This window comes from Notolepis coatsorum, assembly GCF_963971535.1.
Source record: "Notolepis coatsorum genome assembly, chromosome: 19".
Lineage (NCBI taxonomy): Eukaryota > Metazoa > Chordata > Actinopteri > Aulopiformes > Paralepididae > Notolepis > Notolepis coatsorum.
The window spans coordinates 2,742,681-2,884,718 of NC_140183.1; the positions used below are offsets into that span (position 1 = coordinate 2,742,681).

General features: G+C 45.0%; 4 protein-coding genes across 5 annotated transcripts in view; 1 reads left to right on the forward strand and 3 right to left on the reverse strand.

Moving 5' to 3' along the window:
* Nucleotides 1-833, forward strand: part of sybu (syntabulin (syntaxin-interacting)) — a gene marked incomplete at both ends in the record, with an annotated part of 9,426 nt that extends 8,593 nt beyond the window's left edge. Inside the window, one exon of the mRNA XM_084335917.1 lies at nt 1-833. This exon is cut by the window's left edge and continues 413 nt beyond it. Within this exon, the coding sequence (XP_084192043.1) occupies nt 1-833 (833 nt within the window).
* A 9,098-nt stretch (nt 834-9,931) lies between these two features.
* On the reverse strand, nt 9,932-27,906 carry ebag9 (estrogen receptor binding site associated antigen 9). The gene is made up of 7 exons (XM_084336918.1): nt 27,628-27,906; nt 21,012-21,106; nt 20,755-20,830; nt 16,066-16,227; nt 15,009-15,119; nt 12,028-12,122; nt 9,932-10,486 (listed from the first exon to the last, which is right to left on the reverse strand). The coding sequence occupies exons 2-7, from the start codon at nt 21,092-21,094 to the stop codon at nt 10,369-10,371; spliced, it is 645 nt and encodes a 214-aa protein (XP_084193044.1). The 5' UTR covers nt 21,095-21,106; nt 27,628-27,906; the 3' UTR covers nt 9,932-10,368.
* A 28,524-nt stretch (nt 27,907-56,430) lies between these two features.
* Nucleotides 56,431-68,550, reverse strand: gprc6a (G protein-coupled receptor, class C, group 6, member A). Of its 2 annotated transcripts, none has more exons than XM_084336914.1 (6): nt 68,276-68,550; nt 66,989-67,280; nt 65,799-66,566; nt 65,266-65,481; nt 60,806-60,926; nt 56,431-60,038 (listed from the first exon to the last, which is right to left on the reverse strand). In XM_084336914.1, exons 1-6 carry the CDS (start codon nt 68,464-68,466, stop codon nt 58,915-58,917), a joined length of 2,712 nt encoding a protein of 903 aa, XP_084193040.1. In that variant the 5' UTR covers nt 68,467-68,550; the 3' UTR covers nt 56,431-58,914. The 2 variants fall into 2 exon arrangements, with proteins under 2 accessions (XP_084193040.1, XP_084193041.1); XM_084336915.1 differs by having other exon boundaries at nt 68,264-68,381.
* A 12,929-nt stretch (nt 68,551-81,479) lies between these two features.
* On the reverse strand, nt 81,480-121,313 carry LOC311246699 (importin subunit alpha-6). Its single transcript, XM_084336916.1, has 14 exons — nt 121,199-121,313; nt 120,219-120,352; nt 115,799-115,900; nt 114,728-114,827; nt 114,504-114,598; nt 108,931-109,062; nt 103,111-103,199; nt 100,526-100,625; nt 98,789-98,952; nt 94,094-94,172; nt 91,685-91,810; nt 91,271-91,398; nt 86,611-86,789; nt 81,480-84,605 (listed from the first exon to the last, which is right to left on the reverse strand). Exons 1-14 carry the CDS (start codon nt 121,200-121,202, stop codon nt 84,415-84,417), a joined length of 1,623 nt encoding a protein of 540 aa, XP_084193042.1. The 5' UTR covers nt 121,203-121,313; the 3' UTR covers nt 81,480-84,414.
* Between the last annotated feature and the right edge of the window lie 20,725 nt (nt 121,314-142,038).

Sequence of the window (142,038 nt, forward strand, 5' to 3'; positions counted from 1 at the left end):
ACGAGATGGCCAACAGAGCGGACATCATGGAGCAAGTCCTCATGTCCACCGCGGTGGATTCCAGCCAGGACTCGAGCGGCAAGCTGGACGCGGGGGCGGGGCCCGGCGTGTCCACTCTGCTGGAGGAAGGGGAGGAGTTTGAGACGACGACGACGAGTGCGCTGCCACGGCCACCGCCGAACACCATGTTCACTACGTTCATCACCTGCTCCGGCAGCTCGTGCTCATCGGGGGGGCAGGTCGTGTCGGAGAACAAGGGGGTCCAGACGGACGGGGGGGCGTCGGGGGTGCCGCCGGCAGAGCTCCACGCCTTGCTTCTCCAGCTGCTCAAGCTGCACGGGGGGCCGGTGGGCGAGGCGTCTCTACCGTTCTCCAACAACACCTTCCGGGGGGGACCTCCTGGACCGCCCGCCCCTAACCACCCCACTGCCACACAGACCACCACCACCGAACTGACTGACTCGACCGTCGCCCTGCCCAGCCCTGCTCCTTCACAGAAGAAGACCCCGGATACTACAGCAGATTCTGGGATATGCTGCCCGGAGCACTCTGAGAGCCAGCGATTCATGGAGGAGCTGGACTTTGGCGTCGGCGAGGCCGGGTCCCGCGTGGTGGTACCTGCTGCCGTCGGCAAGCGCCACTGGAGCAACAGCTTCTTGGTGGATCTGGTTGCCGTGGCGGCGCCCGTGTTGCCCACGGTGGCCTGGCTCTACTCGCGGCACGGCGTTGACGGTGCCGCGCCGGTGTACAACATCGCCGCGCTGATCAGGGGCTGCTGCGTCATGGGTTTGCACTCCCTTCGCCCCATCGTCACCCGCCGGCCACACGTGTAAACGGCCTCCGACCCGTTCATGCACGCGACTGAATTCCCCCGACCGACCGTCCCACTGAAGGCACTGCGGTCCATTCTAGAGAATCTTGTGAGATGGAATTGAGTTTTTTTTTCTACACTTGATTATATATCACTGTGGTTATTTTGGTTCCCACGCTGTTGCTTTGCACTGTACATTTGTCATGAGTTGAGGCAAACAAATGGTGATATTAAAGGTATTATTTATTTATATATTTATTTTAAGTTATTATTTGTGCATAATATACTGATCATCTGGGTAGGTGATTGTGTGTTATAGTCATGTTATCACTAGTTTCCATGTAATAAAATGAAGCAAATGTTATTTTTTTATTTATTTTTTGGGTGTATGAGGTTTGGGAGGTGGTTGGTTGATTGGTTTGGTTGAATGTTGTGAGCTACGATGGTTATGAAATTGGATATGTCCGGTACGTTGTTCCAAAAAAAAAGGAACCTTCAGCCAAAGCTTTAATGTGCGTTCACTGTTTGATGGTTTTGTTTGTGAAAATGTATTCTCCCAGCGCGCACCCAGTGTAAAATTGAATTGTTGATTAGAAGTACAACGTTGACGCTTCAAACACGCGTTATGTGCCTGAGCTTACGTGCAATACTAGTTTGTTTTGCCACACGTCCTTGTATCTTTATTATTAAAGCATGATGAATCCGACTTGCTTTCTGACTGCATCTCTGACGCTCAAAAGATTTGATTTCATAGGGAGTTGTTTTGAAATGGAATGGATTTTTAGAAGTTAACCTAGGGCTGGGCGATATGGAAAAAAATCATATCGCGATAACGATATGATAATTTTATTTTATTTCTCGATATCGATAATTATCGAATTGTTATAAGTATAAAAAAAATTAAAAAAAAAAAAAAATTACAACAGATATATGTTTATTTTGCAGCAATTCTTTGTCGTTGCCGCCATCTTTAGTGTTACATCCCCTCACACTCCAGTTCTCAGGCTGCAGCTGGTTTAAAAGCTAAAGTAAACCGGCTTCTCTGCTGGCTGTGGCTCCAGAGGAGTTGAACAGTTCTGGCTCTGCTAGTTTATTTTCGATCTTTTGGCGCTTTTTTGGTGGACAAACCACCGCACATGTGCACTGTGACTCGTGACTGGAGTCTAGTTCTGCTAGCACACATATCCTACTGTGTACAGACGGTTTCAAACTGTATTTTAAATTAGAAAGCAAACAAAATAAATGGACAAGAGAAAAATAAATCTGAATTTGGTCAGTATTGTCATTTGGACAAGCAAAGCCATTACTTTAAGTTGCAGGCAAGAAAGACAAGTCTGTCCACTGTCTCTGGTTTTGAAAACTGCCCTGTTGCAGGTAAAAAAATAAAATAAAAAATAAAAACGATTTTTCGATTTTTTTTTAATTTCGATATTCGATATCGATTATTAAAATATATCGCGATATTTATCGTTATATCGCCCAGCCCTAAGTTAACCAAACGTCTCTTACTTGACATCTTACTACGAAACTAGTTCTGACTTTTGGATCCTTACTCCTATTTCCTACTTGCCAATGATGTTGGGAGGTAGAGCGCAATACATGCCGTTCCTCATACTAGCTCTGGCTAGTTGGCCACAAACGAATGCAAAGTCAATGGGGGTCAAACTTGTCTGTACACACTTGACTGAATCTCCTTGAAATGTACTCCACTGTGCACACAAAGTAGATTGTCGGCGTGTACGGACAGGAGCTTGACCCCATTGACTTTGCATTGGTTTGTGGCTAACTATCCAGAGCTAGAATAAGGAACGGCATGGTTTGTGCTGAGACGGGACTACCATCAACATCATTGGTAAAGTATGGAAATGGGGCTAGTTCTATGACTAAAACTGCCTACATTAACAGTGTTCCAACCAAACATTGGGTTTATATTCTATTTCTTTATTTGCACAAGAAGTTCACATAAATTAATAAAGGGGAAGATGCTTTGATTCTGAACCCAAGATGGCGGGTTTCTCGTGACTACATCTTACGTAAGGGCTCTCGTGCTGTACTTTCAAAACGTCCCTGGGGTTGACGGTGTAAGTGCATTACTCTCACTTTACTGAGACCTCTCTGAGGCTGTAAACCGCTGTTCCATACTCTGGCAGACTCTATTAAAAACTGGGTCATTGCCAGACTGTTAACCCATACATGTTTTCTCTACACTAGTCTTGACATAACCTCTGTCTATATCTAGTTAAAAGACTGCTTGATTAGCTAGGCTCTGCACCTTTGCTAGGCTGGGTCCACATTTCCCCCCCAGCCATACATGTATGGAGATGTTCATTTGCATAACCATAACCTCTGACTGATATCTATGTCACCTAACCTAGTGTTGTCAAAAATATCGAAAAATCGATTCCGAATATTTAATACTTTCTGCAGTATCGATACCAGCTGGCTTGCTCGCAGTCTTCTACAGCAACGCTTGCCCCCCCCTCCTCCTCCCCCTCACACCCGTCTTCAGTGTCTTGTCAACAAAGCATTAAACCATTAACTTTAGTTTAATACATGAGACGTTGTCTACTGATGGCTCATAATATCAACAGCTGATTCGTTGTTAGTAACATTACAGCTATTAGCTAACGTTAGCTAATCGTTATTCCGTTAGCTTATGCTAGCTAGCTGGCCACCTTATAATTTACAATATAATTACTTCATGGAAACGGAGTAACGTTAACGTTATGTCGAGTTCATACTACACTACACGTATGAACTCGACATAACATTAACGTTACCCCGTTTCCATGAAGTGTTTAATTAGCAGCAATCTTGTTGAAAATGTAACGTTAATGCTCCGAGCATAGCTCCGCAAACCGGAAACCGCCATGAAATTGTTGTAGTCATATTGTAGTCTTTTAGTCTTATTAACTAAAAGATTTTAACCAAATAAAAAGCAGCAGCACTATTGCATAACTGAGTCATGTTTGCTATGTATTTCTTTCTTTAGGGGAGTAGGACATTTGTTTCACAGTTTTAGCATGATGTTTTATAGATGGCTAGGTTAAACACAGGTTTTTGTTTTTAAGAGGGGGGGGGGGTTTGATTTGATTTAGATTAGATCATTTAGTTTTTAAATGTCTGATCTAAAGAGAAACAAAGGGTTTTAAAAGTGTTATATTTATCTTCTCTTATAGTACCAGAGAGACGCTGAGGAGAATCAACCAGCAACAAAAGCAAAATTTGTAAAAAAAAAAAAGAATTAAAAATGAATTTCTTTTTTATGATAAATTTAGCATTTTCGTGGTATCGAAGTCCGAAATTCCAGCATCGTGACAACACTTATTCTCTCTACAGCATAGTCTGGTGGCAGCCTGCAGAGGTCCGGGTAGATTGAGAGGAGGGGTAGCAATGAGCTCAGGGAACGTCATCAGTGAGGTTATATCAGTATGCAAGCTATTACATTACTAGAGAATCTAATTTAGGAATGGATAAATGTTAATCCCTGGTAGGAAGGGGGATTATCCTCAAACTCTCTGCTGGATCCCTGTCCAAAACAAAGAGCCCGATGAACATTTCCCCATCATGAAAGTGGGTCAGGCTGTTGAGAGGTTTTCATCTCACAGACGGTGCTCATCTACATTGGTTGCCAGCAGGGGGTGTGCGATTTATCACTTGAGTGCCAGCGCTTTAGTCAATGAGAGGAAGAGCACATTTGCGAACGCATAAACTATATCTTAAATTATGGCTATGTGTCTAATACGCCCCGTCGCTTATCAATGACTTGCTTGTAGTCAACATGTACGAAACGGATTGTTTTTTCATCAGTACATTTCCGTTTGATACCGTTTTGAATACGAGTATAGTTTACGATTTCTAGCGATTCCAGAAAAGTCAGCGAAAATAGCTCTTTAGTGGAATACACAAAAAACGTTGTCATTTTTCAGCCTATTTATGAATAGTTTTCAAATAAACGCTAGATTATCGATAGTATATGTGTACTTATGCACGCTAGAGAAGCGGGCTGAAAAGTTGATTATCTATGCCGTGCCTGGCACTAACGTTACGCACACACTGTACACACACAGGAGACACGTTGTGAACGCTGTGAAAAAAAAATTATTAAACCAATACTGGTAAAATAAAGTCCTTACCTCACATCAGATGTTCTGCAAAAAGATTAATCCAATTCCTGATCGCCATTCCAAATATCGATCGCGTTTATTGATCCAACGTTATACCTCGAAACACATAATCGACACTTCTTCCAGTTCCCTCAGTGGATGCAATAGTCTCAGGTTACATGTCTCTCTCAGAAGTTAATGTGGAGCCCGGAGTTTTTTTTTCTGATGCATTCCCATCGACTCCATTCCAATGGGTGCAATACCATCTGGGAGACGATAGGGGCGGTATTTGCCCTTTTCGAGCTCAGAGCCAGTCCCAATGATAACGTGAGGCTGAATGGATGAAAAATGAATGGACATCGCTAATAAAAGAAATAACGATTAAATAGCGAGATTTCGTCATTGGCACTCAACGAGATTTCTCGTCATTGGCACCCAATGTGTTAAGGCAGGAGTGTTCTCATGTTAGGCCTTTCACACCGGCCAGGCTCCGCGCTGGAGCCGGTTCCCGAAATGTAATCTCGAACCGGCCGCCGCGTTCACACCGGGAATAATTGGTTCAGAACATGAAAAGTCGCCGGTGCTCAGTGTTTTCTTAGAGGGCCGAACTAAAGCCTCAGTCATGTTACGAACCGATTATTCCCGGTGTGAACGCGCCGGCCGGTTCGAGATTACGTTCGGGAACCGGCGCCGGTGTGAAAGGCCCAACAGATGGTGCTGATGTTTAGACATGCGTTACGACTATTTGCAGTTTAAGGACGCACAATTTAAAAAGCAGCAAAAAAAATACACATTAGAGCAATACAGAAATGAGTAATGAGGATAAACAAAGTTATATTTTTTTAATATAAGTAAAAGTATATTCTATATTGTAATATACTAAATTACGTTATATCTAGTCAAATTAACACTTTCTCTGCCAAGGACGCCTAAACTCGTCATTCCCCACCATGCTAATTCTGCCAATGACGCCGTAACACGTCATTGAGATCAATATTTCAAAAATCTGTGATCGCAATCATATTTCTCCCGCGGAGACTTGAGATCTACTGTTGATCCCCTCTCAACTCTCCAACGGTTCAAGAGCGCCATCTGGTGGCCGATCGCCCAAACCGGAAACGGAAACTGGTGCTCATCCAAATTCGGTCCGATAACTCGCTATAGGTCCCGGGACTCAAGCTAGACACAATGGATAGCAATCAGTTACCAATAACTCAATAAACAACATGATTTGGACGTATATACTATTATACAACCTGGAGATGGATCGCATATTTCAACATCCCATAATAGGAATATTTTTGCTCCACGCTCATCGCCCAACGGCCCGAGGAGACTGGGGTGAGTTTCAGCGTTTTTTTTTACCGTGTTCGATACAAACTGCTCTAATGATCATATCACCCACACTAGATGAATCATCCAACGTTGGCCACGGAATTATAAACGACCCCCCCCCCCATCCGGTCAACATCAGATGATAAGTAGTAACTTCTAGAAGCACATCCATTTGACATTTTTTATCTCGCGCCGATCGCTATCAAACTGTATACAATCATCAATATAATGCATTTAGGGCTATAAATCACGTTCTGCAGAAAGCTGCAGAAAACGATAAAAACATATTTATACTTTAGACCATATTTTAGTATGAATATGTGAATGAAAAAGTATAACGTTGCTACACCCTGAACAATAGATACTTGATGTTGAATGGGCCATAGTAATGTCAATTTAGCAATACAATTTAAAAAGTTATAGCCCTGCAAAGAAGGGGAACTTCTCCATAGACAAATAGAGCTGGCAGAGGATGGTATAATGATGTACATAAGCCTGGCGAAGAAAGTGTTAATGGAAGAACAAACATAAATGTAAGGGGGTAGGGATCAATAAGCTTAGCTTCCCTCTACTCCTTTTTTGGACATGTCTGCCAACCAAACACATTGCTCTTGACGTTTTGTTTATAATTCCTTTTTATTTATTTTTATTTTTATTTTTTTTGTTATGATTGTTTGGTTTGACGGAACAAGATACCGTGATTTGTTTGGAGAAATATGGAGAAGTACATGTTCAAAAATAAAATTTTCATTCATTCATTCATTCATTAAGCAGACCTAATAATTGACTCAAATTATTCACCAAAATCCATCCATTTGAAAATGCTTGAAATGCATCTACCTGGTAAGAAAGTTATTCTTTATGAAAGGCTCATACAATCTAGCAAATCTTTAATTCAGCTTGTAGCCTTATTTAAATCAGACACATTAGAACAGCCAATGCTGTACTCCGAGACACATTATAAAAAGGGGGATTCAGAGATAGTTTTTTATTGAAAATGAAATGTGCAAAAATAAAACAGAACCTTCATTGACAAAATAAACCCAGCACACCATGCAGCCCCCGCCTAGTGAAAAAAATAAAGACATAAACACAATGATAATTTGCCATAACTCCCTTAAGCTAAATTCTTCCCTTCGGTCAAATTCTTCAACCAGCTCATGCATACAATTTAAATTTTTATCATAACAGTTTCTCGTGAAATTTGTCAAGCTCTGTGAAATTGCAAATGAATCAATTTGGCAGATGAGCTCCGACCAACATTACCCTCAGAGCGTCACGCTGCTTCTGAAGCTCTGCTCGCTCAAACCTCATGGAAACACATCATGGAATTTGTCCCAACTGGTAAAGATCATTTCAAACTTAACATAAACATACATTCTAAAATGGGCCAAAGTTCACTTCCTGTTGTAGTGCTAGAATTATGAAGATGATGGGTCATCGTTGTCACCACCAAACCAAACGTTACCACAGGGAGACAAAAGTAGCTTCATCTCCCAGCGCTGAACAACCTGCATGAGTACGCTGGGACTGTGACCCATCCTCTTATTATTATAAGTTGCAGTGTTTGTTTATAATGGGATTTACTAAAAAAAACAGGCATCTCGTGTACTGCATCCAATAGGCGGTTAGGTTGGGGCGTGATGTCCAATGAGGTTAAAGGTTAGGGTTAAGGTGGGGCGTGATGTCCAATGAGGTTAAAGGTTAGGGTTAAGGTGGGGCTGCGTGATGTCCAATGAGGTTAAAGGTTAGGGTTAAAGTGGGGCGTGATGTCCAATGAGGTTAAAGGTTAGGGTTAAGGTGGGGCGTGATGTCCAATGAGGTTAAAGGTTAGGGTTAAAGTGGGGCGTGATGTCCAATGAGGTTAAAGGTTAGGGTTAAGGTGGGGCGTGATGTACAATGAGGTTACGGTTAAGGTGGGGCGTGAAGTCCAATGAGGTTAAAGGATGGGGTTAAGGTGAGTCATGAGGTCAAGGTTTAGGTGGAGGGCATTATGTCCAGTGAGGTTATGATTAGGGTTAAGGTGGGGCATGACATCCTGAGGTTAAAGGTTAAGGTTAGGGTTTATACACGAGATGCCCGGATTAGAAAGATCCAACAGACTTGTTCCAATTGAAAATACTTTCAGATCTCAATTCACGCAGCTCCGTGAAATCAGTGTTACCATGACAACTAGAGCTTGCGGATTGCCCCCTCACCGTCACCGACCAAGTCTTGTTGTATAATGACACTTTAAAGGCCTAACCTGTGATCCAAACGTAAACAAATGAGTAGCCCCACCACTGAACATTTTAAAAAGATGTTCTCATTCCCTGGTTGATGGACTGAGCTCTTCATACAACACAAGACAACAGGTACGTCTGAGTTTCCAGTTGTAGAGGTTGTATTTTGTGGGCTGCTAAAAGGTCCGTTTACATTAGTAATGTTTGTAAACGCTGGGAGGTAAAACAGATCTATATTCCGATTGACATCGAGTTAAGAAGGTTTCAAATAAGAGCCGTTTCCATCGACAGATCATGGAATATCTCTTCCGACAACTCCACGCTATGATTAACCAATCAGATTGGAAGCTTTAACCCTTTCACTACAGAAGGTTAACCCTTTACTATCACACTACAGACGGTTAACCTTCTGCAGTGTGGTTAGTGAAAGGGTTAAACCCTTTGTCACCTTCTGCAGTGTGGTTAGTGAAAGGTTTAAACCCTTTGTCACATGGCAGTGACAAAGTGTTGTCGCAGTGAAAGGGTTAACCATTTGGTGGTGTGGCAGTGAAAGGGTTAACCAGCTGTTTAGGGGGGGGGGGGGGGGGACACATAATTAAGTCCAGCTATAACCATGTGGTGTTAGCTTCACGTCTCGGTGGTGAGAAGGTGTTTTACTGCTCCATCTGCCCATCGTTTTGTTCACAGATCTACGACTCTGCAGCCGAAAGACGGTCTTCAGCCTCTGCTGTTCACAGCACATAAAAACAACCTGTGTGTAGCAACTACATCCATTTTCTAAGAAACAAAACAGAAAAAAATATGCGACACAAAAAGACAAGGAAAAGCTTTGAGAGACTACAACTAATGGATTAAAAAGAAGGGATTAGGTTCAATAGCCAGAATTATTAAAAAAGGAGAAAAAAAGAAAGAAAGAAAAAGAAACCAAATAGGATCGAATCGCTGTGACCCGTCGTCCTCTTCTAATTCTAGCTGAAGAGCGGGATATCATGATTAAACATTAAAAGTTTGACAAAGACAATAGTCCCGACAGATTAGGAGCCACGAGATTACCATAGATTACCACAGGAACCCACGGCTAACTCTTATGGTAAAGGTTAGATTTCAGTCTCTCGTCCCTCAAAGTGTTTATATATCGTCGGTAGTCGTTTTGAAAATCTTCAGCCTTCCCTTCAACGCGGTCGCTCCAGTGTGACGGCAGCCACACGGCCGGTACGTGAAACATCGAGCAACATCCATTAGAAAACTGTTGATTTCAGACTATGGAGAAATTAAATTAAAAAAAATAATAAAGCACAACGAACGAGCGAATGAAGGGATCTCACTGATATACAGTGAAGCTTACAGTTAAATGACACGCCGTTGTCCTCAAGTCGTTATAAATAAGGGACAAAGCGAAGACACTGCACTCCCTAGAGGCCACGGGTACAAGTTTATTTACAAACGATCCAGGGGGGGGGGGGGGGGGGGGGGACTAAATGTTTCTGTCATATATAACTTACCTAATTTGAAATCAGCTTCCAAGCAGTGTTGTTTTTCTAAATGCTGGACCTCTGCTTTCTAAATGCTGGACCTCTGCTTTTTGACATAAGACAAATCGGTCTGAAAACCAAAATGACCTAAAGTCTCTGTCGCCACCACGTCCATCACCTGCACCCAGCTCCACGGAGAAAGTCAAGAGACGTGGCATCTTCTTCACACCGACGTGGCTGAAGCGACCGAGATGGTTGCTGGTGGGAAACGGGGACGGTGGGGAGATGGTTTGGCTAAAAGGTGAGCTTTAGTGTGTGGAGGTGATCCCGGTTGGGTTCGGTAACTAGAAGGACCAGGGGAAGGGCAGACTCAGGGTCTCTTTCTCTCCTCGCCGGCTCGACAGGGGAGCATTCCTGAAACGTTACGAGAGCTTGACGGCGATCTTCTGCTCCTTCTTCATCATCCTCTGGACGTCCTTCTCCATCTTCTTTCTCTGCTGCTCCATGGAGCGTTTTTCTCTCTCCACCATCTTCTGTTGTCTGTTAAACAAAAGGAAGACAGGATGGGCAAGCGTGCTCCTTACAATGCACATTACAAGAAGCAGGGTCAACCTGGAGCAAAAACAGCATTAGGATTCTCTTATGTAATTTGTGCATAGTGCCATCTGCTGGATGTGAAGTGAACCTACAGACAAACAAGACAGACTAACAATGGCTTCCCTGTTCAATCTTTAGCTAAGTTACATAGTGCCATAGGCATAGACACAAAGCATTCTTACATAAAGTGAACTGCAGTCTTGTTACTAACGTCATGCAACATTGCTAATGTACATTGCGTTGATAACGTTGCCAACATTGATAACCGACAATAGATCTGAATTCAACACTGTTTGATTCAGGACCACGGACAGCGTACCATTTACTCTTCAACATTAGCTTTAGCTTAGTCTAGTTAGTAGAAAGGTGGGAACAGTAGGCCCTTCTAGCTTTAGCTTAGCTTAACGGTGGATGCTAGCTGCTAACGTCAACACCAGCTCTATGTCAAACCTACACGTCTGCTCTGTAAACAGAAAAGACAGCTCTATGTCAAACCTACACGTCTCACTGTAAACAGAAGAGACAGCTCCATGTCAAACCTACACGTCTCACTGTAAACAGAAAAGACAGCTCTATGTCAAACCTACACGTCTCACTGTAAACAGAAGAGACAGCTCCATGTCAAACCTACACGTCTGCTCTGTAAACAGAAGAGACAGCTCCATGTCAAACCTACACGTCTCACTGTAAACAGAAGAGACAGCTCCATGTCAAACCTACACGTCTCACTGTAAACAGAAGAGACAGCTCCATGTCAAACCTACACGTCTGCTCTGTAAACAGAAGAGACAGCTCCATGTCAAACCTACACGTCTCACTGTAAACAGAAGAGACAGCTCCATGTCAAACCTACACGTCTCACTGTAAACAGAAGAGACAGCTCTATGTCAAACCTACACGTCTCACTGTAAACAGAAAAGACAGCTCCATGTCAAACCTACACGTCTCACTGTAAACAGAAAAGACAGCTCCATGTCAAACCTACACGTCTCACTGTAAACAGAAAAGACAGCTCCATGTCAAACCTACACGTCTCACTGTAAACAGAAGAGACAGCTCTATGTCAAACCTACACGTCTCACTGTAAACAGAAAAGACAGCTCCATGTCAAACCTACACGTCTGCACTATATAAACAGAGCGAGGCGGACCGTGGAATGCCGCCTACAGATGACAAAACTAAACGTAGAGGCGTCCTCGACGTGCCGGTACCTGAGCACTGTGTGTGTGTGTGTGTGTGTGTACCTGAGCACCGCCTCCGCCTGTGTGTGTGTGTGTGTGTGTACCTGAGCACCGCCTCCGCCTGTGTGTGTGTGTGTGTGTGTACCTGAGCACCGCCTCCGCCTGTGTGTGTGTGTGTGTGTGTACCTGAGCACCGCCTCCGTGTGTGTGTGTAAGAGAGTGAGAGTGAGAGTGAGAGTGAGAGTGAGAGTGAGAGTGAGTGAGTGAGTGAGTGAGTGAGTGAGTGAGTGTGTGTGTGTGTACCTGAGCACCGCCTCTGCCTCCCAGGCCGTGTCCGACGACTCGTCCTCCCAGGCGTTGGAGCTCTCCTGCCAGGTGTCCATCTCGCCGAGCTCCGACTGCACAACACACACGGGGGGGGGGGGGCAACAAACACGGGGGGGGGGACAACACGGGGGGGGGGGGACAACACGGGGGGGGGGACAACACGGGGGGGGGGGGACAACAACACGACACACGGGGGGACAACAACACGGGACATGTTCTTCAGTCTTCAGGGGACACACATGGATATATATCGGCAGACAAGCGGCGTCGCGGTGTAGTGGTCCACCGTCTGGATCTCTGCCCCCGCCCCCCCCCCCCCCCGTTTTATTTTTACAGTCAAGTGTAAAATTTGCATTTTTTTTTTCTTTTTAAGTATGCAGGTTTTGTGTAACTATTTTCCCAGATCGAGAATTCTCATTTAATTTATGCGGTTGTTGTGTCCTTTATATATGCGACATGGTCTATTATTGCACTCGTCTTTCTTTCAGTGAAAGCTCAACTGGAGAGGAGCTCAGAGGACCGGTCCAGACTAATAGCACCAGTATGTTTGTGCGACGCAACAGACTCACAGAGAGGAGACTCAGAGGAGAGACTCAGAGAGAGAGGACAGACTCAGAGAGAGAGGACAGACTCACAGAGAGGACAGACTCAGAGAGAGAGGACAGACTCACAGAGAGGACAGACTCAGAGAGAGGAGAGACTCAGAGAGAGAGAGGACAGACTCAGAGAGAGAGGACAGACTCAGAGAGAGGAGAGACTCAGAGAGAGGAGAGACTCAGAGGAGAGACTCAGAGAGAGAGGACAGACTCAGAGAGAGAGGACAGACTCAGAGAGAGGACAGACTCAGAGAGAGAGAGGACAGACTCAGAGAGAGAGGACAGACTCCGAGAGAGGACAGACTCAGAGAGAGGACAGACTCACAGAGAGGACAGACTCAGAGAGAGAGGACAGACTCAGAGAGAGAGGACAGACTCAGAGAGAGGAGAGACTCAGAGAGAGAGAGGACAGACTCAGAGAGAGAGGACAGACTCAGAGAGAGAGGACAGACTCAGAGAGAGAGGACAGACTCAGAGAGAGGACAGACTCAGAGAGAGGACAGACTCAGAGAGAGAGAGGACAGACTCAGAGAGAGAGAGGACAGACTCAGAGAGAGAGAGAGGACAGACTCAGAGAGAGAGAGGACAGACTCAGAGAGGACAGACTCACAGAGAGAGAGGACAGACTCAGAGAGAGAGGACAGACTCAGAGAGAGGACAGACTCAGAGAGAGAGAGGACAGACTCAGAGAGAGAGGACAGACTCACAGAGAGAGAGGACAGACTCAGAGAGAGAGGACAGACTCAGAGAGAGAACAGACTCAGAGAGAGAGAGGACAGACTCAGAGAGAGAGGACAGACTCAGAGAGAGAGAGGACAGACTCAGAGAGAGGACAGACTCAGAACGAGAACAGACTCAGAGAGAGAGGACAGACTCAGAGAGAGGACAGACTCAGAGAGAGAGGACAGACTCAGAGAGAGAGAGGACAGACTCAGAGAGAGAGGACAGACTCAGAGAGAGAGAGGACAGACTCAGAGAGAGAGGACAGACTCAGAGAGAGAGAACAGACTCAGAGAGAGAGGACAGACTCAGAGAGAGAGGACAGACTCACAGAGAGGAGAGACTCAGAGAGAGAGGACAGACTCAGAGAGAGAGGACAGACTCAGAGAGAGAGGACAGACTCAGAGAGAGAGAGAGGACAGACTCAGAGAGAGAGAGGACAGACTCAGAGAGAGAGGACAGACTCAGAGAGAGAGAGGACAGACTCAGAGAGAGGACAGACTCAGAGAGAGAGGACAGACTCACAGAGAGGACAGACTCAGAGAGAGAGGACAGACTCAGAGAGAGAGGACAGACTCACAGAGAGGACAGACTCAGAGAGAGAGGACAGACTCAGAGAGAGAGGACAGACTCACAGAGAGGACAGACTCAGAGAGAGAGGACAGACTCAGAGAGAGGACAGACTCAGAGAGAGGACAGACTCAGAGAGAGAGGACAGACTCAGAGAGAGAGGACAGACTCAGAGAGAGGAGAGACTCAGAGAGGACAGACTCAGAGAGAGAGGACAGACTCAGAGAGAGAGGACAGACTCAGAGAGAGAGGACAGACTCAGAGAGAGGACAGACTCAGAGAGGACAGACTCAGAGAGAGAGGACAGACTCAGAGAGAGAGGACAGACTCACAGAGAGAGGACAGACTCACAGAGAGAGAGAGGACAGACTCACAGAGAGAGAGAGGACAGACTCAGAGAGAGAGGACAGACTCAGAGAGAGAGGACAGACTCAGAGAGAGAGAGGACAGACTCAGAGAGAGAGAGGACAGACTCAGAGAGAGGACAGACTCAGAGAGAGGACAGACTCAGAGAGAGAGGACAGACTCAGAGAGAGAGGACAGACTCAGAGAGAGAGGACAGACTCAGAGAGAGGACAGACTCAGAGAGAGAGGACAGACTCAGAGAGAGAGGACAGACTCAGAGAGAGAGAGGACAGACTCAGAGAGAGAGGACAGACTCAGAGAGAGGACAGACTCAGAGAGAGAGGACAGACTCAGAGAGAGAGAGGACAGACTCAGAGAGAGAGGACAGACTCAGAGAGAGAGGACAGACTCAGAGAGAGAGGACAGACTCAGAGAGAGGACAGACTCAGACAGAGAGAGGACAGACTCAGAGAGAGAGGACAGACTCAGAGAGAGAGGACAGACTCAGAGAGAGAGGACAGACTCAGAGAGAGAGGACAGACTCAGAGAGAGAGAGGACAGACTCAGAGAGAGAGGACAGACTCAGAGAGAGAGAGGACAGACTCACAGAGAGAGGACAGACTCAGAGAGAGAGGACAGACTCAGAGAGAGGACAGACTCAGAGAGAGGACAGACTCAGAGAGAGGACAGACAGAGTGACAGAGTAACAGAGTAACACAGACTCACAGAGGGGGTGATGAAGGACACCATGTCCTGTGTCGCTGCCAGCCTGCTGGAGAAGCCCGCGGGGCCGTCGGGCACCAGGTAGTTCAGGGGCTCCCTCTTCTTCAGCACAATCTATCGGACACCAGGAGCAGGGAGGGGGGGTGTTATGAAGAGACCTTTTCAAACTTAACAAGAAATTCTAAATGGGTCCAGGTGCATTTCCTGTTGCAGTGTTTGTCGTCGACAGGTGAACAGGAGATAAACTTGAGCCCAAGCTGTATCCCTAAGCAACTCAGCTCCAGTGAAAACTAACCAAGACGTTGTTGTTAATTGAATTAGGCTCGTTATTACCGTAGCCGAATTATTTATTTCCTGAAGGAATGATAATAAGCACGTCTCTGTGTAAGTGCTAGATTTGAAGAGGTCCTCCGCCAGCATGACTGCATGTGGGAAATGCACAATTTTTAGAAACGCATCGATGAAAGCGACCGATTGATTAGTCGCCGAAAGTCCAATGACCATTACTCTGGAGTTTCTTTAGTTTGATGACGGACCTGAATATTACACGGCGGGCCAGATAGGAACTAAATGGGTCTCTGGTGGAGAAGGCAGAAACTTGCCTTATTTTCTTTTTATTTTTTTGATCTTTTTCCCCCTCCATTTTCCTCCGATTTTCTCCCATCCCAATGTTAGTCGTTATGCCAATTCCCAATCCCCTTCCTGGTCGCTGCGCACTTACCCCCCACAGTTGGTCTGGGAGAGTGGAGGCTACCACGTGCTTCCTCCGACACACGTCCAGCCAATCAACCACTTCTTTTCACCTGGCAGCGCGGATTCTCCCTGAGAGGACGTAGCGTGTGGAAGGATCACACTATCCCACTTAGGTCCTATCCGTGCTGAGCAGGGGCCCCGACCGAACTGTAGGAGTCGCTGTTTACAACGACCCGGACCCACCCCGCCAGCTTCTCCCACCCTCTAATACAGCTGTGGGCTGGATTCGAACAGGCGAATCCAGCCGCTCCGGGGTTGGTGACGAACGCAATCTCCGTTACGCCACCTGACCGCCCTAGAAACTTGCCTTCTGTGTTTTCCTGATGGTGGGAGCCATGTCTTTGAAGTAGTCGGGCTCCGCCCCCTCCTCTCCCTCGTCGGGCGTGGGTGAAGCGGTCCCGTCGCCGCCCTCGATCTTGATGCTGGTCGGCGCGTCTTCGTCCCAGGAGCTCCACTCCTCGACCTCCGGCTGTAACGGAACAAACGGTTACTGGTATGTGCGTCATGTGACCTTTCCATAAACATTATCCGTTTGCCAATACAGTAGCCGATAGGAAATACACTGGGGGTTCAAGCTGTTCCCCTGGCGACTGAATCCTTCTGAAAAGGTCAACTTTTTTGACAGCAACATACAAATACCATAAAATTAATACAATTGAGAAGAAAAGACAGATAGACGTTTTGGGCCACGTAACAGACTAGAGTCTGGAGGGGATGAGACGGGAGATAAAACTCATCAGCCCTTCCTCCATCATCCACACCCTCCAGTGGCCGTGTGCATCCCTCTCCCTCATCATTCTCTCCTCTCTCCTTATGTTGCTTGTTAGAGGAATCAACTGTAGACGGCTTAATTTTGGCACTTGATTGCTTGAATGGGTCAAACGGGCAATAAACTTAAAACTAGGGATGCTCGATATTGGCTTTTTTACCGATACCGATATACCGATATTGTCCAACTCTTAATTTCCGATACCGATATCAACCGATACCGATATATGCAGGGTTTCCCCTGCCAAAAAACTTAATCATTTCAGGTAATTAACATTACATATCTCTTGTTGTGGAATTAACACAACATTATGCATACTTTTGACAATAAATAAAATCAGAATTTGTTCTTACTTGCTTGCCTGGGTAAATAAAGGTTATGGAAATGTCAAAAAAAGAAAAAAAAATTTAACAGATACCGATATTTTCCGATATCACATTTTAATGCCAATATCGGTAGGCCGATAATATCGGACATCCCTACTTAAAACAAATGAGCCATTTCAGCTGTGATTCGTGCCGTTTCCTCGACTGAGGACAACCTTTTTTAAGACAATGCAAAGTCACCAGTTGCCTAGGCATAAAAAAAAATATTGTTTGTTTCCTGTTGGTCGTCAGTTAAGGCCATGGGTAGGTAGGGAATTTATTTAATTTAATTTTTTAATTTTATTCTTTCCCACAGCGACTATGGATAGGGAATTTCTTTATTTAAAATATTCACAACAACATGGATGCATGTACTCTGCCAGCATGTTTAATATCCATAATACTAAAGGTTTGACTAAGATTTCTATGAAACCTTTTTTTTTTTTTAATAAAGAAAAAAAAGTGTATTCTTTTTATTTTATTTTTTTTCTAATTTTTTTTTTAAACTCATAAAATATATTGGGTCGCACCTAAATCGACAGGGTCGGTCGGCAACTGGAAACAAACCATTATTTTTGTTAGGCCCTATATTCCAGTCAGGGAGGAACGTGCCGCGGTAATGCTCGACTAATAGAAAGATAAGCAATACCAGTGCAATATGTCAAAATAGAATTAGAGATTACGTGACTGCATCTTTGATTTAATGAACCATTTGATTCCACTCACACAAGTGCCACCAAGTCAAATATGAACTGCACTTCCCCCAAAAAAAAAGATTACATATGATGTGACCATTTTTGACCTGAAATGCCAGTTTTGGTTGTGAGATGCTTGCATTATTAGTATCAGTAGCATACAATAGTCTTAAAATGCTAATAATATCCTCTATCACAATTATTTCTGGGACAATATATTGACATTGTGCAACAAAATGAGTTATTGCGACAGGCCTAACTCAAAGTGCATTCATCAGAGGGCCGCACTCAAAAGTAATTTAATTTAAAGGGCAATGGTGAAACGTAAAAGTAAAAAGATTTAAATAAAAAAATAAAGAGCTTCGGACAAATCTGAAATTGCGCCGTTCGGCCGCCTCGCGTTTGGTTTGGTCTTTATCCTTTTCACTTTTTTTATTTTAATTTTTTTTTAACTGTATGCAGCAGTTAATCTCAGGAGGCTCATACAGAACCAAGCATGTCACTGTAATGTACATCATGTATCACTGACCAATAAAACAAAACTTGAAACTTTAACTTGATCTTCCGGAGGTTTGTTCCAACTATGTGCAGCATAAAGGGCTTGTGTCCTCCTGCCGCTTATTTCTGGGCGCAAGCGTCTTCTGTCAATTGTTCCCAATGAGGACAGAGCGCACGTGGCCGCATGCTGCCGCCTATAGGGAGGGAATGCGCTGCAGTCGGCTTCTTTTTTCAGCGCCTTTCAGTTTTTGTGTGCGGCCGCGCCCAGCGTTTAAAGTTTAAACGTTCTGAACTTTTCGGCGCGATGCGCCGGGCGCCTTTTCAGACAACCAATCACAGCCAATCATTATCTACCACTCTGTTTGTAACCCGACACCGGAGTTGCCTGCCTGCCTGCCCACAAGAGACAGGAGCAGTATGAGGGCACAAATAATAACTACACGAATACACTAATAAAAAGCAAATAAAAAGCAAAGGGCGAACTGTGGTGTCAGGCAATAACTATATGATTAATATACAATAAAGTGTATTAAAATATGCTATATGTGCAAAACCGCGGCAGTAAATCTCGCTACAAGATGCGCTTCATCCCAAAACTACCGGCACACTGCCAGCGTTTTTCAGCTGGAAATGTGAGCTAGGTGAACGCGGGCCCCAAGAAGTGAACGCTGCTGCGCTGCGGTGTGTTGTCCCTGCTGGACCCTGGTGTAGAGGCTGATGTTACCGAGGGGCCTGGGGGCGACGAAGAACTCATTAACAGGACTTCCAGCTCAACACAGAGCTACTTCACCATCAGATCCTTTTTTACACTTCCAAAAGTGAGGTCGAATGCAATGAAGCGAACTGTCATGTTCCGTGGTATGCAGGAATGGAACTCTCTTCCCAGACATGTTAAGCAGGAGAATAGTAAATGTCGTTTCAAAATCGTGGTAAAACAACATTTTCAACCAAAGAAATTGACATTCCCTAATAGATAGTGTGTACGTAAATGAAAATGTATGTGTCTGATAAAGAGATAGGTATATATGGATGAAAAGGCATGTGTCTATATTATGAAAATATTGTATAATTGGCTGATATGAACATAGATAATGTATGTAAAAGCTAAATAGTATATTATGCTGTATTGTATTATGAATTAATTATGAGTAGGTATTATTGTATTGTATTATGAATTCATTCATAAGGAGTATATATTTTTATATTGTATTATGAATTTGATTAGGGTTTTTATTGTTGTTTTAATTGTCTGTATGATATGTAAATGTTGTGAGTGTATAAGTCTGTAACTGTATTTTATGTGTTATGGACCCCAGGAAGAATAGCCCCAGCACTGCTGTGGCTAATGGGGATCCAAATAAACTTAAACATCACAATAACCAGGAGTGGGGAAATAGAAAATCCACTTATTCAAACTCGTCCCAAATGATCATGGTATCAACAAGTGAGGCTTATTTTTGTGATCTATAAAAAGGTTTAATAAAAGTTTTTTTTTTTTTTTTTTGGAGAAACTGAGTTTTCAAGACTCAAGACTGATATGAGAACAATAGTTGAGACATTTGCTGAAGACACAAAAGAAACACACACAAAAAAAGAATCAAATAGAATTGTGTCATTACAATCTAAAGTCAAATCGAATGGTGCATTTGGCAAATTTGTATCCGAGGATAATTACAAATTGTGTACAAGTCAGCGCTGCAGGAGGGGTTCAGCTCTGGCAGCTAGGGGGTAAGTGGTATTGTTCATCTAGCAGTGCCCAACTTGAGTGCATAGTAGTATAGACATATTAGCATAGTACTGTAGGTAGTAGTATAGGCATAGTACATAGTAGATATAGTAAGCATAGTACATAGATATTGATTGAAAATGTTTTTAGTAGACTGCAAAAGATTGGGGGCGTGTTTCAGCTGTGATGGGAAGTTGGTTCCACCGCCGTGGAGCGTCTATATTAAAAAGGCCCAAGAGTGCTTCGGCATTCGCCCGATTGGCCACGACGCCCACGTGATTGCGGCTTATCGCGCCCTGCCGCTCTGTGCGTTGCAGCGCGCGGCAGAGCGGCACTCGCGGAAATAGGCTGCTGCTCCGGCGAAAGAAAGACGGGCATTCTATTGCCACGCTCTGCGACAAACTCTAACCTTAACCAACTTCGAAAGAGTGCCTAAACTTAACCGGCGAAAGAAAGAAAGACAGACGCTAGTTACGTTTATATAGAGAGATGATAAATTAATTAAAACGTAAAAAAAAAAAAAAAAAATATTGAAGTGATTCGAACTTGTCACCAACTGACCATAGGCTCCACAGCAAGGTGACGAACGAGTTGAGCTAACCGTCGATGTTAAAACTCAGTGACGAATGTAGGGGGGGATTACGAATGCATAATGCCGCGGCAACCTATGCGCCGCTGCCGCTCTGCCGGTCACGTGGGCGTCATGGCCAATCAGGGAAATGCGGAAGCACTCTTCGGCTGCCTTTAATATATAAGCAGCCAGGACAGAGAACAGCCTGCTTCATTTCAATGACCCCCCCCCCCCCCCCCCCCCCCCAGGAGCCCGGAGAGGAGAGGATCTCACCTCTAGAATTTCACAACATGAACTTTGACATTGATTCATAATATGGAGTCTCTTTCCCGTCTATCCTCCATCAGTAAGGAGCCTGGGTGGCTTACTGACCTGTTTGGGCCCAGAGAAGTCCACTGTGGTCGGGAGAGTTATCCGATCACCGCTGAGCTTCCGCCCTCGTCCGGTCCTTCATCGAGATGAAGAAAAAAATTTAAAATAAAACAGAAAATATAATAAAAGTAGTAGGAAATTACTTTTATTACATACAAAAGAAATTATAATAAATAAATAAATAAATACAATAAAGAGGAATTGTTACCGAGCACAATGTTCCTGGTGTAGTACAGATGTACAGATGTGCCTCTTACCTGCATATCAACCTTTTGAAGAAAGAAAGCAAGTTGGCCAAACATGTGCAGATCTTGAAGAGGCGGAACTGGGTGACTGCCATGATGAAGCTGACCTGGTGAGAAAAGATTATACACCTTAGAATGATGCACCTTAGAATGATGCACCTTAGAATGATACACTTTAGAATGATACATCTTAGAATGATGCACTTTAGAAATTATACATCTTAGAATGATACACTTTAGAATGATACATCTTAGAATGATGCACTTTAGAAATTATACATCTTAGAATGATGCACTTTAGAATGATACATCTTAGAATGATGCACTTTAGAATGATGCACTTTAGAATGATGCACTTTAGAATGATACATCTTAGAATACACTTTAGAATGATACATCTTAGAATGATGCACTTTAGAATGATACACTTTAGAATGATACATCTTAGAATTATGCACTTTAGAAATTATACATCTTAGAATGATGCACTTTAGAATGATACATCTTAGAATGATGCACTTTAGAATGATGCACTTTAGAATGATGCACTTTAGAATGATACATCCTAGAATACACTTTAGAATGATACATCTTAGAATGATGCACTTTAGAATGATACACTTTAGAATGATACATCTTAGAATGATGCACTTTAGAAATTATACATCTTAGAATGATGCACTTTAGAATGATACATCTTAGAATGATGCACTTTAGAATGATGCACTTTAGAATGATGCACTTTAGAATGATACATCTTAGAATACACTTTAGAATGATACATCTTAGAATGATGCACTTTAGAATGATACACTTTAGAATGATACATCTTAGAATGATGCACTTTAGAATGATACACTTTAGAATGATACATCTTAGAATGATGCACTTTAGAAATTATACATCTTAGAATGATGCACTTTAGAATGATACATCTTAGAATGATACACTTTAGAATGATACATCTTAGAATGATGCACTTTAGAATGATACATCTTAGAATGATGCACTTTAGAATGATACATCTTAGAATGATACACTTTAGAATGATACATCTTAGAATGATACACTTTAGAATGATACATCTTAGAATGATACACTTTAGAATGATACATCTTAGAATGATGCACTTTAGAATGATGCACCTTAGAATGATGCACTTTAGAATGATACATCTTAGAATGATACACTTTAGAATGATACACCTTAGAATGATGCACTTTAGAATGATACATCTTAGAATGATACACTTTAGAATGATACATCTTAGAATGATGCACTTTAGAATGATACATCTTAGAATGATACACTTTAGAATGATACACCTTAGAATGATGCACTTTAGAATGATACATCTTAGAATGATACACTTTAGAATGATACATCTTAGAATGATGCACTTTAGAATGATACATCTTAGAATGATACACTTTAGAATGATACATCTTAGAATGATGCACTTTAGAATGATACATCTTAGAATGATACACTTTAGAATGATACATCTTAGAATGATGCACTTTAGAATGATACATCTTAGAATGATACACTTTAGAATGATACATCTTAGAATGATACACTTTAGAATGATACATCTTAGAATGATACACTTTAGAATGATACATCTTAGAATGATACACTTTAGAATGATACACTTTAGAATGATACATCTTAGAACGATACACCTTAGAACGATACACCTTAGAATGATGCACCTTAGAATGATACACCTTAGAATGATGCACTTTAGAATGATGCACTTTAGAATGATACACTTTAGAATGATGCACTTTAGAATGATACACTTTAGAATGATGCACTTTAGAATGATACATCTTAGAACGATACACCTTAGAATACACTTTAGAATGATACATCTTAGAACGATACACCTTAGAACGATGCACTTTAGAATGATGCACTTTAGAATGATACACTTTAGAACGATGCACTTTAGAATGATACACTTTAGAATGATGCACTTTAGAATGATACACTTTAGAATGATACACCTTAGAATGATGCACTTTAGAATGATACACCTTAGAACGATACACTTTAGAATGATACACCGAATGATACACTTTAGAATGATACACCTTAGAACGATACACTTTAGAATGATACACCTTAGAACGATACACTTTAGAATGATACACCTTAGAATGATACATCTTAGAATGATACACTTTAGAATGATGCACTTTAGAATGATGCACTTTAGAATGATACATCTTAGAATGATGCACTTTAGAATGATACACTTTAGAATGATACATCTTAGAATGATACACTTTAGAATGATACACTTTAGAATGATACATCTTAGAATGATACACTTTAGAATGATACACTTTAGAATAATACACCAAAGCGGAGCACCGATTTGTACTACTTATGCTAAGAATAATTACAAATAATAAAAAATAAATTGTTTTATACATTATTGTGTCAATGAAGTCCCTCTACATTTAGGTGTAGTATAATTGTACACACATACATAGATACACATATCCATACATACACACATAAATGTACATACGTATATTTTAAATCTTGACACTTTTTCTTTTTGGATCACCCATACAAAAACAAAAACATAAGTGCATACATAAACAAAAGAGTGAGTACCAGTATAGATGTTACTGATCCTCGACTAGTAAACCTATCCATCCATTTGTAGTATACATCCAATATCCATCCCTACTTGTCCCCACATACATATAAAAATAAAAAATATATGGAAAAAAAGGAAGAGAAAAAAAATTATATTGTTTGTCGTTTACTGTGAAAAAATAAAAGGAAAAAATGCATACAATGTAATGCTGCAACAATTACCAATGTGTTTTTACACAAATGGCTTAATAAAGGAATCTGAATCTGAATCTGGAAAAGGACATGAATTTTCATTATTAGATTCACTTTATTGTTATTACACAGTACAAGACAGTGCAACGAGATTGTGTATGTCCAACCAGCATGTGACAATCAACAGTCAGTTGCAATATAAGACACATAAATAAAACTGTACAGTAAAGTGCAATGGTTAGCAGTTAGCACAATGTGCAATGGTGAGAATAAAAAATTCTAATTAAAATAATCATTAAAATAAAGTCTACATAAGCTATGGCTATATATACACAGGTATACAGTGAGGTGCAGTTGGCTAAGTAGAGTTTTGATTCAGAAGTCTGACAGCTGAGGGGAAGAAACTATTCGTGGTCCTGTTGGTTCTGCCTGGGAGGCTGCGGCAGCGTGCCCCAGAGAGAGTACCCCGCAGGCGGGTAGCGTGCCCCAGAGCGAGTACCCCGCAGGGGGGTAGCGTGCCCCAGAGCGAGTACCCCGCAGGCGGGTAGCGTGCCCCAGAGCGAGTACCCCGCAGGCGGGTGAACAGTCCATGGTTGGGGGTGAGAGAAGCGTCTTTGATGATGTCCCATGTTCTCCGTGAGCACCGCTTCTCATAGACTGATGAGATGGCGGGAGGAGTGGGCTCTTGGTGATGCGTTGGGCTATGTTCACTACCCTCTGCAGTGATTTGCGGTCCTTAACGGTGCAGTTTCCGTACCAGACTGAGATGCAGGTGGTGAGGATGCTCTCAATCGTACAGCGAAAAAAAGTTTGCTAGCACGGACGGGAGGGGATGGGTGGAGTTTGGCGCTTGTGGGCCTTCTTGCCCAGGGTAGAGGTGTTGATGGTCCAGGACAGGTCCTCAGAGATGTGGACTCCCGCAGGAATTTGAAACTACAGACCAGCTCAACCTCCTCTCCATTGATGTGGATGGGGCTGTGGGTGCCTGTTTTATTTTTCCTGAAGTCCACCACTATCTCCTTAGTTTTTTTTGGTGTCGAGGCCAGGGCCAGGTTGTTGTTAGCACACCACAGAGCTAGGTACTGGACCTCCTCTCTGTACGCCGACTCATCACTGTTGCCGACTAGTCCCACCACGGTGGTGTCGTCTGCAAACTTGACAATGATGTTTGAGCCAGTGGTGGGTGAAGAGAAGGGAGTAGAGTACCGGTAGGTGTGGGCCTACAGGGCGTTCTCCAACAATTGAGTAGTAGATCAAAGAGAACTCTCTGCCTACTACTACTACTACTCTTGTTTTCTATTACTGTTTCATGTTACTTAAAATCCTCATATCAAAGCCTGATCTGTCTATGTCATCAAATACCTTTCCATAGTTTAAAGAAACCCCATATTTTTTCCAGCATATTTTCATTCTTATTGATTTTGTAAGTTACCTTTTCCATACTATATATAATGTTTTTTCCAATCTCTTGTTATTTGCTTAACACTTTGGATGCCACCAACGCTATAAGTCGTTAGTTCATGCCGCCAGTTGAGTGCCCGCCAACGACATATCGTTTGTTTGCCGTATTTTTTTTATTGGCGATTTGAATTCATATTTCATCAGGTTATCTTCCTCGGGTTAGTGCTGCAGAGTCTCTCTGAGCTCAATTGGGAAGATACCGCCCCCTATCGTCTCTCCCTGTGTAACTGGCTGCACCCCATTACATTACACTGCTGAAGGGGGGGGGGTGGTCAGTTTCCTCATTTTATTTTTCCCTCAAGGCATCTGAAGGATCGATTGTGCTCACCGGCCCGGAAAAAAGTGTGGATTATGTATTTACAGGACTCAACACTGTATATCAATAAGCGTGATCGATATTTGGAATGGCGATCAGGAATTGGAATCATCTTTTTGGATAACATCTGATCTCAGGTAAGGAATCTATTTATACCAGTCTTAGGATAATCAGACCTGTTTTCACGGAAATATACGCTTTTTCCCTATGCGTGTGTGGCTGTGATCGCTGATGAGGAAATGAGAGAATATATTTTTCAGCCCGCCTCTATAGCGTGCATAAGTACACATATACTATCGATAATCTAGCGTTTATTTGAAACCGATTCATAAATAATTTAAGAGAGCGCATATGCGTTCACAACGCTATCATTGAAGTCGGTGGTGGCATTTAACGGGGTTTTACCATGTTCACCAGTGGTAATCAAAGTGTTAAGTGCTGCGGCTCTCAAAAAAAAAAGGGTACCTATGCCTCACATTCACTCACATGTTCACTCACGACGGTGGAGGTGACCATGCAAGGTGCCAACCTGCTCATCATGAGCAGTTAGGGGTTAAGTGTCTTGCTCAAGGACCCTTCGACACGCTGCCGGGAGGAGCCGGAATCGAACCAGGAACTTTCTGATTACCAGACGACTACATTGGTGTGCCACACAATGCTCCAAATTTCCACCAAGCGCTGCATGCAAACTAATAAAAGTAGGTGGGATATATACAGATATATATAGTGTGTATAAACAGGAATATATGCAGCCAGGGATACATTAACACATTGAGTGCCAGCGACGTCATATCTCGTTTTATTAGCCCCCCATTGAGTGCCGACGACGACAATTATCGTTTTATTTTTTTATTAGCGATCTGAATTCATATTTCATCAACCGAGTCTCCCGTTGGTACAGCAGCTCCTCCAGGAGCTCAGATGGGGAAAAAGCGCCCCCTATCGTCTATCCCCGTGTAACTGCAGGTCAGTCGATTAGACTGACCTGGGATCTGTAGACCTGTAGAGGTGGAGCCAACTGGCTCTATTGTGCTGGCAAGACGTCTGATCAAGAGGGATCTGATCGCGAGACGGAAATCAGCCTGGAATATGTATTTACAGCAGCCAATAATCAATCAATAAGCGTGATCGATATTTGGAATGGCGATCAGAAATAGGCCGAAAAATGACAACGTTTTTGTGTATTCTAGAATATTCCAGTAAATGTCTTTTATCACGGAATCTTTATATTTTCCTTGAAAACGAGGGCTTTTCAAAATGCTATAAAACGAAAATGAACCGATAAAAAAACAATCCGTTTCGACAATGTTGACTGCAAACAAGTCATTGATAAGCGACGGGAAGATTAGACACATAGCCATCATTTAAAACATAGATTAGGCGTTTTTAACGCTAACATTGAAGTGGATGATGGCATTCAACGGGGTAAAAAGGTAAACAAGGTAGGCACTGATAGTGTTAACATCTAACTAATATGAATAGGCCAAGTAGGTATATAAAAGTAATATAAAAGTAGGTACGGGATATATACAGATATATATAGCATAGTGTGTATAAACAGGAATATATGCAGCCAGGGATACATTAACATCTAGCTAACTAATATGAATAGGCTAACATTGTGTGTGTAGTTGGTATGCCATACAGTGGAATAAGAGGAATGGTGGTTATTATGATGAATTATGATTATTCTGATCCAAGTAAAGTGGCCTAACGTCAACTTTAACCCTTTAACTTTCCACATGATTTATGTCAGCAGATACTCGCCACAGTGTCAATGCATAAACAGATTGATTGAAAAACTTTATTAACAGATTGCAGAATGGGTACATAAGGGGATGCAGACCAGAGAAAGACTTTCGTCTTGTTTACATCAGGGTCCCCCAATTTCCATTCATCATAACATGACATACATGACATACAGATAGACAGCACTGTTACATCTAGACATTTATGACATACCAGATTTACAAATACAGTAGTTTGTGATACAAAAAGAGTTTAAAAACAAGAGAGAGTAGATATATTTGAGCAGATACTCACCACCACGGTGTCAACACTGAACAGCAGGTAATAATAGTCAGTTTGTGACCGAGGCTCGCTAGCTTCTACGTTAGCTGCTCACAGAGAAACATAACAACGTGTCTAACGCCGGTTCCCTGGTTGTTTGTCCCTAAAACCCGACACATCTGCGGCGCCTATACACCGTGTTGTCACATTAATAACGTGTAGAACCACAGCAGCTGCTAGAATAATACCCCCGACGTGTTACTTCATGATGACAACCCCCCGAAACCAGCCGCAGCTCGTTCACCATCTCATGGCCGCCATCTTTCTGTCAACCAGGAACATCGTCAAGGGAACTATACGAGAAGGAAGGGTCAACGCGTCACTATAGACCACCGCGACACTTCCGGGATTCTGAAACATCACGCGAGATGCGTCTCTACTTTTCGTAGCTCCATTTCTGCAGACCCCTCTCTGATTGGTTGAGCTCCATTTCTGCAGACCCCTCTCTGATTGGTTGAGCGAAGCCCCTCTCTGATTGGTTTAGCTCGTCACGCGGTAAAAGGCGGATGTAATGTTATCATTATCAAGAAGATAAAAAGAAATGTACTACCAGATTCACGTATAACGTTATTTCGCGTGGCTTCACGGTTTATTCATAACGTTATGCACATTTCACAACACAGTACCCTTCGGCGCTAAACCAATCAGAGAGGGTCTTCGCTGTACGCGGCTAGCCAATCAGAGAGCGTCTTCGCACACATAGGCTATGGAAAGAAATCACGCGGATGAGATAGCTGGGGGTGCTGAAAAGGGGACTTTAGCTCGGCCGATATAGTTCTGATCGATTTGGAATTGGTCGCGCAGTGTTCTGGAGACTCAGGCGCATAAAAGTCTATTCAATCATGTCTCCAGCGCCCCCACAGCCGTAGCTGCAACCACTTACACCAAGGCTCTCATCCACATTCATTAATTTGCTCCCCCAGCTATCTCCTCCGCGAAGTGCAGTGGTGTCTATACCAGCGTTCTGTGCTTGGTGCTGCCAGTTATATTGAAGCCTGTATCAAAATGCAATATATATATCGACAACCAATATATCAAACGTGAGCGAGTTAACAATGCAACACCTGTCCGGTGATTCTGATATCCGAGGTAATAACTTGTTTAAAAGATAGGTCATAATAAACGAGGAGATCGGATGGCTGGTCCCATCAAACTCAAAGTCGGTTGAACTGAACGTTTTCACACTGGCACCAATTTGCTTTCCAACGCGCTGCACTGTGACGTCATTACCCCATCCTTCCTTTATTTTATAGTTCCCTTGAACAGAATAGGGAAGTCCAGAACCTACACGGATGCACATGATGATGCGAGTAGGGTATATCTGCAGTGCCGCAGCCCCATACATAGGAGGGGCCTGTACTGTGTGTTGGGGGCCTGTACTGTGCGTCGGGGGCCTGTACTGTGCGTTGGGGGCCTCTACCGTGCGTCGGGGGCCTGTACTGTGCACTGGGGGCCTGTACTGTGCGTCGGGGGCCTGTACTGTGCACTGGGGGCCTGTACTGTGCGTCGGGGGCCTGTACTGTGCACTGGGGGCCTGTACTGTGCGTCGGGGGCCTGCACTGTGCGCTGGGGGCCGGTACTGTGCGTCGGGGGCCTGTACTGTGCGTTGGGGGCCTGACGATATACCAATACAATCTACCACTTGGGGGAAACCTTAGGGCCCTTTCTCACCAGTGGAGGTTTCTCTATGACAACACGTGAAACACAAATTCACTCATAATTCAACATTATTATTAATTTACATATACCTATATAAAAAAAAAAAAAAAAAAAACTATATATATATATATTTTTTTTTTTAATTATTATTATTATTTTTTTTATTAATGTTTTCCCCTGTAAAAAAAATTCCAGTGAATTTTTTTTCTTCAAAAATGGCCAAAATTGACAGCTCTGAGCAGGCCTGCACTGCAGTATTGCCTGCAGTAATTATTCGTGAAGAAAACTTCACAGGTGTGACCCATTGTTAAATAAATAATAAATAACAGCGAATCAAAATAGGCTATTAACTTCATCTAAGAACGGTCTGTGCAGTTAAACTCTTGCCATTGAATGGAGGATTGATTGATTGACAGCCCTTGACATCTAATACACGGAGGTTGAATATGATTGGCAGCCTTGCAAATCCAATCAGAGATTTCTGCATTGCAAAGTCAAAATGGGTCCAGCTGCATGTGAGGAGGATAGGTTTAGCTCGGGCCAATCTCAAGTTTCTCAAGTTTCTTTATTAGTTGTCATACAGAAGTACAGAATACTTTTATACAAAATGTAACATAAAGCATTTTGTATAAAAGTATTCTGTACTTCTGTATGACAACTAATAAAGAAACTTGAGAAACTTGAGATTGGCCCGAGCTAAACCTATCCTCCTCACATGCAGCTAGACCCATTTTGACTATGTGAAAGTTGAGACTATGAGAAAGTTGTTGTTTAGTAGTTAGTAAGCTGTACAGCTATAACAAGTCAGGCTAAATTAAACTTTGCGCCAACATTAGGACCGAAGTATAAACCAGCAACTGAGCAACATGAAGAAGTGGATTTATGCATCTGGATCAGAAAAAACGTTGTGGATGAAAAAGTAAGTATAGGCTACAGTGCTTGTATGCTAACAGTAGCTAGGCAGCTTAGCCTACATCACAATGATAATGTGGTAATATTGCCTTGGAATTTCATAATTAATATGTGTGAATAAATTAGAGAACCATAAATGTAAAGCCAGATGTACCTTTCAATAGCAGAGTGGACTCAGTGGGTTAAACAGTCTCAACTGTCAGTTGAGACAGCTGCATCAGATAACAGCTGCAACAGTTATTTCAACCCCCACTCAAGCAATGACTAAATTAGGGAACAAACGACACCTTCTCAAACTGACTATATGTAAATGCTGATCAGAGAAAGCTGGGTTGACCACAAGGCAGACCAGTTTAGACTTGTTGAAGCATGGACACTAACTCACAGACAAAGTAATCTATTAATCAACTGTTTAGTATCAAAAGGTATTATATGATGTCTGGTATCAGTCTTAGAAAGCACTGACTGTACTTGGATGATATTAGACATCTATAGCCATATAGAAGGAATGTTAAAGTTATATATTATTCATTTAAGAGGAGATTTCTGTAGGGACAGACCCAATCAGGAAGACACTGACGGGGGCCACTAGCGTCCCCCTCTGGGTATTGAGTCAAGATCCACACGGGAGATCAAAGGGGGGGGGGCAGCCAGCCTCCCCCCAGAGAAACCCAGAGGGAGGGGCTGCCAGCGCCCACCGGACACCCCCACAAGCAGACGCTGGATTGGACCAGCCATATGTATTATTGGCTAGAAATGATAGTATATAGGGCCCTACATAGGGTTATTCAGGAGCTCTCGGACCCAACCAGGGGTCTGGGGGCTCCCCCACCGCTTCGAAACCACCCAGAAACCACCGTGAGCTGATGCATTCTACGTGAGTAAAATCATGGGAAACACCAAATGGTTGTTTATAGATTAGAGTAATGTTGTACAGATCCCTGATCTGTAAACCAGATTTACTCATGTATAATGTGTACAGTAAACCATGTATGTTCAAATTATGTTAACCAAGTGACTGTTTGATGTGCAGTATTTAGGTTTGAAGATGCAAACCTGATTGTGATATTTCTGTACAACAGACAGCTGTTAAATATTCTCTGATCATCTGTTGTATGTAGAAGTCAACCTTCTATTCACCTTGGACTCCTGGCTCTGATCAAATAAATCAGCTGAGTTGAACTACAATTCTGGTTTGTCTGGCGTACACGTTTTATTCTTCATCTGCATTAAGCCAGATGTGGAGACCAACCATTCTATCAAGTATGAATCTTTCCTCCTCCGTCCAGATAATCAATCTCATTGTATTGTACTACAATAACCACAAATTATTGTAGGAAGTCTGTGGGATTTTACTACAGAAATGGTGCCGTGTTGCCCTACCCTTCGTGTCTCCCCCTGAAAAGGTGCGGTAGGGTCTTGTTATATGTATCATATCTGGATCTTGCTGTGTGTTGGGGACACGGGGCGAAGAGCTGGGGTGTTGCTGCGTTTGAAGTGATTAACGATGGGCTTGTTGTCTGAATGGATGAGGGAGAGGAGAAGGATGGAGGTTGGTTGTGTACGCCACTGTTTGGGGCCCGCGGTGAATATGGCGTCTGCATGCAGGGTTGGGGGTTGCGGTGGGAACAACTGGAGCGGTAAATGCAATATTATTAACAATAGAGCTTTGTTTTGTCAGCCAGGACAACAAAGACCAGCTTTATACTGAAAACAGACTGCTTTGTTTTGTCAGCCAGGACGACAAAGACCAGCTTTATACTGAAAACAGACTATAACAACAACAACAATATCTTAGCTTGTGTGTCCGGAGGTATGACGATCGCGCTTGTTGTGCAGTGAACATGCAAACGTAGGCTTTTTGTGTTTGTGTGTTCATTCAGACACAGGAGGCCGGTCTCGGCCCAGCGGGCCACGGGGGTTAGTTAACTCGTATGGAATGTACGTTATGAACTATACGGGGGAGTTGCACCAAGAAGGGTGGTGGCGCACAGACTATCTGGTCATGGTGTGGAAGATAGCGTCGCATGACGGCAGGTAAAAGGCTTTTCTTGCTAGGAAGCACGGTTATTCTGTTGTATACGACAGGGGCGCGTTCTGAGTATATAATTGCCCTAAAATTATTCTCAGGAAGAGGGCGCAGGTAAGACGAGGAGATTTGACTGTTCTGAAATGGAAGGGGAGCTGGGTCCAAGGTGCATTGTGTCCCTGCTTGTAGTCACAGATAGCGGGACGGGGACCGTGAGTGGCGGGTCAGTATGGGCATAATTGCGTCGGGCTAAGGGTTCTGTTACTATTTCAGAACATACGAGTCAAGTATGGTGAAAGGTTGTTAGACCCTGGCATGATCAGCGCAGGGGTCTGTGCGATTGCAGGATTAAAACGTAGTAGTTAATGGAAATGTAGGGTGCCGGCGTGTTCAGGGTGTGTTGTCCTTTTTAAGCTTGAGCGAAACCGGCCTGTTGATTAATTACGTTCGCTGTGATACAAAAACGATTCGGTCGAACTGACTGATAAGTACTTAATGGTTTTGTTATGATATTTTAATGACCAACGGACATATTATGTTTGAGGCGAGTCCCTGCTGTTGGTTGGGGCTAGCTGGCTAGCTCTGTGGAAAAGTCCGCTGTGAAGCTGGGGACGTTACGATGGCGTTATGAGAGAATTGATTGAACACTGTGGCGGCGATTACAAGTAAGAGGCGGTTGAGACGCAGGGTGGCAAAATTGTGGCCGTTTTGAGGGTTATTATTAATGCGGTAACGTGGTAAATGATATTGAGGATTCGCTGCTTGGTGACGTCATGGTGTTGTGGAGAGTATGTAACGTTCGCGGTGCTATGAAGTGAGGCGGAGAAGGTAGGAGAAAGGGTTCGTGTTGAACTATGTGTGCGGCGTTGGTTGGTGTACATGTTTTAAAAATTATTTTCTATTAGAGTGGTTGGCTATTTGAAGCTTGTGTGAATTGTTTATGCTTTGGATGGTACTGAGCGAATTGCGTGGATGGACGGATCTTGGAAGGAGCGGCTCCCGTGAGGGCCTTGAACGTCGCATTAGAGCTGGCTAAGGCTAGTTAGCTTGCATGCCGTTGTTTTGTGGCGTGTGGGGCGCGGCATATGTTACGTTTCGAGTTTTGAGAAAGATGTTGGGGAAGGGGTAAAGAAACGTGGTAAATGTCGTGGCAGATTATGAATATCGGGGCATGTTATTATGTTGTCGTGGCAGACCTTGGTTGTCATAGCAACGTTAACAGCCGCTTCGGTTGCCACTGCGCATGCGCGGTACAACGTGGATGGGGTCTCGTGCATTCGGAATAGTTCGCTCAGGGGATGGAAACGGGTAAGAAAATATTCTGCATTATGTAATATGGTTATATTTGTAAATTGTGCATTGTATTTTTGTGTAAGCAGGGGAAGAGATGTAACATGTATGGTGGTTAGGTTAGGTTAGAGATAAGTACAGCTCAATACACACAATTGTTAAGGGGATGCAGACCAGAGGAAGACTTTTGTCTTGTTTACATCAGGGTCCCCCAGTTTCAATTCATCAGATAGTCAGTCAGTACTGCTACAACTACATACCAGATTTGCAAATTCAGTCACCCGTGTTAAAATACATCATAACTTTTATTGCATACATGATATAAACGGTAGTTTGAGAGTAGTTATAGGCTGAATTTGGGAAAATGCTCTACACTAAAGTTACACAATGCTTGCAGTAAAATCAATTTATCACATGTGTATGAAGAAAGGAGCATTTAGGACTAACCACTACAGAAGTTATGCTGAGATGGAGGATGCCTACATGTATGATAATTAGAGTTGATGGACATTTCCAGTTTTTAAATTTGTGTAACATGTACAATTGTATGCTTGGGATGATGATGCTTTGTTTTATGTAGCTTGTATTAAGATGCTTGTATGGAATGCATTGATGTTGAAATGTCAAAGCGTGATACTTGTTATAGCTTTAATAACACTGGAGATTTAAATAGGATAATGTTTATATTATTTACTAAATGTTTTTGTAGTGGAATTTGATACAAGCCCGGTTGTGAAGCAGGATAATTTACTGATGCTTGTTTTAGATTGTTAAATCTTTAATACACTGTTGATATGGTTAGGACATGTGTTTATGCTTGTTTTAGATTGTTAAATCTTTAATACACTGTTGATGTGGTTAGGACATGTGTTTATGCTTGTTTTAGATTGTTAAAATCTTTGATATAGTGTTAAAGCGTTGCTGAAGATGACAAATTTTGACATGAGTGTTTTATTAATCCTTAATAATTTTATACGCTGGGGAGGGGGTTGGCCTCTCCCTGGGAATGTGTGATTAATTCAAAAACCTGGGGGCGCTTGCCTTTGGAAAGATGAGAAGTGTGATTAACCGTTTAATGATTTACAGATGAAGGGTTGTATTACCCAGGGGGGTAGGAATCCTTTTGAGGCGGGCCAATAGGCCCAAGGGGGGTCAGGATGTACAGCTGTTGTTTACAATGGCTGTTTGTTCTTTTATGACAGGATGACGTGAGATTAGATGCAACAGGAGAGGGAGGTCAAAGCGGAAGATGCAGGAGACAGTTGTAGAGTGAGAGAACAGTTATTTTTATGACAGGGGAAATGTTGAGACAGGAAGCGTGCTAATACAGGACACAGCTGATGGAGGAGTGAGCACAGTAATTGAATTAGGATAGCCAGCTCAGATGAGGTTAATTACATTGGGGGGCTACCTGTTTGATTAGAAGGAATAGCGGTAGACTCTCAGGGTACTAGGACTGCTTTGAGGTTCTGTCGTTGAGGGAGAGTTCCTAGACTCTCTCTGGCAGTAGGTAGGAGTGTAGAAATTAAGTGTGAATTGTATTAGCCAGGGATGAGTGTAGCCGGATGAGAGAGTAGAAGAGATGAGCGCAGGGGAACTAACCCATTGTCGGTCTGTGGTTGATTAACGAGTGTATGAGAGAGATATATGTTTATAATATGAATGTTTTTATTTAAATTTAATTTTTGTATGTGTGTGTGAGATTGAGATGTCCTTTAGTGAATGATTGAGCTGCATGGGGGCAAGGAGGCTTTGTCTACCCATTCACACACAGGCACACACACACACACCCATTCACATTCACACACACACACACACACACACACACAGACACGCACACACACACACACGCACGCACACACACAGACACACACACACACACACAGACACACACAGACACACATTCACACAATTTGGTCACACATGCATGCACACACGCCACTTAGCTTTCACTTAAGGTGAGACTAGTCTTAAAAATAACAAAATGTGTTTAGGTAAGGAGTGTATCGAACCACTTGGGTTATACCATTATCATTTGTTTCATATCATTTGTTTTACTGCATTTGATTTGATTTCTGTTGAATGTTTTGTAGGGATGAGGTATTGAATTTAAATTTTTGGATTTCTTTTCTATTTTTATCTATGATTGTGTGGCCTGAATGGGTGTGAATGGAGCCTGTAGAGGGTGACTGTGCTGGCTTGAAAGGTTTTAAATTTCTTTTCTTTTCTTTTTTAATAACCATTGAGGTGGTCTACATGTGACATCTGTTGGAATGTTTTTTGATTATTTGCGTTTTGTTTGTTGTTTCTCTATGATCTGGGGAGAGGACGGTTGGAGCGTGAGATACATTGGATCAGATCAATGGCAGTTAAGTGGTCCCATTACGTTTTGCATAATGATTAACCATTTGGCGTCTCTTGAGGAATATTTGACATATTGTATAAGGAAAATTTGTTCTGTGTTTTTGTTCCCTTGCAGTTCAGGCGGAGAGGGAGGATGGACCATCACAAGTGGGGGATCATGGGGAAAATGTGTAGGGATACATTTCATTAGATTATGACACGAGGGTGTGACCCGTTCAGTCAGTTCCTGTGGGAGATTGTTGGATTATGAGGAGAGGTCGCTTGGGACGCTACCCCTCCTTCAATATACCCCCGGATACGAAGGCCGGAGGTTGAGACATACCTCCAGACTGACGGAGTCGTTCGTCTGTAGATCCATGGAAATACAGTCGTGGGACAGAATATGGCGAGGTCCAGGCCTAAAAACAGTGGCTTCAGCTGAGGCTGGCCGACATGGGGTGGAGGGGGGGGGGCGAAAACGGTCGGAGACTGTGCAACCAAAGCGTTGAACAAGGGCCTCTGTGTGATTGATTGGTGTGTTGGACGGGAAGTGACTGAACGGTAACGACTGATATAGATTATGACACAACGCAAGAGTACTAAACTAAACACATACACAAAGGTAGAGTGAAAAGTAAGGTGTAGGTTATGGCCGATATGGTGAAATTTTTTTTTCCCTTGCGTGATGCTCCTCCCTCCCTGTCCGTCTGTGCGCGGGGTTGGTAAGGTTTATGTCCATAGGGATGTTCATAAAAGGGGGGAGAGGTGAGAAGACCAACTGGGTTGATTATGCAAAATGTGATTGGGCTGACTTGGAAAAGGAATTAACAGGAGAGGAGAAGCAAAATGTATGAAAGAATGAAGAATAATCTCTGTGTCTCCACAGATCATGTCAACGGATACCATAATTTTAAAAAATTGTGTTTTACTTTAATGTGTAATGTTTAGATTACATTGTTTTAATTGTTTTCAATAAATAAGCCTCTGGCTGTGAGCCCAGAGGAACAGAGCCTGATGATAGTAGGTGGTAAACACTGTTTCATTAAAGGCAGAATAGTTTAATTGGGGATCTGGATGAAGGGGTCACCAGGATTCCCCGGGAGGGGGCCATAGTCAGGGGAATGTGGGGGAGAAAAGAAGAAGACAAGAAGAAACTAATTGATGATATGTACCAAAGAATAATGAAAAAGAAAAAATATGAGAAAAAAGAAAAATTGAGAAATTCGAAGAAAAAATGATTTTTATTATTATATTGTATGGTTAGTATGTATAGAAAATCAAGTCAATATACAGTATGTGACAATGAGAATTGTCAAAGTGGGGAAATGTGGTAATATTGCCTTGGAATTTCATAATTAATATGTGTGAATAAATTGGAGAACCATAAATATAAAGCCAGATGTACCTTTCAATAGCAGAGTGGACTTAGTGGCTAAACAGTCTCAACTGTCAGTTGAGACAGCTGCATCAGATAACAGCTGCAACAGTTACTTCAACCCCCACTCAAGCAATGACTAAATTAGAGAACTAACGACACCTTCTCGAACTGACTGTATGTAAATGCTGATCAGAGAGAGCTGGGTTGACCACAAGGCAGACCAGTTTAGACTTGTTGAAGCATGGACACTAACTCACAGACAAAGTAATCTATTAATCAACTGTTTAGTATCAAAAGGTATCATGATGTCTGGTATCAGTCTTAGAAAGCACTGACTGTACTTGGATGATATTAGACATCTATAGCCATATAGAAGGAATGTTAAAGTTATATATTATTCATTTAAGAGGAGATTTCTGTAGGGACAGACCCAATCAGGAAGACACTGACGGGGGCCACTAGCGTCCCCCTCTGGGTATTGAGTCAAGATCCACACGGGAGATCAAAGGGGGGGGGGGCAGCCAGCCTCCCCCCAGAGAAACCCAGAGGGAGGGGCTGCCAGCGCCCACAAGGACACCCCCCACAAGCAGACGCTGGATTGGACCAGCCATATGTATTATTGGCTAGAAATGATAGTATATAGGGCCCTACATAGGGTTATTCAGGAGCTCTCGGACCCAACCAGGGGTCTGGGGGCTCCCCCACCGCTTCGAAACCACCCAGAAACAACTGTGAGCTGATGGCATTTTACGTGAGTAAAAATCATGGGAAACACCAAATGGTTGTTTATAGATTAGAGTAATGTTGTACAGATCCCTGATCTGTAAACCAGATTTACTCATGTATAATGTGTACAGTAAACCATGTATGTTCAAATTATGTTAACCAAGTGACTGTTTGATGTGCAGTATTTAGGTTTGGGATGCAAACCTGATTGTGATATTTCTGTACAACAGACAGCTGTTAAGGTTATCTGATCATCTTTTGTATGTAGAAGTCAACCTTCTATTCACCTTGGACTCCTGGCTCTGATCAAATAAATCAGCTGAGTTGAACTACAATTCTGGTTTGTCTGGCGTACACGTTTTATTCTTCATCTGCATTAAGCCAGATGAGGAGACCAACCATTCTATCAAGTATGAATCTTTCCTCCTCCGTCCAGATAATCAATCTCATTGTAATTGTGCTACAATAACCTCAAATTATTGTAGGAAGTCTGTGGGATTTTACTACAATAATCACCAAGCTAACTTACTGTACACACTGTAGGGCTGGGCAATTAATCGAAACAGAATCGCGATATCGATTCATAGACCTATGCAATCTAATTTCTAAGTTATGACTATTTTCTTTTATTAAAAAAAAACGTTTTTTTTTTTTATTATTATTTTATCTGGGTTGAACATGATTTGTGGAACTCCCTCTGGTGTTGTGGTCGTGGTATTCACTGACCTTTGGGAAGTATTTCGACATGCACATGGGTATCTTAGTGGTGTAGTGTATCTTGTAGACCAGGCCCATTGCAAGTTGCTGTACTCTGTCGTCTACTCTAAGCCATCCTAGGTTGTCAAAGTGGACAGGGGTGAGGTGGGTTTTAGGAGTAAGGTCAAGCAGTAGTCTGACCAGTGTTAGGAAATACCCTTATAGTTCTTTTATTGAATGAAGCAGTGAGACAAGTTGAGTCTGAAGTCTGGTGCCGCCAAGGTTTTTATCTCAAGTACACAGAGAACACAGGAAGGACAGCTCTTCAATCCGGACCATCTGCTCGAATACACCCGCAGAATGATACTTGACCACAGACAGCCACATATTTTATACAGTATGGTACATAGGCCAACCTCTTTTCTACCTTGGTGATTGATAGCCGTCATGTCACATCTTGAGGACACAAGATCTTATCAGAATGGTATTGTGTATGTCTCTTGGTGTGTTATGCATTGATGTCTAAGTGATGTGCGCTTGTGTGTGTGTTAAAGTGAGAGACATGAGTTTGCATGTTTCACTGGCACTTTCTACGCTCTCGAACAAAAAAAGGGGGGGGGTGTGTATCTCTTTCTATGTGTGCTCATTAGTGTCTGCGTGATGTGTCCGCAGAGTGTGTTAAAGTGTGTGTGCTGGTGTGTGTGTAGGCTTGTGCATGCTCCTGATATCATCATGCACCTGTGTCTAGACTGTTTCAAAGGGGGCCCATCTGTTTACACAGAGACCGTTTCTTTTGGGGCGGCCTGTGTCTACACAGAGACATCTGACGTCAGTGTACAGATATTGACAACAGATCAATGAATTAAAACTATCAATCCCCCTTTTGACATATAAATCCATATGTCAACACAACAATTCATTGTGCACCCAACAATATGACACAACCATCAATCACCAAGACATACACTAAGCATGGACCTGTCAAAAGGCCAAGGTCAGGAACAAATAGAGTACATCGCTTTGACATATACCTACACATCGGATGACCACCAATACTGCCATCAATACATCAGACCTGCACTTAATCCAAGAGGGCGTGTATATCATAGAAGCGTGAAGCTTAACTATACGGGGGCCCAGAGGCGCATGGAATAGCAGAGACATGTGACAATTAGATGGTCCAGTGGTCATCCAGTAGCGTCCAGTGTCGTCAGGGCCGTAGATGGGCAGGCCATAGATCAAACACGTGAAAATACTAATTACAATTACCCAATATAACCCACAACTAACACGAGGATACACTCATCAAGATTCACTGTATATTCATAAAGGAATGAAAACACAAAAAAAATAACAACAAACTGACGTTGATATAACCTTAACCAGGACCTGTAAAATATGGAAATGATGCTTGACCGCTTTCATACAATGTACATGCCGAAAATACTATGTAAGACAGTTCAGCCAGGTCAGTTTTCTTTTGCACAATATCAACCATATCTCAAGACAGTTCAGTTTCAGTTCAGTCACATTTCGCATAATTTCAATCAATTTATACTTTCTCATCTATTATTAATTTATTCAGTTGTTGTGTGGAGTCCAATTCAGTTCAATTTATTCAGTTGCTGTGTGGAGTCCACACAGAGTCCAAACACCGCAGGCCATCAGGCAGAGAGGGGCGACCGACACCGTCAGTCAGCCATCACCCCCAGAGGACACTGCATCATACTGAATTCAGGCCGAAGTCCTGTTGCCGGCCCCTCCCCCTCAATCCGGCACCAGCCCTATATTTTCAGGCGAGCAGCGAGCAACAGCTCGTGACATCGTCGGGGTTGTATTTCCACCCCACCACCGGCGGAGAAGGGCCTCGGTACGGTTCTCAGCATGACCACAGCGTCCCTAATGAAGCGGATGACAGCTGACCGTTCCCCATCGCGTCCATGGTCGCTCAGCCTCTCCCCAACCCGATAGCCTGTTGGAAGAATCAAAGCACACAGAACACCACACAGCTTACTCAACAACCAGTACAATGCATCCAGACTTATTTATGAGAAAACCCATTGATTGAAATACATAAAAAAATGCGTAAAGAACCACTCAACTTCCAGATTCCGAGTTCCGGCATATCAGCGTCATACTCCGTCACCATCACCCAAACTCACAAATGAAAAAGAAGAAAAAATAATGCAATGATTTTCAATGGTTGCAATCTCTATGCCGAAGGATCATTAGAAAATCAGACTAAAATTCACATAAATCAAAACAAAACACAAAACAAAACACACATTGTCCCACATAAGAGTATACAATATCCCATGAGTAGACAATATTCTAATGAGTATATGATAAAAAGAAAAGAAAGAAAAAAAATATATATCTTGTCCCCATCCTCACAACCCTACCACGACCTCATAGAAACTTGCAGTTGGTTCCCCCACATCCTCATCCCCGGATGCCATCATGTCAGCAGAGTCCGGTGGCTCAGACACGGGGGACCCCAGCTGGGCAGGAAAGAGACGGGGAGGAGAGCCGGCCGGTGCATCCTCCAAGGGCTCCTCATAGGCCGGTGCCTTGAGCACGGATCCTGCAGTCGCCTCGTGGGCATCCTCTCCATCCCCCAACAGGGCCCCCAACTCGCCCATACACAGGGCCTCCAACTTGCCCATACCATGCATCCCCAACAGGGCCTCCAACTCGTCCATACCATACATCTCCAACATGGCCTCCAACTCGTCCATATCATACATACCACCCTCTCCATCGCCTACACACCCAGCCTCCCCCCCATTCACCATCATCTGGTACCCAGCATCCCCTTCATTCACCATCATCTGGTACTCCGGTACTTGCGCGAATCTCGTGTCAACCGCAGTCACAATAACTTTCTCACAGAGTTTCCTGATGCATGGAATACAACAGCATCCACATAGGACAAATAGTGCCACAGACGTTATGAGGGTTACCATCACTGACGCTATCAGCCCTTTCCACTGACCAAAATGTTTGCTCAACCATTCACTAACGACATTTGTCACTCCTGAATCAGTCGCCATACTTGCAGACAGGGTCCTCAGACCCATCACCGGCTGTGTTGTTGGGGAGGAAAATGCAGCATTGGTCCCCAAATAGCGAGCACACGCCCCCTTTCTCGGCCAAGAGCATATCTACAGCGATCCTATTTTGGTAGGCCATCAACGAAGTGGCTGATAATTGCTCAGACAGTCCCTCAATTGCATCACGAGTCATGTTCCCTAGCCTCTGTAGATTGAAATGAATATAATTGATTCGGTCCACATTCTTATTAGGGGTGATCCAGATGAAGATTGACTCGAACCCTGCAGCGATCTCGTCCACCAGCTTAAACTCGCTTGGTACCCCCCTTGGGATTCCTATTGCATCCACGTACGTAGGATTACCTGCATACAAATCAAAGCTTGCCGCTCTCCTTCTGCGGAAGAAATGCAGGGGATGCCTGACACGTATAGCAGCAGCAGCTCGTTCTATGTCAGCTACGGAAATAGAGGTTATTGTTACCGGGGCAACCAGTGAGATCAACGTACATGACCCTGTCCATGCCTTATCGAGCGTGTTCCTCAACTTTGTCCCTCCACAATACCAATAGATGTCCGCACGTGATTTTGTTAGTCTAGACACATTTTCCCAACGGGTAACATCTATGGTGATGTTGCACCACGTCTTGTCTATAGTACCCATCCTCTTCTCATCATTTGGTCGGATGTGATCGCGCCTATAGCACACATGATCACCCCGTATTGGATTGAACAAGGGGGGCCTTATGTCTTTGGGCGAGAGTGGGTAAACCCCGTCCAGGTATCTACACCCTTTACTGGGGTTATCAGTCATCATGAGTTCAGTCATGCACCAGGTTTCATTAATTGAAAACATAGAGGGTACCGTTAGTAACGCCGGTCTCGCTCCTGCACATATTACACATTCCCTTCTGGTTGCAGCCGCCGCATTTTCAGTGAAATCAATCCAATAATTCTTCTGGAAGAATCCAGTTTCCCTGGCAAATGCCCTCTCAATCGTGTCAGAGTCCCCTTTTACAGGTCCAACAACCAGGGAATTGTCAAGGTTTCGAATTACAGGCCTGGGTGGTACGGACAAGGGAGGTACTTCAAGGAGGTCCTCCTTGATTATTATGTGGAACAGAGCACTCGGAAAATCATTGGAGATAGAGGTAAGCCAAAACGACCCCCAGTCGTGTACACCGGGGTCTACAAGGGTTAAATCCAGAGGATTGCAGTTAGCTTTGGTACAGTTCCCGGGTCTAGGTAGTTTGGTGAATACCAGTCTCTGTATCAAGTCTCTACCACTGGACCTTCTCATGGTGGCGTCTATGGGTCGCGGTCCCTTCCTGGGATGTCGGGTGGCCCAGGCCGCCCTCTTGTAACTATCCCAGCAAGGATTAGTGTGGACCGGCTGGTCGTAGTAACTCAAGCATAATACGAACATCTCGTTCGTCATCAGCTGTTGGTATGTAACAGGGTTACCGTTGCACGTCAGGATCTCACATGCGTCAAATCTGTAGCTTGCCGTAGCTCCGATATTGAATCTAAACCTAGCGGGGGGGGCGTGTCATCCTCCCAATGTCTTCCGACTCCCCTCTCTCATGGGATAACTTAGATACAGCAATAAACCTAGATGGATAAGGGCCCCCGGGCGTGTATGGCTCAGAAACGTCTCGTCTCTCCCGGCTGTGCTCAACCCTTGGCACACCAGAGCTAACATTACCAGAGATATCACATTTAGGATCAGATTTTGGGTTTGGGATGTCGAGCGGGAATGCTACAGCATACCGTAAATCCAATGGTGGGCCTGTATCAGAGGGGATTGCAGTTGTATTTCCTGCTTGTGTGTTCCTATAATATCTATCTACCCCCCATACGAAGGGAGCAATAACCAAGGCGGTCATTGCGACAATAATGAATATTATCTCGGTAGCTGAGCATCCCAACCCGGCAAGTGCCCTCTTACTCTTGGTAGCTGGACATCCCAACCTGGCGAGTGCCCCCTCACCCTTCAATTTGGTGTATTTGGACCCGGGCATTTTTGTCTCTAATCACTGGATACTTCGGCCAGGTCCCTCCGTACTGCGTTAAGATCCCGCTCGGTGGGGTCTCTTGACTTACAAATATGTGTCTTATGCAGCCAATTACTGAGACGTTCCTCCCTAAGCCAGACCTTAACACAATGGGTAGTTACTTCTGCTACCTTGAACGGACCTAGCCAGCGTGGGTCAGACCAATTGAATTTGTTCACTTTTCTCATCACCCAGTCCCCAACTTCCACTGGGCTGGTTTCCACTTCTCTGTCGTCCTTGGTCAGTATCTCGATCACCTGTTGAGATATTGCCATTACAGCGTTGGTCATGCCTTTTACGTAATCACTCAATTCGGAGTGTGCCAGCACCAATGGTGGAGTAGTACTGGGCGCGGTCTGAAACGGGCACGGCATCTTCCTACCAGTAAGCACCTCATGAGGACTCACATTGAGAGTCGCAGAGGTGCTGGATCTCATGGTGAAGAGGACTATGGGAAGGGCTTCCGGCCAAGCCAAACTGGTTGCTTTGCAGACTTTTGCCAACCCTTCCTTGATAGTGCGGTTTGCCCTTTCTACCAGCCCCTGCGATGCGGGGTGGTACACAGCCCCGAATCGGTGTATTATACCGAAATGTTTCTCCACCTCCTGGAGGGCTTCATTAGAGAAGTGGGAACCATTATCGGACCGGATCGCTTCAACTAGCCCGAATCTGGGGATTAGTTCTCTGATTAGCCATTTAATCACTTCGGTTGCTTTCTCAGTCTTGGTGGGAATGGCCTCTACCCACCGGGAGAATGTGTCTACACACACTAACAGATACCTCTTCCCCTCCACCCGATGTTGCACTCCCATATCCGTAAAGTCTATGCAAATTTCTTTCCATGGTGCCGCCGGGGTGGGAAAACTACCGAGACCTGCTTTCAGTGCTGCCTTTGGGTTAAACTCACAGCATATCTCACATGATAACACAAAGTATTTACAAATATCCCTTAGGTGGGGGTGCCACCAGTGCTGGGAGATGAGGGTGTTAACCTTTGACCCTGCGCAGTGCCCTCTACTATGTGCTTCCTGACAGAGTAAGTTGAGTAGTCCAGCCGGAGCTACCACCTTCCCCTCATGGTTCCTATATATACCCTCCTGATCTCTGCTCGCTCCCTTCTCTAGCCACGCCTGCTTCTCCATGGGAGCCGCACCCTGCTGAAGTTCTCTGATTCGCTCACTCGTTAGTTCTCTCCCTTCTGGAGTGTCCTGTTTTCCTTTAGTTGGTTTCTGGACCAATTGCTTCTGCACAGTGGGGTCTCGGTATCCAGCAACGCGTTTAGCCTCCATATCAGCAGCGTTGTTCCCCTTTGTGATATATCCCTCCCCCTTTTGGTGTCCCTTGCATTTCAGTACAGCCACCTCAGCAGGTGCGGTCAATGCTTCGTAGAGTTTAGTAAGCTGTGTCAGATGCTTAACAGGTTCCCCTGACGAGGTGACATACCCCTTCCTCCCCCAATGCGGCATGTCAACATGAATCGCATGTGTGGCATACGCAGAGTCCGTATGCAAGTTTACCCGTTTACCCTCAGCTGCTAAACATGCTTCTGTTATCCCCACTAGTTCAGCCAACTGGGCTGACGCGGTCTGGGGTATTATGCCCGATGTCACTGTGGAGTATCCCCCATCCATTCCCAGTTCTACCACAGCATAGGATGAGATAAGTGCACCAGTGGGGCCATGATGACTGTGTCCATCGCTAAACAGTGTCATGTCTGGTGAGTCGAGTGGGAGGTCAGACAGTGACTCATGCAGCTTCATCTCTTGTCGCGTTCGTTCAATACAGCAGTGGGTGTCTGCTCTGCATTCATGATCCTGTTCAGTTTCCATTTGCTCAGCCATGTTAACCCTATCTGTGCTGAAGTGTACATGGGTCATCCCTAAAATGCGCTTTAGGTTTTCCGTCCTATGGCTTGATAGTGTAAACGCACTAGCGTCTAAATATGCCTTGACACCATGCCCTGTATGTACAATGGTCTGATTGTCCATTGTGATGTGTGATGTCTTTTGTAAAGCCTTACCTATGGCTGCAATGTTACGAGTGCATGATGGATGACCCATCTCTATTTTATCTAGTCTAGTACTATAATACATCAGCACCTGTCGCCCCTTCTCTGTCTTCTGGTACAGGACTGAGTTACAGATCCCGCCCGTTTCGGAGACATCTAGATGAAAAGGTTCGGAGTAGTCAGGTGTGTGGAGAGAGCATGCTTCGGACATGGCTGTTTTAATCTCTATGAAGGCCCTCTCGGCCTCTCCGGTCCAGATCAATGGGGCTTTATAGTCTCGATATCCTGCCTCCGTCATCATCTGTCTCATAGGAGTCACATAATCAGCAAAGTTTGCTATGAAGTTCTTACTATACGTCACTAGTCCTAGAAACTTCATCATTCCTCGTACCGTGGTTGGTCTTGAGTAGTGCAGGATGTCATGTCTAGTGCTATTAGTCATCTCAGCGCCGTCTTGGCTGATTACCTTCTGGAGGAATACAACCTGTGGGCGTCCTACTTGGAGTTTTTCTCGAGACACCTTGTATCCATAGTGGGCTAAGGAGGCTAACACAGCCTGTGTCGCCGTCATGATATCAGCAGAGGTTTCAGCCGAGATCAAAATGTCGTCCACGTATTGGTAAATGGTAACGCCCTCCGGCAACTTAATGCCTTGAAGGTGTGTCTTCAATACATGATTAAAAATAGAAGGAGAGTCTATATATCCCTGGGGCAACCGGGAGTATGTGTATTGTTGCCCCTTGTAGGTGAATGCAAATAGTTCTTGACTCTCATCATCTATGGGGATACTGAAGAAGGCATTAGCAAGGTCAATACAGGTGAACCATATCTGTTCAGGTCTTTTTGCATTCAATATGGTGTATGGGTTTGGTGTATCATACTTAGTGGTCTCGACCACCTTATTGATTGGCCTGAGGTCCTGGATCATTCTATAATCCTTTTTACCTGGTTTGGGAACTGGATTTATAGCGGTGTTCCAGCGAGACCGGGTGGGGTGTATTACACCTCCAGATACTAGTCCCTTAATAGTATCTTTTATCCCGTCCTGCTGGGCTTCACTGAGCTTGTACTGAGCCCGAAATATGGGTGTGGTTCCTGGCTTAGTTTTAATCGAGATTGGATCTATCTTTAGCCGTCCAACATCCATTGGTCCCTGGGACCACAGTGATTGAGGTAGCGAATCTATCAGTGCATCAGTGTCGGGGTGGTCTGTGTTTTCACGTCCATGTGTTCTTGGTAAACGTTGTTTCTGGCATTCTACCGTGACCTCTGATTCGTGGGTTATTCGGTATGATTTAGTTCCTGGAGAGTACCAGAGTAAGTCATGCTGCGTTTTTTCCCAATCAGTAGCCTGCATGCATGCCTTAATCATGGGGCCTAGGTTCTTCGCTTCACCCCCTCTAGTAACCCCTAGGGTAAGGTGCGGACTAGAGGAGGTTCCTAGGTTATAATACTCAGCCTGTTGTGGGGTCAGTACCACCCCAGCCGCGGTGCCTGCTTCACCTACATAGATATGTTCTATCCGGAGTCTAGGTTTTGCGTCATCTTGACCCTTTCCCCATCCCTCCCACAGGGCATCATAATTCTCATCCTCCACTAATGAGTAGAAGAACGTACAGTGCGGAGGGTCATTTGGGGCTTTTTGTAGGTACTGGGAAGAGATCCAGGGTTGCCATGTTTGGTTTGCGTCGTGGAGCTTGCTGCTGTTAAAATCCACGCACACTCCCCACCATACCTCAGCCATTGTGTCAGGGTGGGGCTGGCCAAACTGTGTCTGCTGGACCATTTGGTGCTTCATCACCTGCCATGGCGTGGCACATGTTAATGAACTCCCATCGGGGAATAATATGTCCATGCTAAGGGGGTGACACATTATCTCAATATTAAGAGAGCCCAGTATGTCTCTGCCTATCAAATTAAGTGGGCAGCTCTTAGCTAATAGAAATGAATGTTTAAATCTCTGTGTTCCCCAAACACAGTCGGTTGTCTTAGACAACGGCCACATTTCGGTGTTTCCCGAGAACCCAGTTACAGGGACGGCATCCTTTGAGTGTGGCAAGTGTGTGTTAAGTGTAGAATACCGTGCTCCTGTGTCCACCATAAATAAATGATCACGGCCGTTTATGGTTAACTTGACCATGGGTTCCATGAATAATTTATCTACGCTGGACAAATCACCTGTGTGTGGGTCTGGGCCTCCCTATTGGTTCTGGAACATTTGGTGTGGCCCACCACGGGGCATTTGATTCGGGCCGGGCGCCTGGTGGGGCGGGGGCATTATGGCCCTGGCACCCCTCCCCCTTCTCCCTGAGTTGTAGGGACATTCGCGGGACCAATGACCAGGCATTCCACATGAAAAACATGTTCCTGTCCCGGGCACTGGGGCGTCTCGCATCGGGGGGTAACCCCATGGTCCGCCGCCCCGCCCCCTTCCATACCCCCTCCCATACCCCCTCCCATACCCCCTCCCCCCCTGAGTTTGGAACCTCTCGTCACCCCTATCCCATTCGTCGTCCATGTTGGACATCTGGTACTCTGCTGGTGGGGGATACTGAAGGTATTGTGGGGTGTGAGGGGATTGACAGTATGGTTCCTCAAGAATTACTTGTGGCATCTGTCTATATGACTTGGCGCTATTCATTTTGTCTTTCATTTCTTTTGCCTGTCCCTTCAGAATATGCGACTGGAGATTAGCCAGTTCCTTTGCAGATTCTGCTCTCTCTTCCAATTCCACATCTATGTAATGGACCAGATGGGAGGACCAGAGTTCATGAGAGAACTCATTTATGCCAATAATACCTCTGAGCTTTGCTTGAACGTTCTTGTTCATGGACCCCTCAACTGCACCGCGAAACAGTTTATCCATGGTTGGGGTAGTGTAATCCCCGATGCTATCTACCCACGTCTCCCTGACCCTGAGTATGTATTCCGTCCCGGTTTCATCAGGTTTCACTGGTAGGTTGTTCAATTCACGCACATTCTGTTTCGTGGGGTATTTCTTCCTAAGTGCCGGCCATAATAGGTCAATCAGGTCACTTAGGGGGGTGTCATCTGGATCCCCCCTTGTATGTGCCTCAATTTCTACCCCCTCTAAGGCAGACCGAGAGGAGCAAGCAGCGAACACTTTACGAAAATCCCCCATGGCCGGTTCATGCCCCACACATGTGTCTAAATATGCCTTGATAAACATGGTTGCACCCTTATTGATGTCCGGCATACTCTCCTTCATGAGTGTTACGTCTCGGAGTGCCATTGGCGAGAATGTTGTGGTGACCCTTCCAGTACCGGACGATTTGCTATGTGTGAGGGGCATCATATAGGCTCTATCGGGTCCCACCAGATTGTACACATTACTACCATACCTAGTCGGTGGGGCCCGAGTCCTATCTACCCGTTCCAGGTCCCTCCGTGTTGCTGGCGTGGAGGTCAATGGGGGTGACTGTTGGAGGTGACTCCCCACCCAGTCTTGTACCCCCTGGGTTTGTCTATTCTGAGGCGTGCCCGTAACCAGTACCGATTGTAGCTGAGTTATAAGGTCCTGCACCTCGGCTAATCCTATGCTACTTACGTCACTTGGGCCGGCACCTAAGTTGGCTCCTGGTGCAGAGGTCTGGTTATCTATACACCCCACGGGCCCCCCGGTCGATTCTCTGATACTTGCGCCACTTGAGCTGGCGCCCGAACTGGTTCCTAGTGCCGAGTTCTGGGTGTCTATCCTATACCCCGATCCTATGACACTTGTGTCACTTGAGCTGGCACCTGAGTTGGTTCCTTGTGCCGAGGTCTGCGTGCCTACTCTATACCCCACAGGCCCAGCTTGGTTTGTTCCTGCGTATGGACTGGGCGTGAGATTACTACTATGTTCCGCCACTTCTGTCAGGTATCGTAGGGTATCGTCCTCCCTAACACTATTGCCACCGGATGGTCCGGTATCCAATAGCCCTGCTCTGATCACAACCAAAGGTCCCATAAATGCTGGTGCAGGTGTTGTCAGGGGCATTTTTAATGGCACCTGTGCATCTGCATATGGTGGTGGTCGACTAGAGAATGGATTGGTCGTGCTAAACACAGGAACTGTTGGAGTGAATGGGGGAGCCTCAGCCGCTATGAGGTTATCAATCACCCTCTCTGCTGCCCTTTCTTCCATCTGCATAGTCAGTTTAACCTCTCCCAAAAAACAGGAGCAGTCAGCTAGGAATGACTCGGCCTCGGCTAGCTCCTGCTTAGCTTTAGACTTTACTTTGAAACAGTAGGTTTTTATTCCTTGCAAAACAGCCATCGCATTAGCTACTCTCGTGGCTGCTTGGCCTGCACATATGCCAAGCTTCCCTTTTACCGGCGCCTTCTCCGTCCATTGTCCAAACACTCCGACCTTTTGGACCCGTTCCGCCCATTGTACAAATCTTGTACTGGCTTTGTCTCTTTCTTTGTCGGCTACTTTACCCAGCCAACGTGAATGTGTGTCTACTAATACCCGTCCGACGCTACCCGGCTCACACGACCTCCACTTTTGTATAATGCGTTCCGCCATTTTATTACAACCTCAATTAAAAGAGGAAGGGGGGGGGGAAAGACAAGAGAGAGTCAGAGAGAGAGAGAGAGACAGAGAAAAAGACAGGGAGAGGGGTATGTGTGTGTGTGTGTGTGTGTGTGTGTGTGTGTGTGTGTGTGTGTGTGTGTGTGTGTGTGTGTGTGTGTGTGTGTGTGTGTGTGTGTGTGTGTGTGTGTGTGTGTGTGAGAGTGAGTGAGTGAGTGAGTGAGTGAGTGAGTGAGTGAGTGAGTGAGTGTGTGTGTGAGTGAGTGAGTGAGTGAGTGAGTGAGTGAGTGAGTGAGTGAGTGAGTGAGTGAGTGAGTGAGTGAGTGAGTGAGTGAGTGAGTGAGTGAGTGAGTGAGTGAGTGAGTGAGTGAGTGAGTGAGTGAGTGAGTGAGTGAGTGAGTGAGTGAGTGAGTGAGTGAGTGAGTGAGTGAGTGAGTGAGTGAGTGAGTGAGTGAGTGAGTGAGTGAGTGAGTGAGTGAGTGAGTGAGTGAGTGGGTGGGTGGGTGGGTGGGTGGGTGGGTGGGTGGGTGGGTGGGTGGGTGGGTGGGTGGGTGAGTGAGTGAGTGAGTGATTGATTACCTGGTACAACCCAATATTAGAACGTGCTTACTAACAACTCCAATATAATCCTCTTAATTATATTACCCAGTGTTTGAAAGTTAATTAAATGTGGGATAATACCAACCCCTTTAAACAACCCCCTGAACTATATATTTGTCCCTCCTCCAAACAATACACTTACACTTTCAAAAACAAGATAAACATGCAGTAGAAAAATGAGTCAGTGAGAGAGCGGGCGAGGCACGAGAGAGTGAGAGAGAGAGACAGAGAGAGAGAGAGAGAAACGGCTCGTGCCGCCGTAGTTTTCAGTAGAGAGTGTTTGAAAGTTAATCAAATGTGGGATAATACCAACCCCTTTAAATAACCCCCTGAACTATATATTTATATTTTATATTCTCAAAAACAAGATAGAAACATGCAGTAGAAAAATGAGTCAGTGAGAGAGCGGGTGAGAGTGAGAGAGAGAGACAGAGAGAGAGAGAGAGAAATGGCTCGTGTCGTGTTGTTGTAGTTTTCAGTAAAGAGTGTTTGAAAGTTAATCAAATGTGGGATAATACCAACCCCTTTAAATAACCCCCTGAACTATATATTTATATTTTATATTCTCAAAAATAAGATAGAAACATGCAGTAGAAAAATGAGTCAGTGAGAGAGCGGGTGAGAGTGAGAGAGAGAGACAGAGAGAGAGAGAGAGAAATGGCTCGTGTCGTGTTGTTGTAGTTTTCAGTAAAAAAAATTAGAAAAATGGGAGAGCGGGTGAGATACGAGAGAGTGAGAGAGAGAGACAGAGAGAAATGGCTTGTGTTGTTGTTTTCTCGACGACGTACAGCAAGCGGCACCAACGTAGAGAATGTGTGAGTGTGTATTTAGATGCGTTGGGGTACAGAAAGAGAGAGAGAGAGTTATAGAGGCAGAGGGGGGGGGAGGAGAAGGAGACGGAGTGTGAGGAGGTGAGTTATGGAGAGAGAGAGGGGAGAAGTAGGAGGAATGTGAGGAAGTCTGGGTGAGTTATAGGGAGAGGGGGGGAAGTTGAGTTATAGAGAGAGTACAAGGAGGAGGAGAGAGAGAGAAAAAAATCACCTTAACCACACAGCTCTATCACAACCTCCACATCGCTTGCGCTATTGAACTATTATCCGACCTATTTAAGTAACGTGTCCCTCCACTTTTGGGGTCCGTTCAACTATGCTAAAGATGTTTTCTTCACTTGCTCCAGCTAAACCTGGGATTCAATACAAATGCCTATTCACTATCCCCTAATATCCCAACCCCGTCCGTGGATATTAATCTCAAAAGCCTGTATGTCATTCAAATCGTTGCTGTAATAACGAGCCAAATACATATATCCTTATGCCTTTTTTCCTCCACATCCACACACAATTGAAATGTATGGGGGAGAAAAGACAAACAAAACCAGCACAATCAATTTATAGCAATCAGTCGACTCACTTTCTTAATAGGTCACTTAGCTTTAACATTCATACAGAATAGATTTATAGGCCTTTAACCTCCGGTGGGACTTTAACACTATTTGGAATCAATTTATAGGCCTTTAACCTCCGGTGGGACTTTAACACTATTTGGAATCAATTTATAGGCCTTTAACCTCCGGTGGGACTTTAACACTATTTGGAAGAATAGATTTATAGGCCTTTAACCTCCGGTGGGACTTTAACCCTATTTGGAGATTTATAGGCCTTTAACCTCCGGTGGGACTTTAACCCTATTTGGAGATTTATAGGCCTTTAACCTCCGGTGGGACTTTAACCCTATTGGACAGACCTTAGGGCCTCACAGATGTCAGCAGACGCAGGTACTTTTTCTTATCAAAATGACAAAATAATTCTAAATTTGGAATTTTGCCAATTTGTAGTTATTTTTAAAGGCTGGAATTTTGCCTACCGTTTTGTCATTTGAAGAAAAAGCACCGGCATCCGTTTTGACCTGGGCGGCTGTCCTTCAGCAGTCACACCTTGTCAGTCTCTCCAGGACGATTTGCAGAGAGGAGAGAAAAAAAAAATACAGATTATAGATCCATCATTCCTGTGCTCTCACATATACCAATATTCAGAACAAATCATAAATTTAGAGTTTTCAATGTGCAGGAATTTCAGTTAAATAGGTGTAACCTGCTCACCTTTTCAATTTTTTAGCGCTTGTTTTGTCACTGAAGACGAGACACCTTGGTTGGGACTCCAGACGACAACTGGTTCACCGCGATCAATCCAATCCCGAGACGAGCCCTCATTTGTTAGGAAATACCCTTATAGTTCTTTTATTGAATGAAGCAGTGAGACAAGTTGAGTCTGAAGTCTGGTGCCGCCAAGGTTTTTATCTCAAGTACACAGAGAACACAGGAAGGACAGCTCTTCAATCCGGACCATCTGCTCGAATACACCCGCAGAATGATACTTGACCACAGACAGCCACATATTTTATACAGTATGGTACATAGGCCAACCTCTTTTCTACCTTGGTGATTGATAGCCGTCATGTCACATCTTGAGGACACAAGATCTTATCAGAATGGTATTGTGTATGTCTCTTGGTGTGTTATGCATTGATGTCTAAGTGATGTGCGCTTGTGTGTGTGTTAAAGTGAGAGACATGAGTTTGCATGTTTCACTGGCACTTTCTACGCTCTCGAACAAAAAAAGGGGGGGGGTGTGTATCTCTTTCTATGTGTGCTCATTAGTGTCTGCGTGATGTGTCCGCAGAGTGTGTTAAAGTGTGTGTGCTGGTGTGTGTGTAGGCTTGTGCATGCTCCTGATATCATCATGCACCTGTGTCTAGACTGTTTCAAAGGGGGCCCATCTGTTTACACAGAGACCGTTTCTTTTGGGGCGGCCTGTGTCTACACAGAGACATCTGACGTCAGTGTACAGATATTGACAACAGATCAATGAATTAAAACTATCACCAGTTTGTTTTGTGATGTTTGTAATCTTGTTTTTAGTGCCTTTGAGGTGCTTTGGTACCATGAGGTGCAAGCATAGTTGTAGTACCCTTGAATGAGTGCTCCTGTTAGAGTCTTCAAGGTATTCTTGTTTACCAGAGAGGAGATCCGGTACAGGAATCTAGTTCGTTGGTTGACTTAGTTTTATTACATTGGATCCCATTTTGTCACAGGAAAGATTTGCCTCTATAGGATGGAACCCAGGTAGGTAATTTCATCTTTCGTTTTAAGATAAGATAAGATATTCCTTTATTGATCCCCTTGGGGAAATTCAGGCATCATAGCAGCATGGGGGAAGGGGGGTACAGGTAGTGAAAACAACACAAGCAGTGTAAACAAATAGGTCAATATAATTTACTATCTAACTAACTGAAATATACATTATTCATTATTCACAGTATCACAGTATCCACATAAGGTGCAGTATGCATAAGGTAGTGTTATTGTCCTACTTGGGTTCCTATTAGTTCTAGGTCGATGTCTGGCAGCAGTCGCTGCCCACTGTTGTGGAGCCTGATGGCCACTGGTATGAAGGACTGTCCGAGGCGGTTAGTTGAGTGTCGGGGGGGTATGAGTCTGTGGCTTCCTTGTCACCTTCACCTAATATGTTTTGATCTGGTCAGGTGCGCTGTCACCTAAAATGTTTTGATCTGATCAGGTGCGCTGTCACCTAATATGATTTCATCTGGTCAGGTGCGCTGTCACCTAATATGTTTTCATCTGGTCAGGTCCGCTGTCACCTAATGTTAATATGTTTTCATCTGTGTCCACTGACCACTGACACACAGTGGGGGATGTTTTAAAAATATTATTTAATATATAATATAATATAATAATTTGTGCTTCACCTAAAAATTTGGTCAGCAGCCTCCACTGTTTCTCACTCACGTTTGGAGATCGAATCACTGCTCCCGAGAACGGGGGGAGTGTTCTCACTCACCCCTTTTGCGATGCGAAACTGATTCGTTTCACCCCCCGCTGAACGGGATCAGTTGGATAAGGTGGTCTCGGAATCGCGCCGCCCGTGACACACACAACGTCGTTACTGTCATGCTTGCTTAAATTTTGGGCAGATAACACCACACACAGCAGTTCAGACCTCAACCAAAAACAAGTGGATGAAAACATGAAGTTATTGTTATAAGGACCCCAGTCCAAGCTACAACAGTCTGCATTCCCTTAACAATTGTTTGTATTGAGCCGTATTGTATTGTACCCATATGCAATATGTTAAATAAAGTTTACATCCATTTCAATCTTAACAAGCATTAAACAAATGGCCCAGTCATCTATTCACCGTTGTTTAATACACACAGTGTTGTCTCTAATGTTATCTAGCTACTGATGGCTCGCGATATCATCAGTTTGGTGCTGGCTAACTAGCGTGAGCTAACGTTAGCTTCTAGCCACAATGTTCGCACTCTGACCCGGAATGAGGGCGGTACGCGACCGGTACGGACAGAATGAGTGAGTGAGAAAGGGCCCTTAAACTCAGTCCTGAGAACCCTGTACGTTACTATACTGCAGATTTAGGGAGTCTAAACTGATTATGGTGTTTGCCTGCAGTACTCCTATTAGACTTCCTGGCTGAGGCCCTCCACCACCACTGGGAAATCTGTCTCCAAGTCGCCATCCCCTCCTTCCAACACATCATCCTCTGGACAAAGGTCGGATTCTGACATTAACCCCTCACTATACGACTCCAACGGCAGTCCTTCTGTCAATGTAACATCCGTGTCCTCCACCCCGTTGTCTCCTCCATCCCCCTGCTCCTCCTGCTCTTCCCCCAAATCATGGCCTGTATCAGGCCTCAACCCACCTATGGGCATACCTCTCATCTCAGTCCGGTGGACATGCCGTACCGGACCATCCTGAACTGCAGGGGTGATGGAGTAGACCACACCACGTTCTGCGGGGCACTGTACCACCCGGTAAGGGGTCGGTTCCCAGGCATCCGGAATCTTGTTCCGACCCTTCACCCCATGGTTACGGACATATGCAAGGTCTCCCTCCCCTATAAATGGATCTCTCACTTGCTCTTCCTGTTTCTTATCTCTGTACTCCCTCCTTGTAGCCAGGCGCTGTCGTACGTGGCTATACGCTCCCTCCAGTGACTCCTGGTGCTCCTTTACCCAGTTGCAGTGGTTCTCAAACTGTGGTACGCGTACCACTAGTGGTACTTGGTGGTACTGTTGGTGGTACTTGGAAAAATTGCAGTCAGGTCACTGCACTTAGAAGCAGGCCAGGCCAGTGTTTCTGGTTGCGGCGGGGCGGTAGTTAGATAACCTAACCAGGAGAACAACCAGGAGATCACTGTGAAAAGAGAGTAATGCAGTCTAAACAGTCATAAATCTTTTATTCAACTTCAGCCCTGATCATAACCATTTTTATTTTTAGATTTTTTTTGTAATGTCAGATAAAAAATGAAATACTCCCACTTTTCTGAAAAGAGTTAAATCTGACATTACAAAAAAATCCATCAAAATCTGTGTTGTTGTTAATCATTGACACATGCCTAGCCTGTAATAATCCCCCCCAGAAAAATGTACTTTGCATTTGTTATATATATTTTTTTGATCAAATTTTTTTTATTCAGTTTCTTTTTTGACATAACACAACAATAACAATAATACAACAATAATAATAATAATGACAAGACATAATATAAAAATTAAATATTCCAACAGACTTAAAATGAGAGACAATTATAAAGGAAAATAGACACATGGACTATAATGAGCCTCCTGAGTCCCCTCCATCTCCAGACCCGGCAGCCGCAAGCCACAACCCCGGAAGACCCACAGCTTGGCCCCCCCGCGAGCCAAAGCACCATGCCTCTTTAGTGCCTCGACCCGCAGAGACCCCGAACCACGGCCCCCCCCAGTCCACGACCACCAGACCCAGATCAGAAGGGGATCATTCACTGACCTTTGGGAAGTATTTTGACATGTACATAATAATAATAATAATAATAATGGATTGGATTTATATAGCGCTCTTCTCTGACTCAGAGCGCTTCACAGAGTCCATTATTCGTTCATACACAGTCATACCGGTGGTGGTAAGCTACAATTGCAGCCAGAGCTGTCCTGAGGCAGACTCACGGAAGCGTGGCGAATAATCATCGCCTACGGCCCCTCCGACCACCACCAACATTCATTCACATGCATACACATTCATACAAGGCAAGTAGGTTAAGTGTCTTGCCCAAGGACACAACGGCAGTGGGATGGACATGGGCTTGAGTGGGATTCGAACCACCAATCCTTCGATCATTGGACGACCCGCTCTACCCCTGAGCCACGCCGCCCCATGGGTACCTTGGTCGTGTAGTGTATCTTGTAGACCAGGCCCATTGCAAGTTGCTGTACTCTGTCGTCTACTCTGAGCCATCCTAGGTTGTCAAAGTGGGCAGGGGTGAGGTGGGTTCTAGGAGTAAGGTCAAGCAGTAGTCTGACCAGTTTGTTTTGAGATGTTTGTAATTTTGTTTTTAGCGCCTTTGAGGTGCTTTGGTACCATGAGGTGCAAGCATAGTCGTAGTACCCTTGAATCAGTGCTCCTGCCAGAGTCTTCAGGGTATTCTTGTTTACCAGAGAGGAGATCCGGTACAAGAATCGAGTTGGATGCCATTTTGTCACAGGAGAGATTAGCCTCTAGGATGGAACCCAGGTAGGTAATTTCATCTTTCCTTGTGACAATATTGTCACCCACTGTAACCGAGAAGCCGTCGGTCTTGCTGAGTTTGTTATTTGAACCGAAGAGAATGGACTCTGTTTTGCCCATGTGTAATGATAGTTTGTTATCAGTGAGCCATATGCAGATTCTGCCTAGTTCCGAGCTGAGTGCTGCTTTCGATACTGTTGACCATTCAATACGGGCGGTACCACCCCCCAGGGGGTGTTCAGAGAGTGTGGGGGGAGGTACTGGGTGCAGACTTGAAAGGGTGGTGCTGCGATGCTCAAAGGTGGTGCTAGTTTATTTAATTTATTTGTCATTGTTTTAATATCAGGACAACAACTTCAGAAACAGGGAAAGTGTAACTTTTTAGCAAAAAAGAAGTTTTTAATTTATAGATAGATTTGTAGTAATCTAAGTACAAATCCAATGATTGGGTTTAACTGACACAACAAACTGAGATAAATAGAAACATTAATGGCTGAGAATTTCATAGATAGCCATGATAAACTGAAAATAATCATAAGCATCAACATTGTGAGCTGAAAATGTAATTTCCATTGGTGTGCATGGTTGAGGGGGGGGGGGCGTTATGGGATCTGGATGTCAGATAGAGGGCGTTGACCCCAAAAAAGCTGAGAACCACTGTACTAGACAGACAGGAAAACTGGGTTGGACTTTCTGGCACGGTCCTAGATTGGTTGAAGTCCTATCTACAAGTCCAGGGCCTTCATTTATTATCAATAATGCATAGAAAGTGTTCTATTTCCGTTCCTACGCACAAAAAAATCTGGATCGTCGTACCACACTCTGTGTTGATAAATACCAATTGTTCTTACCGTCTATGCTCGTGTACGATTATAAGTATTTGCATACAGAACCGCCCCTAATCAACCATATTATGGTCATTAAATACCCCCACGGGAACATACCTGTTTGTGGAATGTGGAATAATAATGGCTATAAGCAAACTATAAAGATAAATTAATGGAAACTGTCAAGTTGATCAACAGATTTTGACTGTAAGAATCTGTAAGGGCATTAATGGGAGCAATTGATTGAAAAAAAAAAAATTAAGTAACTAAATAGCTACTTTTCACAGTAACGCATTACTTTTTGGTGTAAGTAACTGAGTTACTAACGGAGTTACTTTTTAAATGAAGTAACTAGTAATGGTAACTAGTTACTATTTTTCAGTAACTAGCACAACACTGGTGTTAACACAGTCACATGTATTGCAACATTTAATCCATTTGGCAACGAAGATAAGCAAGCTTCAGATAGAGGTGTTTACACTTACAATTCAAAATAAAAAGAAATAAAAAAAGACGAAAAACAACATTCTTCTTAAAAGATCTTTAAAAATGTCTTTCTGGACGGGATCGCTCACATGCTGATGCTTCTGAGACACTTATGTCGACGCGTGACTAAGTCTTTATATGTACAACTGTCTCTGTATTTAATCACCTCGCTGCACACCCGAGGGACTATCAGCTCCAGCGGCGGCAGGAACAACGACGGAGCACTAATGGTGTAGCAGGGCCGACCGATGGCTTCCCCCCGCGATCGAGACGTCTCGGAGGCAGATGGGGACACGGCGACGCCCTTACTGGAGAACTCGTACAGATCCTGCTTGAAGGCGCGCCTGGTGTTCTGCTCCTTCCTGAACAGGATCACGTAGCACTTGGGGAAGAAATGACAGGTCAGGATGCCATAGTTGGAGATGAGAATGACCACCATCTCCACGGCCGGTACGTACATCCCCGACGTGGTGACATAGACGGGGACGAAGATCAACCAGGAGATGAGGTAGAGGAGCATGCCGAAGGTGATGAACTTGGCCTCGTTGTATTTCTCCGGCAGCTTGCGACCCTTGAATGCGCAGATGAAACACACGAGAGCCAGGACGGCTATGTAGCCCAACATCGCCCCGAAGGCCTCGTAGGATCCCTCGTGACACTCTGCCAACCTAGTGGTGGGATACATAACAATGTGGTCGAAGGGGCTTTTAAGGACCAGCCAGCAGATACAGGTCACCGCCTGCAAGGCCACACAGCAGCCGACGATAACGTAAGGCCTGTACAGTCTCCGGAGCAGCTGCTGCAGCTCAGGGTTGAACTGGAAGGCCAGGAGGATCTTCAGTGACTTGACCAGGACGCAGGAGACGCACAGGGTGAAGCTGAGGCCAAAGAGCACCTGCCGGGCCTTACACTGGAGGCGACCGGGCCGCCCTACAAACAGCACGGCGCTGATGAAGCTGCACACCAGGGAGAGGAGTATCCCTTGGCTCAGCGGACCCCCGGCGGCCCTCACCACGGGGGTGTGGTGTTTCCATGTGAACAGCGCCCCCACCAGGAGAACCAGCAGTATGCCCAGGGCGGCCAGGCTCACCAGGACAATGGCAAAACCATCCTGCCAGGAGAAGAAGACCAGGGTTTTGGCGATGCAGCTGGAGCTCCCCTCGTGAGACCACTCTTTCTCCGGGTCACAGCCCAGACACTGATCCATATCTGGGGACAGACCGGGCATTAGAAGGTGAGATGAAAGCTCAACCCACGGGTTGACTGTGGTATTGCAGCGCTGTCGGCATGACATTTAGACCAATGATTCTCAACGTGGGGTCGACGAACCCCTGGGGTTCTTCACAGGGTTCCAAGGGGTCCCTGGATAAATGTGGACTAGTTTAATTTCACTATTATTTCATTGACTGGAGGTTATCCCAATGAGAGTGACTACTCTGACCACAGGTGTCACTCTCCCCACCTGCCCCTCCCTTCCCTACTAAACAACAAATAACAACCAATCTAATATATACTAACTAGGGATGTTCGATATTGGCTTTTTTACCGATATCTGATATACTGTACCGATATTGTCCAACTCTTAATTTCCGATACCGATATCAACCGATGCCAATATATGCAGGGTTTCCCGCCCCAAAAAACATTATGCATACTTTTCACAATAAATAAAATAAGAATTTGTTCTTACTTGCTTGCCTGGGTAAATAAAGTAAAAATAAATGTAAAAAAAATATAATTTAATTTTTTTCTAAAACAGATACCGATAATTTCCGATATTACATTTTAATCCCAATATCGGTAGGCCGATAATATCGGACATCCCTAATACTAACCAATCCATACTAACCAATCTAACATCTAATCTAACAACCAACATCTTCTCTGACAGGGGTCCCTGAGATAATATATTATCTAATGAGGTCTATGGACAAATGTGTATCAACTTGGGGGTCATATGGAGGTTGAGCTCTTGCCTGAGGTGTTGGAGTAGTAGTTCTCGGTACAGTTGATGCACTCGTAACAGCAGGTGTGTTGACCCTCGGCTGTTTTCTTGAACTCTCCCGGACGGCAACTGGAACACTTGGACACAATGATCTGAGGATGGAACACAGTTTCAACATTCTCTCTTTATTCAAATCCTTCATAGTCTGACAGAGATCACATTTTGCATTCCTATTTCAACGCCCCAGAGAGCAAACACAAGCCGTGCTGTGATGTATTCAAAACATATGCAAAATGCTGCTTACTGTTCTAACGGCTTCATTTGGGAGAAATCCTTGGGGATTTGTGTTCACTTAGATTCTACAGACATCCTCGGAATTAAATAATTATAATGATAATAAATACGACCAAGGACGCGGGAAGTGGGGGTGCGGCGGGTGCGACAGCACCCCCTGCTGGCGGGGAGTGTAACTGCAACTGCAAGGTTGTTTTGGCCTTTATTCCATTGTAATACCGAGGCTACTCAATGTCACAGAGCGGAGCGGCACTGCAGATTTACCCTATTCTTGGAATTCATTGCCAGATCCTCATAGGGGCGCTGTCTCGATAATGCAGTGTTATTAAAGCAGCGTGTAGCCGATGCATGAACCAGTTGGGATTCGAATAGACGCGGCCTGGAAGCGTCAATGCGGAACTGGAAATCCGTTGGTAAAAAAAATAGTGGCCTGGAATAGTTTTTGGGACACGCAGTAAAGGAATATATCTGTCGGCGATGTTGTATGCGGGAACGAATTGTAGAGACGGAGGACTGACTGAAGTGGATAGTGTATTTACTTGTGTCTCAGAAAAGAAATGTCTCAAAAACGAATATCTGATTTCTTTAATAATAATAACCTGGACTTGCTGCATATGCATCAGGATATTCTGGACTCACTGGACATTCATGTTGTCATGAAGGAGTTTATTTCCACCACTCCTCGTCTTCGGAATAGGTAATGTGTGTTTATTATCGCTCCTGCAGCGATTGTTGTTGTGAGTGACAGTGACACACACACACACACACACACACACAGATCCTGTGCAGTGTGCGAAACGAAAGTCCAAACGCTAGTTGTTGCCGCTTGCGTCTAAATCGACAATAAATCGTCTTCTGATTAGAGAAAAAACTGCTGCATTTCGTGTGTGAACTGTCCACATGTTGGTGTTCAAGTTTGTCTGTTGTAGTGTAAAATATTGATCTTTCAAATGAATGGAAAATCACGAATGATGCGCTTCGCGCATGCATTTAATATGATGTTATTATTATTATTTCTCCGACCCGCACCCCCAAGTCTGACTGGCTTCCCGCGTGCCTGAATACGACTACATCTGGATGTATTGGTGTGCGGCCGAGTTTTTAACGGCTTCATTTGGGAGAAATCCTTGGGGATTGTGTTCACTTCGATTCTTATTCTAATGACTTGTTTTATTAGGATATCGTGGATACGCTCTGCCCCCCCCCCCCTGGTTCATGACCGCAGACGTAGCGGGAGATGGCCTAGTTGAGAGCCAAGCGTGCAGTCGTTCCGTATTGACACTACTAAATAAGATGTCACACTAAGTTCTACCTGTATGACTTACTCCTATAGGGCAGTGCATATCCGCTCTAATTACTTGTTTTATTAGGAAATTGCGGTACTGTACTACTGTGCTGTATAATGACAATACATTTTAATCTAATATTTTTTTTTAAATTCTCTTTTTATTGATTTTCTCCATGGTCCATACAAACAATATCTTTACTTCTCCTTCATTTATCTCGGCCTTCTGTAGTACAAATTGCATCAATTGTTAATAATTCGGAGTTAAAGTGCAGAAGTACAAGTATGCACACGAGGACTCATACAGTCAATAGCATCCTATAATTCTTTTTTTCTAGACAAACAAAAACAATAACCAAAAATAACAGATAACAAAATAATATGTTAGGGTGCATCTCCAATAAATCTGTATCTACCATAAAGCAAACAAATAACAAAATAATATGTTGGGGTGCATCTCCAATAAATCTGTATCTACCATAAAGCAAACAAATAACAAAATAATATGTTGGGGTGCATCTCCAATAAATCTGTATCTACCATAAAGCAAACAAATAACAAAATAATATGTTAGGGTGCATCTCCAATAAATCTGTATCTACCATAAAGCAAACAAATAACAAAATAATATGTTGGGGTGCATCTTCCTGACACTCAAATCCTTTTACACAAGGTTCACTTAACAATGAACCCGAATGGACATTTCTATACACCTCAAACAAATGAAGATTGGTAACGGTGTAATGTACATTATCCATCTTTCCCATTTCTTCCGAAACATATCATGTTGCAACCTAAAAGAAAAAGTAATTCTTTACATCTTAAAAATATCATAAATAATATCAATCCAATCATCCACTGTCGGAATTTCTGTTCTTAACCACTTTCTAGTAATGGCTTTCCTGCTATAGCTGCGCTTAGTATCTGAAATATATATCTATCCCCATTTTCTGATGGCCTGGTGCCCAAATATAGACTCTCCAACTTAAATGGGATGTCCCCCTGGAATACTTTTTCAAACATTGTATGGACCTCCCTCCAGAAAGGCATCAGCAAGGGACAAGACCAGACCAGTTCCCTCTGAGAGGCCACACTGTCTCCAGCAGTTGGAAGAGTTGGTACGGTGGCTCCCTTGAGCTGGAGTACTGAAGAACCTAATCAGGGATTTCCAACTAAATTCTCTCCATACTGGTGAACTTGATGTTTTCCATTGTATTTCACATAAATCCTCCCATTCCTCTTCCGTTATATTTAGGTTTCCCTCCTTTTCCCATTTCTGTTTTACATACAATGAATTACCTTTCGTCTGTTGTAATCCCATATAGAGTCTTGAGATGTTTTTTTTGTTTGATTTCGAGACATAAGCCTCTCTGAAGACTTTTAATAAAATATTTTCCGAAAGCGTTTGTTTATCTCGCTTCAGTAATTGCTCGATATAGTGCCGAACTTGAAGATATCTGTAAAAATCTTCATTTTTCAAACCATGCTGCAACTTCAGATCTTGAAAGCTCTTCATGGACCCCTGATGTAAAAAGGTACAATATGCTGTTAGGCCTAGAGTCTCCCACCCTTTAAGGACCCAATTAAAAGTGGATTTCAGCACAGGAATCAACGAATATTTCATTAATCTGTACCACTCTGAAGGAAATCCATCAGGTCCCGGGGCCTTACTTGATTTGAGATGAGCTATGGCTGAACTAATTTCTTCCTCCGATATTTCAGTTGCGAGCTGATTACTCTGGTCACTGGTTATTTTAGGAAGATGAATTGTCTTAAAGAACTCCTCCATCTTTGCTTTGTCAAATTGGGGTTGGGAATATAAATTCTTATAAAATGTTTCGAAACGGTTACTTAGTTTGTGTTGCATAAGGTCTTTCATTTTATGAATTGAATTCTCTGCCTGTTGTTTTCTCAATTTATACGCCAACAGTTTACTTGCTTTTGCTCCCCCTTCATAGTATTTCTGTTTTGTAAATATCAACTTTCTTAGATTTTAACATTTTTAATCTAATCTAATAACATTTTGATCAGCCGCAAATTGCTTTCGTGCTACCTGTTGAATATTTCCCCCATAAGGGTCAACACGAACCTGATGTAATGGATATCCTCTCCTTATGAGGAGCTGGCGGGGCGTTTCTGTATGCAAATGAAGGTGTACGAGAACATGCTTCCAGTTTAAGAATGAGTTTAAGAACGTTCTTCATTCATGGGAACCCAGCTGCGATCATTTTGCCCACTTACGAAGACCGCTTCACGCGTTCAGGAATCCGGAGTAGGATTTTGTAAATTTGTTAGTACAAACTTTTTACGAAGATAGTTACGAAGATACTTACGAACATGTTCGAGAATGAGGTCCAATGTTGTCATTTTAGCAGTATTAACATTAACATGTCAATTTTATTAATGTGTTGTCATGAGTTGCTGCTTGCAACAAAGTCGAGTTGCAAGTCTTTTATGCTTTTGTTGAGTCGAATCTGAAGTCATCAAATTCATGTCTCGAGTCCAAGTCGTGTGGCGCGAGACCACACCTCTGCTTTCAGGTGTACGTCTTTTTTGGAATGTTTTTTTAATCTGTTAGAATTACACCATGCACTCAATAGCTGTCAATGGCCAGCAGTAGAACTTTGTGACATCTCCATTGGAAGATTCAGTTCTCAGAATTCGAATCTTATATACTGTGTGTGAGATTGTACACCTGAAAGGGTTAAAACCCATAGACTTAACCCTTTCACTGCTGCACTACCAAACGGTTAACCCTTTCACTGCGACAATACACAGAAGGTTAACCCTTTCACTCCCACAAAACAGCAGGTTAACCCTTTCACACTACAGAAGGTTAACCCTTTACTATCACTGATAGTAGGTGCGTGCGTGCGTGTGTGCATGTGTGGGGACGAGGAACGAGGACCTACCCTCAGGTCCAGAAGCTGTTTCCTGGTGGCGGTGCTGGTGTGGGTGAAAGTGTTGTTGTGCGGGTGGTACTCAGCCACCACCTGGTCCACGTGGACGGTCCCGCCCTCAGACCTCCACATGGTGACATCATAGCCCAGGTTGATGTCCCCTCTGCTGTCAAAACTGAAGTTCTCCCCTTCTTTCTCAAAGTGGGACCACCTCAGAGCCCTCAAGAGCTGAACATACATATAGATTATTTATGAATTAATTAGTTAGTTAGTTAGTTAGTTAGTTAGTTAGTTAGTTAGTTAGTTAGTTAGTTAGTTAGTTAGTTAGTTAGTTAGTTAGTTAGTTAGTTAGTTAAACAGTTAGTTATTGTAGTTAGTTTCCCTATATTTACGACTAGACACAGATTTGAACCTTTCGGTTACAAGCTCACCTTTCTAATTTCAAGGCTGCCTCTAAGGCTGCAATACCAAAATACTGTAAAGTTTATCCACAGTTTGAATCACGTTGCTTCATGAAAGTGTGTCCCTCTGAAGCGGTCCCCTACCTCCCAGGGCTGGAGGGCACCTGCTCGTCTGCAGTCCCTGCTGCCACACAGGTCAGCCACGGCGTGAGCCACGGCACTCACCGCCATCTCAACGCTGAAGATCGTAGCTGCGTTGTTGGTAACGGCGATGTTCTGCAGAGCTTTGGCCGTAAACTCCGGGTGTTCGTTCAGCTGTGTGTACGATTCCTCCAGGAAAGAGATGTTTCCCGCAGATCTATTCAGATAGTGACTGAAGGACGACAGGTCCCCGCTCTTGAAGGTAAATCCCAGGATGTCCCCTATGTCCTCCAACTTCATCTGTCCATGGACAAAACCAGAGGAGGACCAGCTGTCGCTAGCCACCCACACCCTCTTTGTGGCCTCAGACCTCAGCCCTTCTCTCTGCAGCTGACCCCTCAGCTCCTCGTAAAGGTATAGCATGTGAGTGGGCTTGGCAAACGACACGATCACCTTCACCTTGGGGTTCTCGAGGATGGTTCTGGCGGCCTCTCTGATGGCATAATGGACCTCAGTGCTGATCACTGAACCAGGGAGGATCTGTTTGAAAGCCACACAGATCCCCTTATCTGACGCCTGAGACACAAAGTTATCCAGAGCGGAGAGGCCATAGTCTCCGTCTGTGGTGACCACCCCGACCCAGCTCCAGCCGCTGTCGCTGAGCAGCCGGGCCATGGCCTGCGTCTGGTACATGTCGTTAGGCACGGTCCTCATGAAGGTGGGGAAACGGGTCTTATCGCTCAGAATCACAGCCGTGGAAGAATAACTGATCTGGAGAGAAGTATGAAATGTTTTTTTTTTAGAATCCCATCCAGATGTATTTGAAATCCTTAAAAAGGAAATTCTATATTGAATAACAATTTGTATGAATATGTTTTTTCCCACCAAGTTGTTAAATAAACTACTGAACGTGTCTTAGTAGCATCTCTACACCTTTTACCCAATCAACTTCACATTTGCACTTACTTGGGCCCTCAGCAATACACCCCCCCGAGTGTGAAATTGACCGGATGTACAGTTCTTGAGATATGTGAGCATTATGTGAGCATTATGTGAGCATTATGTGACCATTAAACCTATTGCAATGAAATGGCTCAGTAGGTGGAGCAGTTGTCTGGTAAACAATGCAGGCCATATTTTAAAGTGTTACCTGTACTTATATATATATATATGCGAGACTACACACAACTTACTTGAGGAATCATGTTCAGCGTCAGCTGCCTGGCGACGGCGATGGACATCTCGGAGTAGGACGCTCCGATGAGGGCCACGATGGGCAGCTCGCAGACGGAGGTGTCGGCCGCTCCCCTGCAGTGGCCCTGGGTGAAGTGTGCCGTGGCCTTCAGCGTGGTGCTGACGTCCGAACAGGAGTCGTGGATCCGATAGCCCAGAGTGAGACCGAGATCACTTAGAATAGGGGACTTGTTCACGGTTTCTACAGCGTTGATCATAGCCAGAGCCTTTGTGAATCCTTCTTTATCAAACCTGTTTGAATATGCACAGAGCATGCACGTGATTATTGATTAAGATAGGACAGTGTATACAAATATTTAGAACATAGCCATGATATTTAAGGGAGTTCTCAAATGAGGGGAAATAACAATCCTATGACATCATCAAATGTAATCGGTTGGTTGTAGGGTATTTCCTCTTGCCAGAGATAGTTGAATGATTCCAGATATTTAATATAGGCACGGAAATAAATAATTCCATAACTTTGACGATAGGATTGCATTTTCCTTGATACAGAGAGCTTGTCATGTAGTCCATGGGAGGGCCAGACCAGATATAGGTACCACTCAAGGTGACGAAACTTACATATAATATTTTCAAATATCTATGTCTGTCTTGTAGAAGATATTTTGGTATGATAGCCCTTCCGGAGTGGTAGCTTTATTAATAAATCTAAACCCCAAAACTCAAAACAGAAAAAAAATCCTAAATTTAAGGAAAGGGTCCACTATTGCAAGAATTACAATTTAAAGGGGAACTATCTTATAAATGGCCTTTTTCAGTGTGTAGTATTGTTTCCTAGCTATGTGGACTCATATTAATAGGATCTATGTCTCTAATTCTCATATTGGCACATTCTTCCAATTCTCCTCTCACAATATTCACCCTCGCTGAACTGAGTCATCTGAAAAATGTGCATATCTGTGATGTCAGAGATGTCTCAGCTGCATAATAATGTGGCAGTTGGCACCAGGCCACACAGTGGTTGGAGCCCAGCCTCAAAACGGCTTAAGATCTTGAGGTAGAAAAATGCTGTTTTTGAGTACTTGATTAGAAATACAAAACAATGAATTTTTTGGAAAAAAAACTTACAGAGGTGTTCCATAGACTCACAGGAATTGTGTAAAAGTGCCCAAATAGTGAAAGAAATGGTAAAATAGTTCCCCTTTAACAATAAAGTACATTTCCATGGAATTCCCCAACGACGGGTCTGACGATCACAACCCTCTTCTCACCTCATCACTCACCTGACACACAGAGGCTGGTGCGGGGCTGAGAACGGGTAGTGGTCTTTCTTCACAGCCTCGTGGAGGGGGAAGATTCCCCCAACGATGATGTCACCAGGAGCTGAAAGTGCCGGCGGTTTGAATCCTGCTCCTGAGGCTGGTCTGGTCCCCAACAGGGAGAGGACCAGCAGCGGGTAAAACACAGGAGACATGGCCTCTGCTGCTGTCCTCTCTGTCTGGAGGTCTCTCTCTCTCTCTCTCTCTCTCTCTCTCTCTCTCTCCCTGCCTGTCTTGGATGCGTCTTTATCTTGCCCCCCCCCCCCTCTCTCTCTCTCTCTCTCTCTCTCTATCTCTCCCTGCCTGTCTTGGATCTCTCTCTCTCTCTCCCCTCTCTCTATCTCCCTCTCTCTCTCTCTCTCTCTCTCTCTCTCTCTCTCTCTATATATATATATCTCCCTCTCTCTCTCTCTCTCTCTCTCTCTGTCCTTGCTTGTCTTGGATGTCTCTCTCTCTCTAACTCACCGAGTGCATGTGGCAGAGAGATTCAACCTCCCTTTGAGCATCTTGAGTAAAAAAAAAAATCCCCCATTGCTTCCTCCTCCTCGATTTCATGCTCCTTCTCTTCCTCCTCCAGTCACCAATAACATACCTACGCTCCAGCCCTGCCCACTTCCCCGCTCATTTCTCTCTGGCATTATGGCTTCAGGTGAAGGGAGTGGATAAGAGGCGTCATCTCAGCTGTTTACTGTAAGCATGTTTTTGACAGGTACATTTGAGTCACATTCATCAGACTGTGGGTCAGATGAGTATCTGCGGGCATACTGTCCTTTCCTGACAGTAAGCTGTAGCTTGTTTTTTGGAAATGATTATGAACACCAAACAACCAAACCACAACATTTGGCTGGAATTATCTTCAGTGAATTTGCCTGCTACCTAGCTACAGCTGAATGATATTCAGTGATCATATTCTATGTTCTGTCTGATTCTTGGTCATATCCATGTCTAGGGTTGCCACCTTTGAGCAATAGAAATAAGGGACACTTACCATGGAGGATGGCTAGAGTAGACAACAGAGTACAGCAACTTGCAATGGGCCTGGTCTACAAGATACACTACACGGCCAAGGTGCCATGTACATTTCAAAATACTTCCCAAAGGTCAGTGAATACCACGATCACCAGAGGGAGCTCCACAAATCATGTTAAACCCAGATTCGGCTCAAACAAGGGACTAAACACGTTTCGCAATTATGCCACATCAATGTGGAACGCCCTACCCAAAGCTGTAAAGGAATGTGAATCCCTACCCACATTCAAAACCGCTCTTAAAGAGCACCTACGGGAGGCTGCAATTCGAAACTGGCCACCGTAAATGTCCAAACCCCCCACCCCCTCCTAATAGACAGTCTCCTCCCCACCGCATGTATATATTCTCTCCCCGCCGTATGTATATTTCTCTCCCACCCACCCACCCCCTCCAAATGTACAGTCTCCTCCCCACCGTATGTATATTTCTCTCCCACCCACCCACCCCCTCCTAATGTACAGTCCCCTCCCCATCATATGTATATACTCTGTCAGGATCTATGGGTAACAGTACTGTATATTTGAATACCGTTTATGTCACAAATGTATCAGTACTAAATACCTGTATGTCCCTATGCCATAAATGTCATGTATGTTGTGTATGTCATAAATGTCTATATGAATTGAAAATGGGGGACCCTGATGTAAACAAGACACACGTCTTTCTCTGGTCTGCATCCCCTTAACAATTGTGTGTATTGAGCCGTACTGTATTGTACCCATTCTGCAATCTGTTAAATAAAGTTTTCATTCATTCATTCAGTCTTCGAAAAGAAATCACGCAGCGCACAGACAGAGGATTGGCACAACCGCACAGAACTCTTCTTAGCAACGTGAAAGCGCTAATTCTCATTGGTCGGTGAGTTGCTGAGCGCACGCCCATCATACCAGAGTTGCCCAGTCTGTTTATTTCCCGCAACTTTTCGCACAATTTGGCTTGTTTTTGTAGGTCGGCTGGCTCATTTCTCTCACTAAACTGGCAACCTTAAAATACGGGACAAAGGGCGTCCTGTATCAGTTCAATACGGAACGCGTCTTTTAGTTTCCAATTACGGGACGATTCCGTATTTTACGGGACGGGTGGCAACCCTATCCATGTCAGTTCCTGAAAACACAAGCTTCACTGACCTATCAAGCTACATTTTGACTGGGGTGAAAATGGGCATGGACATATTCGAAGGGAAGATATTTGAATGAAAATCTTCTGGATCTTCTGGAAATGTGTATAATAATAATAACTGAATGCTTGTTTTAACTCTAGGAACAGCTGAGAGCACCCTGACTGGATGCATCATCGCCTGGTATGGAAACTGCTCTGCCCTCGACCAGAAAGAGGGTTGTACAGTTCTGTGGTTGTGAGCTTCCCTCCATCCAGGATACTATATACAATGGATGGTGCGTCAGCAGATCCCGCAGGATTATTAAGGACCCCAGCCGCCCCAACTGCAAACTGTTTCAGCTATTGCTGTCTGGAAAAACGGTACCACAGCATCCGAGAGAGAATAGATCTTTATTGTCATTGTTACAGTTGTTACAACGAAATAAAGAAATGCAACCCTAGGTGCTAGTAAAAAAAATAAAAACAGTCCTAAACACTGTGTTAAATATAAAAACAGGGGTGGGGCGTAGATAACATTAATAAAACAGGGGGGTATAAAATATAATTGCACTATCTCTTAATGTTGTGTGTGTGCGTGCGTGTGCGGGGGGGGGGGGGGGGGGTGCAAGGAGACTGTTGTTTTAAAATGTAGCTGAGTTTAGTGCACATATGGCCCTGGGATAAAAACTAAACTTCAGTCTGTTAGTCCGGGTGGGCATGACGCTGAAACGCCTGCCCGAGCGCAGCCGCACGAGGTGCTTGTTGCCCGGGTGGTGTGGGTCCTTCAGTATTTTTACTGAAGGCCCGGACCAGCAGACTCTGGGACAGTTCTTTCCCCCAGGCAGTCAGACTCATGACTACTAGTCGAGTCGAGTCAAGTCAAGTCAAGAGTTTTATTTGTCACAGCATACAAGTATACAGTGAAATGCGGGGGGTCATGCCCGCAGCGATTGTGCAATAATACAAGTAATAAGAATAGGATGAGAATAAGACATTTGTGCAATAATACAAGTAATACGAATAAGACATAACAGGTATAATATGTACATAAAGTTTACAAAAAGCATGGTAGACATGCTAAGGTCCTGCAATAGTGCAATACAATGTTAGCTACGGATGAGGCACTGGGTCTTATGTACACTACTATACAATGCTATACAATCTACAGTTATACTATGTGTCCTTATGCTAGCTTGCTATATCCATCTGTTTACTATACAAGAACCATTCCCGTTCTTGTTTTTAAAGTGACCTTTTCATTGTGTAAAGTGACCGTTGAGTGTGAGCGTGTGCAGCATGTGTGTGTGTGCGTTCATGCTAGAGTGACCGCTTAGTGTGTGAGCGTATACAGTGTGTGTGTTGTGTGTGTGCTCATGTGTGCTTGTGTGCTATTTTATTGCTGTCCCTGCAACTGATTTGCACACAATACTGATTTGCACACACTACTGATCTTACACTGCTTCTTTTATACTACTTTGTGTCGTGTTGATACTGCTGCGAGGCAGAGGAACCAAGACATTAACAATGTCCCTCCTCTATACTGTAAAAGGAGAGGGATGTGACACAATAAAGTGGAAACCTGAAACTTGAGTTAACAGACCGGTCCCTAATGGCCTAAGGAGTCTAGAGGGTTTATAGGGTGGAAGCAAGTCAGAGATGTATTTTTGGCCCTAAACCATATAATTAAAGCCCTATTTGTTGCCTGTCGATTGCCCTTTCAGGTGACAAAATCCGTTCAGCGGTTCTCGAGTTACATGTCGATATGTGAGGCGTGCCCCAAAGTACGCAAAAGTACACATTACCACCCCCGACTCCCGAGGTTCTAGCTCCGTCAATCATTTGGCGATCTCGGAAATCTTTGCACAGCGTCGTAGCCAATGAGTGTGGCTTTCCAATGATACCCCATGATATGATAATTGGGGATCTAATACGGTCTCTATTGATCTATAGGGGGACCTTAAGGCTTAACAGGTTAAGTGATTTATAGACAAGTAACAGTATTTTAAAGTTGATTCTATCATGCCACCCTGGTGGCTAATGCAGAGACCTGAGAACTGGTGTAATATGTTCAGTGTGCTCAGTCCTTGTTAGAACTCTATAGTAGCAGCATTCTGAATGAGCTGAGGCTGGTTACATGCTTTTTACGATAAGTCAAGATGAGCACACATTTTTTGCCATTCTTCTTTAGTACCAAAGGCAATTATTGCAGTTTTGTCTTTGTTTAGTTGGAGGCAATTTTAACACACCCAGTCATTGATTTGGTCAATGCACAGATGCAGTGAGTCTATAGGAGCATGGTCACTTGATGAGAGAGTGTTATATAGTTGAATGTCGTCCGCATAGTATGGTGAGTGATTTTGTTCTTTTACATCATTCTGCCTATAGAGGGAGCACGGAGAGGTTGAATAAAAAAGGACAGAGAATCTAACCTTGAAGAACTCCACACACATCATGTTAGTTTGCTCAGATATGTAATTGCATGCCAAAGGAAACAAAATAGTCCTGGGCCCTCATTTATCAATGCTGCGTATGCACAGATATGTGCGTAAACCGTGCGTACAATCATTTCTAAGCAAAGTGTGGGATTGATCAATATGAACGTGTGCTTGAGCTCCGACCGTGCGTACATGGCACCAGGCGGTAGAATAGGAAGACTGCAACAGCGGAATAATCTTTCATGCATTAGAGTTCCAACACCGACGTCTTCGGTATGACACCGATGTTTGCCTCTTTGTCAATTGATCATTACGTACTATATATTACTACAGACATTCTAAAAGACCTCTATCTGAATTAGCGCATATAGGATATATATTTGCAGAACTTATATAAACCTCAGGTCTTGTTGACATCACAGATCAATATTTGTTATACTTAATCATCCTATCTATTTGCTTATGGGAGTAGTTATACACAGCCACCTGGTAGCGGGATACAGTAGAGTTCAATCTATCTGCACCCCCGTCTTTGGGCCCGGAACGTCGTTCTGGAGGTCGGGCAGCAGGAGCGGATGGGGCCCAGGATTTACTAACCTGGGGGGTGGTACTCTGGTCTTCCTCGCCTTCCAGGGCGGTCAGCAGTAGCTCCCCACACACTCTCACTTCCCCCAGTACCTCCGTTAGCCCTCCCACACCCGGTGACTGCAAGTCTGGTTTTGTTGTGATGACACCAAATTCGGAGAGCATGACATTGGTATATATAGAGACACAGGGAGATCAACAGTGTGGAGAGAGGGGGGGGCAGGTGGCGCACGGAGATTACGTTCGTCACCAACACCGGGAGACACTAGGATTCGCCACCAACACCGGGAGACACTAGGATTCGCCTGTTCGAATCCAGCTCCCGGCGTTGCTATCAGCTTGGCTGGCCTCTCGCACTGATACAATTGGCTGTATCAGGGGGTGGGAAGCTGAAGGGTGGGTCCTGGGCGTTGTGGACAGCGACCCCTACAGTTCGGTCGGGGCGCCTGCTCAGCGACGGTTGGATCTGAGGAGAGATAGTGTGGCCTCCCACACGCTACACTCTCCCCGGTGAGAACCTGCGCGGCCAGGTTGGCCTGCCCCAGGCTGCACATGCGTCGGAGGAAAGCATGTGACAGTCTCCGGTCTCCCGGACCAACAGTAGGGGAAAGTACGCAACAACCAGGAAGGGTGGGATGGGAGAAAAATCGGGAAAAAGGAGGGGAAGAAAGATAAAAAAAAAAAAAAAAAAAAACAGTGTGGAGAGAGGCTGTTTTAGGCTGCGGTTACACTAGGGCCATTTCATTTAGTTTCATTCAGTATTGGCAGGCAAGTTAGAGTTAAGTTAGACTGCGTTTTGTCTCGTCTACTATATACATGTAGTACAATGCCAAAGCAGTAGGTGGCGATGTAATTCAAACATGAAGGCCATTTTCAACCAATCAGAAAGGTTGAACAAGTCACTCCACATCCTGCTCAAAATCTCAGAAAGCCACCATCTTTATACTTTATACCTCGCATCAGCCATTTAGCTACATAGCATTTAGTTTTCAGCAAGAAATAAAGTGCAATAAACAAAAACGGATACATTCACTGTGTGTTCTGCCTCATTTGTTGATGAAACAAAACTAACATCAACACAATTGACCACCAAGAGCGGAGTTTAGTCTCACAAAAAGATCGCCGATTTTGTTAGCTTACGTGCTAACGTGATTGGGATATGCCATTATAACAGTATAGCATTGTGGCTAGCAGCGTAGTAACGTTAATGCTAGTGTAGCCGGTCCAACACTGAACCTGCCACTACTTCGACCGCATGCCTTGAGTGGGAGTCGAGCCCCGGGCGTCCGCACCGGGGCCAGCATCGCAAACCGCTGCGCCAAGAAAGGAACTCCCTTCTAAGCGCTCAGTTTGGATTCCTCTGGGGAGTGAGTTTTACTTCCATGTACCGTAGTCACACTATCGCAGCACATATCCGTTACATTCACCCCCCCTAAACTCACACCACCCAAGGCATCCGGGTCTACGGCACCACTGTAGCCGGTTCAACGCTGAACCTGCCACTACTTCGACACTATCGCGGCACATATCCGTTACACTAGCAGAATAAATGGATGTAAACGTTATTTAACAGATTGCAGAATGGGCACAATACAATACGGCTCAATACAAACAATTGTTAAGCGAATGCAGACTGTTGTAGTTTGGAGTACTGGGTTCCTTATAACAATAACTTGACAACACGTTGGTAGCCGCAGCTACTTGGGACAGCTCTGCTGTAAACACTGGAAATAACCGTGCAGGTCTCTACTGCGCATTGGGCAGAACGGCTCCGTATCCGGTTCGCGCAAATTACATGGCACCATTGTCGGCGAGTTTCCAAAAAACGAAAACACCCTTTGAGCCACTAGGCCTGCCAAAACTGCGTTTCTTTTTAACTTGGGACATGCAAACGTAATCATTCGAAAATAGAAAGTTGCTGTTTTACCCCAGTGTAACCATGGCCTTAGTGTTGTTTTAATCCGTCTTTAACAGACCCAGTTTTCATGCATGTGAACGTCCTTTTAAGTAAAGCGCTGTGTGTAAATGTGAACTTCATGATCTCACGTGCGGATGGGGTAGTCTTGGAATGTGGTTGTATGTGTGTACGTGTGTATGTGTGTATGTGAGTATGTGCGTGCGTGTGTGTGTGTGTGTGTGTGTGCGTGCGTGTGTGTGTGTGAAGATGGGGTTAAATTAAGTTTATGTTAGACCTCAATATTCACAGGAATACTATTTTACAGAAAACAACATTGTTCTGAACCCTTAGTTGTTTGGTACCGGCTGTCTCTGTGATGGTGTATTTCACGTGAAACCATCTTTGAATCTCAGAAACGGGAAGATGTGTAGAAACTGGACCCACACCTGTTCTCACACCCTGAATCCCACCTTGGAGGAATGTAAACTCAAACCAAGGACAAGGGAGGAGTACTTAAGTGAAAGGGGATACCAGCGGAGAGAAATACCTCACCCCTAAAGGCTATTGTCATCAATACTCAAGGATATAATCCCCCATGACAAGAGAGGAGCCAGGACTGTTTTTCTTCTCTCATTATTTATTTATCTCATTTGAGATGTGTACAAAATACCATAAGCTTAAATGGGTGAATTGGCAATGGATTTAAATGTCCTACTTGGTTAAACAGTGATTAAATACAATAAAATTAAATAAAAATTAAATACAATTAAATAAAATGAAATATACTGCCTAATATACTAAGTATTCTCCCGGTAACTGGCTGGCTAGTTTGGCAGATAGCAAACAGTCCAATGTTGGCAGATAGCGAAACCCAAATAGCTATACACAAAACCACCACTCAATATCCTCAACTCAACAGTAGCACATTAGTATGATCTCCTGAGCTGGGAACATGTGTCTATATTTCATGACACCCGTCTAATATATAAAATCCTTCATGACCAAAAGCACCTCCCCCACTTAGCACCTTCTTGTCTGTCTGGCTTGTCTATCTGTGTGTGTCAGATTGATGTCTCTTCACTCTAATCCCTCTGTCTATATGGTTCTACTGCATGGATAACTGTGTCTTGTCTGATAATGCTCATGTCTTGTTGTGTGTAACTGTGTCTTGTCTGATAATGCTCATGTCTTGTTGTGTGTAACTGTGTCTTGTCTGATAATGCTCATGTCTTGTTGTGTGTAACTGTGTCTTGTCTGATAATGCTCATGTCTTGTTGTGTGTAACTGTGTCTTGTCTGATAATGCTCATGTCTTGTTGTGTGTAACTGTGTCTTGTCTGATAATACTCATGTCTTGTTGTGTGTAACTGTGTCTTGTCTGATAATACTCATGTCTTGTTGTGTGTAACTGTGTCTTGTCTGTCTATGTTCCCCGGGTCCTATATTCCCTGATTGATTGATTGATTGATTGATTGAAAGTTTTAGACCACCAGCCCTGATTCCAAACTCTAACCTTAACCAACTTCGAATGAGGGTCTAAGCTTAACCAGTTCGAAACAAGGCGGACATTAATAATTAATAAAATAATAAAAATTAATACAATTTTCAATCAATCAATCGGGGAACATAGGACCCGGGGAACATAGGGATGATCCCGTCTGATCATGCCCATGTCTTGTTGCGTGTAACTGTGTCTTGTCTGGTCATGCATTATGTCTTGTTGTGTGTAACTGTGTCTTGTCTGATCATGCCCATGTCTTGTTGTGTGTAACTGTGTCTAGTCTGATCATGCCCATGTCTTGTTGTATGTAACTGTGTCTTGTCTGATCATGCCCATGTCTTGTTGTGTGTAACTGTGTCTTGTCTGATCATGCCCATGTCTTGTTGTATGTAACTGTGTCTTGTCTGATCATGCCCATCTTGTCTGATCATGCCCATGTCTTGTTGTGTGTAACTGTGTCTTGTCTGATCATGCACATGTCTTGTTGTGTGTAACTGTGTCTTGTCTGATCATGCCCATGTCTTGTTGTGTGTAACTCTGTCTTGTCTGATGTTGTCTCTACACGGGGGACAGCAGTGGTCGCTAGCTTTCAAAGAGGATATATAACGGGTCGGGTGATCTGTCTCCCAGTAGTAAAGGGGAAACCATTTTAGAATGTGTTTAGAACTGCTGCTGGGGTGTTCGTTGCCATGGTAACGCGACAACTATCAACCAGCCACATGACTAGATTCACGACGACAGTGCAACAACATTCAGAGCGACAGTGGCTCAGGAGGTAGAGCAGGAGTCGTCTGGTAATCCAGAGGTGCCCGGTTGGATTCCCGCTCCTCCGAGGCAGTGTGTCGAAGTGTCCTTGAGCAAGAAACTTAACCCCTTATTGCTCCTGATGAGCAGGTTGGCACCTTGCATGGTCGCCTCTATACCGTCGGTGTGTGAATGTGTGAGTGAATGGGTCAAATCAATAAATTCACCGGCATTAAATACCACTGCTACGCAGACGACATGCAACTACTCTGCTCTTTTAAATCCGACAATTTGGAGAAACTCGGCCTTCTCCAGGAGTGCCTGCTCGGCATTGAGAGTTGGATGGGGAGTAACTTCCTCCAGTTAAATGCTAAAAAAAAACGGAGGTGCTGATCGCAGCAGCTGAGAAGACTGCAGCTAGAGTGGCCACTCACTTGGGGTCCCAGACGACATACGTCCCCACCTGAGAAACCTGGGTGTTGTCTTCGACCAGGCCATGAACCTGGACAAACATGTCAAAACACTCACCTGCTTCTTTCACCTCAGAAATATTGTAAAACTACGCACCATCATATCTCACTCTGAACTAGAACTGTCCGTGCATGCTTTTATTTCCTCTTGGCTTGACTACTGCAACTCACTTTTCACCCGTCTCACCAAATCATCCACAGACAAAATATACAAATGGTCCAAAATGCTGCAGCCAGGCTACTCACAAGGTCAAAGAAATCATGTCACACATCACTCCCATTCTGGCATCCCTGCACTGGCTCCCGGTACACTATAGAATTCACTTCAAAGTCCTCACTTTTACTTTCAGAGCACTTCACGGTCAGGCCCCTATCTACATCACTGAACTCATCCATCCCTACACCAACACCCGCTCACTCAGATCTGCCGATCAGCACCTCCTGGTGGTCCCCAGGTCCAGGCTCAAAACAAGGGGTGATCGAGCCTTCGAGGTGACGGCACCAAGGCTCTGGAACGCTCTCCCCCTGGACCTGCGAACTGGCCCCTTTGAAAAAAAAAACTAAAAACACATTTGTTTAGACAGGCCTTTGGTCATACATATAGGCACTCTTTCTTGTCCTCACTGTTCCTAGTTTTGTTTTTTAATTAGTGACTGATGATTTGATCTAAATTATTTTATTCAACTTTTTTTTATCTGGTTTCACTGTTTGTTGTTGTCATTTATTTCTGATTTTTTTTTTATATATATAAGCTGTAGTGTAAAGCACCCTGTGCATTCGTGCTGTGAAGGGTGCTATATAAATGAAAGTCATTCATTCATTCATAAAATGTGAGGAACAAATTGTAAAGCGCTTTGGATAAAAGTGCTATATAAATGCAGCCATTTACCGTCAAGAATGTAGATCTAAAAGTGAATATCAGGGATGCTCGATATTGGCTTTTTTACCGATATACCGATATTGTCCAACTCTTAATTTCCGATACCGATATATGCAGGGTTTCCCCCCCAAAAAACGGAATAATTTCAGGTAATTAACATTACATTATCTCTTGTTGTGGAATTAACACAACATTATGCATACTTTTGACAATAAATAAAATCTGAATTTGTTCTTACTTGCTTGCCTGGGTAAATAAAGGTTCTAGAAATGTTAAAAAATAAAAATAAAAACTTGAAAACAGATACCGATATCACATTTTAATGCCGATATCGGCCGATAATATCGGTAGGCCGATAATATCGGACATCCCTAGTGAATATCTATTCTATCAGTTACATGTCTGTGTGGCTATGTATGGTACAGTTAAAACTGGATGGGTGGCATTGTATCCAAAAAGTAATAGTATTTCACCCTTAAGCCACGAGAATCCTCAGACAATAGCTGTGTGCAGGGCCGGTCCTAAGAACAGCTGCAGTCCCGCTGGTGGGGGTGCCGTGTCCAGGGCCGGTCCCAAGAACAGCTGCAGTCCCGCTGGTGGGGGCGCTGTGTGCAGGGCCGGTCCCAAGAACAGCTGCAGTCCCGCTGGTGGGGGCGCCGTGTGCAGGGCCGGTCCCAAGAACAGCTGCAGTCCCGCTGGTGGGGGCGCTGAATCTACACCCATTATGTACTCCCGTTTATTGGACAACAAATGAAGCACATTAGTTGACATTTCAGCTCATATCAGATGTAAATGTGCCAGTGAGCCAATCTAGGAAAACTTTCAAATAGCTGAAAAGATTATTTTAAAGACACGTAATATCAGCGACGCAAGTGTGCAAGACTTGTTTGTAACAGATCAATTTATTGATTCTATTTTTTATTTTTTTTATATATATATTAAAAAGAAATGTCTTACACAATATCAAGTCCCAACAGAACACCCAGGCGACAGCCTTCATTAGAACAGGGAGAAGCGGCCTAGCGCCCAGCTTCATTCACAACCATCTGTGATCCAACACCAGGAAAAAAGAGCCAAAATGGCTGCGTTATACAGTAACCACTTCCTGTATACTGGGGATGCTGCAATTCTACCATGGCACTTCTAGTTGTGCGAGAGCCACATGAGAACACGGCAAAACAAAATTCACAAATAGGAAAACAAAAAACCTACAAAAAAAGAAAAAACTAAAAAAATATCTACAGCAATACAAACATGAGAAATATTAGAAAACTATACACGATTGAATGTGCTTGACATAATTATTTGCATTACAAATATTTTCCATCTCACGTAAATATATAGGCCTATTTCCTGACTCCTGGTTCTGGACCAATTAATGTTGTTGTACTCAAATGTACACAGCATCTACATTTTCAAATAATGTAACGTGATGTAAAGATCTACGATGGACTCGCAGAGGGGAGGAGCGCAACACGAGTGTTGGACGTCGATTGGGTAGGAAACGTCAGGACAGATCACTGCCTTCTAGGAAACATTGGAGGAAAGATCAATTCTCTAGGAAACATCAGGACAGATCACGTCTTCTAGGAAACATCAGGACAGATCACGTCTTCTAGGAAACATCAGGACAGATCACGTCTTCTAGGAAACATCAGGACATATCACGTCTTCTAGGAAACATCAGGACATATCACGTCTTCTAGGAAACATCAGGACAGATCACGTCTTCTAGGAAACATCAGGACATATCACTGCCTTCTAGGAAACATCGAAGGACAGATCAGTCTTCTAGGAAACATCGAAGGACAGATCAGTCTTCTAGGAAACATCAGGACAGATCACGTCTTCTAGGAAACATCAGGACAGATCAGGTCTTCTAGGAAACATCAGGACAGATCACGTCTTCTAGGAAACATCAGGACAGATCACGTCTTCTAGGAAACAGGACAGATAACCACCTTCTAGGAAACATCGGAGGACATATCAGTCTTCTAGGAGACATCGAAGGACAGATCAGTCTTCTAGGAAACATCGAAGGACAGATCAGTCTTCTAGGAGACATCGGAGGACAGATCAGTCTTCTAGGAGACATCGGAGGACAGATCAGTCTTCTAGGAGACATCGAAGGACAGATCAGTCTTCTAGGAAACAGGACAGATAACCACCTTCTAGGAAACATCGAAGGACAGATCAGTCTTCTAGGAGACATCGGAGGACAGATCAGTCTTCTAGGAGACATCGAAGGACAGATCAGTCTTCTAGGAGACATCGGAGGACAGATCAGTCTTCTAGGAGACATCGGAGGACAGATCAGTCTTCTAGGAGACATCGGAGGACAGATCAGTCTTCTAGGAGACATCGAAGGACAGATCAGTCTTCTAGGAGACATCGGAGGACAGATCAGTCTTCTAGGAGACATCGAAGGACAGATCAGTCTTCTAGGAGACATCGGAGGACAGATCAGTCTTCTAGGAGACATCAGGACAGATCACGTCTTCTAGGAAACAGGACAGATAACCACCTTCTAGGAGACATCGGAGGACAGATCAGTCTTCTAGGAGACATCGGAGGACAGATCAGTCTTCTAGGAGACATCGGAGGACAGATCAGTCTTCTAGGAGACATCGGAGGACAGATCAGTCTTCTAGGAGACATCGGAGGACAGATCAATGTCTCCCTCAGACTTCAGCATAATAGTGAAAATAATTTCAAAAACTCATGAGATTAATGACAAGTATCTTATGTCGATGGTCACAAAAAAGTAAAACACTACAACTGCATACCAGTCAGGAAACTATATCAACTGCATATCACACCTTGCCACACACCCCGTCATAAGGTCCTTTAAATACTTCCTTTACAGACGCTGCTTCTCTTAAATGTATATATAATATACAAAAAACCCTACATTTCAATCTAGCTAAAGTCAAAATCCCACAGAGTCTAATGCAAGGTATCACCAAGGGTAACATACAATTGCAGACAGAAAAACAAAATAACTCATTATATACTGTATACCTCTAGTAGTCTAGTTCATGGTGAGATGAGCAAACAAAAGCCACCCCAAAAAAAATCAAGTCTTTTTTTTTTCTTTTTTTTAATTAATAGTATTATTTATCTGGAAAGATTGTTACACACACTGCATCACATGATATAGACCCCGCACCCCGTTCGGACCTGATACTGCTTTGAAACGGAGGAGCATTCAAACAAGCAGCAGAACACTGCTAAGTACAAGTCTAATACTGTAACACTGTTACAGAAATGTATATTCAAATGTAATCTCTTGCCTGTAGCCAGTTAATTAATGCTGGATCTAAAGCGCAGTCAGAGCCAAGAGGTGGAGTTCAGAATTGTATCTCCTCCACCTCTCTCTCTCTCTCTCTCTCTCTCTCTCTCACACACAGATGAGCAGGAAAGCCCTTTACAACGGAATAAATAAGAGAATGGATGTCCAGGTCCGAGTGGCCCAGAGAGGATATGTATTGCTTCCAGAACACCATGACATAGTGCTGTGTATACAGACCACCACTTCCTGCTTTCACAGTGCTGTATATTAGGGATGCCCCGATCGATCGGCCAGCGATCGGTATCGGCCGATAATCAGTATAAATATGAGAATTCCGATAATGCTTTATTTTCGCCGATCGTGAAAACCGATCGAAGACGCGCAGAAAACATGATCCAATTCTCAGCGGAGTTCTCACTCGCCGACTTCTCTCTCAGGCACACAGCTGCTGCCCCTCCCCCTCCCAGACCCATCATGTCAACAAGCTCCGCCCATTAGTCTGCATGAGAAGCTCCGTTAGCTAGGTAGCTAACGTTAGCTCACGTTAGCTCACTGTTTAAACTAAATGACCCAGTAAACTAAATAGTTCACTTTAGTTTAATACATGATGCATTGTCTAACGGTATCTAGCCGGCTAGCAGTAGCTACAGATAGCTCCTGATATCAATGTCTTATAACATAATTTGACATTATTCGTTTTTTGCAGCTGTTGGCTAATTAGCTATCATGCTTCATAACAACACTGCGAACATCTTATAGGTTTCAGACCCTGTTAGTCAGAGTATACACACAGACAGTGGAGCTGTTTGCAGATAGCGAGCATTTTGACTTGTTGCGTGGTGGCGATGTCTCGCAGAAAGAATTATATATTTAAAAAAAAAAATATATTATAAAACCAAAAACGATCGGTATCGGCAGTGTATCGGCCGATATGGCTCATAGACGATCGGTGGCAAAAAACGTGATCGGGGCATCCCTGCCGTCTATAGACCACCACTTCCTCTGCTTTCATAGTGGTGTATAGACAACCACTTCCTGTTTTCATAGTGCAGTCTATACAGACCACCACTTCCTGCTTTCATAGTGCCGTCTATACAGACCACCACTTCCTGCTTTCATAGTGCCGTCTATACAGACCACCACTTCCTGCTTTCATAGTGCCGTCTATACAGACCACCACTTCCTGCTTTCATAGTGCCGTCTATACAGACCACCACTTCCTGTGTACAGACCACCACTTCCTGTGTTCAGAACACCACTTCCTGTGTACAGACCACCACTTCCTGTGTACAGACCACCAATTCCTGTGTTCAGAACACCATGCCATAGTGCTGTGTGTACAGACCACCACTTCCTGTGTACAGACCACCACTTCCTGTGTACAGAACACCACTTCCTGTGTACAGACCACCACTTCCTGTGTACAGACCACCACTTCCTCTGCTCCGGTCACAACACGGGACAAGCCTTCAGGATGCCAGGGATATTATTATTTGTGACTTGGGATTTTTCAATAAAAAATCCCATCATATCTTCCACTGTGGCATCAGACTTTGACGAGTCATACGTTTCATCATATCCTAGATTCAAAAAAAATAAAATAAAAATGAAGACCGAAGAGGTAGTTTCACATTTTAAAAAGAGGGACGTGGAAGGTGATTGTGAGACACCGGTTTCATTTTGCACTGGATATAATTATAAAACATCAAAATCATTTATAATGATAATAACGTCATAGGAAATAAAAGAAAAGAAAAAAATTGAAGAAAAGAAAAAGATAAATCAACCCTTTCGTTCGTCTGCCAACATGAGGTTCGCCACAGCATAGACAGCACGTCCAACATGAAATAAAACACTCCAGACAGACCCCCACAGTAAAAACACTGACAAGAAGCTCCTCTCTCTCTCTCTCTCTCTCCGTCTCCATCTAATTATCCATCCATAAGTCTCTCTCTTCTCCTCTTTCTTGCTCTCTATCAATCCATCCATACGTCTCTCTCTCTCTCAAGAGAGCGTGGTGTTGTGGTTTGTCTTGGTATAAGAGAAGAACTTAGGGAGGCGAGGGTGTAGCTGACCCAGCAAAAGGGCAGGGGTGTGGGGACAGCAGTTCTAGTCAGCCCAGCTAGAGGGCGCTCTCTCCCTCCGTCCGTCCGTCTGTCTGTCTGGGGGTCGGTTAGAGCTGGAAGCCCTCCATGGGTCCGTCCGGCTGCTGGAAGATAAACTGAGCCTGGTTCTGGTCCACCTGTGGCGCCAGGCTGGCGTCCTCCTCCTCCTCCACGCCGAAGTAGTGTTCGATCAGGTCAAAGGCTTTCTGGTAGATCTCCTGGTTCTCGTGGCTCTGGAGGAACTCGATCTTGTCCAGGCCTGGGGGAAGAGGACAGTCAAACGGTCAGACAAAGCAGACGTCGTCACCAACACCATAGATATATATAATAGAACACTAGATAGCTTAAGGCGGAGTCACCAGCGTCACTGAACCGCCGCCATCTTGCCCAGGTCAGCCTTGAGTGAGAGTGAGTGAGCTGCACAGACAAAAATACTCATAACTCGCTGAAATATTGACAGATTTACAAACGGGTTGGTTTGCTATAAACATCAAATATGTAGTTATGATACTGCATACTTATAAAAAAATATTTTAAAGATGTTTTTTTTTTACAAACCGCTTGAATCATGCTTGTAATAAACCAAACCGTTTGTAAATCCGTCAATATTTCAGCGAGTTATGAGTATTTTTGTCTGTGCAGCTCACTCACTCTCACTCAAGGCTGACCTGGGCAAGATGGCGGCGGTTCAGTGACGTCGCTCTCCATTGGCCGGCAGCGCGGGTAAGCTATCTAGTGTTCTATATATATCTATGGATGTCGTCACCAACACCACCTGGTGGAGGAGCAGCTCCAGGGCAGAGGATTCTCGGATCAGATGCTGGAAATTATAGTCAGGTCCATAAATATTTGGATATCAATAACAAATTTTGATTTGTATCAAATAGAAAAAAGTCTCAACAAACTTCACATTTTTGTTTTGCATAAGCAATAATGCAGGAGGACCTCTTTAAACAACCCATTAAAAAAAAACATAAAAATCGACTAATAGACTAACAAAGTGTTGGTCGACTAAGACCAAGCCGACCGATTAACACATTCCCTGCCACGCAATTTGAGCATCTTATGCCACCCTCTGCCAGCACTGTAAGCCTATGGAGATGTTCACCTTCTTTGCAGGGCTATACCTTTTTAAATTGCATTGCTAAATTGACATTACTATGGCCCATTCAACATCGATTAGCTATCGTTCAGGATGTAGGAACGTTTTACTTTTTCATTCATAGATTCATACGAAAATACCGTCTAGATAGAATATAAATATGTTTTTATCGTTTTCTGCAGTAATTCCTATAACGTGAGATATAGCCATAAACACATATATAGATTATCAAATGCCGTTTGTTGGCGATACACGCTATATTAAAAATTTCAACTGTACATGATCCTAAACGTTATGACTGATCATGCGTGGATGAACAGGGGGGGGGGGGGGGGGTCGTTTATAATTCCGTGATCGTCGGTAAATGCTTTAGTATGGGTGATATATTGATGAGAGCAGTTTGCATGGATAATAATAAACAAACGCGCTGAAAATGACGTCAGTGTCCTCTTACCGTTCGACGATGAGACTGGAGGAAAAAGATTCCACTTATTTGATGGCGATCTCCTAAATCCATTTCCGGTTTGTATAATCATAATACACGGTCAAATCGTATCGATTATTGCGTTATGGCAGCGATCGCTACACACGGACGTGTGTATACAGTCCCGCAACAATATGCGAGTGCCGGACGCATTTGTCAGATGCACCGGGATCACAAGAAATCCACTTCCGTTTTGGCAATTCGTAGATCATCCACCAGGTGGCAGTATTGAAGCGTTGCAGAGTAGTGCATGCTCCCACTGCATCATACCAGGCTCCGTGAGGGAATTATGAATAACATGGCGAAAAAATGAAATATGATCTCAATAACGTCGTACGCCGTGGATTGGCAGAATTCGCATGAACTTGAAACACGTCGTAAGCCGTTTCCGGCGTGGGATGTGGTAACGTGTACAACCCTACAATAATAAATTCCTTTCACATCCCATCAGGACCAAGCTATGGACCTTTGCTGCGGATTCCCTCTCCCTCTGGAATGCCCTCCCTAACCACATCCACAACGGCAACACCCTACCGTCCTTTAAACCACCCCTCAAAACTTGTTTTTGACCCAGAGTTATTTAGTTTTTTTGTTTTCGCCCATTCTGTGAAGCGTCTTTGAGCAGCGTGAAAAGCCCTATATAAATATATCATCATTATTAACCCTCCCAGCTCCTACCATAAGCCTCTTCTATGAGAGCACAGTAGGGGTTGATGCCAGTTCCGTTCTGCTTGGCCTCCTGCTCCCCCAGCCTCAGGATGTTTTCCAGGCCGTTCAGAGACACCTGCACGATCTTAGAGTCCATCACCGTCAGCAGGTCACACATGGGCTTGATGGTGTTGAGGGACACCAGGTACCTGGACACATGAGAGACAACCAAACCCCTGAGACTAAATAACCACACCGGTCCATCTAAACCTTTTGGACAGCCCATGAAGAATGTTATGTCACCAGAGCACTGTATTCTTCCCTAATCTGTACGGGCGTACTGTATCTAGGGCTGGGCGATACGGCCTCTAAATGCCATATTTTGACATTTCCTCTAAAGCACTTAAAATGCTTGATTTAACCCTTTGATGCATACAGTCACGCCAATATGATTATAATAGTCCCTGCAACATGTTTGCATTATTAAACCATGAAGATGCTTTAAAAAATTATTAAATGAAAATGTACTAAGAGTAGTCTACTGACACACTAATTCATTTTTTTTATTTGCAAGATTTAAGCTACAAGAATTACTCAACGCTGAATTACAAAAAGTGGATACCTGGTTTAAGTGCAATAAATTATCACTAAATCTCAGCTAAACAAACTTTATTGTTTTTCACTCAAATTGCATGCGCACTGATCATATTTGCATTAAAATTAATGGAAAGGAGCGGTCAAGAGTGGTGTCCACAAAATTCCTGGGGGTCGTCATCGATGAGTCACTCAATAAAAAAAAATCCACATTAAATATCTACTAACAAAAGTGTCCAAATATGTTAGTTTATTCTGTAAAATACGTTATTTTCTTCCCTTACCTGCCCTTCTCACTCTATATAAAACTTTGTATGAACCCCTCATTAATTATTGTAATATCATATGGTGCAACACTTGCCATCTCAAGAAACTTGAAAGTTTACAACAACAAAAAAAATACTACAAGTAGTGTCATGGTCCGGGTTTAATACACCCTTTGTTCCATCGCTTTGGTCTCCTGAGGCTCGCTGAGTTTAATGTCCACCAAAATGCATCAATGATGTATCAAGTTGTGTATAACATGAATCACAGACTGTCTGAGCTTGTCCCAGTCTGCCGTCCACTGCACATCCACAACACAAGGGATAGGCATCTTATCTCTGTCAAGAGGAGAAAGCTCAAATGTTCCAGCCTAAGTATAGCGTGCAGGGACCCGCAGATCTGGAACGAGCTCGACGAGAGTCTGAAACTGTCCAAATCCATCACAACCGTAAAAAGAAATCACTGGAAGGAACTGCTTAAATCATATCCCCAAATACTTAGGTATATTCATTGTCTGTATTTATGTATCTATGTTGTATGTTTGTTAGTAGGTAGGTGTGTAAGCCTACCCACGTTGTATGTTTTTGTTTGTTTATATTTGTGATCACGGCTCCCTCCAAAAGCTTTAAATAGCTTCTTGGGAGACCTGGCACTCGCACACAATCTCCTCACATCTTTTACTGCAATATAATTTGGGCCAGCACTTACCAATCTTACTTACAAACAATCCATAGAGCTCAGAAATCCTTTGTAAGAATTGCAACTAACTATTCTTATTTAGCCCCAACCAAACCATTATTTAAACAACTGCAACTACTCACAATTTATGAGGTCAACAAGTATCAAACAGGGATTCTTATGTATAAAGTAATTGGTCTTCCTTTATCTTTGCCTAATTTTTTTCAAACTTATTTTGAGTTTAATTCTCATTATCATGCACATCTCACAAGAAGAAATAAAGACTTACGCATTCCTTTCTGTAGGACCTCTGTTGCCAAATTCTCATTTGTTTATCAAGGTGCAGTGATGTGGAATGATATACAAAATCTAATAGAAACATGTTCCACTTTAAATATATTTAAAAGTAAGCTTAAAAAAGAACTACAGATCCTGTAGTCTATAGTATCCATGTGTATTTGTTTAAAGTCTTTTAAATATTTTTTCCCAACATTATAATAGTTGTATAATGCTGTATTGTATGTATCTGTGTGCATGTGAGAGGGATATGCACATGTGTTTGTGCATAATGTGGGGGGGGGGGGGGGATTTTAATTTGTTTGTGTAGTTATCCTATATAGGTTTAAGAGGGGAGGTCGCTTACCTTTCCTGCACATTTTAACTGTTCTTCTATTTACTTATTTTATCCCAGAATGTATGTTTGTAAGTGCGAATAACAATAAACAAATAAACAAACAAACACAATCTCGACGATGATGTTTTCACATGAAGATATGTATATGTAATATATTGTGTGTGTGAGTGTGTGAATAAATTCATTAAAAAAAAAGAAAATACATCGAAGACAATTTATATAAAAACTATTGGGTGCCTAAAGGTGCTCCCATAGTCGAGCGGACCGTACACGGAGCAGACTCCCGCGGACTCAAAGCAGACCCAAAGGGTACTCAAAGCAGACCCAAAGGGTACTCAAAGCAGACCCAAAGGGTACTCAAAGCGGACCCAAAGGGTACTCAAAGCGGACCCAAAGGGTACTCAAAGCAGACCCAAAGGGTACTCAAAGCAGACCCAGAGGGTACTCAAAGCGGACTCCAAGTGTGAAGCTCCTATTTTCTGATGCGCGGACGTCCGCGGCGCCCACTTGGTGTCACACAAAACGCTGCTCGGGGTCTTTGTTGACCATGACCTGCATCAAATGTGACACCGCGCGAGGAGAGTTTGAGATTAGCCCCTTGACGCCATCGCCATCTTGTGGTAAAAACTATGGCACAGATAGACGCACATTTTGAAGAGAGTAAACAGAGCAGCTCTTCTTCATCATCTGATAATGACGCCATAACAGAAGTGTAAACAAAGAATTGTGGGAAATGTAGTAAACTGGCGCGAGACATGTAGGAAATTGGTCCGTGGAGGTCCGCTGAGGTACGATCGACTATGAAAGCTCAATGAGTCCAGTGGACCTCTGCGGAGTCTGCTCCGTGTACGGTCTGTTCGACTATGGGAGCACCTTAACACTTTTAGAGCCCAATCTTAATCTTGATTTACCGCTTGAATGCCCACCATCCACTTCAATGTTAGCGTTAATAACGCCTAATCTATGTTTTAAATTGTGGCTGATCTGGCTAAATTATGTGTCTAATCTGCCCGTCGCTTATCAATGACTCGTTTTCCAGTCAACATTGTCGAAGCGGATTGTTTTTTTATCGGTTCATTTTCGTTTTATAGCATTTTGAATAAACGCTAGATTAGCGATAGTATATGTGTACGTATGCACGCTATATAGGCGATCTGAAAAATCGATTCTCTGATTTCCTCAAAGCGATCGCCCACACACACACACACATAGGGCGAACGCTGAGATCTCAGCGAATACAACTCTGATTATCCCAAGACTTGTAAAATAGATTCCTTACCTCAGATCAGATGTTCTCCAAAAAGATTATTCCAATTCCTGATCGGCATTCCAAATATCGATCACTTTTATTGATCCAACGCTACATACTGTACATATGTATTCCACGCTGTTCTCAGGGTCCACAATGAATCCGATCGGCTCGGGTTACATGCCTGAGAAGTAAAATGTGGATTCCAGATTTTTCTTTTCTCATCCATTTTCATTGAGTCCATTCCAAAAGGGTGCATTACCATCTGGGAGACGATAGGGGCGGTTTTTTCACATCTGAGCTCCTACAGGGGCTGCATACCAACGGGAGACTCGGTTGATGAAAGATGAATTCAGATCGCTAATAAAAAAATAAAACGCTAATTGGCGTCGTGGGCATTCAGGCATTGGGCTGATCAAACATCTTATCATGTTTTGGGCATTGAAAGTGTTAAGACTTTTGCACAGTACTGTAGTTTTCTATCCACTTTAGTCAAACACACACACATATATATATACACACTACTGTGAGAAAATAATAATTACACACAAAGGGATAATGGCTTATAGCAGACTTAATGATTTTAGAATAGTTCAGATAATGAAATTAAATGTTTATATCATCAACTAGCCAGTTAGTATTTATACTGTAACGTTTGGCTACTTTAAAATCATTGAACGTAGAGAGAGAGCGCATGAGAGAGCCAGCCCCCCCCCCCCCCCCCCCCCCGGCGTTTTGTTATAGGTTTGCGTGTTGAGCGTCTAAGCTGCCGTAGGTGATGATGTCACACTTGAACGTCAACACATGAACAGTTGAACACACGGAAATGGAAACTGGATGCCAGATATAAACAAACGAATAACCAATAAATATGAAGTTATCTTTGAACCTCTGTTGTCAAGCCTCGTCAATATAACCCCACCCCCTTTCCTCACGAATGGAACTGGTGTCGTGGAGTCCGCTTTGAGCATTTCCAGGGTTAGCGGCTAACGCTAGTTAGCTTAGCCTAGTTATGGGATAACTTTGTTAGCAGCTAACGTTAGCCCATTGCTTGCATCAATTAAATTGCATGTCATTGAAGGTCCGCGCTGGTCTGTGTCTATAATGAAATGAGAGGAAAGCTCTGCTCTAAAGCAAGTCTCATCTCAGCCGCGACGTGACAACATATACTCAACATATACTCGATATAGTAATTTACTACATGTAGAACAAGCCGCGATACATCGAGTATACTCGATATATCGCCCAGGCCTAACTGTCTGTATCCTTACCTAATCTGTACGGGAGTGCCCCCGGAGGTGGCATTAGTGATCGCCCAGGCTGCCTCCTTCCTGGTGCGGAACTCCGCCTTCTGCAGGATCTCAATAAGCACAGGAAAGATGTTGGCATCGATCACCGTCTGTCAGAGGAGAGATAGGATCATCATGAGAGAACAGAACAAACACAGACGGACACCAGCTAAACACAGACAGACAGCAGCTAAACACAGACAGACAGACACCAGCTAAACACAGACAGACAGACAGACACCAGCTAAACACACAGACAGACAGCTAAACACAGACAGACAGACAGACAGACAGACACCAGCTAAACACAGACAGACAGACACCAGGTAAACACAGACAGACAGACAGACACCAGCTAAACACACAGACAGACAATAGGAGCAGCAGACCACCTACCTGGATCTGTGCCCGGTTGCCCGCGGTGATGTTGGACACGGTCCAGCAGGCCTCCTTCTTGATGGACTCCTTGGGGCTGCTGAGCAGGTGGAGCAGACAGGGCAGCGCCGAGCAGTTCAGGATCACCTGGAGCACACAGAGGAAACAGGGGCGCGCTCGACCCTTTCACTGCCACGCGACAGAAGGTTGACCCTTTCACTGCCACACGACAGAAGGTTGACCCTTTCACTGCCACACGACAGAAGGTTGACCCTTTCACTGCCACACGACAGCCGGTTAAACCCTCTTTACTATCACACAACCGGGCTAACCTTCTGTCGTGTGGCAGTGAAAGGGTTAATAAGTTCACGATCGCATGAAATTACACAGTAAACTGTTCAGAATCAAGTCAAGACATTAGTGAAATAAATATCCCCCCATCTTTGGGGGACTCCCTGGAACCCCAAAGATCCCTGGGGGGGTCCCCGGACCTCACTTTGAGAACCAATGGCATACACAGGTTGAAATTCAGTCTCATTTGGTTCCAGTTCCAGACTTTTTCCAAAAGTCCTTATGATCTCCTGTGATTTTCCACTTTTAAAAAGGAACACACCAACATTATAGGAACGTGACCATCTGTGGGCGGCTGGGTGGCGCAGCGGACATTGCGCTTGTCACCAACGCAAGAGACACCGGGTTCGAATTCGGCTGTCGGCGTTGCCTCCGGCTTGGGCCGGTCGTCATACTAACTCATTGGCAGAGTTAGCGGGTGGAAGTCGATGGGTGGTAATCTGGACAGCGACTCCTACAGGTTGGTCGGGGGGGACGCCTGCACAGCAGAGACAGGAAGTGGCGGGGGCAGTGTGAGCCTCCCACACAGGGGAGGAAACTAACTTTTTGGCTTACCAGCCAACTGGCGAGTATCTGATTTTTTTTACCAGACAAACAGATTTTTTACCAGACAAAAAAAATCGCTAATTGTGATAATTACTTCTTTGTATGTCAAGCCGCGTCAATGTTGTGTATGCATCTGGGTAGGCACACTGTGCCTTTAAGACAGCACGGTGGTCTTACGACAGTGCTGTGAAAGTACCGTCAAGTGTTGTGGTAACGTCAGTTGGGTTGACGTTGTGCGTGCACTGGTTGAGCTAGCCCCTTTCGTGACTGCGATGTGCAAGCCAGGGGCTTTTGAGCATGAAATAAAATGTCTAACCTTACGTCGTAGTCCGGTGCTTTTTCGGAAACATTATAGTCATAACAGATACACCTAGCTGGCTGCTTTGAGCACACGGGGCTAACGTTAGCTAGCAAGCAGCTATATAACGCTAACTAGAAGCTAACCACTGTATACAGTTCTAGTAGACAACATTACACCTCTGATTTAAATGTGTCCTTAGTAACTTATACTCGAGGGTTGTACTAGGGTTGGATGCAGTTCCCCGTTGGTCAGTCTGTCTGTTTTCCATATTCTGCTGTGTTTAACGTTATCTGTTTGCGAGTGCTCCTGATGGCTAGCCTAGTAGTACCGCGGGACTTTTATTATTATATGTCCGCGGGTTGGCCAGTACTGCGCAAACGTTTATTAAACATTATATGTCCGCGGGTGGTCTTGTGCAGTGCTCTCGTGGCACTGTCTGTCAACTAAAGCGAACACTCAGAAGACGCGCACCGTTTGCCAGTCCAGTGATTGCAGAATGTTTTATTTTTTTGTATACTCGCCAGAGTGGCGAGTGGTCTTCATGAATCACTCGCCAAACGTAAAAAATACTCGCATTTGGCGAGTAAAGTGGCCTAATTTCCTCCCCTGCTCCCACACGTTACTCCTCGCCAATGAGAGTCCACTGCTGGCAGGTGAAAAGATGAGACAGGCTGCCTCCTCGTGTACCGGAGGGGACACGTGATGCAAGGCTTCTATCCTCCCTACAACCGGCCAGTGGGGGGCATATGCGAGCAACGTTCAAGACAGGGGAGGGGAGAATTGGCAGTGGAATTGGGATGGGAGAAAAATAGAAAAAGGAGAACAATTTTATTAAAAAAAAAAGGAATGTGCCCGTCTTCTCCAGAGTCAAACATGAATATGAATATGGATACCAATTTCTTCTCTGTGTGTTCATTAGAAAGCTATCCGGCCGCAAGCTAGCCTTGCTTAGCACAAATTAATGGAAGCCGATACGGACCAGCTAGCTTAGCTGTTGAACATAAACACCTCGGCAGCAGTTTTAAGCGGCCAGTGGTCCCTAACGGCTTCCGTTAATTTATGCTATGCTAGCTTGGAGCCGGATAGCTTTCTACTGAACGCACAGAGGGGGAAATGTGTTAAATCTATCTTCTTGTCTAACCCTGGAGATGTTGGCGTGTTCCTTTAAAAGAAATCGAGAAATCTATTGATTTCAATACAGAGAATGAAGTGATCAGATGAGATGTACCCACCTGTGTCTGAATGTCGTCTCCCGTCACGATGTTGCCCACGGCGCGCAGTGCAGGCGAGACCACCTTGTAGTCACTGTGCCTATGAAAACACACACACACACACACCTTATAGTTGACACAATACAATTGACCCACTTTGCGCCGCCCCTGTGCCTCAAATAGATCCGCTATCAACTCTATCTTTAATCTTTCAAAATGTTCAGTTGCTATCGCTATTAGCTCTATCTTTAATCTTTCAAAATGTACAGTTGCTATTGCATGCACTCATCTGTGTTCCACTACGCACTTGAGTGCATGCTTACCAACTGTCCGTCTGCAACACTACTATCACCGACATCTAAGAAGGGAGATCCCCCCTTGAACGGCCCTTCTAAGGTTTCTCTCCTCCACATCGCCTGTGGAGCTTTTTTCCCTATTGTTAGGTTTTAGTGAGTTTTTCCTTACCTTCGCGTGGGGTATGTCTGGGAGTGCTTGCATTCTTTCTTTTATTTGCGTTCATCTAAAAATGTTTGGACCTTATGGTGTTCTTGTTCTGTTCCTGACTTATTGTTATGTTTTCTTCTTGACTTGTTTAAAGAAGACCTGTACGGCCCATGGGGACATTAACGTGTGTTGTCGGGCCCTATAAATAAATTTGATTTGATTTGATTTGATTAGTGTAGTAGTAGGGCTGAGCCTGTACGACAAGTCAGCAGGAAGGGTACAACTCTATCAGCGGAGTAACGATGGTCATCAAAGTGTTCAGACTTGAGTGCTACAGTGTTGAGTGCATGTTAGTAACTAGACAATAAGAAGGTTCGTTTTATTTTATTTTTATTGAAGAAGTGCGTCTTTAGTCAACCGATTGGTGGTCGGGTTACCGCTGTACTAACTGTGGTGGGAAGTTCATTCCACCATTGTGGGGCAGTGTTACCAGCCCTACCACCTCCTCTCTGCTGCTACCAGCCCTACCACCTCCTCTCTGCTACCTACCAGCCCTACCACCTCCTCTCTGCTGCTACCAGCCCTACCACCTCCTCTCTGCTGCTACCAGCCCTACCACCTCCTCTCTGCTGCTACCAGCCCTACCACCTCCTCTCTGCTGCTACCTACCAGCCCTACCACCTCCTCTCTGCTGCTACCAGCCCTACCACCTCCTCTCTGCTGCTACCTACCAGCCCTACCACCTCCTCTCTGCTGCTACCTACCAGCCCTACCACCTCCTCTCTGCTACCTACCAGCCCTACCACCTCCTCTCTGCTGCTACCAGCCCTACCACCTCCTCTCTGCTGCTACCTACCAGCCCTACCACCTCCTCTCTGCTGCTGCCTACCAGCCCTACCACCTCCTCTCTGCTGCTACCAGCCCTACCACCTCCTCTCTGCTACCTACCAGCCCTACCACCTCCTCTCTGCTACCTACCAGCCCTACCACCTCCTCTCTGCTGCTACCAGCCCTACCACCTCCTCTCTGCTACCTACCAGCCCTACCACCTCCTCTCTGCTACCTACCAGCCCTACCACCTCCTCTCTGCTACCTACCAGCCCTACCACCTCCTCTCTGCTACCTACCAGCCCTACCACCTCCTCTCTGCTGCTACCAGCCCTACCACCTCCTCTCTGCTACCTACCAGCCCTACCACCTCCTCTCTGCTGCTACCAGCCCTACCACCTCCTCTCTGCTGCTACCAGCCCTACCACCTCCTCTCTGCTACCTACCAGCCCTACCACCTCCTCTCTGCTGCTACCAGCCCTACCACCTCCTCTCTGGTGCTACCAGCCCTACCACCTCCTCTCTGCTGCTACCAGCCCTACCACCTCCTCTCTGGTGCTACCAGCCCTACCACCTCCTCTCTGCTACCTACCAGCCCTACCACCTCCTCTCTGCTGCTACCAGCCCTACCACCTCCTCTCTGCTGCTACCTACCAGCCCTACCACCTCCTCTCTGCTGCTACCAGCCCTACCACCTCCTCTCTGCTGCTACCAGCCCTACCACCTCCTCTCTGCTGCTACCAGCCCTACCACCTCCTCTCTGCTACCTACCAGCCCTACCACCTCCTCTCTGCTGCTACCAGCCCTACCACCTCCTCTCTGCTGCTACCAGCCCTACCACCTCCTCTCTGGTGATACCAGCCCTACCACCTCCTCTCTGCTGCTACCTACCAGCCCTACCACCTCCTCTCTGCTACCTACCAGCCCTACCACCTCCTCTCTGCTACCTACCAGCCCTACCACCTCCTCTCTGCTGCTACCTACCAGCCCTACCACCTCCTCTCTGCTGCTACCTACCAGCCCTACCACCTCCTCTCTGCTGCTACCTACCAGCCCTACCACCTCCTCTCTGCTGCTACCAGCCCTACCACCTCCTCTCTGCTGCTACCAGCCCTACCACCTCCTCTCTGGTGCTACCAGCCCTACCACCTCCTCTCTGCTGCTACCAGCCCTACCACCTCCTCTCTGCTGCTACCAGCCCTACCACCTCCTCTCTGGTGCTACCAGCCCTACCACCTCCTCTCTGCTGCTACCAGCCCTACCACCTCCTCTCTGCTGCTACCAGCCCTACCACCTCCTCTCTGGTGCTACCAGCCCTACCACCTCCTCTCTGGTGCTACCAGCCCTACCACCTCCTCTCTGCTGCTACCTACCAGCCCTACCACCTCCTCTCTGCTGCTACCAGCCCTACCACCTCCTCTCTGCTGCTACCAGCCCTACCACCTCCTCTCTGCTACCTACCAGCCCTACCACCTCCTCTCTGCTGCTACCAGCCCTACCACCTCCTCTCTGCTGCTACCTACCAGCCCTACCACCTCCTCTCTGCTGCTACCTACCAGCCCTACCACCTCCTCTCTGCTGCTACCAGCCCTACCACCTCCTCTCTGCTGCTACCTACCAGCCCTACCACCTCCTCTCTGCTGCTACCAGCCCTACCACCTCCTCTCTGCTACCTACCAGCCCTACCACCTCCTCTCTGCTGCTACCAGCCCTACCACCTCCTCTCTGCTACCTACCAGCCCTACCACCTCCTCTCTGCTGCTACCTACCAGCCCTACCACCTCCTCTCTGCTGCTACCTACCAGCTCTACCACCTCCTCTCTGCTACCTACCAGCCCTACCACCTCCTCTCTGCTGCTACCTACCAGCCCTACCACCTCCTCTCTGCTGCTACCTACCAGCCCTACCACCTCCTCTCTCTGCTACCTACCAGCCCTACCACCTCCTCTCTGCTGCTACCAGCCCTACCACCTCCTCTCTGCTACCTACCAGCCCTACCACCTCCTCTCTGGTGCTACCAGCCCTACCACCTCCTCTCTCTGCTACCTACCAGCCCTACCACCTCCTCTCTGCTGCTACCAGCCCTACCACCTCCTCTCTGCTGCTACCAGCCCTACCACCTCCTCTCTGGTGCTACCAGCCCTACCACCTCCTCTCTGCTGCTACCAGCCCTACCACCTCCTCTCTGCTGCTACCAGCCCTACCACCTCCTCTCTGGTGCTACCAGCCCTACCACCTCCTCTCTGCTGCTACCTACCAGCCCTACCACCTCCTCTGCTGCTACCTACCAGCCCTACCACCTCCTCTCTGCTGCTACCAGCCCTACCACCTCCTCTCTGCTGCTACCAGCCCTACCACCTCCTCTCTGGTGCTACCAGCCCTACCACCTCCTCTCTGGTGCTACCAGCCCTACCACCTCCTCTCTGGTGCTACCAGCCCTACCACCTCCTCTCTGCTGCTACCTACCAGCCCTACCACCTCCTCTCTGCTACCTACCAGCCCTACCACCTCCTCTCTGCTGCTACCAGCCCTACCACCTCCTCTCTCCTGCTACCTACCAGCCCTACCACCTCCTCTCTGCTGCTACCTACCAGCCCTACCACCTCCTCTCTGCTGCTACCAGCCCTACCACCTCCTCTCTGCTGCTACCAGCCCTACCACCTCCTCTCTGCTGCTACCAGCCCTACCACCTCCTCTCTGCTGCTACCAGCCCTACCACCTCCTCTCTGCTGCTACCAGCCCTACCACCTCCTCTCTGGTGCTACCAGCCCTACCACCTCCTCTCTGGTGTTACCAGCCCTACCACCTCCTCTCTGGTGTTACCAGCCCTACCACCTCCTCTCTGGTGCTACCAGCCCTACCACCTCCTCTCTGCTGCTACCAGCCCTACCACCTCCTCTCTGCTGCTACCAGCCCTACCACCTCCTCTCTGCTGCTACCAGCCCTACCACCTCCCCTCTGCTACCTACCAGCCCTACCACCTCCCCTCTGCTACCTACCAGCCCTACCACCTCCTCTCTGGTGCTACCAGCCCTACCACCTCCTCTCTGCTGCTACCAGCCCTACCACCTCCCCTCTGCTACCTACCAGCCCTACCACCTCCTCTCTGCTGCTACCAGCCCTACCACCTCCTCTCTGCTACCTACCAGCCCTACCACCTCCTCTCTGGTGCTACCAGCCCTACCACCTCCTCTCTGGTGCTACCAGCCCTACCACCTCCTCTCTGCTGCTACCAGCCCTACCACCTCCTCTCTGCTGCTACCTACCAGCCCTACCACCTCCTCTCTGCTGCTACCAGCCCTACCACCTCCTCTCTGGTGCTACCAGCCCTACCACCTCCTCTCTGCTGCTACCAGCCCTACCACCTCCTCTCTGCTACCTACCAGCCCTACCACCTCCTCTCTGGTGCTCCACTCTACTCCCGGCGGCTGCCCCGGTCCTTACATGAGCAGCTCCACCAGTCTGCGGCAGACCCCCGAGTCGATGACCGTCTGTATCTTGTCGTTGGGACCGTCGGACAGGTAGGACAGCGCCCAGCAGGCGTCGGCCAACACGTCCGGGTCGCTGCTGAAGAGGAGCCTGGACAGCACGCTGAGACAGGGAGACACCTGAGGAGAGACCAGAGAGAGGCGGAGGGGTCAGACAGGTGTGTAGAGAGAGGTAGAGGGGTCAGAGTCGGCTGAGCGATTCATCGATTTTTAAATCGAAATCGCGATTTGAAATTATGCAATTAGCAAACCGCAAAAAAAAATATCACAATTTTTTTTTATTAAAGGGGCTATGCATTATAAATGTCATTTTTCAGTCTCTAGCATTGTATTATAGTAATAGGAGTTCGTATCAATGTGTTTTAGGGTCTAAATACCATATTGGCGGATTGCTCCGATTCAGCCCAGCCTCTCCTCCTCTAGTAAATCGGGTCATTTTGATTTGAAGTCCTGAGTCACGTCATTCGGCGCACAGTGATGCGATTGGCTCTGTGGTTGGAGCTAATGCCCGCCCCCATTCTACCTAGACTAGACAGCGAGTGGAGCTGCGGGGCCGTGCGCTTTGGAGGGAGAGAAAGGAAGTCTCTCTCTCTCTCTCTCACTCACTCACTCACTCACTCTCTCACTCTCTCACTCTCACTCTCACTCTCACTCTCACGGTATAAATGATTATTTGTGTAAATAAGGTTATACGCCGACCATTAAGAAAATACATGTTAGTTTAGGAATAAGGGGCAGGTAACTATAAGATTTATTCTTCTTCCTGCTCCTTTTGTCCATGGAATGACTATTTATGATTTTTTAATGAAGAAACTATGATTGTATTATTCCATGTGGCAAATAAAAACTCTGAACTGAACTCTCTCTCTCTTCCCCCCCCTCCCTCCCTCCCTCTACCAGTGCAGACTGTGGTCTGACTGTCACTCAAAGTGCTTATGGGCAGAGCCAGGCCATAACAGCCTGATTTCTTGAGGCTGAAAAATGATGGTTTCGAGTACTTGATTAGAAATATAAAACAATGAATTTTTTTGAAAAGAAACCTTACAAATGTCTTCAATAGACTAACAGGAATTGTGTAAAGTTGCCCAAATAGTGCTAGGAATAGCAGTGCATAGCCCCTTTAAAAAAAAACATTTTTATTTAACCGAAGTCCCATTGAGATACAAGCTATATGTAGCGAGAGGTAAAGGGGTAAGACAGACTGGGGTTAAAGGACTGTACTGGGAGAGGTTTACATACTGAAGAAGATACTGTACTGTGGGGGTTAAAATACCACACTGCAGGGGTTAAAATACTGTACTGTGGGGGTTAAAAGACCACACTGCAGGGGTTAAAATACTGTACTGTGGGGGTTAAAAAACCACACTGCAGGGGTTAAAATACTGTACTGTGGGGGTTAAAATACCACACTGCAGGGGTTAAAATACTGTACTGTGGGGGTTAAAATACCACACTGCAGGGGTTAAAATACTGTACTGTGGGGGTTAAAATACCACACTGCAGGGGTTAAAATACTGTACTGTGGGGGTTAAAAGACCACACTGCAGGGGTTAAAATACTGTACTGTGGGGGTTAAAATACCACACTGCAGGGGTTAAAATACTGTACTGTGGGGGGTTTACAGACATAGCAACAGTATCATTACAGGCCAGAGCAGAACGGGTACAGAAGGGGTTAATAATACTGGACTGACCTTGGCAAAATCCGGCGGTGGGTTCTTGCCCCGGCACAGGTTGGACAGGGCCCACACGGCATTCCGGGTCGTCGTGAGGCGATTAGACTTGGCGAGCAGCCTAGGAATTAATAGATTCCATTGTTATCCATCCACACAGAATCACAAACACAAACACAGAATCACAAAACACAGAATCACATCCACACACACACAGAATCACATCCACACAGAATCACATCCACACACACACAGAATCACATCCACACAGAATCACATCCACACACACACAGAATCACATCCACACACACACAGAATCACATCCACACACACACAGAATCACATCCACACACACACACACACACACACAGAACCACATCCACACACACACAGAATCACAAACACAGAATCACAAAACACAGAATCACATCCACACACAGAATCACATCCACACACACACACAGAACCACATCCAAACACACACACAGAACCCTGGCGATCAAAGTGTTAAAAGCCTAATAGTATTTTTTATTTAGTTAATAAATGTCTCGTTGTAATTCCTTATATACCTAATGTAGCACATCTTCTTGAAGCAGATTTAGCTTTTTTTGCTCTGATTTGACTTCAGTTTAATTTCATTGTTACTGTTCACATGTGTGGTGCCGTCAGTCATATATAAGTAAAGATAAAGTTTGAATGACTTACTGAACTGATGTTTTAATCTCACATGTCACATGTGGTGTGGCTTGTTTGTCATTTGTTATTCACTCTCAACATGGATAAAACAACGTATAATAAGTATTCTTTAGGTGGTGGTAGTTTCTCTATTTGGACATTATAGCTAACATATAGCCTAGCCTAGTTGGTCTGATATATAAAAAAATAAAAATAAAAAAAAACGTTTTTTATATATATATATATATATATATATATATATATATATATATATATAATATATATATATTCTGAAGGGCCAGATATTATTGCTGGCGGGCCAATTTCGGGGCTATTGCCGACCCCTGCCTTAAGGAATCAAATAGTCTGCTCTATGGCTGCATGCTAACGCCAACGTTATTGTTTTGAAATGCGCAACGGTCGGGAAAACCTGGCAGCGATAAGAGGAATCGATAGTCACGGAGGCATGCAATTCCAGGAATTGGACAATTAGGATTTTTTTTTTTTTTTTTATAATCACAATATGGTCACCCTTGAAGTCGCATGATAATTCACTAAATAAAATAATGACGAGTCAGCCTCCTAAAAGGACAAAAGTTAGTGACACGACTCACACCGCTGCCGCCAAAGTAAGGACTTTGCTCTGTATCGCCAATCAATGGTAAAATAAATATTTGATTAAGGAATATAATATGCTTTTTTGTATTATTTCTCTGTGCATCAGCAACATGTATAGATTTTTATGTTAGACATCGAGGGAAATTAAGATTCTCAAGATTTTTTTCCAAACCGCCGCTTATCAACTAACCGGTTAATCGGCAGGTGACGTATGTTGCTCAGTAGCTGCTGACGTCTGCTCAGGAGGTTTGAGTGTTTGCTCAGACCCAATAATTCTTTTGAGGGAACATTGATCTGTGCATCTCTCCTTTTCTCTCCCCCTGGTTCTCTTTTTCACTCTCTCTCTTTCCTTCTCTCTCCCTTATTTGTTGTAATTTTTAGGGATGTCCTGATCCGATCACGTGATTTTCCGAAGATCGGGATCGGCAAAAAATAAATAAAAAAATCTGCCAAAACCATCCACACTCAGACCCAAACGCATTTCCTTTGATTTAATTATACATCAAATGATTTATGTCAAGGATTGCAATGCCTCGCTTGAATGAAGTTAACTTTTTACCTGGATAACGTCAACATTCAGGGTGAATGTAATGTGAGAAATTGGGATAATTTTTTTATTTATTTGAGTCTGTGAGTTTGGCTAGTCTGCCGTTCTGCAGCTGGATACTATTGGTTTGTTTTGGCAAAATTCTTCTGCTCTGTGTGACAATAAATAAATGAATGATGATATGCAATTTAAAACCAAAACTAAGGCCTCAGTATCAGTTTAAGATGTGAACACGGTCATGTTTGTTGAATAAAAAAAAAAGTTTATTTTTATCGGATCGGGAAAGATCGGTATCGGTAGATACTCAAAATCACATGATCGGGATCGGATCGGGAGCAAAAAAACGTGATCGGGACATCCCTAGTAATTTTCCTTCCTATACTATTGCTACTGTAATTTAGCATTTTATTTACTTGTATGCATGTACATAACCTTGTTTTTGTTGCAGCCTCCCACCACCCCTTCCCTCAAAAGGATTTAGCTTTTTGGTCGGGCTGCTTTTGTATATTAATCATTTGTGCTTACTTGCTTGCCTGGGCAAATCACTTTTAAAAAATTTTTGAACCGATACCGATAATTTCTCAATGTTAATTTTTAATACCAATATCGGCCGATGATATCGGTAGGCCGATAATATCGGACATCTCTAGTTTGAACCTATGTGGGTTTTTTTTAAGGAATAGTCTAATGTCATTTTATTTCGACAGCCCCAGCCCACACACACATCCACCCACACACACACACACAAGAGAGGAAGGGCACTCACTGTTGTAGAGAGGGCAAGATGCTACAGTTCAGCACATAGTCTCTGCACTCAGCGTTGTCTCCTGCAATGTTCCCCAGTGCCCACACCGCCTGAAACACAACAAGCAGCACGCATCACTTCCTCTGGCCCACACCGCCTGAAACACAACAAGCAGCACGCATCACTTCCTCTGGCCCACACCGCCTGAAACACAACAAGCAGCAGGCATCACTTCCTCTGGCCCACACTGCCTGAAACACAACAAGCAGCACGCATCACTTCCTCTGGCCCACACCGCCTGAAACACAACAAGCAGCATCACTTCCTCTGGCCCACACCGCCTGAAACACAACAAGCACGCATCACTTCCTCTGGCCCACACTGCCTGAAACACAACAAGCAGCATCACTTCCTCTGGCCCACACTGCCTGAAACACAACAAGCAGCATCACTTCCTCTGGCCCACACCGCCTGAAACACAACAAGCACGCATCACTTCCTCTGGCCCACACCGCCTGAAACACAACAAGCAGCATCACTTCCTCTGGCCCACACTGCCTGAAACACAACAAGCAGCATCACTTCCTCTGGCCCACACCGCCTGAAACACAACAAGCAGCATCACTTCCTCTGGCCCACACTGTCTGAAACACAACAAGCAGCACGCATCACTTCCTCTGGCCCACACCGCCTGAAACACAACAAGCAGCATCACTTCCTCTGGCCCACACTGCCTGAAACACAACAAGCAGCATCACTTCCTCTGGCCCACACTGCCTGAAACACAACAAGCAGCATCACTTCCTCTGGCCCACACCGCCTGAAACACAACAAGCAGCATCACTTCCTCTGGCCCACACTGTCTGAAACACAACAAGCACGCATCACTTCCTCTGGCCCACACTGCCTGAAACACAACAAGCAGCACGCATCACTTCCTCTGGCCCACACTGTCTGAAACACAACAAGCAGCACGCATCACTTCCTCTGGCCCACACCGCCTGAAACACAACAAGCACGCATCACTTCCTCTGGCCCACACTGCCTGAAACACAACAAGCAGCACGCATCACTTCCTCTGGCCCACACTGTCTGAAACACAACAAGCAGCATCACTTCCTCTGGCCCACACTGTCTGAAACACAACAAGCACGCATCACTTCCTCTGGCCCACACTGCCTGAAACACAACAAGCAGCATCACTTCCTCTGGCCCACACTGTCTGAAACACAACAAGCAGCATCACTTCCTCTGGCCCACACTGTCTGAAACACAACAAGCAGCATCACTTCCTCTGGCCCACACTGCCTGAAACACAACAAGCAGCATCACTTCCTCTGGCCCACACTGCCTGAAACACAACAAGCAGCATCACTTCCTCTGGCCCACACTGTCTGAAACACAACAAGCAGCACGCATCACTTCCTCTGGCCCACACTGTCTGAAACACAACAAGCAGCATCACTTCCTCTGGCCCACACTGTCTGAAACACAACAAGCAGCACGCATCACTTCCTCTGGCCCACACTGTCTGAAACACAACAAGCAGCATCACTTCCTCTGGCCCACACCGCCTGAAACACAACAAGCAGCATCACTTCCTCTGGCCCACACTGCCTGAAACACAACAAGCAGCACGCATCACTTCCTCTGGCCCACACTGTCTGAAACACAACAAGCAGCATCACTTCCTCTGGCCCACACCGCCTGAAACACAACAAGCAGCATCACTTCCTCTGGCCCACACTGCCTGAAACACAACAAGCAGCATCACTTCCTCTGGCCCACACCGCCTGAAACACAACAAGCAGCATCACTTCCTCTGGCCCACACTGCCTGAAACACAACAAGCAGCATCACTTCCTCTGGCCCACACCGCCTGAAACACAACAAGCAGCATCACTTCCTCTGGCCCACACTGTCTGAAACACAACAAGCAGCACGCATCACTTCCTCTGGCCCACACTGTCTGAAACACAACAAGCAGCACGCATCACTTCCTCTGGCCCACACTGCCTGAAACACAACAAGCACGCATCACTTCCTCTGGCCCACACTGTCTGAAACACAACAAGCAGCATCACTTCCTCTGGCCCACACTGTCTGAAACACAACAAGCAGCATCACTTCCTCTGGCCCACACTGTCTGAAACACAACAAGCAGCACGCATCACTTCCTCTGGCCCACACTGTCTGAAACACAACAAGCAGCATCACTTCCTCTGGCCCACACCGCCTGAAACACAACAAGCAGCATCACTTCCTCTGGCCCACACTGTCTGAAACACAACAAGCAGCATCACTTCCTCTGGCCCACACTGCCTGAAACACAACAAGCAGCATCACTTCCTCTGGCCCACACTGTCTGAAACACAACAAGCACGCATCACTTCCTCTGGCCCACACTGCCTGAAACACAACAAGCAGCATCACTTCCTCTGGCCCACACTGTCTGAAACACAACAAGCAGCATCACTTCCTCTGGCCCACACTGTCTGAAACACAACAAGCAGCATCACTTCCTCTGGCCCACACTGTCTGAAACACAACAAGCACGCATCACTTCCTCTGGCCCACACTGCCTGAAACACAACAAGCAGCATCACTTCCTCTGGCCCACACTGCCTGAAACACAACAAGCAGCACGCATCACTTCCTCTGGCCCACACTGTCTGAAACACAACAAGCAGCACGCATCACTTCCTCTGGCCCACACTGCCTGAAACACAACAAGCAGCATCACTTCCTCTGGCCCACACTGTCTGAAACACAACAAGCAGCATCACTTCCTCTGGCCCACACTGTCTGAAACACAACAAGCAGCATCACTTCCTCTCGCCCACACTGTCTGAAACACAACAAGCACGCATCACTTCCTCTGGCCCACAGCGCCTGAAACACAACAAGCAGCATCACTTCCTCTGGCCCACACTGCCTGAAACACAACAAGCAGCACGCATCACTTCCTCTGGCCCACACTGTCTGAAACACAACAAGCACGCATCACTTCCTCTGGCCCACACTGTCTGAAACACAACAAGCAGCATCACTTCCTCTGGCCCACACTGCCTGAAACACAACAAGCAGCATCACTTCCTCTGGCCCACACTGTCTGAAACACAACAAGCAGCATCACTTCCTCTGGCCCACACTGTCTGAAACACAACAAGCAGCATCACTTCCTCTGGCCCACACTGCCTGAAACACAACAAGCAGCACGCATCACTTCCTCTGGCCCACACTGTCTGAAACACAACAAGCAGCATCACTTCCTCTGGCCCACAGCGCCTGAAACACAACAAGCAGCACGCATCACTTCCTCTGGCCCACACCGCCTGAAACACAACAAGCAGCATCACTTCCTCTGGCCCACACTGCCTGAAACACAACAAGCAGCACGCATCACTTCCTCTGGCCCACACCGTCTGAAACACAACAAGCACGCATCACTTCCTCTGGCCCACACTGTCTGAAACACAACAAGCAGCACGCATCACTTCCTCTGGCCCACACTGCCTGAAACACAACAAGCAGCACGCATCACTTCCTCTGGCCCACACCGCCTGAAACACAACAAGCAGCATCACTTCCTCTGGCCCACACTGTCTGAAACACAACAAGCAGCATCACTTCCTCTGGCCCACACTGCCTGAAACACAACAAGCAGCATCACTTCCTCTGGCCCACACTGTCTGAAACACAACAAGCAGCATCACTTCCTCTGGCCCACAGCGCCTGAAACACAACAACATAGTTTTAGTTTGTTCGTTTTTTTGCAGGTTTTTTTTGCGTTTTCGTTTTAGTTCGTAAATCTTTTTGCGTTTTTTTTTGCGTGTTTGTTTTAGTTCGTTCGTTTTTTTGCGTTTTCGTTTTAGTTGGTTAATTTTTTTGCATTCTTTTTTTTCGTTCGTTTTTTTGTGTTCTTATTTTTGCGTTCGTTTTCGTTTTAGTGCGTTCGTTTTTTAGCGTTTTTTGCGTTTGCGTTTTAATTCGTTCGTTTTTTTTGCGTTATTTTTTAGCGTTTTCGTTTTAGTCCGTTCTTTTGCGTTTTTGTTTTAGTTCGTTGGTTTTTTTGCGTTTTCGTGCGTTCGTTTTTTAGCGTTTTTTCTTTTTTGGGGTTTTCGTTTTAGTTCGTAATTTTTTTTGTGTTTTTTTTGCGTTTTTGTTTTAGTTCGTTCTTTTGCGTTTTTGTTTTAGTTCGTTGTTTTTTTTGCGTTTTCGTTTTAGTTCGTTCGTTTTTTTTGCGTTTTCGTTTTAATTCGTTCGTTTTTTTGCGTTTTTTTTGCGTTTTCTGTGTTCTTATTTTTTGCGTTCGTTTTCGTGCGTTCGTTTTTTCTTTTTTGCGTTTTCGTTTTAGTTCGTTCTTTTGCGTTTTTGTTTTAGTTCGTTGGTTTTTTAGCGTTTTCGTGCGTTCGTTTTTTAGCGTTTTTTCTTTTTGGGGTTTTCGTTTTAGTTCGTAATTTTTTGTGTTTTTTTTGCGTTTTCGTTTTAGTTCGTTCTTTTGCGTTTTTGTTTTAGTTCGTTGTTTTTTTTGCGTTTTCGTTTTAGTTCGTTCGTTTTTTTTTTGCGTTTTCGTTTTAATTCGTTCGTTTTTTTGCGGTTTTTTTGCGTTTTCTGTGTTCTTATTTTTGCTTTCGTTTTAGTTCGTTCGTTTTTTTGTGTTTTTTTGCGTTTTCGTTTTAGTTCGTAAATTTTTTTGCGTTTTTTTTTGCGTTTTCGTTTTAGTTCGCTCTTTTGCGTTTTTGTTTTAGTTCGTTCGTTTTTTTGCGTTCGTTTTTTTCGTTCGTTTTTTTGTGTTCTTTTTTTTCGTTTTCGTTTTAGTTTGTTCGTTTTTTTTCGTTTTCCCACAGCGCCTGAAACACAACAAGCAGCACGCATCACTTCCTCTGGCTCACGATGGCTTGTTAACACTTTGAGCACCACTCACGGCTTTTCTCGGGTTTACGACCCGACCGTTGAATGCCACGTCACGAGTATTCTCTGGTGTTTTTTTTTTTTTTTTGCGATCTGAAATCATATTGCATCACGCCTACCGTTGGAGATCCAGGGACCGCCGGCGCTCAGATGTGAAAAAAGCGCCCCCTATCGTCTCCCAGATGGTAAATCACCCTTTTGGAATGGACTCAATGAAAGTGAATGGGAGAACGGATTTCTGACTCCACATTTTACTTCTCACTGATGCAGCCGGGGTCTACCAGAGTTCATTCTGGAGCCTCTGAGCCGCGCGGATCATGTGTTCTACTGTATACACGGTTGATCAATACATTTAGATTTTTTCGAATGGCGATCGGAAATTGGAATAAACCATTTGGATACCATCTGACCTCAGGTAAGGAATCTATGTTATCAGTGTTAGGATAATCAGACTCGTTTTCACAGAGATATAAGCGTTTATGTGATATGGCTGTTTTGACTGTAAAAGCTATCAGGAAATAACAGCAGCGATTATCAGCGCACGGCACGAGCGTGCGTGCGCACACATACTATCGATCATCTAGCGTTTATAGCGATTCATAAATAGGCCGACAAATGACAACGTTCTGGAATATTCCAGTAAAAGGCGATTATCATAGGCATGGGTTGTTTTTCCCCGGAAAACGGGTGATTTTCAAAATGCTATCAAACGGAAATGAAGCGATAAAAATACAATCTGCCTTGCCAATGTTGACTGGAAAATGAGTCTTTGATAAGCGACGGGCAGATTAGACACATAGCCATAATTTAAAACATAGATTAGGCGATATTAACGTTAACATTGGCCGTGGATGGTGGCACTCAACAGGGGTAAATAGGAAAACACGGCCCGGCACTGAAAGTGTTAACAGGGAGACACATGCTCACCTGCTCTTGGACGTCCTCATAGTCCGAGTTGAGTAGCTGGATGAAGATGGGCACGGCTCCTGTCTCGATGACCACCTTGGTGTGGAGGAACGTACCGGACGCTATGTTGGTCAGAGCCCAGGCTGCCTCAAACTGGTACACAGACACACACACACACACACACACACACACACACACACAGACAGACAGACAGACAGACAGACAGACAGACAGACAGACAGACAGACACACAGACAGACAGACACACAGACAGACAGCATGAGCATGGGACGAGCTTGTGTGACCCCAGTGTCAGGCTGACCCGGCTGGTGGATGTTTGTCATGCGTCTGTCAGCTGATAGGTAGAGGCTTGTATCACTAAGGCTAAGTTCACATTGCAAGCCTGAGTGCCCAGTTCTGATTTATTGCTCAGATCAGATTTATTTTCGTTTGGCTGTGTTCACACTATCTTTTAAATGTGGCCTATATCATATTCCAGTGTGAACCGGCGGTCACACACCTGAACAGACAGATGTGCAAAAATGGACATAAGAAATTGTGACAAATGTCAATCTAGAGAGTGACATAAAAGTCACACGGTGAAGGTGGTTGCATGACTGTTCAGACTGAGGTCACATTGCACCAAAGATCATCAGACCATATGAAACTGGCCCAAATCAGAATTGAAAAGATCAGATTCCATGTGATTTGTGCCGTTCGCACTGTTGGGTGAAGAAAATCTGATCTGAATCAGAATTGGGCCACTTTAAAAACTTGAGTCTTCAGTCTGAACTAAAGCCTAAGTGACTTGACAAAAACTGCTGTGTCCCATCTAGGTAATCCTACAATATAATGTGTATACACACAGATCCATGTAGTACATACCGTTACATATAGTTCTATGTAATCCAACTAGGGGTGTAACGATTCGACCTCACAACGATTCGATTAGATTGCGATTCTTCAGGCAACGATTCAATGCATCATGAAATCTCTTCATTTGACCTCGATTCGATTAGATTCGATAAATTTTTCTATCAGTTAATTCCCCAAAAAAATTTGAATACACAAATGTGGCTGCTGGGGGAACTGATTCACTCAGCATGAATGGACTATATGTCAATAAAAACAATACACACAACAACAACAAAAAACATTACAAATTAAAGTTTTTTTTTTATTTCGATTATAATCGATTCTAACACATTCAAATCGATGCATCGAATCAAACACATTAGAATCGATGCATTTCGATTAATCGGTGCATCGTTACACCCCTAAAACCAACGGATCTCAATGTTATCCTGTGGGAACATGTTGCTGCCACCAAAATTAATATCTACCCAAATCAAAAGCCCTGGGTAGACAAATCCGTCCGTGAGGCTCTGAAAGTGCGCACATCAGCATACAACACCGGGCTGGTGACAGGCAACATGGAAGAACACAAGATGGCAAGATACAACGTCAGGAGAGCAGTAATAGAGGCAAAACGGCGTTACAGGGATAAAGTTGAACTTCAGTTTGAACAGGCTGACTCTAGAGGCATGTGGCAGGGCCTCAGAACAATGACAGACTACAAAGGAACCCCCCTCAAACTGAACAGTGACATCTCCTTAGCAAATGATCTCAACTCCTTCTATGCGAGGTTTGAGGCTGTGAATAACAACACCAGCCTACAAACCACGGCAATGGGGGGGGGGGGGGTCTGCTGATGGAGACTCAGTGTTCAGGGTAACAGAGCATGAGGTGAGACGGATCTTTAAAAAAGTGGATATCAGGAAGGCAGCAGGACCGGACGGCATCCCCGGCCGCGTCCTAAAAGTCTGTGCCGACCAACTGGCCCCGGTATTCACTGACATCTTCAACCTGTCCTTGGAACAGGCCGTCATCCCCACCTGTCTGAAGAAGTCCACCATCATCCCTGTACCCAAAAAATCTACGCCCGCTTGCCTCAACGACTACCGCCCTGTAGCCCTCACCTCCATAGCCATGAAGTGCTTTGAGAAGCTAGTGAAGGGCTACATCTGTTCCTCCCTCCCCATCAACCTGGACCCTCTGCAATTTGCATATCGCCCCAACAGGTCCACGGAGGACGCCATAGCCCATGTGCTGCACACAGCAGCATCACATCTGGACAAGAGGAAGGGGAACTATGTGAGAATGCTGTTCATCGACTACAGCTCAGCATTCAATACCATAGTCCCCTCCAAACTCATAGCCAAGCTCAGGGACCTGGGCTTGAACTATGACCTGTGCCAGTGGGTCCTGGACTTCCTGACGGGCAGACCCCAGGTGGTAAGAGCCGGCAACTGCACCTCCTCATCCATCACGCTCAACATAGGGGCCCCCCAGGGCTGTGTTCTGAGCCCCCTCCTCTACTCCCTGTACACACATGACTGCGTAGCACAGCGGAACAACAACACCATCATCAAATTTGCTGATGACACAGTAGTGGTGGGCCTGATCTCTGCCAACGACGAAAGGGCCTACCTGGAAGAGGTAGAGAACCTGTCACAGTGGTGTCAGGAGAACTGCCTCTCCCTGAACGTCAGCAAAACAAAAGAGATGATTGTGGACTTCAGGAGGTCGGGGGTCAAGGACTACAGCCCCCTCAGCATCGACGGGGCACCAGTTGAGAGAGTGAACAGTTTCAAGTACCTCGGAGCCCACATATCCGAGGACTTGACATGGACCACACACATTGACAGTGTTGTGAAGAAGGCACGACAACGCCTCTACTTCCTCAGGCGCCTAAGGAAGTTCCAAGTCAGTCAGAAGATCCTTAGGAACTTCTACTCATGTACAATAGAGAGCATCCTGACCGGCAACATCACCTCCTGGTTTGGGAATAGCACTGCACAAGACCGTAGCAGACTACAATGAGTGACACGTTCAGCCGAACGCACAATTAGAGGGGGGCTTCCCACCCTCCAGAACATTTACAACAAGCGGTGCAAGGGGAAGGCTAAGAGAATTATTAAGGACTCGAGCCACCCGAACAACTGCCTCTTTGAACTGCTGCCGTCAGGCAAGCGATACCGGAGTCTTATGGCGAGCACAGAAAGACTCAGAAGGAGCTTCTATCCCCAGGCCATCAGGCTGCTAAACGAACAATAATCGCTAAACGAACAATAATCACTATGCAACAACCATCAAATGCACACAGCACACACACCCACACGCACACACACACTCACTCAAACAAACAACACACTGCAGCACCCACTCTCCACACTTTAGATCACACAAACACACTTACACTTTATATTTATTGATAAAGGATTTGCACTACAACTCGTACACCTACTGTGAATTGTACCTAAACTGCACCTCGTCCATTTATGCCTTGCACTATATAGTATTGTATATTAGTACACTGCACAGTATTGTATATTGTATGGTAACTACGTCTACGAACATTGTACATATGTCTAAACTGAACACTGTGACCTCTTTTTTTTCTTCTAATTTTTACTATGTTTTTATTTCATACTTATCTTGTCATGCACAGTCTCTGGAGCGCAACAGTAAGAAGCATTTTGTACAAAAGTATTCTGTACTTCTGTATGACAACTATTAAAGAAACTTGAAAACTTGAGCTGTGTGGCTGTTTGGGAACATGCTGCTGTGTGGCTGTTTGGGAACATGTTGCTGTGTGGCTGTTTGGGAACATGTTGCTGTGTGTCTGTTTGGGAACATGTCGCTGTGTGGCTGTTTGGGAACATGTTGCTGTGTGGCTGTTTGGGAACATGTTGCTGTGTGGCTGTTTGGGAACATGTTGCTGTGTGGCTGTTTGGGAACATGTTGCTGTGTGGCTGTTTGGGAACATGTTGCCGTGTGGCTGTTTGGGAACATGTTGCTGTGTGTCTGTTTGGGAACATGTTGCTGTGTGGCTGTTTGGGAACATGTTGCTGTGTGGCTGTTTGGGAACATGTTGCTGTGTGTCTGTTTGGGAACATGTTGCTGTGTGTCTGTTTGGGAACATGTTGCTGTGTGGCTGTTTGGGAACATGTTGCTGTGTGGCTGTTTGGGAACATGCTGCTGTGTGGCTGTTTGGGAACATGTTGCTGTGTGGCTGTTTGGGAACATGTTGCTGTGTGGCTGTTTGGGAACATGTTGCTGTGTGGCTGTTTGGGAACATGTTGCTGTGTGGCTGTTTGGGAACATGTTGCTGTGTGGCTGTTTGGGAACATGTTGCTGTGTGGCTGTTTGGGAACATGTTGCTGTGTGGCTGTTTGGGAACATGTTGCTGTGTGGCTGTTTGGGAACATGTTGCTGTGTGGCTGTTTGGGAACATGTTGCTGTGTGGCTGTTTGGGAACATGTTGCTGTGTGGCTGTTTGGGAACATGTTGCTGTGTGGCTGTTTGGGAACATGTTGCTGTGTGGCTGTTTGGGAACATGTTGCTGCTGTGTGGCTGTTTGGGAACATGTTGCTGCTGTGTGGCTGTTTGGGAACATGTTGCTGTGTGGCTGTTTGGGAACATGCTGCTGTGTGGCTGTTTGGGAACATGCTGCTGTGTGGCTGTTTGGGAACATGTTGCTGCTGTGTGGCTGTTTGGGAACATGTTGCTGTGTGTGGCTGTTTCGGAACATGTTGCTGCTGTGTGGCTGTTTGGGAACATGTTGCTGTGTGGCTGTTTGGGAACATGTTGCTGTGTGGCTGTTTGGGAACATGCTGCTGTGTGGCTGTTTGGGAACATGTTGCTGTGTGGCTGTTTGGGAACATGCTGCTGTGTGGCTGTTTGGGAACATGTTGCTGCTGTGTGGCTGTTTGGGAACATGTTGCTGTGTGGCTGTTTGGGAACATGTTGCTGTGTGGCTGTTTGGGAACATGTTGCTGTGTGGCTGTTTGGGAACATGCTGCTGTGTGGCTGTTTGGGAACATGTTGCTGTGTGGCTGTTTGGGAACATGCTGCTGTGTGGCTGTTTGGGAACATGTTGCTGCTGTGTGGCTGTTTGGGAACATGTTGCTGCTGTGTGGCTGTTTGGGAACATGTTGCTGCTGTGTGGCTGTTTGGGAACATGTTGCTGTGTGGCTGTTTGGGAACATGTTGCTGTGTGGCTGTTTGGGAACATGTTGTTGCCGTGTGGCTGTTTGGGAACATGTTGCTGCTGTGTGGCTGTTTGGGAACATGTTGCTGTGTGGCTGTTTGGGAACATGATGTTGCTGTGTGGCTGTTTGGGAACATGTTGTTGCTGTGTGGCTGTTTGGGAACATGATGCTGTGTGGCTGTTTGGGAACATGTTGCTGTGTGGCTGTTTGGGAACATGTTGCTGCTGTGTGGCTGTTTGGGAACATGTTGCTGTGTGGCTGTTTGGGAACATGTTGCTGTGTGGCTGTTTGGGAACATGTTGCTGTGTGGCTGTTTGGGAACATGTTGCTGTGTGGCTGTTTGGGAACATGTTGCTGTGTGGCTGTTTGGGAACATGTTGCTGTGTGGCTGTTTGGGAACATGTTGCTGTGTGGCTGTTTGGGAACATGTTGCTGTGTGGCTGTTTGGGAACATGTTGCCGTGTGGCTGTTTGGGAACATGTTGCCGTGTGGCTGTTTGGGAACATGTTGCTGTGTGGCTGTTTGAAGGGAAGCTTTCACCTGAAGGGTGCAGTTCTCGCTCCGCTTGAGGAACTCCACAAAGCGATTGACGACCCCTGCTGTGGCTATGACCTCGTCTATGGGAGGATTGGGTTCTGTAGAGAGAGAGAGAGAAGAGGAGGAGGAGAATACTAACCGCTCTCTTCTTGTTCCAATCTCATGTAACGTAACAGGCCTGACTTGCGGCTGGATGTTGTGTTTGCATTATAACCGGTGCAACAAACCTTTAGAGAGTAATTTCCTGAATTTCTGTGTTGCAATTAACTGCTGGTCTGGGTCGTCCGAGAAGACCATCTGAATCATGTCTGGGGTTATAACCCCTTCCTGCACAAAAACACAAATAACACCATTTACACAAATGATACATCAATTATTTAAATTAATAAAACACAAGCAGATACTTGCTGTAGGACAAACACAACTACTCAGAAAGACATTAACTTACACCAAATAGTGCAAACTAATTTTCTTTTTACTTTAGATTCGTTCTAATTTGATTTGGGGGAATAGTGACAGCCGTGCCCAAGTCTGTGCTTCATTAACTATATCAAAGTACTGACTCCACCTTCATTAACTATATCAAAGTACTGACTCCACCTTCATTAACTATATCAAAGTACTGACTCCACCTTCATTAACTATATCAAAGTGCTGACTCCACCTTCATTAACTATATCAAAGTGCTGACTCCACCTTCATTAACTATATCAAAGTACTGACTCCACCTTCATTAACTATATCAAAGTGCTGACTCCACCTTCATTAACTATATCAAAGTGCTGACTCCACCTTCATTAACTATATCAAAGTACTGACTCCACCTTCATTAACTATATCAAAGTACTGACTCCACCTTCATTAACTATATCAAAGTGCTGACTCCACCTTCATTAACTATATCAAAGTACTGACTCCACCTGCATTAACTATATCAAAGTACTGACTCCACCTTCATTAACTATATCAAAGTGCTGACTCCACCTTCATTAACTATATCAAAGTGCTGACTCCATCCATTACCTTCATTAACAATATCAAAGTATATATATAGGATATATGGGATCTAATGTCCTTCCATGTACGAATAAGACCGATAATTGCTCACAGTCTAATTGTTCACTTGCCTACACATGGCTCCTGGTAATTAGGGAAATTCTCAGATACAGGTAATAATAACCCGTGTTAACCTGTGGTATCCGTCTGATATCCGACACCAGTATCAGTCGGTGTAGAACTGGGGGAAATTCTCAGATACAGATAATAGCCTGTTTAACCTGGACGCCGGACACACTTACACCTGCCACGGGCACTGTGGAGCTGACGTCTGGGTCCTGGATGGGACATTCCAGCATGGAGTCGTCACCAGAGGGCACGCACACATTCCTCCTTTTAAACAGCTGTGGGGGAGACAAGGACAGAGGCCGTCAGACACACAGCAGAGCGGCCAGGGCTGCTCCTTCTTAGTGGAGCGAATAGTACAGTTTGGTCTGAGACAACCACCAGGGGTGTACAGTGCGATATATATGTCGCACGTGCGACACGACGTCAGTCTGTGCGATGAAAGGATTGACTTCAATAGCACTGGTGCGATGGCCCGCTATCCACTTGGTACTTGTAGTCTTGTGCGATTAAATACAATGTCCCTTCTGCGTAAAACTCCATATATCAAACACCAAATCCCATAATCCCTAGCGAACAATATCCCCGCGAGTTGCGAGCAGTGACTCATATCCGCTCGGCTCAGATCACAACACAGCAGGACTCGTCTCAGCAGCAGCAGCTCGTCTCAGCAGCGTTTGGAACGCGGACATTGAAACAGAGCTAGTGGATATTGTTGTCGCGACCCAAAACAAATCCCTGCTGTTTTATTCGGCAACGGGTCAAATGCATATAACATGCTTTGCAATCCTCGCGTCATAAAGTCCGAAATGAACGTTACGTTAGCATGAGCTTACAACAAGCTGTTCATAGCCATATAGAGAGAACAGCAGACGGGCAGAGTGAGGAGGCGGGGGCAGACATTCTCCCTTCTCTGTGTGTGTGTGTGCGTTTGGAAAGATCACATGAAGTCAGACGAGTATATTATATTGATAGTAAATGTACAGATAGGTGGACAGATAATGTTGATATTTAAACATAAAAAATACAATACAAAATAAATGTATTCATGATCATGCAACATAAAACGGTTGCGTGTTGTGAGTTCCAAAACATTTAACTTAAAGTTTAAAGCTCAATATATCAAAACGTGGCACTTTACAGTGAACAGGAGGTCTATGTGTATTAAAAACAATAGATTGTTTTTCCTTTAAAAGTCTGGAAGAGGTCAAAAATAAAAATGTCAAATGATATTTCCGTTGCCTTTTTTGAGTTGATCTAATGTTACTGATTGTGTTAAATGGGCTTATGTTATGATATCGTCTCATATCGATTGCAGGCACCTGCATCGTATCATATCGTGGCATATATCAGCAAATATCGTAATGTTGTCCAAGGAATCTATATCGTATCGTATCGTATCGTGATGAAACTGGTGATTCCCACCCCTAGTAGAGTCCATACACCCAACACCAAATCCCATAATTCCTTACACGTAACGTGTCTGGCTGTGTGACGTCAACTTGTCAGCATAAAATGACAGCCAAACATGGCACTGCAACTAAATAACACAAATACAATAGGCACATTTGTGACTGTTACAAATATAACACATTTTATACTTGTGCTACAAGATTTTGGCCTGTGCTACAAAACGATCAACCTCTGTAGCACCAGTGCTATGTGCAAAAAAAGTTAACGTACAGCCCTGAACCAGACGTATGTTTTTTTTTTTTTCGTCCCATACTAAAGGACTATCTGGTAAGCACTGGATTTTCAGCACGTTCAGCCACTCATCCCACATTTCACTGTATGCTTGTATGCCGTGACAAATAAAACTCTTGACTTGACCCCCGGCCCCGTGACTCCACGTTCAGCCACCCATACCCCCCGCCACTCGACACTGTAACTCCACGTTCAGCCACCCATACCCCCCGCCCCTTGACCCCCCGCCCCTCGACACTGTGACTCCACGTTCAGCCACTCATACCCCCCGCCACTCGACACTGTAACTCCACGTTCAGCCACCCATAGCCCCCGCCCCTTGACACTGTGACTCCACGTTCAGCCACTCATAGCCCCCGCCCCTTGACACTGTGACTCCACGTTCAGCCACTCATAGCCCCCGCCCCTTGACACTGACTTCACGTTCAGCCACTCATAGCCCCCGCCCCTTGACACCACGTTCAGCCACTCATAGCCCCCGCCCCTTGACACTGACTCCACGTTCAGCCACTCATAGCCCCCGCCCCTTGATACTAGGCTTGTTCAAGATGGGATAGGCGGACGCAGATCTGCGCAGTTTTTACTACGGCCTCGCCAAGCGCGTTGCATGACGGTTAGAATGTTGTCCGATTTGCTCTGAAAATGTGACGAGGCGAGGCGCGGAACTCCCGCGGGAGCGAGCCGCGCGCAGCATTCAGAGCGAGGCTCCACAGTACCTCTCAGCCGGCTGCTCCCGGCTGGGAAGCGACTTGCTACGGTCGCGCAAAGCGCCTATTGGCTCAGAAAAGTTGTCAGTCACCAGCCATGTGACAGCCAGGGAGTTATGAGACGTTTGATTGATTGAAAACTTTATTATGTTATGCGTTATCAACTTATCATCATATCATCATGATAAACTTCAAGCTGTCAGACACACACACACACACACACATACAGCAGTGTGTTGTGTGTGCGTGCGGCCAGGAGCGCGCAACAAGATGGTATACATTATGGTATATGAATAGTATATTCCACTGTAGCAGTATATGGTGTGCTGTACATTTGAATCTGATCTAATTTTGCACACGGCCATCGCATTATAATGAGCTGGACAGGTGTGTAATGTGTGTGTGTGGTGACGTGAAAGCGTATCTGCCGCGCGAGACTAGGCGAGAGGCTCTCGTGAAATCGGCAGTGTCCGCCTTTTTAACTCCTCCCCCGGCTTCACTCGGCTACTCTCGTCTACTAGTCGAGGCAAACCGAAATCCATCTTGAACAAGCCTACTGACTTCACGTTCAGCCACTCATAGCCCCCGCCCCTTGACTCCACGTTCAGCCACTCATAGCCCCCGCCCCTTGACACTGACTTCACGTTCAGCCACTCATAGCCCCCGCCCCTTGACACTGACTCCACGTTCAGCCACTCATAGCCCCCGCCCCTTGATACTGTGACTCCACGTTCAGCCACTCATAGCCCCCGCCCCTTTACACTGTAACTCCACGTTCAGCCACTCATAGCCCCCGCCCCTTGATACTGTGACTCCACTCAATAGGCTTGTTCGAGATGGATTTCGGTTTGCCTCGACTAGTAGACGAGAGTAGCCGAGTGAAGCCGGGGGAGGAGTTAAAAAGGCGGACACTGCCGATTTCACAAGAGCCTCTCGCCTAGTCTCGCATGGCAGATACGCTTTCACGTCACCACACACACACATTACACACCTGTCCAGCTCATTATAATGCGATGGCCGTGTGCAAAATTAGATCAGATTCAAATGTACAGCACACCATATACTGCTATAGTGGAATATACTATTCATATACTATACCATCTTGTTGCGCGCTCCTGGCCGCACGCACACACAACACACTGCTGAATAATTCTGTTTTGCATCAATATATATATGTATACTGTGTATATTGAGGCAAAACAGAATTATATATACAGTATTGAGGCAAAACAGACGACGCATGTGTGTATGTGTGTGTCTGACAGCTTGAAGTTTATCATGATGATAACGCATAACATAATAAAGTTTTCAATCAATCAATCAATCAAACGTCTCATAACTCCCTGGCTGTCACGTGGCTGGTGACTGACAACTTTTCTGAGCCAATAGGCGCTTTGCCCGACCATAGCAAGTCGCTTCCCAGCCGGGAGCAGCCGAGTGAGAGGTACTGTGGCGCCTCGCTCTGAAGGCTGCTTGTGGCTCGCTCCCGCGGGAGTTCCACGCCTCGCCTCGTCAGATTTTCAGAGCAAGTCGGACAACATTCTAACCGTCATGCAACGCGCTTGGCGAGGCAGTAGTGAAACCTGCGCAGATCTGCGTCCGCCTATCCCATCTCGAACAAGCCTAATGTCATCTCACTTAATCAGTGAGAGTTAAACAGAACCTACCACTCAATGATGTCATCTCACTTGATCAGTGAGAGTTAAACAGAACCTACCACTCAATGATATCATCTCACTTGATCAGTGAGAGTTACATTAGAACCTACCACTCAATGACGTCATCTCACTGGCAAAGGCCAAATAAGATGGGGTTTGTTAGCCCTCTGTTCCACACAAGGACCTCACGTTCTGATTTAAGCTACTCTCATATGATGTCGCCAATACAATATGTCTTTAATATCACCTTTTACTCACCAAAGAGCAACTTTAAATCAGAGTAAAAATGTGTTGAACATTCATGAGGTCCCACACTGTACCTTTGGGCACCAATATTTATATTCCTTTCCGATCATGTTTTTAACACCCCAATTAAATACACATTAAAAAGTATGGAGCGTGTGGTTCGGCTGCTGGACGGTGCCCATATTTCTTTAAGGTTGCACCTCTGCTTCTGATGATGTGAAGCCTGTCTTTTCTCCTGAATACCCCGATGACATAATTTGATTTAATAAGAAGACGGTGACCTGCTCCTCTCGTTTCTGTTTCCGTAGCTGGATCCCCTCTTCCTCTCGCCTGCGACGCATCTCCTGGGGGTTCAGTGCTTTGTTCTTATAGCTCTTCATCCTGTCGTTGTCCTTCCCGGGGCTCGCCATGTCGTCTGATGGAAAGCAGAAAGAACGGCGGGACAGGTCACGACACAAACACAAAAGACTGAACTGAATTATATTAAAACATCCGACAGGCTGAGTCGAGAAGCAGGGAGGACACACCCTTTGATTAGCATGCATTTACAAAACATTCAGGTTGGCAGAATTTTTAGACTCTTTTTGTATCACAAACAGTACCGTTTGTAAATCTGGTATGTCATAAATGTATAGATGTAGCAGTACTGTCTATCTGTATGTCATGTATGTCATATATGTTATGATGATGAATTGAAAATGGGGGACCCTGATGTAAACAAGACGAAAGTCTTTCTCTGGTCTGCATCCCCTTAACAATTGTGTGTATTGAGCCACGTACTGTATTGTAGCCATTCTGCAATCTGTTAATAACATTTTCAAATCAATGTTAGATGGCTAAACCTAGTGACAGAACACAGCGGATTAGCTCTCCCTCTCTCTGGGCCCTGAACAGCAGCTAACCCTGACTAGCTGCCACCATCACCCACAGTAATGATAGCTTGCTAGCTAACAACGTATTTAGTCCAGTACAATGCAGTAAAAACAAGCACCAGCCATTCATCAATCCCCATGTAGTCGATAAGCTAACTTCACGACCATTAGTGTTAGTTTGGCGAACTGTTTAAACCGACTCTTCCCAAAGAGAGAGAGAGAGAGTGCTAAGCTAACAGACACACAGCAGAGCTCACGTTAGCAGACACAGCTAATGATGATCACGACTTGTTATCAGTTAGTGTTGTGACGGTGTTTCGGGTGACAGAACAACAACACACTGGATAAGGTCAACAGGAATATAAACGTGTTCTACTTCTTCTTCTTACCCATTTGAATTCAGATGTATTATATCCGTGATATCCGTCAGTGAGCAGCAGCTTGTTGTTCTCTCTCTCCTCTCTCTCTGCTCCTCCTCCTGTCTGAGCTCAGAGCAAGATGGCGGCCCCTCGGAATAACAACCTCTGACGTCACATCCCGTCAGCTGTCGTCTTCTTCTTCTTCTTCTTCTTCTTCTTCTTCTTCTTCTTCTTCTTCTTGAAAATGGGGGACCCTGATGGAAACAAGACGAAAGTCTTTCTCAGGTCTGCATCCTCTTAACAATTGTATGTATTGAGCTGTACTGTACTGTACCCATTCTGCAATCTGTTAATAAACTTTTCAATCAATCAATCAATCAATTCTTCTTCATGAGGTTTTACGGCGGTTGGCCACCAACTGTTTGGGGGGCATTACCGCCATCTTCTGGTATCCTTTATTATCTCCTACACAATGTCCATTTTCCTTCACCATCATGAAGTGCAACTTTGATTGATTGAATTGATTGAAAATGCTATTAACAGATTGCAGAATGGGTACAATACAGTACGGCTCAATACACACAATTGTTAAGGGGATGCAGACCAGGTGGTCTCTGGTGGTCTAGTGGTTAGGATTCGGCGCTCTCACCGCCGCGGCCCGGGTTCGATTCCCGGTCAGGGAACTCACTTTACGATGAATTGAAAATGGGGGACCCTGAAAGACGAAAGTCTTTCTCTGGTCTGCATCCCCTTAACAATTGTATGTATTGAGCTGTACTGTACTGTACCCATTCTGCAATCTGTTAATAAAGTTTTCAATCAATCAATCAATCAGAGAAAGACTTTCGTCTTGTTTACATCAGGGTCCCCCATTTTCAATTCATCAGGACATATATGACATACATGATGACATACAGGTAGACAGTACTGCTACATCTATACCTTTATGACACACCAGATTTACAAACACAGTACGGTTTGTGATACAAAAAGAGTCTAAAAAAGAGATTATATACATTTGACGTAGAAACTGTATGCAGAAGCAGAAACCGACTTGGTGGATTTATATTGTTAGAATATTAGAACTTACATTGTTTAGACTAGAGGTTGTATTTATGTTTGAACACTAGGGGGCACTCCACCTCCATTATAGATTGATTGATTGATTGAAAAGTTTATTAACAGATTGCAGAATGGGTACAGTACAGTACATCTCAATACATACAATTGTTAAGGGGATGCAGACCAGAGAAAGACTTTCGTCTTGTTTCCACCAGGGTCCCCCATTTTCAATTCATCATAGCTCTTCCTCTATAAGGAACCTAGCTGATCACTGTAATTCATGCACCTGTTATGGAGATACGTTTTCCTACCTGTTTCACTGTTTGGAACTGATAGACAGAGCAACTGACAACTGCTCTAATTGAACCGTTTATTCATTCTTCTTTGGACAATAAAACCCTGTAAACCGTACCAGTCGCAACTTGGACATTCTTCTATATTTACATCACAAACTGTGTCACTGAGTAGAGAAATAATTATGGGTGCATTGTGACGCCTGTCAACACTATCCGGGAGTGACAGTCGGCCACTACGCTGTACGGAGGAGGTTGGGTGGGTGGGGGAAACTGTACAACTGTACAAGCAAAACTGTACATTGGAATATCGACGAAACCATACTTTGTCCCAAGTGTATTCTTGGGTTAGGTCACTAATGCTGATACTTCCTGACTGAGCCCCCCTCTGTGAGACACTCCTTGCCTCCTGAGGGCTGACTCTGGACTTCTTGATCACTCACACTCAACTCACTTACTACTTCCTCCCATGTTGCATTAACCACTCCTGCCACAAAGACTACAATATTCAACTTCTCCTCCCACACCCTCTTTATCCTCCTGTACTACCTCTACTGACAAATGCCCTTTATTAAACCCCTGTTCCTTATCTTCCGTTCCCTGTCCTGCCATCCTAGCTGCCTCTGCATAGGAGAAAGGAGATTCTTTCTTTTATTCTCACCTGTTGAACCACCACCTCTCGTTTCATCACCTCACAGCCCAAAAACGCAACATTATGCTCCTTACCACAATTACAGCATTTCAGCTCCACTCCATCTCCACACTTCCCAAATTCATGCTCCCCGCTACATCTTGCACATCTCTGGCTTCTTTCTACACGTCTTGGCATATGCCCCCAATTCTTGGCAGTTATAGCACCTCAGTGGATTTGGAACGAACTCCCTAACCCTATACACCATATATCCTAGAAACACCTCCTTTGGACTAACCTCCCCTTCAAATTGAATCACTATAGTCTCCGTCTCTTTCTTCTCTACTCCTCTCTTCATCCTTTGAGCATTTTTAACTTTCCCATTACGTGTGTCACTCTTTAAATCTCCCACCAGCTGCTCCATACTAACCTCAATTGGAATTCCAGCTATCACCCCCTTGCACCCACCATCCCTCTTCTCCCCAACTCTCACTACTTTATATATATATAAACTTTACCAATGCGTATCCTTTTACTTGCTTTCTCCACCTGCTCTAAACGTACACACCCTACAATCAAGTTTCCATCTCCCAAAAACTTTTGCATATTTTACCTCTCCTAACTGCGCTCCTATGAGTTTGGTTAACTCTAACGGCCCTATTTTTCTAACTCCCCCATCTCCCTCAAATCTAACCACTATATTCAACACTTCTGTAAAATCATTTCCTCCACCCTCACCGTCTGGCCCTCCCCTCCCCTTCTTCCTCTTAAGCCCCTGCCCCCCACTTTCCCTGCTGCTCTTCTCCATGTATATAGAATGGATATATTTTCTGATAGGATCTCTGTTAAACAGTACTGTATATTTGTATGTCTTGTATGTCATAAATGTAACAGCACTGTATATCTGTATGTCATACATGTCATGATATATATCTGTATATCTGTATGTTGTGTATGTTGTAAATGTCATGATGAATTGAAAATGGGGGACCCTGATGTAAACAAGACCAACGTTTTTCTCTGGTCTGCATCCCCTTAACACAACAGAACCGAATGAGAGAGAGAGAGAGAGAGAGACCACGGTGGGTTTATATGAACACAACAGAACCGAATGAGAGAGAGAGAGAGACCACGGTGGGTTTATATTAACACAACAGAACAGAATGAGAGAGAGAGAGAGAGAGAGAGAGAGAGAGACCATGGTGGGTTTATATTAACACAACAGAACAGAATGAGAGAGAGAGAGAGAGAGAGACCACGGTGGGTTTATATGAACACAACAGAACCGAATGAGAGAGAGAGAGAGACCACGGTGGGTTTATATTAACACAACAGAACAGAATGAGAGAGAGAGAGAGAGAGAGAGAGAGACCATGGTGGGTTTATATTAACACAACAGAACAGAATGAGAGAGAGAGAGAGAGAGAGAGAGAGAGAGAGAGAGAGACCATGGTGGGTTTATATTAACACAACAGAACAGAATGAGAGAGAGAGAGAGAGAGAGAGAGAGAGAGAGACCATGGTGGGTTTATATTAACACAACAGAACAGAATGAGAGAGAGAGAGAGAGAGAGAGAGAGAGAGAGACCACGGCGGGTTTATATTAACACAACAGAACAGAATGAGAGGAGAGAGAGAGAGAGAGAGAGAGAGAGAGAGAGAGAGACCACGGCGGGTTTATATTAACAGAACAGAACAGAATGAGAGGAGAGAGAGAGACCACGGCGGGTTTATATTAACACTTTAATCGCCAAAAACGCCGTAGGACGTCTTTCCCCGCCATGCTCATTATGCCAAAGACGCCGTACCACGTCTTTGATATCAATATTTCAAAAATCTGTGATCGAAATCATATTTCTCCCCCGGAGACCTGAGATCTACTGTTGAGCCCCTCTCAACTCTCCAATGGTTCAAGAGCGCCATCTGGTGGCCGATCGGCGGATCGCCCAAACAGGAAGTGATGCGGATGAAGTGGTGCTCGCCCATATTTCGTCCGGGCACTCGCTATCGTTAGCGGGACTCCATCTTGATACACTGGACATCGATCGGTTGCAAATAACTCGATAAACAACATGATTTGGACGTATATACTATTATACAACCTGGAAATGGATCGCATATTTCTACATCCCATAATAGGAAAATTTCTGTTCCACGCTCATCGCCCAACGGCCCGAGGAAGCTACGGTAAGATTCAGCGTTATTTTTCAACGTGTTCGATACTAACTGCTCTAATGATCATATCACCCACACTAGATGAATCATATAACGTTGGCCACGGAATTATAAACGACCCCCCGCCCATCCGGTCAACATCAGATCATACGTAGTAACTCCTAGAAGCACGTCCAGTTGACATTTTTTATCTCGCACAGATTCCTATCAAACTGTATTTCATCATTAATATAATGCATTTAGGGCTATAAATCACGTTCTGGAGAAAGCTGCAGAAAACGATAAAAACATACTTATACTTTAGACCGTATTTTAGTATGAATATGTGAATGAAAAAGTATAACGTTGCTACACCCTGAACAATAGATATAGGACGTTGAATGGGACATAATAATGTCAATTTAGCAATACAATTTAAAAAGTTATAGCCCTGCAAAGAAGGGGAACTTCTCCATAGACAAATAGAGCTGGCAAGGGATGGTATATCATGAATTTAAGCCTGGCGATCAAAGTGTTAACACAACAGAACAGAATGAGAGAGAGAGAGAGAGAGACCACGGCGGGTTTATATTAATACAACAGAACAGAATGAGAGAGAGAGAGACCACGGCGGGTTTATATTAACACAACAGAACAGAATGAGAGAGAGAGAGAGAGAGAGAGAGAGAGAGAGAGAGAGAGAGAGACCACGGCGGGTTTATATTAACACAACAGAACAGAATGAGAGAGAGAGAGAGAGAGAGAGAGAGAGAGAGAGAGAGAGACCACGGCGGGTTTATATTAACACAACAGAACAGAAAGAGAGAGAGGGAGAGAGAGAGAGAGAGAGGGAGAGAGACCACGGCAGGTTTATATTAACACAACAGAACAGAATGAGAGAGAGAGAGAGAGAGAGAGCGAGAGAGAGAGAGAGAGAGAGAGAGAGAGAGAGAGAGAGAGAGAGAGACCACGGCGGGTTTATATTAACACAACAGAACAGAGAGAGAGAGAGAAAGAGAGAGAGAGAAGGAGGGAGAGAGAGAGAGAGAGAGAGAGAGGCCAGGCTGTGTTCACTTTGCCATCAGGGGGACATTGAGACAGAACGTTAGGTTATGACTATAACCAAGTTCTGTTAGTTAGGGGCGATGCTTGGCATCACTACTGCACTATCTCGCGTACGTGCACGCGTACTGAATAAACCACAAATGTACCTCTAATACCAGTATTAGTCTGACCACACCCCTCATCAGCTTACCTTCATAAGCAGGTGTGTGGTCACCTGCTCTCCTCCTTCCCAAGCTTTCACCACAAGGTGAGGACAAGGGCTGCAGCGGCCGTCTGATGCCAAGCATCGCCCCTAACTAACAGAACTTGGTTATAGTCATAACCTAACGTTCTGTATCGTTAGTGGCTTAGCTTGGCATCACTACTGCACAAGGGAGGCCACAAGCGGAGCCACTTGGCTGACAAATACACCCCGCTGACAGCCCCCCAAAACCATCAGAACAGGGAGGGCCGAGCCCCCCCGACCCCCCCTAATGGAGGGTAGCCCCCCTATTAGGGACGTCACGGGAGGGCGACGGACCCGACCGTGCGAAGAGGCACTCAAGCAACTCAACGCACAGGGTGAGCAGACCGTGGCTTGACCCCACGACTACACACACGCACAACCCGCATGCCACCCGGGAACGAACGGAGGAACAACCTCGTTACTGCCCCCAGAATCACGGGGTCAAGGGCAAACCCAACCCCGTGGCAAGGCCGTAGCAGCGGAGCACGAAGGAAGACCCAGACCCACCAAAAGGACTGGACTCCCTAGAATGGGGGCCCGGAGAAGTCCATGATGCCAGCATCAAGACCCCACCAGGTGGGCACGTAGTGCCCCGCCCCCCACATCGCCAGCGTATTCGGACAAAGGCCCCTCAGTTACTGCACCTGGTATTCCCAGGCGGAACCAACCAGGCCAGAACCTGCCCAGCTTCCGAGATCGGGCGTGTTCAGGTCGGTATGGCCGTAAGCCGAGCGGGCCCCGTCCCCCCAATAGTACACCGCCTGGCACACTGACCCTGCAGAACAGGCAGTCAGCATGGCCGTAAGCACACAAAAAAGGTTAACCAACGGAAGCAGGCAGCGCACCGGGGAAAAACCAGGCAACAGGCTGTTAACCCTAGCCTGGAGACTGCGGACGAGACAGGCGCCAGAGGGGACAGCTGAACACAGCCGCCCCGGCGGAAGGAGCGTAAGCTGGCGGTGTTGCATGACCAAGCCTCCATTTAACAACCCCCACCCAGAGGGGTCGAGGCAGAGAAGGCTGACACGATTGGCAGACGTCATGAACGTGCAGGGGCACCCTCAAACGGTGAACCCGGGAGTTGACACTGCTCCAACACACCAGGGAATCAACCACCTCGGTGTTACCCAATGCGGTGGTTGGTCCTATAACCCCTCAAGAAAAAACTCCAAAACACACCTGCGGGTATACACCGGCTATACCGCAGTACAAGTGTTTCAGTTTCCAAAAAGGGTTAACCCAGGCCTACGGGTCGCAAACATCACTTCGGACCGGGCCTGGCGGTACGGGAAGCACAGGGTCACCAGAGGAGGTCAAAAAACCACCCCCACAGGCCCCTCTTCGCCATGCGTGAGAGAGGAGCGAAAAATAATGGAGAACCAGCCCCTAAGCACACCGTACCTGGTATTCCCCGGCGGTCTCCCAACCAAGTACTAACCAGGACCAACCTGTGTAGCGGCCGAGATCCGACGAGATCGAGCGCGTACAGAATGGCATGGCTGTAAGCCATGACGACAGTGCTGAGTAAAAACATACCCAACCAGGGTCTCCATAGCGCTTAACCCTGTGACACCCAGACCGACCTGGCATTTTTCCCCCTGAAAAAAGCCCAAGTCCCTCAGGGTACCAGAACAGCAGATCTGCATCCCCGGCGGACAACGGGTTCAACTGATCTGGACCAGCGTGACCAGAACCAGTCCCGTGCCCTAACCACGCCGACATACCTACTCCAGGAGAAGGGCAGATATGCGTGTTGATCTTAACATGAAAAGAAGGCGCCACCCAGACGTTCGGACGAACCGCGCCTGGTGGCCCACCCCAAGGGCGTGAGACCCCACTACATATGTTCAGATCCATCCCGTCATCATCCCCCAGACATGAACGAGAATCCGTCGACAACCCACCCAGGTCATGGGATGTGGTCGTCGGAAGAGGAAAAACCCCCATCTCAGTTGCTTTAGAAAAACGCCGTTTCAACCACAAGCAACCAAGGCGTGCCAGTCAATCGCCTGTTTACAGCGAGCTAGCACTATACGTGCGTCGGGACACACCCCCATCAATGAACAGGCTATTTAGACCTGTCATTGAATCCCCAAGGCGCCCAGGGGAACGACAAGAGGGGTGTGACACTCCCTAACTCCAACACTTCTGGAATAGAAAGAAGGAAGCATCAACAGTATGTATCCCAGTCTACACAGCCGGGGTAAAAAATGTTCACATTTTTACATCCCACCACCCTCCCATAGGAAAGAGACGGGGATCCCCAGAGAGACTTCCCACGCGAGCTGTACAGATTGAAAAGAATATATTGCACCTTGAGCCATGTAAAAAACTGGTTTTAGGGCCTCCGGGGAAGAGGCACTGAACCCATACACACTCAATAAACGAATTGAATCGAATATACATACAATAGAAAAGGACCCTTCTAGAGGGTCCACTCACTTTGACAATCTGAGGAGGAAGGCTCTGTACTCTGATGGAGGCTTCCTCACATGGAAGAAGGAGTCCGAACTCACAGAAGGCCTGAATAGGCGCTTGGTGAGGAGGAGCCCTGACCACCCCCCCTGAAAACAGATCCATCACATGGACCTGAACAGCACACGGAAGTCCTACCAACAGAGACGCGCACGGTGACGTACTCTATGGCGGGGGAATTCCTGCGGTGCACACGCCCAATATACCAGGCCGTGGGACCAGGAACTCCCTCCCCCCCCCCCCCCCCCCCCCCCCCCCGTAACGTGCCGAACCGCCACGTGACGGGAACCTTGAAGGACAGGGGGTGTACCCCTGACCGACAGAACAATGGGGAGAGGAAAGGTTACCAGTTCACCCCTTTACGACCCCACACCCATGATACGACGTAACGACAAAAAGAGAATATGACACAGTCATAGTCAGCTCTATGAAGCGTTTCACAGCTCCACACAGCGCATGAGCTAACCTGCTATCTGATTTTTACTAAGGAAAAACACAGAATAGAGAGGGCTCTAAGAACCCCGGTCCAACATACACATGTGCTTCTGTGGCCAGTACAACCCAGTTGTAGGTCACATGACACACACAACCCATCATCACCTACAAAAAATGGCAAAAACACTCAACAGAGGAACGCCGTTTTTTCCACAATGAGAGAATACATCATTCTTGATTAGTATCGACCACAGGCCTTGCTAAGCACACGACAGCAACCAAACCAATTTCCCTTTAGGAAATAAGTTTCTCCAGCAGATTTAGCACAACCTCAGCAATCAAGCTAAGAGTTACATCGTATCCCTACCACACAAAAGACACAATTAATGCACAACATGTCTGATAGGAGGTGATAAAGTCCCCAGGGAACCGGGGGGGAAAACACAATCCTCCTATTTTACCCTCAATACGGCCAGTTAAAACAGGAAAACCTGTTAATGTGTGAACTCACTGTTCATTGTCATTACAGTCTGAGAAAGAACATTCTTTTACTCACTTGTCACCAAGCATAGCTTCATAGGTTAGTTGCCTTAGTAGTGAGTACACGGTACACATAAACACCATGATGTTTCTCACACAACAACCAGAGCAATACATCACGATCTGCACGGAGAAGCTAACTGCCAGTGACAAAAACAGCTCACACACAACCCGCAACGTATCCCAAATGCATTGCAACAACACACGTTTTGGGAAAAAACACCGTTATTCACAATACATTTAGCAAAGTAAAACCAGAAGACGTGTTATGAGGTCTGGCCAACCCCGTACCTACCCGGAACGCAGATCAGCGAAGTGCAGTCACAAGACACCGTAGAACACAGCCGTCCTGTGTTGTTCGATCCGGGCAGCGTAGCCGCTCCAACCAGTCACTACAGTCCTCTTTGTTGACGCAATCCCCGTCCAGGCCCAGGGCAGGGTCGACGAACATCCCCTGTCAAGGATGACGTCGTGGTCAAGAGTGTAAAACATGTTAAAATCAAAGCACGTTCAACAGAATAGCATCAAGCTAACGGCTGCTCCAACCGTTCGGGTGCTATTGCTTCCGCTCGCGAGACGCCGATCTAACGACGCACGCGATCAGAAGCGAGCTCCCGGCGGCGCGCGAGAAGCTAAGCTACCCCGCGCCAGGCCACTGACCGGCTAACCGTAAGCTATGAACATGTAAACAATGACATAACACTCACCCAGACAGGCCGCCGTTCTGAACCTCTCCTCACTTTTTAAGAGAAAAGAGAAAACAAGACGTCAACACCGCTTCACAACGGTGACATTACCACGTCCGGCGGAATCAGCACAGTACCAACTGGCCTGTATAGCTGACTTTGAACATGAATCTGCCGCTATCGCACATTACATGCACATATCCCCTCGTGAAGGAATACTCTCATTTGGATATGAAAGATGGGGTCTTAACACGGTGACAGAGAGAATCCACTCGTCCAGAACACACAGGGATCACCAGTGTCAATGGTCGCGGCCCACTAGTTAAAACTATAATGGTCTCCAGATCAAGGCCTTCTGTCGCCTAGGCGGCTAAACAAAGGACCCTAGCCTGGGGCCGGTTTCCATAAACTTTGTCAAGTAGCCCCCATAGCACTAACAGACAAGTGGAGCCCGCCAGCAAACACTACTCACCCAACCTGGAACGCACCGCTCCTCACAACAGCGGCATGTCCGACAGTTCAGCTGTGGCCTGACAGGTTTCACCCCAACAAACACAGCAAGGAACTGCAGTTGAGAAGCATGCAGCGGCGTGCTCCCAATACGAAAACCGGTGGAGGGTTTTTAGAATGATCATCATCTTCTAGACACTCCAGTACGAAGACAATATCGCCGTATTTTCTCGAAAATAGTGAGAGAGAAAATAAAGATATGATGTCAACGTATCCTTGTTTCCCAAGCTGTTCCTAATCCAATTTCTTCCATCATGGTGTCAAGTGTGGGGATCTACCGAGGCACTTCTTCCTTGTGGTGAAAGCGAGAAGGAGGAGAGCAGGTGACCACACACCTGCTTATGAAGGTAAGCTGATGAGGGGTGTGGTCAGACTAATACTGGTATTAGAGGTACATTTGTGGTTTATTCAGTACGCGTGCACGTACGCGAGATAGTGCAGTAGTGATGCCAAGCTAAGCCACTAACGATACAGAACTTCACTTCCTGCTATACTGTGAGAAATACAAGGACCTAAGAGAAGTCTTCTTTGACAAAATAAACAAAATTGATGCACAGTTTATCCACCTCCCTGATCACCAAAAGCTACTATACTATACTATTTGGAATAACAAACCACCACGTATAAAAAGATCCACCGCACAGAGAAATAAAGCAGATGGTGGCATGGCATTTCCAGATTTTTTCCTATATTTTAAGGCGTACACATTAAGTCCATTGACAACATGGTTTGACTCCCAAGCATTAGCATCCTGGAGAAAAATAGAAGAAAACATAGTAGCCCCACATAGACTGAAGGACATAGCATACACTAAACTACCAATCAAGCACTGTGAACGTAAATTTGGCCCCTTAATTACTCATGCGATCCGGATATGGCGTGAATCACAAAAAAAAAATCCTACACAAAATTGGCACAATCATACTCCCTTATTCAATAACAATGCACTCTTAATTGGAAAACGACCTATAAGATTCCCTATATGGGAAGAGCAAGGCATACACTCATTAGGGGATGTTTTTAACAAACAGGGTTTTTGTAGTGATAAAGAAATACGCAAAAAATTTAATCTCACCAAGTCCACATGGCTTTTTCACAAACAGTTAGAGCTATGTTTGAAGTCTCACGGTGTTCCATTAGACAGACCAATTGAACACCACAGATACCACAAATTCTTCTACGCAAGAGAGACATCGAGAGGTTTTGTTTCAGAATTTTATCATCAATTACTAACGTCCTCGTATGAAACCCTCCAACTTGACTCTGTCTGGAGGAGGGATATACCAGACCTGGAAAATGACTTTGATTGGCAAGGAGCCTGGGCAAATGTCCGACTTACATCAAGGAACCCGGATCATCAACAAATCAATCTTAACTATATTCACAGGACATACTTGACTCCTATAAGACTGTGCCGAATGGGGCTTAAACAAGATTCCAAATGCACCCAATGTGCAAATGGGGACGAAGGGACATTTATGCACATGTATTGGGACTGCTCACCAGTTAAGGCATTCTGGAAAGATGTGACCCAACAAATATCAAAACTCGTATCTTGGAATATACCTGTACACCCCTCGGTATTATTATTGAATGATGTTTTTGAGTTTGCAGTGAATCCACAGCTAAAGAGATTGGTTTTATCGGGTATCACAGTAGCCAAAAAGCTGATCGCATCACGCTGGTTTCAACCGGAAAAAATTTGCCGTAAAGTTTGGTTTCTTACATATCTCGATGTAATTTACCATGAAATATCTACAGCAAGAATTCTGGGTCTCAATGAATCCAAAATGTCAATGTGGTTAGAAGTGGTGGAGAGAATAAAAGCTAGCTTATAATGGTAGTGTCTGGTTAGGTGCGAGGGATAGTGGAGGTACTTCTCAAGGTGGGGTCCGGGAGGGGGGGGTTCGAGCTGAGCATATGTGTGTAGGTTTTTTTTAGATAACAGTATTAGGGGTATATCTTATATAAGACAACTAACTAAAATGTGATCTCATTGGATGTGCCCTGACAATTAATGCTTGTATATCTTATCGTGTGTTGTCATGTTTGTTTATATGTTTGTTTAAAAAATAATAAAAAAATAAAATACAAAAGCTACTATACATGTGTGGAGAGAAAAGTCAGTGTACAGCATTAGCTGCAAAATATGTAGACGGTTGTCACAAAATAAGAGAACAAGCCCTGTAAAATGTATCTGAATGGCCACACTTGAAAAATGACTACCCGATCGAGTGACCATTTTGTAAATTAATATGTTTCTTGTTGATTGTCCTTACTGTTATTACTAATGTTATGATATTTTATTGCTTAATATATATGTTATTGTTTGTATGTTGAACTTGCTTTGGCAAAAAGTATGTTAATATTTCATGCCAATAAAGCCTATTTGAATTGAATTGAATTGAATTGAGAGAGACCACGGCAGGTTTATATTAACACAACAGAACAGAATGAGAGAGAGAGAGAGAGAGAGAGAGAGAGAGAGAGAGAGAGAGAGAGAGAGAGAGAGAGAGACCACGGCGGGTTTATATTAACACAACAGAACCGAATGAGAGAGAGAGAGAGAGAGAGAGAGAGACCACGGCTGGTTTATATTAACACGAGAGAGAGAGAGAGAGAGAGAGAGAGAGAGAGAGAGAGAGACCACGGCGGGTTTATATTAACACGAGAGAGAGAGAGAGAGAGAGAGAGAGAGAGAGAGAGAGAGAGACCACGGCGGGTTTATATTAACACAACAGAACAGAATGAGAGAGAGAGAGAGAGAGAGAGAGAGAGAGAGAGAGACCACGGCGGGTTTATATTAACACAACAGAACAGAATGAGAGAGAGAGAGAGAGAGAGAGAGAGAGAGAGAGAGAGAGAGAGACCACGGCGGGTTTATATTAACACAACAGAATGAGAGAGAGAGAGAGAGAGAGAGAGAGAGAGAGAGAGAGAGAGAGAGAGAGAGAGAGAGAGAGAGAGAGACCACGGCGGGTTTATATTAACACGAGAGAGAGAGAGAGAGAGAGAGAGAGAGAGACCACGGCAGGTTTATATTAACACGAGAGAGAGAGAGAGAGAGAGAGAGAGAGAGAGAGAGAGAGAGAGAGAGAGAGAGAGAGACCACAGCGGGTTTATATTAACACAACAGAACAGAATGAGAGAGAGAGAGAGAGAGAGACCACGGCGGGTTTATATTAACACGAGAGAGAGAGAGAGAGAGAGAGAGAGAGAGAGAGAGAGAGAGACCACGGTGGGTTTATATTAACACAACAGAACCGAATGAGAGAGAGAGAGAGAGAGAGAGAGAGAGAGAGAGAGAGAGAGAGAGAGAGAGAGAGGTTCAGCTAAGTTCAGCTAAGATGAACCCCTAAAGAATATTCAACTGTTAATGGAATAACTAAACAGAAGGAAGAGATAACTTCACAAAGGCAACATGAATATATATAGATCCAATAGGACAAAGACCAACATTTAAATCCAAAGAGAAGAGCAAGTAGCAAGGAGACAAGGAGACAACGGCATACAGCAGCTAAGGAGGCTAACAGAGTAGTCAGGTATACTGACACCGTTAGCTACGAGAGCGGGTCCGTTGGGTTCAATAAAACGTTGCTACAAGAGCTAACGGGACCGTGTGGTTCAATAAAACGTTGCTACAAGAGCTAACGGAACCGTTTGGCTCATTATAACGTTACTGGTTCAATATAACATTGCTACAAGAGCTAACGGGACCGTTTGGCTCATTATAACGCTAGTTAGCTGCGTTAGCTAACGGGACCGTTTGGCTCCTTATAACGTCACTACGAGAGCTAGCGGGACCGTTTGGCTGCATATAACTATAGTTAGCTGCGTTAACTAGCGGGACCGTTTGGCTGTAAATAACGATAGTTAGCTGCGTTAGCTAGCGGGACAGTTTGGCTGTATATAACGACAGTTAGCTGCGTTAGCTGCCGACCTGCCTGGCTGCATATAACGCCAGTTAGCTGCGTAGCTACACAACGTTAGATAACGACAACTAGCCAGCCAGCTAAATCCAAAATAACATCTTGTACAAAAAGCTAATAACAACAGTCTCAGTCAGTTAAGTTTGTGTATTACCTGGTGTGTTGCCATGGAAAATAACCAAAACAGGATGTGCAGTGTTGCCATGGAAACTAACCAAAACAGGATGTGCAGCAAAGAAGTTGAGTACCCTCCTAGTTGCAGAAGTAATAAAAACAAGAAAAAACACAAGGAGGAGACACTTTTGGCCCACCCAGAAGAGCTGTATGCTGACTACACTGTCTATAAGGACAAGATGGTGATGAATGACCTCATCTTCCACACAGAACATGTTAACTCCTGGAAACAGGTGATCTGTAACCACTATGACCATGTTGTGAAAGAAGGCATCGGTCGAGGAGGACGCCACACGATATGCCATGATGAGACCCTGGACACTGATAACCCAGTTCTAACAATCTCTTACTATGTTAAAGGGACTGTATTAGTACAGGGAAATGAAGCAAACCTCAACATATTTCAAGAGCTTTTCCCAAAAATAAAAACGGAAGTGGAGAGAGTTGTGCCCAACACCAACAAGGCTGCGGACACACAGACAGAAGAGGACAAGGTGAACACAGACACAGAAATATCAGAGTCAAAACCAGCAACTAGCCCTTCTGACTGTGCCACTCCAACTCCCTCCAACCACACAGTGAACCCAGTGATGCCACTGCCAGCACAAAGAGCACCAGTCAGCCCATCCATTCACACTCCTTCAACACCCTCCAAACTGGTCCAGCAACTGAGAGAAAGCGTATCTCTCCTGGAGCTGGAGTTTACTGAATTTAAAGAGAGGACTCTGGCCAGGCTGACTGAGCCCTGCACCATTCAGCAGCTGGGAGAAGAGCTCCGTCATCTGAAGAGGAACGGGGAGGAGACCGCTTCAGAGCTGAGGGAGACCCAGAGGACGGTCATGGAGCTCACAGAAACCATGCGGGAGCTAGAGCAGGACAACAACACCCTACAGGCCCGGATGAAAGCCATGAAGGAAGATACAAACAGCCGGGAGGAGTCTCTACGCAGTGAGATAGAGGAAGTAAAGCTACAACGACAAGAAGAAAGAATACATACATTCCCCCCCGATCAAAAGCAGTCCTCTGCTCCAACACTCACCACCCCACCCCCCCCTACTGCCAAACCAGAATATACCCCCCCCCCCCTGACCCCACTTACCCCTCCCAGCCTGACACCCAATGACATACCTTTGGACTCAGACCCCCTTCCAGCAGCCCAACCTCCACCCGAGCCACGGCCCCAGTCCACCAGACCAGCCCAGCCCGAAGCCCAGGTAGTCCTCCTCATGGACTCCAATGGCAAATACCTGGACACAGCACGCCTCTTCCCAGGCCTCAAGGTGACAGCCAAGCGCTGTCGGAACACAGGCCACGCCATGGAGCTGCTCAGACAGGACACTCTAGGGAGCCCCCAGTACATGGTGGTGCACACGGGTACAAATGACCTCCACTATCTACAGCGTGGAACTGCTGAAGCAATGACCAGGGTGGCTGAGAAGGCCTCCAGGGAGTTCCCACACACCAGAGTAATCATCTCCACCCTCCTCCCCAGGATGGACACCCCTCCATACATCATTCACGAAATCAACATGGAGACCTCAAGAAACTGTGCTGCCCTCAAAAATGTCCACCTGGCCCACCACACAAACATCGGCAGATGGGACTTTAATAATGATGGGCTACACCTAAACAACGCGGGAGTGAGGACATTTGCAAAAACATTAAAGGATGCTGCCCTCGGACGCAACCCCAACAGACCCAGTCACACACCGGCCTCTCCGAGAAAGCACAGGCCCATGAGATACCCACGAGGAGTCACCCCACAAACCTATGCCCCACCTATACCCCACCTTTCCACCACACCCAGTGAGAGGAGACATCCCCCCAGCCGACCCCTCAACCGCCCCCAGCCCACACCCCACCCTTCCAACCCACCCAGTGAGAGGAGACGTCCCCCCAGCCGACCCCCTCACCGTCCGCCGCAGGAGATGACCTATGCATCCGCCCTGACCAGGCCCCCCCCCCCCCCACCCACATCAGAGCTGAATGAGATCAAACAAATGTTATACACGCTATGCAGTAAACTTCTCACTACAAGCTAGCAATCGACCAAAAGAAAAGCAGGCCAACCGCCTGCTGTCGCCTTTGTTGTTGTTGAATTTATTCTGTGATGTTCGTCCATTGACTGAATACCTTTATACCCTATAACCTTTATACCTTTGAACACCTTTATATATATTTTTCATTGACTGAATACCCTTATACCTTAGTTATAACCTTTTATACCTTTATATAATTTTTGTACAAAATGCAATCATTCGCCATTAGTTGCTGGAACATACAGGGTCTTTGCTCTTCAACATACGGCCTTAAGAGTAGAGACTCAGATTTTTTACAGGCTATAACAAACAATGACCTCTTAATCCTAACTGAGACATGGTGCAGAGAAGATGTAGACACACACTGCCCTCCTCACTATAGAGAAGTCATTTTGCCATCGAATAAAACGAAACATATTAGTCAGGGCAGAGACTCAGGGGGATTGATAATTTGGTACAAATCACAACTCCACCAGTCAATACAGATTCTAAAAACCGGGAACAATCATATTTGGTTAAAACTAAATAAAGAAGTAATCCCCTCTCAGAGAGACCTATTTATCTGTGGAATTTACGTACCACCCACTGGGTCTCCATATTACTCAGACGACATCTTCTCCAACCTTGAATCAGAAATAAGTCTTTACCAAAGTCAAGGTCATGTGCTTGTTTGCGGTGACTTCAACGCCCGAACGGGAACCCACCCTGATTTCACCAGTACACATGGAGACAATTTCATATCTGACCACACCATATGCAACCATGTAAACCAGTCCCCTAGAAATAACCATGACACTTCCATAAACAAAAATGGAAAGGATTTATTACAACTGTGTAGAGGACTGAGTCTCTACCTTGTCAATGGGCGTGTGAGAGGGGACTCACAAGGAAGGTACACTTACTGCTCACCCCTTGGCAGCAGCACAGTAGATTACATGATAACAGATCTGGATCCAGTATCCTTCAGTTCATTCACAGTCAAACCCCTGACCCCACTCTCCGACCACAGTCAGATCACGGCATACATGAAAAGAACTGAGTCTCTCAAAAATCCCCCTACACAGCCCAGTAAACTATACAACATCCCCAAATACTACAGATGGTCCCAGAACAGCATGCAGGACTACCAGAGAGCCATCGCCAGTGATGAGACACAATCACTGTTAGATACGTTCCTAGCCATGCCATACTCTAACAGTGTTGAAGGAGTAAACCTAGCTGTAGAACACATCAATTATATATTTGAAAGAACTGCAACAAAGTCCAAATTAAAACTATCAGGTAACAAACAGAGAAAAACTAAAAAGGACCAATGGTTTGACAAAGAATGTAAAGCTCTTAGAACACAGCTAAGAAAAATATCAAACCAGAAACACATAAACCCACAAAATGACACCCTACGCCTCCAATACTGTGAATCATTGAAACACTACAAAAAGACCATCAGAATTAAAAGGAACAATCACGTAAATAAACAATTGTGCAAAATAGAGGACTCTCTAAGCTCTAACTCCTTCTGGGACCACTGGAACTCATTGAATAAAGATAAGCCGGAAGAAATGGCTATCCAAGATGGGGATGTTTGGACAAACCACTTCACATCACTCTTTACAACTGTACCCCTAAATACAAAAACGGAAACCAGCCAGATATGTGAAAAATTACAAAAATGGGAAAATATCATAAAGGATAATCAAAACCCTTTAGACTTCCCAATCACAGAACAAGAGCTGAAATCAAAACTCCAGTGCCTTAAAGCTAGAAAGGCCTGTGGTACAGATGGCATATTAAATGAAATGATTAAACACAGCTCTGAAAAATTCCAATTGGCTATTTTAAAATTATTCAATTTGACACTAAATCTAGGCTATTTTCCTGATATCTGGAATGAAGGACTCATAACCCCAATTTTCAAGAGTGGAGATAAACATGACCCAAAAAACTATAGGGGTATCTGTGTGACGAGTAATTTGGGCAAACTTCTATGTAGTATCATCAACACCAGACTCATAGAATTCCTTACAGAACACAGCGTTCTAAGTAAAAGCCAAATCGGATTCTTACCAAATTATCGTACCTCTGACCATATATACACTCTTAAAACCCTAATTGACATTCACGTAAAACAGAACAAAAACAAAATATATTCCTGCTTTGTCGATTTTGAAAAAGCCTTTGACTCAATTTGGCACAAAGGTCTTTTCTTCAAAATTCTAGAAAGTGGTGTTGGAGGAAATACATATGACTTGATCAAATCCATGTACACAAAAAACAGATGTGCTGTTAGAATTGGAAATAAAAGAACAAATTTCTTCACCCAGGGTCGCGGAGTCCGCCAGGGGTGCAATTTAAGTCCAACATTGTTCAATATATATATAAATGAATTAGCAAAGTTATTAGAACTTTCTACTGCACCCGGTCTGACTCTGCACGATACCAATGTAAAATTACTGATGTACGCAGATGATCTGGTTCTGCTGTCAGCCACTAAAGAGGGTCTACAACAGAACCTAGACATCCTCCACCAGTTCTGTCAGACATGGTCTCTGAACGTAAACATGAAGAAGACTAAAGTCATGATCTTTCAAAGGAGACACGAGTCTCAGAGTTCACATAATACATTTAAATTAGGCACACACATATTAGAAAACACAAAAAGCTACCCATATTTGGGATTGAAAATAAATCATAATGGAAACTTCAATATGGCTGTGAATGAATTGAAGGAGAAGGGAAGAAGGGCTTTTTATGCCATCAAAAGGAAAATTCCAATTGACATCCCAATTAGGACCTGGCTCAAAATTCTAAATTCCGTAATAAATCCAATAATATTATATGGCAGTGAAGTGTGGGGTCCATTAACTAACCAAGATTTCCCAAAATGGGAAAAACACCCATTAGAAGTACTGCATGCAGAATTGTGCAAAAACCTACTTAAGGTCCACAGACACACTGCCAATAATGCATGCAGGGCAGAACTCGGCCAATACCCCCTAATCATTCAAATTCAAAAGCGAGCCATAAAATTTTACACACACCTCCAATCAAGTGACCCCCACTCCTACCACTACAAAGCCCTTCAGAGCCAAGAGATGAACCCAGATAAGAGTCCCCTCTGCCAGCTAGTCAGAAATCTCTGCCCACAAATGCCTCAGGACAGATACCAAAAAATCTGGCCCAACCAAATAACCTCAAAACAAAAAGAAAACTATATAGAATATTGGAACAAATCAACCAAATCTCAAAGTAAATTAGAATTCTATTTGACCCTAAACAGAGAGTACACGGTGGCAGAATACCTGACTACTGTGAATGATATAAAATTAAGAAAGACATTGACACGGTACAGACTGAGTGGACATAGTCTAGCCATAGAAACAGGCCGTCACAGGCAGAACTGGCTGCCCAGAGAGGCCAGGCTGTGTTCACTTTGTCATCAGGGGGATGTTGAGACAGAACCTCACTTCCTACTATACTGTGAAAAATACAAGGATTTAAGAGAAGTTTTCTTTTATAAAATAAATAAAATTGATCCACAGTTTATCCATCTCCCTGATAATCAAAAGCTGTTATATATATGTGGGGAGAAAAGTCAGTGTACAGTATTAGCTGCAAAATATGTAGATGGTTGTCATACAATAAGAGAACAAGCCCTGTAAATACATGTATCTGGGTGGCTACATCTGTAAAATGACTACCCGATGGAATGTTTATTTTGTAATTTAATATGTTTCTGTTGATTGTTTTACTTATTGCTAATATTATGGTATGTTTTATTGCTTAATAATATATATGTTATTGTTTGTATGTTGGACTTGCTTTGGCAATAAGTATGTTGATATTTCATGCCAATAAAGCCTATTTGAATTGAAAAAAATTGAATTGAGAGAGAGAGAGAGAGAAAGAGAGACAGAGAGAGAGAGAGACCACGGCGGGTTTATATTAACACAACAGAACCGAATGAGAGAGAGAGGGGAGAGAGAGAGAGAGAGAGAGAGAGACCACGGCAGGTTTATATTAACACAACAGAACAGAATGAGAGAGAGAGAGAGAGAGAGAGAGAGAGAGAGGAGAGAGAGGAGAGAGAGAGAGAGAGAGAGACCACGGCGGGTTTATATTAACAAAACAGAACAGAATGAGAGAGAGAGAGAGAGAGAGAGAGAGAGAGAGAGAGAGAGAGCACGGCGGGTTTATATTAACACTAGAGAGAGAGAGAGAGAGAGAGAGAGAGAGAGAGAGAGACCACGGCAGGTTTATATTAACACAACAGAATGAGAGAGGAGGAGAGGAGAGAGAGAGAGAGAGAGAGAGAGCGAGACCACGGCGGGTTTATATTAACACAACAGAACAGAATGAGAGAGAGAGAGAGAGAGAGAGAGAAGAGAGAGAGAGAGAAGAGAGAGAGAGAGAGAGAGACCACGGCGGGTTTATATTAACACAACAGAACCGAATGAGAGAGAGAGAGAGAGAGAGAGAGAGAGAGAGAGAGAGAGAAGAGAGAGACCACGGCGGGTTTATATTAACACAACAGAATGAGAGAGAGAGAGAGAGAGAGAGGAGAGAGGAGAGAGAGAGAGAGAGAGAGAGAGAGAGAGACCACGGCGGGTTTATATTAACACAACAGAACAGAATGAGGAGCGAGAGAGAGAGA

Bases quoted from the DNA above. Each gene is read 5' to 3' on its own strand.
- ebag9 (XM_084336918.1), bottom strand. From the start codon at position 21,094: ATGGCAGTCACCCAGTTCCGCCTCTTCAAGATCTGCACATGTTTGGCC. The intron at 20,831-21,011 runs GTAAGAGGCACA...ATCTCGATGAAG, and splicing joins TTCAAAAGGTTGATATGCAG to GACCGGACGAGGGCGGAAGC. The intron at 12,123-15,008 runs GTGAGTCTGTGT...TGTGTTGTGCAG, and splicing joins TGTCCTTCATCACCCCCTCT to TCGGAGCTCGGCGAGATGGA.
- gprc6a (XM_084336914.1), bottom strand. From the start codon at position 68,466: ATGTCTCCTGTGTTTTACCCGCTGCTGGTCCTCTCCCTGTTGGGGACC. The intron at 60,927-65,265 runs GTAGGTCCTCGT...TTCCATCCTCAG, and splicing joins AACAGCTTCTGGACCTGAGG to ATCATTGTGTCCAAGTGTTC. The intron at 60,039-60,805 runs GCAAGAGCTCAA...GTCTGTCCCCAG, and splicing joins CTACTACTCCAACACCTCAG to ATATGGATCAGTGTCTGGGC.
- LOC311246699 (XM_084336916.1), bottom strand. The intron at 109,063-114,503 runs GTGAAAGCTTCC...TCTGTGTACCAG, and splicing joins GCGAGAACTGCACCCTTCAG to TTTGAGGCAGCCTGGGCTCT. The intron at 84,606-86,610 runs GTAGGAGCTGGG...CTCTTCCCCCAG, and splicing joins TCTCATAGAAGAGGCTTATG to GCCTGGACAAGATCGAGTTC.